Genomic DNA, 144,179 nt, shown 5'->3' with positions numbered 1-144,179 from the left:
GAGTGTGCCACGGAATTAGCACCTCGTTTTACACAGCGCTAACATTCACCCAACGAAGTCCATGAGCAAGACTTTGAATATCCTCAATAATATGGCCTAACCGAGACTGGTTTACACCAGTGGAAGAGATGGATTTCATGACATTGGCGTTATCCCCTTCATTAACCAGTTCTGTAAAACTTGCATCAATTGCAAACTCCGACACTTTTCTACAGGCTAAAATTTCAGCCTCTTCACTATCTCCCACCGGTGGGCCTTTAGCCAACATAGATGCCACCACCTCTCCATTCTCATTACGAATCATTGCACCAATTCCGGAACTATTCAAGTCCGAAAAAATTGCAGCATCAAAGTTCTACTTGAAAACTGATGCAGGAGGAGGATGCCATACATTTACATTTACCCTCGTATTGATCACTGGAATTATCAGCTAATCTGGGGCTTGATGAAATTCTTCCAAATATTCCCTTGATCTTTTGTTTAGCCAACCCGGTTCCTTTAATTTCCCCCCATGTATCACAATATTCCTCTGTTTCCAAATAAACCATGCTTGAACTAAAAATAATTCAAACTCAGTTGTAGACAGTCTGCTCAGCAAGTCCTCAAATAACTGAATCACATCTTCTAGGCCTTGAATGCATTTCTGTAACCTGATAGAGCTACCAGCCCAGACATCTTGCGCTACATCACATTCCCATAAAACATGGAGCCCAGACTCCGGAGCCTTTTTACAGAGTTCACAAATACCATCCTCAATGATAAACAAATAAATAAATATAAATAAATAAAATAAAAGAAGAAGATAAGATCAGCGCTAGGCTTGGGCTTAAAGCTTATTATGATGCGGTCCAAAGAATTCAAATTTAGGTCTATTCTAATCAAAATTTTATTAGAAGGTAGCCCAAATAAGTTAAACCAGCTGAGTCAACCATGAGGATGGTCACTTCATCGCTTTCATGGGGCTAATGCACTCTAACTCTAATGCAGTTCTTTATGAGAAAATTGGGCTTCAATTAAAAAACTAGTTGGGCTCTTAAATAAAAATAAATGATCAACTTAAACCTTATTGAGTTTGAGATACGGTCCAAAAGATTCAAATCTGGCCTTATTTCTTATTCCAATAAGAAGGTATTTCAAATATGGCCTAATATAAAAAAATAATAATAATACTAATAATAAACAAAAAATACCAATAAAGTTTAGCCTAGGTCCAGTGCACTAGAGCACCGGATAAAAGTCTGTCTATAATACAATACAAACACGTGTCTAACTCAATTCTAGATCCTTGAGAGAATTTTTTATAGTGGTTTATATTTGTTTATTGATAAACAAATTTATCTGTAAGACATCATAGATTATGAAAAATGACTATTGAAAATGGAACTTCACTATTGTAATCATAATATAGTTTAACATTTGTTTATCTAGAAAATAGTTTAACATTTAGATTATAAAATTTTGTTAAATATTTATGAATTACACCATTAGCTTGTAAGGACCAAAATATCAACACCTTGCTAACTCATTTATCGAGTGGTTATTGGTGTTCTTACTATTTTAATTTATACTACAACTATGGAATGAGCATTTCCAGTCATATATATTGTCAAAACTAGGTTTTCCAACAAAATAGAAAATGATTTTTAACAAAATCTTTGACTTAGTGAATTAAAAAGAATATTACTACGAAGTTAAGTACAAAATCAATCATAAATAATTTTTGGAATTCAATTTTTTTTTTTTATATATATATTATAGATGAGCAAATTGAAATATATTAAAAATGGTAATTTTGTGTCTTTTGATTTATATATTGCTAATATTGAAAATGGGCCAATTTGATCTTTTATGTATTTATTTATTTTGACTTTCAATATATTATTTTTATTCTTGATAGAAAAAAAAAAATTATTCATGTTTTGTTTATGAGAATACGAGAAGTGAATGGTCATCTCTTATCCTTCTTTGGATGTCTAAAGATTAAGATGGAAAGGTGAAAGAATGATAAGAGGACATCATATAAATTGGTAATAATGAAATAAGATCCTCTCTAATTGAATCCATCAATTCGCTCCAATTTTTATTTGGATCTAAGATACTTGACATTTAAAAATCAAATTTATACTATATGTCCCACATATGACTAAAAATGGGAGAGAATTGGAGGAAATCATTTTCTGGAAATTACCTCTTATTTGTTCAATTCAAAGAAATAGATATATAAACTAAAATTTATTTTAAAAAATGTTCAATAATTTTCTTTTCTTGATTATGATGTAGAAAGATTGTAAGAGTTTGTGTCAAAAAAGAAAAGAAATGCCAATAATACGACTATGTCCCAAACTTAAACAAAAATTCTGGTACTTTTAAAAGACTATGGTTTCGATACATGTAGCCACGTAGGCAAGATTTAAGAGACATTTGGGAAAGTCGCCCTAGAAAAGAATAGCTTGAAAATTGAGTGGCATGAAAATGAGAAAGGAATAAATTTTTTGTTTTTAAAAAAAAAGAGAATTTCAACATATGGCATCCACTCCTGATGGTAGCTCTTTATCATCAGACCAAGACACCAATCGGTTTTTTGGTGTTAGCGGGAATTGAACCCCATATCTTTTATTCAACCATCAGAAGACTTTACTAATTGAACAAACTGGAATCCACAAACGAAGTTTTTTCTTTCTAACTTGAGAGTTGAGGCTAAGAATTTACTTTAAAAAGTGCACTATTTAATAACCAATAACAAATCTTAACCTACCTGCAATATTGATCCCAAAAGCTGATTGTACAAATGTGAATTGTGTTACAGCAAAGAAAAAAAAAATTTGCATTTTACTTTAAAGAAAAAATCTTTAAAAATGAAAATTAAATGTCACATATATTGTCATAGCAGTTTTTTTTTTTTTTTTTTTTTTTTTTTTTTTTTTTTTTCAATTCAATGATAAATCATTTAAAAGCTCAATAGTAAAACTATTATTGCTTGTTTAGATCCCTAATTTTAAACTTACAACTAAATTTCTTTTACTCTACTTAACTAAGTGCAGACAAGAGTAAATGAAACACAATAAATCAGAACTACTTTAGTGCATAAACATAAGCATTAAACAATAAATGTAAAGCACAAAGAGTAAGGGAAGAGAGATGCAAACACTAACACTGAGACATGTTATAGATGAGGAAACCGAAGTATTTAGCAAAAATCCTCTCTGTAACCCTCCAAGCCAAAATGATCCACTAGTGAATAAATTTGGAGTACAAGAATATCAAAAAGACCTTCCAAGCATAATCTACCCAATGTACTTAAACCTTCCAAGTTCCAGTTCCAAATAGATTTCACCAAATCTTGTCTTCACTAGTTATCCAAATCCTGCAATTAGCTTCAAATTGCATCTGCCAATTAATGGCCTCTTCCAATGCCTCCCACACGCACCAAAACTTCTCTCAACACTCAGGTTGGGTAAGGTAAGCGTTTGGGTTAAGAACCTCTCAAGGATTTGTAATTGGAGAGGTAGAAGTAGGGAAAAATTAAGAGAAATTGTGTAGATGATTCTGGGTTCACAATCTCTAACTCTCAAGTGTATTGCTAGGGTTTTCTCTTTGAAAGTCTCCTTAAAATTTTGTGGGTAATATGGGCTTATATAGTGTAGGTAAAGAAATGAGGAAAGCACATTTTAAAATCATCCAGATAAAGAGTTTCACAGGTCACTCATGGGTTGCCCAAGTCATGAAGTGACTCGTGAAATATAGCTTGACAAAAGACTGTTCACATTCCAGCATGTGCTTCTCATGTGACCTTTTGTAGGTTGTCCATTTGTGAGCCAATCGCGAGCAAGTTGCGAACTTCACAATTCTTCAACAAATTCTCACAATTAACCCTTACATTAAATCCCACAAACATACAGGGAAATGATTGAAAAAAATACAATCAAATTTAACACAAAATTAAAGCCAACAAATTATAGTTGAAAATCACAACTTTACATCATTAAATCCATATTCCATGCGATCACTTATGTTATAATACTCTTATGTGATAAATTTAGAGAAAAAAATAGGGACTATTGCCTCTGATATATTTGAGTATTGCTACCATTTTATTGTAAAAAGAAAATAGTTTTCTAGATAATGTACTTGAGAAAATATACATGACATTTCGCTGGAAATCAAAGTCAATTTACGAACTTATTACTTACCAATCAGACAAAAAATAAAAGATTATAATTGAAAAAAACTTACTAAGGTTCATTTAACTGTTGAAAAGTGTAATTTTGTATAGATTCAACATGAAAGCATAGCAAGCTAAAAGAAGAAAAAAACTGTATCAGGCAATGAGACTTTGAGAATTGACATCATAAAGAATCATAGGATACCGTATACAAATATGTTAAGTTATGGTTTTTCACATAACATTTATGTTGGCTTCATTCCATGAAAAAAGATGTTGTAATTGTATTAATTTATTTCCTTGTATTTTATGGGATTTATTGTAATGGGTTTCGTACTAAGTTGGTGAAGATTACTTAAGACAATGAAGTTCGCGAATTTCTTGCAACTGACTCGTGAGTGGACGACCCATGAAAGGTCAAATGAGAAGCCCATGCTAGAAGCTGAAGAGTCAAGTGTCAGGCTATATTTCGCGAGTCACTTCGCAACTTGGCTAACCTGCGAGTGATCCGCAAAATTCTTTGCTTGGATGATTTTGAGTGTAACTCTTATACCCTTCACCTGTACTATATATACCTTAATTACCCACAAAATTTTAAGGAGGCTATTCATCAAAAAAAAAAAAAAAAAAAAAAAAAAAAAAAAAAAAACAAAACAAAACAAGAAAACAAACAGCCCTAGAAAGATTTCTACAACACACCCACCTTGTTAGAAAGAGCTACACATTCTCAAGAGAGAAATCTTTGTAGTTCTTTCTCCTCCCCTCTCCCAATGTTATACCTTGAGAGGAGATTTGTGCCCAAACACAACCCACACATATTCAGAGTATAGAGAGTGTTTTGGAGCTTGGGAAGCATTGGGTACTTGCCAAAATAAGCTAATGAGGCTTGGCGGATGCAATCAGACGGTATTGCAGGACTTGGATAACTAGTGAAGACAAGACTCCTAGAAGTCCGTTGGTAATTGGAGCTTGGAGGGACTCAAGTACTTTGGGTAGATTAGGCTTGGAGAGTCTTTTTAGTATCCTTGTACTCCAACTTATTCAAAAATGGATCATTTTAACATAGAGGGTCACGGAGAGGTTTTTCACCGAGTTCTTCAATTTCTTCTTTGATAACACATCGTCGTGTTATCTTTTGTTTGCATCTCTCTTCCCTTACTCCTTGTGCTTTATATTCAATTGTTGATTATGTATGCTTATGCACTAGGAAGTAGTCCCAGTTAATTGCGCCTTGATTACTCTTGTTCCACACTTAGTTAAGTAGATTAAAAGTAATTAAGCTGTAGTTTTAAAATTGGGGTTCTAAACGAGCAATAGTGTACTATTTGAGAGCTTTTAAAATAGACCATCCTTGTTGGACTAATGTATGAATATCCTTATGTCTTTTAAGATGGTCATTTTCTTTCAATGAAGTTAATTCTTCTTTTAAACTCACTGGGAAATCCCCTACTATTTTAAGATTATGAAATGGATGTAGGATTATAAGTAGGGGTGTTCAAAAGCCGATTTGGACCGAGTCACTAAGCCAAAGTTGATAAAATTACTAGAAGGGGATGCTAGTGACAAACAAGACAATAGTAGATAGTGTCGTTAGAATTCCAATATTGACCAATACAAGTGTATAGTTGTCGGCAAAAGATTTTAGTTTCCTTCAAAGAATACACTAATGGTGAGTGACTCCCAATGATCTATTTGAATCAACATATTAACAACCTAGATTTTCTGCTTCTTCAATCAAATCAACATAGATTTGCTTCTCATTTGCTCCTCAAACTTCGAAGGTGAGTGACTCTCAAGTCATCTCTCCTCGTATTGGTTGGAAGGTGGGTTTTGATATTTAGAAATTTAGATATAAAGTTTTGGGTTTGATTTTGGTTTTGATTGATAAGTTATTTAGGTAATTGGTTTTAATCCTTGGAAGTTCCAAATTGCTTGTTCCAAATCTCTCTCTCTCTCTCTCTCTCTCTCTCTCTCTCTCTCTCTCTCTCCTATGACGGTAGCCATTGTTGGAAGCCAATACCGCATTGCTAGAAAACCAATCCGATAGTGCGATGGGAGTTCACATTTTTAGTAAAGCAATGTTAATGATGCAGTCTAACACCCCTATTACACTCAGATTGTTTAACATAATTAATTAACCAAGTTGATACTTAAGTTTATTATTCATATCTAGGTTAAACACATACAATCACATAATTTAATGTAGAAAAGTGAAGAAGACAAGTGATATGATGACCTAGGAAAATTAAAGAAACCGTCTAATTTCAAGGTAAAAAACTTGGGTGGATTTAACATAAACTATCATCTAGGCAACAAATTCATATATAGAATGGAAGTTTTACAATTAGATTTTTCCCTAAATCTAAAACTACCTCTTGTAGTACTTACTCATGTGACTACATGCAGCTCCAAATCCATAAACTCTTTTATCTGAATTTGTCGCAACAAACACCCATGTTTGTAACTTTGAGATCCCACTTAAAGCTTTAGATAATCAGTAGTTGTTTATCTTGTATGCAGCAACTTATCTCCATTAGTTCTTGTATATAGATCTTCTTTCCAGTAGATGCTTGTTAGGTTAGATGGTTACAAAACCTCACAAATCTCACAAGAGTAACTCACAAAACTTCCAAGAACTCCTAAAATGTAATTTAAGGTTTTCCTTTTTGAAAGCTTGGGTTTGTGCTAAAACCCAAGAGCTTGTTCTGACCCCTAATTAAAAATTATAGCTATATAGCTTTTACTCTAACTTATACTTAGTGCGGAACAAGAGTAACAAAGTGTAAAGAACCGATAACTCTACCCTAAGCCATATTCATCTATCATCAACAATAAAATGAAAACTTAAAGAGTCGGGAAGAGAGATGCCAACACAAGATAACACCAAGACATGTTATCGAAGTGAAAACTGAAGAACTCGGCGAAAAATCTCTCCGCGACCCTCCAAGTCAAAATTGATCCACTAGAGAATAAAGTTGGAGTACACGAATAACAAAAGACCCTCCAAGCCTACTCTACCCCATGCACTTGAGCCCTCCAAGCTCCTACTACCAACTAAGTTCTCAGAGCCTTCTCTTCTCTAGCTTTTCGAATCCCATAATTCAACCCGATTGCATCTGCCAATGAATGGCACCTTCCAATACTTCCCAGTAGTACCAAAATCTCACTTTACACTCAGTATGGGTGTGTTAAATGTTTAGGCTGGCAACTTCTCAAAGATATAGAGATGGAGAGGTAGGAGTTGAGGAAAACTACAAGAAAATGTGTAGATGATTGTGGATATAACAATCTCTAACTCTCAAATATATTTTTTAAGTATGGGTGTGTTAAATGTTTAGGCTCAACTCTCAAAGATATAGAGATGGAGAGGTGGGAGTTGAGGAAAACTACAAGAAAATGTGTAGATGATTGTGGATATAACAATCTCTAACTTTCAAATATATTTTCTAAGGTTTTCTCTCTGGAAAGCACTCCTTGCAATTTATGGGTAATGAGAGTATAAGTATGGGTGTGTTGAATGTTTAGGATAGCAACTTCTCAAAGATATAGAGATGGAGAGGTAGGAGTTGAGGAAAACCACAAGAAAATGTGTAGATGATTGTGGGTATAACAATCTCTAACTCTCAAATAAATTTTCTAAGGTTTTCTCTCTGAAAAGCACTCCTTGCAATTTATGGGTAATGAGAGTATATATAGTGTGGGTAAAGACTTGGTAAAACAAAACACAACTTTTTGCCAAACAGAGACTTTCGCGGGTTGGCCTTACCCACGAGACAGTCGTGAAAAAGACAGCCTGGCATGACTCTTCATCTTCCAATCATATGCTCTACATGTGGCACTTTTTGTGGGTTGCATCTCGCGAGACAGTTGTGAGCTAGTCGCTAAATCCACTTATTCATCCTTTGAAACTTGAATATTCACCGATCTCTCACACTCATCCCTTACAATTAAACCCACATACATACAGGGAAAATGATTGAAGAAATTACAAACAAATTTGATACGGAATTAAAGCCAACACAATATAGTTGGAAATCATAACTTTACACTTTTATACCTAGTCGTGTTGGACACAAACCCTAAATGTTTCATGGGCTTTAGGTCTGATTTAAATTCTACAAAATTTGTCTCTTGATCAGTTGAGCCTTGCAGATTCTGAATTCTTCTTTCTGTAACTTGAATGTTCTTAAATCTTGACTTGAACTAACATGAGCAATGTCTAACATTGTTTTAAGACTTAAAAATCTTAAACTAGATATGGTTCAATTCTTAGTTTTCCAACTTACATAAAATTAGAACCTAAACGTATATTTCTAAATATTTAGAACCTAACATTCTTGTAACCCATTGCAGGCAATTATGAGTTTTGTTGGTGATTTTGTATCTTTTTGTTTAGAACTACATCAAATATGGTTGAACTGTCATTAAAAAAAAAAAAAAAAATTAAGGCCAATATTACATTCATTTGGAATGCAAATTACGGCTTAAATACAAGTTGTGTAGTTTTTTAAATAAAAAAATCACTTTCATGTCCTTTGATATTGGCCACATTATTACTTCATTTGCCTCGTACACAAACAAAAAAATTTTAAACTCTAGGACTAAAATTACTCAATTGAAACATAAATAGGATTGAAAAAGCTTAACGTAAAATAACACAAGTTATTTTGGCCTAAAACTTTCGTAGAAACATCAATTGCTCAAAGTGCATCAAGTTTCAATTTCACCAGTTTCAATTTCACTAAATATCCGTGTCCCTAAATATTAGTCCAGACCCATTGGATTTTTCAGTCTTTTGGTATACCCCAACAAAAGTGTAACCACAAAATTTATATATATATATATATATATATATATATATTAATAGCCCAAACTTAGAGAAAATCTAATTAAATTTTAATTGAATTCTCAATTTTGCGTCACGTGTCCCGTTTAATTTTTAATTTTGTGCCAAGTGAATTATCTATATATAAAATAATAGATGAAGCAGAGAGAAATTCAAATTGCAATTTCAAATTAGATCTCTAATTTTATGCCACTTGTCCAGATTACAATTTCAAATTATAACTCTAATTGTGTGACGTGTCTTTCCTTAATCTGTCTAAAATTATCTAAAATTAAGTGGGATCAGATTACGCTGTGCTCTTTTTTGTTTTTTGGGTGAATAAAACATTGCTCTTCACACCCGTGTATTTTCACGTTCACCTCCCCTTCTACAATAATCAAAATCAAAACCCAAAATCCTTCGTCTCCTTCAATATACAGCTCCCCTCTTCTTCAATTAATGCTATGGAATTTCAAAAGAATATCTCGGTATCAATGATGCATGTATTTCTATATCTTATATAGGGCAGAGGTTCTCCATCTATTCCGATTGTACTTTTCTTCACAATTTTAAAGGTCCTGCTCTGCAAAACGAAAGGTTTGATTACTCCTATTCCTTCGTTTTTGTGAATAACCAAATGAAAACACCCAAAAAAAGAAAAAAAACTAAATATCAGAGAGATGTACATAAATTTAAAGGGAAAAAATCATATTCCCAAATAGAGAAAAAGATAGATGAAAAAGGAAGAAAATTTACCTGAGTCTTGAGACTAAGAAACTGATCCGTCAACATGAGAAGCCTTAACCCATGGTGGACAGTGAGGCGAAGCCGTGAGTGTGTTGATGAAGCGGCGGCGGCAACAGCTGGGGTTTGGATTGTGGAGGGTATAGAGTGAAGTCAGTGAAGGGTTGAGACCTGAGACTAGAGAGACTTGAGATTGGGAGTAGAGAGAACGGAGACTTCTGAGATTGGGAGTGATATTTTGATTTAATATTGAGAAGTGAGAACAGATCTGAGATGGGATTGAAGCTTCTGTCTTCTGCTTGCTTTTGCTGATTTGATTTTTGATTTTTTAAAGAAGACTCTAGAGACGTGTAGTAGGTGTAGGTGTAAGATAAAAATAAAAAATAAAAAATATAGTACGGTAAAATTCAATTAGTCTTCGTCCAGTTATACCATGTTTGACTCTCCTCAATCAAAGTCTATAAGTGAACAGTAATTAATAATTATATATATATATATATATATATAATAAACAGCAAGGATTAACTTTATAACAACTGGACAGGAGTGAATCAAGTAGAATTTCTTTCTTTTTTTTTTCTTTTTTTTCTTTTTTTGGTAGAATCATCAGGTAGAATTTCACATCTTTATTTTGTGTTTTTTTTTTTTTTTTTTTTTTTGCACGCGTTTCAGGCCAATATTTTTACTGTTTATTTGCTGTTGCGGCTACTGTTTATGAGCAATAACTGCAATATTTGACTGATAAAGGGTCTTTAAACAGATTATTGTCTTAACACAGGTCATCTATGTTTTTACAATTCATGTCCTTATTTTGTGTGATTTTTTTCCCTCTAGATTGTCATAAAATTAGGAAACTCTGTTGCGAACGAATTGAGACTTTTTAGCTACTTATTTTCTTATCAAAGGTCAGCTCTTTTTTATTGTTTATGTTTTTATTATTGGTCAATTATTTGATAAACTGTTCATATTCTATTTATTTGAGATATAAATCTAGACTAAATATGTGTTGTAGTGTAAAGTCTAAGGTTCCCGTTTGGTAGAGTAGTTTAACAACATATTTTCAATTTTTAAACAATATTATATGCATTTTCACATACTTTTTCACTCACACATATTTAAAAAAAATACAAACAATATTACTAAAATAACGTTATCAAACGGCTCCTACATCTAAAGCCAAAACATCTATGTGGAATTTTAAAAAAAAAATTAAAAAAAAAAGTTTGTAAACATCTATCCCAAATTCAATTGAAGTGGAAATTGTTCTAAGTGGTCACATGGTGGGATTTCCATCAATCCACATTTCATCCTTTTGTCAAAACACGTAACGTGCTTTCGAGGAATTGACACCTAAGGCACAGATCAAATAATTGCCCAAAAAAGGGAAAATAGCCAAAAACAAAAAAGAAAAGGTAAGGTAGAGATTCAAGATGCAACTGTAATGATTCAGAATGGGGAGAAATTATTTTATGTGTCAATAATCGCTTTTGTGTATATATAGTCATATGCATAAAATGAGTCAACCTAAAAAAAAAAAAAAGTTAAGATTCAAATTATTTCTTGTGTTATAGTTTTTCACAATTATACATTATTTAATAAATTTTTATTAGATGATATATATATATATATATATATAAATTTACTATTTAAATACGTTGCTTCTCTAGAGTCTATACACTCTATACTTCGAAAATATTTTGTTTGGTTCAACATAATTTTTTTGTTTTTCTCAAAAGAAATGAGTTATTATTCAAAAAAATGAATTCAAGAAAATTATCTTATTTTTTCGTATTTAGTATTGACCTTGAAAATGAAATGAAAAATATTTTATGGTATTCAATAAAGAAAATCCATATTATAATGGGAAGATTTTAAAAATAATAATCTTATACATAATCATCAAGTGGTATAATATTATAAAAAAATCTAACAATTCAATCCTAACACATATAATATATATTTATGAAATTTAAGATATTTGAGTTTTAGTTGATTTTATAATATTTTGGTATCTAAGTTTTTAAAGTTTTACCATTTTTAGCATTATATATATATATATCAAACTTACCCTTAACTATTAATGCATGCATATAAATATTCTCAAATAGTCATACCTTTAAAGAATTCTATACATGCAAGGCGTAAGATGTCTACAATATTTAAATATATATATATATATGACAAGTAGTTAGCTGTGATTTTCCATTGTACCTGCTTATTTTGTTAACAAAGGTCATTTTTTCCCTCTACTTATGTTGTGATTAGAAAAATATGGTTAGTATTTAGCCATGATAATGTATTAATAATTGTTTATTTTCTTGAAAAAGGTCAGCTCATAATAAAAGGAAATTATGCAAAAGCTTTATAGAATTATCATGATGCTGTCCAACTACAAATTGATCCATGTATATGTACAATAACATGGGCCTTACCCACACAAGGAACAGAAAATATGTGTGAGCTTTGGCATACCTCATTATTTTAGGGTGCTGAAATGCCTTCAAAAACCAAACTAATTCCCATTGGTTTTTACATTAGAATGAATTTTTTTTTTTTTCAATTAAGGAAATCATTTCGGACTACTATTCTTCAAATTTAAAGTAGTTAATAGTACTAAAATCATCCAACATAAAGGGATACACATGTACCAGATTACTCTACTATTGCCTCTTTTATTTTCCACAAAATGATCAATGATAAAACCTAAATAGCAAAAAGTACTATTTACGTTAACTTCTTAGCATGAAACTACCAGTTTGTGAAATTACTATTATGAAAAACTTATACATTGTAATCAAATTCACCAAAGAGAAACAACAATTAAACCCAGAATGTGGAATGATACCTTACCAAAGTATCTCACCGGATTTTCTGAGCAACTTAAAATTGTCAAGAGAGCATATTCAAAAAGCCCCGATGTCTTGCCCTTCACTACCTAAATTTCAACATTGAATAAGCACTTCTTTTCTTCGGGCAAAAGATTTTTGTTTTTTTTATATATAAATTAAAAAATACAAAAACAAAAATATAAAATTACTCAGAAAATATATATATACCTTTTTAAGTGAATGTCCATACATGTCATGGTAAGCAAAAATAATAGCAGCCAATTGTGCCCTGCTTCGTTCACTAAATATGTGGATAAAGTTCTTCTCATCAGTTCCCAATTTCTTTTCCCCTGCTTTAAAAAGGAGCCTTTGAATCCTTCACAGCTATCTCTCTGTCAGATTCCAGGCCTTCATAACGGGGTGTGCTTACATATGCTACCAAGAGCTACATCAAATATTTTGCATTAAGATATTGATGACTTCATTTCCTCTCATATCCTAAAAGGGATATTTTAAATTCGAAAATATCAAGCCACCCCTCATATACCAGATATTACAAATATAGTTATATACTACTATACTATAAGTTAGTAATGCTGTTATAATTGCGCCTATCACTCCTGCAGCATGAACTGCAAGACCCCAAAGCCAAGGAGCATTCAATGAACCGCACATCAAGTGTGCACTTTTAACCCTTTTTGGAAAATCCCAAAGGCCATAAAGTGTGCTTCTATTTCTTTCTTTCATATTTTTCCCATAAACCCTTTCAATTAGCCACTACATTTTTTTATTTTAGTGCTTCGTGTTCTCTGACTTTTGGTCATATTTTGGTTAAGCCATGTACTTCATTTCGGTAATTGCTATTATAGCTGTCCAAATTTTGTAAAACAGAGACAATTTCCTAAAATGTTGCCTTTAAATTGTATATGATTAATTGATTATCATGTTCTCCATTGATTATTTTTTTTCAAATTTACTATATACAAAATATAAGAAATTGAAATAGCCATTGTTTGATTTAAAATTTGAAGTGACAACCTTTGTGCAATTGCACCACTCCAATGATTTGATCTAATAGCCTACATATTACTATTTTAAATTTTCAAAGTAATTTTGATTGTATATTATAAATATTTCTCCGTATAAGAAAATTGCCTTTAAACATAAATAAACTCATGATTAATAATATATTCATTCCCGTGCGGTAGCACGGGTTACATACTAGTTGAGTATAAAAATTGAAGAGTCCAAATCCAATTAAATTCTAAATTGGATTTCAATTGGAGTCCAATTTTCCGTCACATGTCTATTTAAGTTTTTAATTTTTGTGGCAAATAAATTATTGGGTGCAAAAACCGAAAAGTCTAAAACTAATTAAAAAAAATGTAAGTTAATACCATGTATAATTTGAATCTCTTTCAAAAGAAAAATCATATAATTGTGATTGTTTTTAATTATACCCGTGTATATACACAGAGCTATACATTATTTTACATAATAACTATAAACAAAATAATAATAAAAAAGCCTTCTAAAACTTCTACATAATTCCAAAATGCCAAAATGGATCAAAATAATAAGTTATAGGAAATGTAATTCTTGATTGTAAGGCATACGTGAGGACCGAAAAAAAAAAATGACACGAGTTTCTTCTCAAAAAGTCAATCACAGTTTACTATTATTTATTTTGTAGAGAATCCTCAATAATACGATGTGTTCCAAACTAAAACGAAAATTCGAAGCCGAATAATCCGCCTCCTTTAAAAAGACGGACATTTTGATAAGTGCAAACACAATGGATGAAACCTCAGGGAACGACCCACTTAAAAAAAGAAGTGCACCTGCTTGAAAATTGACTTACCAGATTGAAAATGACTACTGCCTTTTCTTTTAACAACCAATACAAATTCTTAACCTACCTGCTCTAAAAGCAGAATTTAAGATCATTGTATTACAGGCACAGCATAGATATACAAAATTAAGTTTCTATGTTATAGTCTTAAAATAAAAAAAATAAAAAAATAAAATAAAAAAATCACATATTGTGAGAAAATACCCGTGACAATTTACTTAAACACAGACAATTAGTGAACTACAAAAAACTTTATAGTTTAACACTTCAATTAGTATTTTTGCGTATTTTTAACTAAAGCATCTAGAATTGAATTCTTCTATTGTAACTATTAAATTATCACTAACAAAAATCGCACAAAGTTTTAACTATTGGAGAGAGTAATATTGTATATGAGATCTTTTATAAAGTTTCAAAAGAATAGAAAATTGAATCAGAACATAAAGTATGCCATAAACAAATGGACCATCCTTGCTGTACTAATATGAACACTCCTAAGTTTATTGGGACTTTGGATTGGTCTAGTGGTAAGTTTGCTTCCCGAATGATTCAAACAATACGGTTTGGTACGCCCCGGATTATTCGGATGTCTCTAATGTTGTCTATTCTTTGTGGTGTGACCCATCAAAGGTCTCTATAAATCAAATGCCCCTGCTACTTCTTTCTCACCAGCAACACCAAAACACACAAAAACAACACAGAGATATCATAGAAACCAGTTCATTTCCTTGCTCAGAGTCAGAGACAGTCACCAAGATTTTGGACGACAACCAATCCAGCAATCTTCCCGAAAGGTTAGCTCAAACCACAAAGCTCTTTCATTTAGTTTTGGTTTTACATTTTTCAGTTTGGTCATGGATTCTAGTAGAGTTCTGTTCAAGGCCACAGTTTTTGTGCCATATTTTGCTTTCATGAGTGTCATTTAATGTTTCACTAAATAAGAATTTGATTATGTGTGTTCAATTAATGTTCATTAAACTTTACTCATTGATAGAGGTGGCTTCTTCATTTTTTTTGTTCAAAGGCAGTGTGACTTCCACATTTAAGTACATGAAGTCTCTCTGGTGCACAAGCTAGAATCAATCTTCTCCATTGTGTATGTGTGTGTATTTCATGGCTTTGATTCAGATTTCATAGTGTCAAACTGCCTAATGCAACTACAATTATTTTTTTCTTGAATGAATTAAGGCAACTACTACAATTCATGATGCATGATATTTTGTTGTAAATAAACTGCCCTTATTTACATTTCCCTTCATATCATTATCTTTTTGGTTTTTTTGATTCTATTCTCCCCTGCTTTTATTGTCTCCATGCTCATTAATTTTGTCTCTCTGTGGAATTTTGTCATTGGCTGCCAATAAAGTTGAAGATTGGAATTGTAAAATTGGAAATATTTGGATCTTATAAGGGTAAGATCCAAAGAGCTCACCTTTAGATATTGAGCAATCTTTCTGAGTCAAGCCAGAGTATTAGATATGGTTTTGTTTTCCTTTTTTTATTGAGATGTAATTAATTTTCTGAACTTTTCATATCCTCAATCCGAAAAGTACTAGATTTTATCCCAGAATTTGCTCCTACTAACTTATAATTTTTTTTTTTTTTTAATTTCAAATTAGTACACAAGAGAAGTATGGAAAATTATTAGGTACTCCTGGAAATCATAAATGCGTACTCTCCCCCCTCTCACATGAATGGTGAGTCTCACCATGAATTTGGAAATCATAAATGCGTACTCTCCCCCCTCTCACATGAATGGTGAGTCTCACCATGAATTTAATTAGTTGATCCCACCATTCATGTGAGATAAGGGAATACGCATTTATGGTACTCCGGGAGTACACAATAATTTCCTGAGAAGTATATATATTTGTTTAATTTTCATGCACATCTTCTTTAATAGTGCTTTTATATATATATATATATATATATATATTTGATAGATATGAAAATATATGAAAAACGATTTTAAATTTTAGTGGGTCTAAATGTAACTTTTGATTAAAAAGTTATTTGTTTATTTTAAAAATTAGTTAAAAATGGTTACTAAAAAAAAAAAAAACAATAAGAGTTTAAAAAGTTGTACAAAGGAAAAAGTTTTTGTCAAATAGACATTAACTTTAGTTTGTAATAACATCTATTGTAGTACTATTCTTTTTTTCTTTTTCTTTTTTTCTTCTTTTTGGCTAAATGACTGAGTTGTATTATACAACAAAATCACAGGGACAGGGGTCCGTACCATGTTTAATGTAAAAGGAAGATTCTCATACCATTTATCGAAAATTCGCTGGACTACATTTTGCATTATTAAGTTCTTTAAATTTCGTAATTTATATTTATTTTTATTTTTATTTTTTGCTTAATATGTATGTTATTGTTTTTTTTTGTTTTTTTTTTTTATTTGAATATTGATATTTTATTAAAGGGTCTTTGAATTTTTATTTTTATTTTTATTGAAATGCAGAGATTTTTCTTATGCACAATTCGAATTTTTGTTTTTATTTTTATTGAAATGTAAAAGATATTCATTTTTTTGTAGAATTAAAAAAAAAGATATTCATTTAATTTCTTATATTTCCACCCTTCAACTATATGTTGCATATAATCTGAGACATTTTATGTTCTTTATCTAGAATTAAGCAAGAAATCCATCACCGCATGGCTTGCTGTGGTTGGCTTTAGCTTTAGTAATCTGCTTATCCTCATCGGATTAATGTATCAAGGCTCTGCTACTGCTCTATTCCATGAACACAATGCAATCATGCTAGGCCTAATAATAGATGTAGATACTTTCACTACAGCATTGGCAGCGTGGGTACTAGCCACTTCCAACAGAAATTCTCTCTTATTCTTCAAGAGCCTCTTATTTTGGGGGTTTTGGCTTGTGACTTACTCCTCTTCATCCTTAACCCGATCTTGGGGTGGGTTATTTTTGCGTTAGGTGCATCCACTCTTGTACATTTACTTTATGGCTCCTACAAACAAATTTTTGAGTCCTATCAAGAAAATTTTCAATCAATTTCAAACTGGCTTAAACAAAAATTCCCACAAATTTTCAAGTCCTGCCAAGAAAATCTTCAACCAGTTTTAAATTGGTTCGAACAAAAATTCCAACAAATTTTTGAGCCTTGCCGAGAAAATATCCAATCAGTTTCAAACTGGTTTGAACAGAAATTCAATTCCCAATCAATTTCCCAAACTTCTTCCCAAGCATCCAATGGATTTCTCATGCTTACTCCCAATGTGACAGTGAAACAAGCAATGAAATCAGAAGAATGCTTGACTGAGGTTAAGCACAACAAATGGAGGGAGGTTGTGTTCTTATTATGCATTGATTTGGAATACAATAAGTCTAGTAACATTTTGTCTACAACATGTTGAAGTGGTAGGTTGTGAGTGATTTGAAAAAAAGATATGGTATTAGTATTAGGTCCATGTGAAAGTGACCTTCTACAATTCACAATTTGTTGTCATAACAAGTTGTGAAATAAGTTATGATATAAACTGTATTTATAACAAAGTAATATGTAACAAGGTGTTAATGTTTTATAGTGAATCCTAATGCACAATATTTATGTGATTATTGATAAATTTGTAACGTATGCAATATGCATCAAAAGAAAATAATTAGTTTTGGTTTGAAGATATGGCCTAGTTATCGAGAGCCCATTTATGCCTCCTACAAACAAATTTTCGAGTCCTATCGAGAAAATTTCCAATCAATTTCAAACTGGTTTAAATAGAAATTCTCACAAACTTTTGAGTCTTGCTGAGAAAATCTCTTACGAGTTTTAAATTGGTTCGAACAAAAATTCCAACAAATTTTTGAGTCTTGCCGAGAAAATATCCAATTAGTTTCAAACTGGTTCAAACAGAAATTCAATTCCCTATCAATTTCCCAAAATTCTTCCCAAGCATCCAATGGATCTCTCATGCTTACTTCCAATGTGATAGAGAAACAAGTGACGAAATCAGAAGAATGACTGACTGAAGGTTAAGCACAACAAATGGAGGGAGATCCGTGTTCTTATTATGCATTGATTTGAAATACTATAAGTCTAGTAACATTTTGTCTCCAACATGTTAAAGTGGTAGGTTGTGAGTGATAAATAAAAAATAATTAAAAAAAGAAAAAAAAGAAAGAAAGAAAGATATGGTATTAGTGTTAGGTCCATGTGACAACAACCTTCTACAATTCACAGTTTGTTGTTACAACAAGTTATGAAATAAGTTATGATATAAATAGTATTTATAACAAAGTAATATGTAACATGGTGTTAATGTTTTATAGTGAATCCTAATGCACAATATTTACGTGACTATTGATAAATTTGTAACGTATGCAATAATTAGACATGGCAAAATAGGTCAGAATTTTTTGACCCGACCCAAACTGACCTAATTTTTTTTACCTAAAGCAAAAACAGGTTAACTTGTGACCCGACTCATGTTTTTTGTGGGTCAACCTGACCAACCCGTGACCTGAACCATTTTTTAAAACTTTTTTTTTTGGTATAAAAATAATAAAATTAAGACAATATTGGTTTATTTGTTTATTATTATCTTTAATGAAACTGTTAGGTTCTAAGACTTTAGAAACTAATGTATTAGAATTTCAATATGTATTATATTGGCAAACCATAATCAAAACAAAGAGTCTAGGTTTAGGCTTGCTCAAAGTGTGATATATTGTAAAATTGGAATTGAGTGATTGCAGGATTTATTGGACAAACTTTGCAAGGCTCAATCGATCGAAAATTAGACTCGATCGATCAAAACTTGTGTAGATTTAATTTTCTATAGAAACTCCAATTCAACCTAAGCCCATATAACATGTAGGGTTTTGTGTTTCACTCCAAGTATAAAAGGAAAAACCCTAGCTACGTTTTAGAAGTCTTTGGAGAGTTGTGTGTTGAATCTTCTGTGAGATCTAGAGGTGTTTACCTTCATACACACACATAGAGTTGTCAAGATCAAGATTCGCTTCAAGAACTTGATGATATCTTCAATTGCTGTATAAAGAACTTTAAAGAAGATCTGAAACCTTTGAGTTGAGTTTCAAATTCACAAGTAGGAGAACTTGTGGTTGCTGCAGATCAAAGAAAGAAGTAGTTCATGGACTCGGAGCTGTCATGTGGTCGTGGTAGTAAGTTTTCTACTCTAAGTAGCAATAGGATGTTAATGGTCTATCCTTGAACAGAGTGACGACTTCATCGAGTCAGAGGTGGATCCAAAGGATGATAGTGTCGTTCTTGCCCAGCCCGCTATGGACCAGCCCGTTATTCCTCTAACCCTGTTAGCCAACCCTCCAAATGCTGAAGATCCTTCAACTCAAGATGTCCAGGACCCTCCTCCTAAAGGTGACAAGATCCCTCAAGACCCCCCGACCTCCTGAACTTGGCCTTTTTCTATCCTCTTTATTGTAAATTTAATTTAATTTTCGGAAAATGTTTAAGGCCCCTTTTGTTTTTTGGGCTCTGTTTGTAAAAACTTCACTTTATTTATGGTATTTAATATTCATCATTTTCAATATGTGTGTTGCTTATTGCCCTTGTGAACCCGTCTTTTTTATAACTTAATAATTTCATCTATTTGTGGGCTAATAAACTTCATAATGGACTCGTCCACTTTATGGGCTAAGAAGCTTGTTCCTTTGTGGATTATAATCTCTTCATGTGATGAATTTGTCCACTTGTGGACTTTTTAAACTTTATAATGGACTCGTCCACTTTGTGGGCTTGATCATAGATCCATCCACTTTATTGGACTCATCAACTTTACGGGATGAATTCGTCAATTTTGTAGGATGAACTTGTTAACTTTATTGACTAAGTTATGAACCCTTCTTTTTGTGAATCTGTCTTCTTTGATCATGGATTATATTAAGCCATCCTTGCGGAATGAGCTCGTCTACTTCATGGATCCGTCCATTTGTGGGCCAAATCATGAACCCATCCACTTGTGGGATGAACTCGTCCTTTTATGGACCTATGAATTCAGATACTTGTTGATTTTATGTTAATAACTTATCCTTTATGGGATGAACTTATCCACTCTATGGGCTTACTAGCAAACTTGTCCACTTTATGGACTTATTAATAAACTCGTCCATCTTATGGATAATAATTCATCCTCTTGGAATGAACTCGTCCACTTTATGGACTTACTAATAAACTCGTCCACTTTATGGATTCATGAACTTGTCCACTTTATGGACTTAATAATAAACTTGTCCACTTGTGGACTTGAAAATATTTTTTAGAAAAACACATTAGTCATATCTGAATAACCTCCTCTTATTATGATAAATCATGCATTCATAGAAAAATTGTTCCCTAAAAAAAAACCTGCCCTTTGGGCTTAAAAAGTATTGTAGCAAAAATTAACAAAGATAAACTAAAAAACTGAGGACTGTAGCTAAAATTAACTAAAGTAAGTGGAAAATGAAGAGTGTTGCTTTCCATGCTATCAGCTCTACTGGTAGTACTTACGTAGGTGCTCGGTGTTCCACAGATGGTGCAACTTCCATCCGTCTAGTGTCTCTAGGTGGTAGGTGCCTTTCCTCTGCCATGACGTAATCTTGTAAGGCCCCTCTCAGTTAGGGCCGAGCTTCCCTTAGGTAGGGTCTTTAGCAGCGTGCATTACCTTTCTTAAAATGAGATCTCCAACCTGAAAGTCTCTGTTTCTGACCCGAGAGTTGTAATGCTTGGCCATAAGGTCCTGGTACCGTGCGAGTCTTTGTTCGGCTGTCACCCTAACTTCGTCCAATAGATTCAGCTGTAGACGCATAGCCTCTTTGTTTTTTCTTTCATCATGGTTGTCCACCCTGTAACTTGTAAACCCGACCTCGGCTAGAATGATTGCCTCACTCCCGTATGTTAGCCGAAATGGTGTCTCTCTAGTAGGTGTCCTTGCTGTTGTCCTGTACGCCCATAGTATTCTTAGCAACTCTTCAGGCCATATACCCTTTGCCCCCTCAAGCTGAGTCTTGATAATTTTAAACAATGATTGGTTTGTGGCTTCAACTTGTCCGTTAACTTAAGGGTGGGCAGGAGAGGAGTAGTGGTTTTTGATCCCCAACTGTGAGCAAAAATCTGGGAAGGAGTCGTTGTCGAATTGTTTCCCGTTGTCTAAGACCAGGACCCTAGGGATCCCATACTTGCAATTGATGTACCTCCAGACAAAGCTTAATGTACCTCCAGACAAAGCTTTGTACGTTATTCTCTATAATGGTTGCCAAGGCTTCAACTTCCTCCCACTTTGTAAAGTAGTCTATGCCTACTATAAGAAACTTCAACTGTCTCACTGCTATCGGGAATGGTCCCATGATTTCTAATCCCCACTGAGCAAATGGCCATGGGACTGTCATCGGGTCAGCTCTTTGGATGGCTGTCTGATGATGTTGCTGAACCTTTGACACTTGTCACAGGTTTTGACATAAGTCTAGGCATCCTTTTGCATGGTGGGCCAATAGTACCCTACTCGAATCAGTTTGCATACCAACAATCATGACCTTGAGTGGTTTCCACAAATCCCTTCGTGGACTTCTCTCATGACGTAGTTTGCTTCCTCAGGGCCCAAATACCTTAAGTATGGGCTGGAGAAGCCCCTCTTGTACAAGACGTCCTTTATTAGAACGAATCGCGTTGCTTAAACCTTCAGCTTTCTTGCGGCTTCCTTCCCATTTGGTAACATGCCATTTTTCAAGTAGGAGACTAATGGTGTGGTCCAGTTATTTTCAGAACCAATCTCCTGCACATCGATGGAATCTATTAATGGAGAGAGCTAAACAATGGAGAGTACATTGCTAGGGATGATCATATGTTCTACTGAAGCAGCTTTGGCAAGGTGGTCGGCTTGCTAATTTTCTCCTCTAGGGATTTGAACAATCTTGGCTTGTAAGTCGTCTACCCTTCTCTTTACTTGCTACAGGTACTTCTTCATCCTTTCACCCTTTCACCCTTACATTCGTAATCCCCGTTTACTTGGTTGGTGACGACCTAGGAGTCGCAATGAATGACCACACTTGTAGCCCCCGCCACTTTGGCTAGATCAAGTCCTACCACTAAAGCTTTGTACTCTGCTTCATTGTTGGTGGTAGGGAAGTCGAGGCTAACCATATATTCAATATTATCTCCTTTTAGAGAAAGAAACACGATACCTACTCCACCAACCTGTCTGTTAGACGATCCATCTATATGTATGCTCCACCAAGGACACTCATTTGCCCCCTTGCCTTCCCCATTGGTGAACTCTGCTATGAAATCAGTGACGACCTATCCTTTGATGGTGGTACACGGGCGGTACTAAATATCAAATTCACTTAACTCTATAGCCCATAGTGCCAATCGTCCAGCAGCTTCAGGGTTGCTCATCGCCCACCGTAATGGTTTGTCGGTTAGGATGATCATCATATGGACTTGGAAGTATGGTTTGAGCTTGTGGGCTACCGTGACCACAACGAAGGCGAGCTTTTCCATTGGCAAGGACCTTTCTTCTGCACCACAAAGTGCCCAGCTAGCGTAGTACACGGGCTTTTGAATCTTGTCTTCTTCCCTGACTAGGGTCGTGCTAACAGCTACCGGGGAGACGACAAAGTAGAGGAAGAGCTTTTCCCCAAGTTGTGAGGGACTCAGTAGTGGTAGGGAAGAGAGGTAGGCCTTTAGATCCTTAAACGCCTGTTGACACTCGGCCGTCCACTCAAAAGACTTTTTTCAGCGTGCAGAAGAAGGGTAGACACTTGTTCGTTGCTCTCGACATAAATCCGTTCAACGCTGCTACTTTGCCATTGAGGCTTTGTACTTCTTTCACGTTCCTAGGGGGTGCCATCTCTACTATGGCCCAGATCTTGTCAGGGTTGGCTTCAATACTCCTTTGAGACATCATGAATCCTAGGAACTTTCCTGCCGTCACCTCGAAGGCACACTTACTTGGGTTGAGTTTCATGTTGTAAGAGCGAAGGATGTCGAATGTTTTCTTGAGATCCTCCAAATGGTCATACTCCCTTTGACTTTTTACCAGTATGTCGTCGACATAGACCTGAACATTCCTCCCGATTTGGTTTACGAACATCTTGTTCATGAGCCTCTGATACGTCACACCTGCGTTCTTGAGGCCAAACGACATTATTTTGTAACAAAAAAGGCCTTTGTTGGTAACAAATGAAGTCTTCTAGGAAACTAGAAAAGGCGTCAATGAAGCTCAACAGCTAGTGTTGGGCTGTGGAGTCTGTTAGGTTCTAAAGTGTAGGACTTTATGTATTTAGAACTCTAATTTGTATTGTTGGCAAACCATGATCAAAACAATGTGTTTAGAAGTGTTTAAAGCTAGCTCAAAATTGTAAGTCAATGTAAAGTTGGAATCGAGTATAAAGCAGAAAGCAGTGTGGCTTTCGGCCTGGCTCGATCGATCGAAGCTTAGGCTCGACCGATCGAACGTCGAGTAGATTGCTTTTCTGCAGATTCGTCCAACTCATCCCTATTTGTTTTAAAACGTTTTTAGGGTTTCTTATTTGTCCTAAGTATAAAAGGCAAACCCTAGCCATGTTTTAGTGTTGCTCATATTGCGGTTTGTGTAAATCTTTTGTGAGATCTAGAGGAGCTTTCCTTTACACAAACTTAGGGTTTTCAAGGAGGAGATATTCTCTAAACCTTGATAATCAAAACAGTTGCTGCCATTAAAGCTTAAAGAATACACAAGCGGGGGTGCTTGTAGCTGGTGGGAATCCAAAGAAAGAAGGAGTCCATGGATTCGGAGCTTGCACGTGATCGTGTCAGTAAGTTCTACTGGTTGGTAGCATTAGGAAGTCGAGCAGGGGTGCTTGTAAGTCCTTTTGTATGAACTTCGATTCTTTCTGATAGTGGATTCAAGTTTACCTTGAGGATAGCTAGGTCAAATCCTCCCCAGGTTTTTACCGGTTTGGTTTCCTGGGTGATCATATCATTGTCTTATTTATTTTCCGCTGCTATGCATGATATGATATATTTGTGTTAACCTAGACTTGTTAATTTGACTAAGTAACAACTTGGCTAATTACCTAGGGTTAATTCAATTGTTTAAGGGGTCTAAAAACTGTCAAGTGGTATCAGAGCAGGTAGCTCTTTTGTTTTTGATCCTTTGATCTTTGAGCTGATCCTTGACCCCTGTTGTCATGGAACACAGACACTCTCTAGTTATTCCTCCTCACTTTGATGAGAATAATTATGCTTACTGGAAAGTAAGGATGAAAGCCTTCCTGAAATCCATTGATGAGAGGGTGTGGAATTCCGTTGAATACGGATGGGAGAAGCCCACTACTCCTGTTAGTGAGTGGCAAACTTCTCAGAAAGAAGCAGCTTCGTTTAATAGCAAGGCTATGAATGCGATTTTTAATGCTGTTTCTATGGAGGAATTTAAGAGAATCTCGAATGTTGAGATCGCTCATACTGCTTGGAATATCCTCCAAACTGTGCATGAAGGCACGAAGGCTGTCAAAATAAATAAATTGCAGCAATTGACTTCTAAATTTGAAAGCATTAGGATGTCTGATGATGAATCTTTTGATGAATTCTATGCTAAACTGAATGATATTGTTAATTCTGCTTTTAACTTGGGTGAAATCTATGATCAACCTAAAATTGTTAGGAAGATTCTTAGATCTTTGACTGAAGACTTTAGACCCAAGGTGACTGCCATTACTGAAAGCAAGGATGTGGACTCCATCCCTGTTGATGAGCTTGTAGGATCTCTTCAATCCTATGAGTTGGATCTACCCAAAACTTCCAAATCCAAATCAATGGCTCTTAAGTCAGTTGATGATGTTGATAGTGGTGGATTTGATGATGAGCTCTCTGCTACAGAGATTGCCTATCTTGCCAAGAATTTTAGAAATTTTCTCAGGAATAACAATAGAAAGGCAAGAGGCACAAACACTGCTGAACCTAGAAATTTTAGGAAGTATGATCCCACTAAGGTTAATAACAATGATAAACCTAGAGAGAAGAGTAGGTCAATCTTCCAATAATTCTTTGGGCTCTCAATGTTTTGGATGTCAAGGGTATGGACACTTGAAATCTGAATGTCCAACCTATTTGAAGTCTATGGGTAAGGCTATGGCTGTAACCCTTAGTGATGGTGAAGTTTCTGATCATGATTCTGATTGTGATGAGGATGGAAACTTCATTGCTTTCACTGCTACTGCTGTAGTTGATGAGAGCATATCTGTTGAAGAGAACCCTTCTGATGGGGAACTCTCTGAAGATGCAGATCTTCAAGAGGCCTATAACAAACTTTGCAAAGTTGCTGCAAAGGATGCTATGAATGTTGAACTTGGCCTAAAGAAAATTGAATCTCTTGAGCTTGAAAAGAAAAATTTGCTTGTTAAATTATTTGATGCTAATGACCTTTTGAACAATGTGAAAACTGAAAACATGCTTTTGCTTGATAAAGTTAAATCTTTAGAACTTGATTTATCTGTTGCTAGATCTGCTAGTTCTAAACTTGATCAAATGCTGAGTGTTCAAAAGTCATCTTCTGACAAAACTGGTTTAGGTTATGTTGATAGCATCTGTGTGTCCGCTCCCCATTCCACTAAGTTTGTTCCTTCATCTTCTTCTTCTGAACCTTCAGTGAGTGAGATAGTGAGTGAAACTGTCAAACCCCCTGTGAGTGAGGTTGCTAAACCCTTAGAAGGTTCATCATCTAGGAAGATTAGGGTTGATCTGAAAGAATCTAAGCCTAAGAAGCCTACCCTATCTAAGGACAAGACACATGATAAACCTGCATGGGTTTGTCATTTTTGTGGAAAGACTGGACACATACGTCCAAATTGCTACAAGCTGCAAGCTGCAAAGAGAGCAAACAAACCAAAAGTACCTGTGCCTCAAGCACTTGATCCTATGGTACTTATTGGTGATTTGGTAAAGGCTTTAAACCTTTATTCTAATCCTGGAGTTGGAAATCATTCTCAAGTGAATAAGAACTCCAATGCTCGTGGTGCATCTAAAAAGTTTTGGATGCAAAAGACTCGACCTAACTGAGTCTTTCTGACATGGTCCTTGTGCTTCATTGCTCTACCCTTTGTGACCATTGTTCTTTGGTTTTGTTTTTTTTTTGTCTCTAGGAATTTGCATAGCATAACATTCATGCATTTCATTCTAGGTGTTTTTATTTTTAAAAAAAAAAAAAAAAAAGGGAAAAAGGAAGCACATTTTGTTTTTGCACTATTCTTCTTGGTTTTTGAGAACAAGGTTGGTCAATTTATTTTCACATAACATGTTGTTTGTACCTTGTTTAGCTTTGATGAGCTTATTTATTGCACTCTACTAGTTGAAGATTTGTAGTGCATGTTGTGTGGGAAAGATGTGTATGGTTTTTGATTACTATGTCTTAATCTTGAAGTCACATGTTTTTAAATGTTGGACTTGAACTTTTAGAGAAAGGCATAAATAACCATCTCACCACTGTTCACTAGCCAATCATGAACACCTTAGTGCATATCATAAGATTTTGTGCTCGAGAAAGTGTAGCACATGCACAAAAAGAACATAAGGTGAAGCCTCGGTAAAAGTGCTTAATTCTTAAAATCTAATTGGTGTGTACTATTAGGCTTGATGCCAAACTCACATAAACTTAAAATTGGAATGTATATTATGAGGCATAAATACAAGAAACTTACATGATTGCAAGCTTATGATCTAGGAGATGTGAGAGTTATATGATGTAACTCTTTAGGCGATAGTCTCTTTTAAATTCTTTGTGATGAATTTTGTAGACTTTGTGATTGATTGCTATTCACATATCACCTCACATGTATCTCATGTCTTTGCTAGTCGCACACACTACACGAGTTACTCGTTGCTAAACATTGTACATGTTATTGTGTGTGTTTATGGTCTGACCAACCAAGTTTTTGCAATCACTTTGAATTATGTGCAAACTAAATTTGTTGCTTGAAAATTTGTGGAGAATGCAATTTTGTTTTTGGGAATATTGGGCTTAAAATTCTTGTTTGGAAAATCATATCATCTCATACTCATGCATTTTTGTCCTTGAATTTCAATGCTTTGAGTTAAATCAATTTGTTTTTCAAAAATTGTGTTTTTCCAGAAAAATTTGGTGAGCCTCTGCCTGATTCGATTGGTCCATTCTGTTTTTCGACCGATCGAAATTTTTAAAATTTTAAATTTTTTGAGAGAGGGAGCCTCTGTCTGTTTCGACCGGTCGAGGCTGATTTTCGACCGATCGAAACTCGTGTATCTGGTTTTTTAAAAAGGCAGAATAGGACTTTTTCAAAGTCACTATTCAAACTTTTTCAAGTTCCTCTCTCTCTCCGCGTTGGCTCTTGGCTCCACCATCAATTTTTGTCGTTTTCCTTCAAGATTTTTGCAAGGTTTTTCTCCTTAGAAGCCGGTAAGACCCTTTTGCCCTTCTTTTTCAAGTTTATTTCTTGATTTCATGCATTTTTCATGCATTCTCATGGCTATTTTCGCCATTTTCAAAATTATTGGGGTTTTTGATGATTCAAGCCAATTCTTGTGTAATTGATCAATGGGTTTTTGTGCCATGATGTTATATTGATGTTCCCTATGATTTAATTTGATCAATTTGGTGGTTTTCGAAAAATTGAAAATTCTAAGGTTTTTGAATTTGATCCGAATTGGGGATTTTGTCAAATTGGCTTAAATTGATGAAATTGGCTTCTCCAATTGATGTAATTGGTCATTATTATTGTTATTCTATCATGTGCAATGATCAATTCGTCATTTTTTAAAAAATTGATCAAGTGGTTTCTTTAATTTGGGGTTTTTGTGTTAAAAACCTTTATGTGCAAGCCAATTTTGTAATTTGAATCTTTTTGACTCAATTCACTGCACTAGCACATGCATCATGACATTTAAATTTGTTCATGCATCATATAGATTTTGTTTCTATTTTTTGTTTTTGTGCTAACTTGCAGTCTGCCTTTGGTTTTGTTTTGTGGTTTTGTTCTTTCGCTATGTGTTTTGATCCTTATCTTAGCACCATGCCTAGGAAAACTAGAGCTAATAGGACCACTTCCACTTCCTCTGAGTCTCCACCTAGAGTAGAGCTGTTTAAGAATGATAAGTGTAGAGAAGCCTATGACACCTTGAACTGTAGGCGTAAGATCTGGTCTGAGCGAGCTGTTGTGTTAGATGCGCTTGATCCGGCCATTAGGGCTAATTTTTAGTCTAGGGGTTGGTTGCCTCTCGTACAGATAGATCATCCACCTTCGACCGCCCTGATTAGAGAGTTCTATTCGAATCTCTCTTGCCACATCTATGATTCCAACACCCTTGTTAGGAGTTGGATACGAGGTGTAGAGTTCATCATTACCCTTCGGGTGGTGGCTGAGGCTCTTGGGGTGCCGATAGTTCGGGATGCTGTCTATCCCTATGATGAGTCACCCTCTTTAGATGTAGTCATGTCTTACATCACTGGGTCATCTATCCAGTGGAGTTCTGATCCTCGGATCACGTCCGCTGAGCTTACCGAGACTGCCTATCTCTTCTTTAGGATTGCGTGTCATTCCTTGTGGCCTATCTCTCACTTCCACACCATCCCTTTAGAGCGATGTGTGTTTTTGTATGCCTTTGCTTCTGGAGCGTCTATCAGTTTTCCTCACTTGTTCCTTCGTTCTTTGAACGAGGTTCATAGGAGTTCTGCCGTAGGGCATGCGCTGATTCATCCTATTTTCATTCATAGGATTCTGCTCTATTTAGGTCTAGATGGTTTTCCGTCAGGTGAGCCTGTTCATGTGATAGCTCCTATAGGTGCCACCTTTCTTCGTCAGAGGGCTGCTCAGTTGAGGGTCCCTCCTTCTCGTCCTAGAGGTGCGTCATCTAGTAGTGTTCCCCCTCCTCCCTCTTCTACAGGTACAGCTGCTGCTGAGCCTTCAGGTACTGCTGCTGATGCTGATGCTGCTGTTCCTCCACCGACTGCTACGGATGATTCTGACATTCGTCGCACGTTGGATCATGTCTTGACCGTTCAAGCAGCTCAAGGACAAATTTTGGTGGACGTGCTTGATGAGATCCGTGCCTTACGTGCGGAGTTAGTGCAGTTTAGACCACCTCCCTTTTGATGATGGATATCTTGTTTGCCCTTTGGCATTCCGTCACAAAAAGGGGGAGTACTTGTAGAGTTTTTGCTTTCAAGGGGGAGACTTTTTGTTTTTGGTTGGAGCTTGTGGAGTTTTAGATTGTATCTAGGTGCTTCACTGTGTACTTAACATTTTTAGCTCTTACCTTATTTTTGATGGGATATTCATGTTAGGGGGAGTTTTATGTTTTTGTTGGTACTTTATTTGTTTCTTGTTTCAAACTGCTTATTGATTTATATTTATGAGTTATTCATTGATATATGTCTTTATTTGTGTGTTGTTTGAAATCAAGAAGTTATTTTGTTTACTTGTATTATTTCCACACATGCGGTTATGCATTTTGTTTAGTGTTTCAGGAAATATATAGGTTGATTCAATTGAGCTGCTGTCTACACTTACAACTGATGGATAGTAGTTAGGATTGAATTTTTGTTTATGAGCATTATTTTGTAAAGGGCTTTTCGTGTTGTAAACTTTGAGCTTATATGTTGTGTTTTGTCACGGATTGCCAAAGGGGGAGTTTGTTAGGTTCTAAAGTGTAGGACTTTATGTATTTAGAACTCTAATTTGTATTGTTGGCAAACCATGATTAAAACAATGTGTTTAGAAGTGTTTAAAGCTAGCTCAAAGTTGTAAGTCAATGTAAAGTTGGAATCGAGTGTAAAGCAGAAAGCAGTGTGGCTTTCGGCATGGCTCGATCGATCGAAGCTTAGGCTCGACCGATCGAACGTAGGGCAGATTGCTTTTCTGCAGATTCGTCCAACTCAGCCCTATTTGTTTTAAAACGTTTTTAGGGTTTCTTATTTGTCCTAAGTATAAAAGGCAAACCCTAGCCACGTTTTAGTGTTGCTCATATTGCAGTTTGTGTAAATCTCTTGTGAGATCTAAAGGAGTTTTCCTTTACACAAACTTAGGGTTTTCAAGGAGGAGATATTCTCTAAACCTTGATGATCAAAACAGTTGCTGCCATTAAAGCTTAAAGAATACACAAGCGGGGGTGCTTGTAGCTGGTAGGAATCCAAAGAAAGAAGGAGTCTGTGGATTCGGAGCTTGCACGTGGTCGTGTCAGTAAGTTCTACTAGTTGGTAGCATTAGGAAGTCGAGCGGGGGTGCTTGTAAGTCCTTTTGTATGAACTTCGATTCTTTTTGATAGTGGATTGAAGTTTACCTTGAGGATAGCTAGGTCAAATCCTCCCCAGGTTTTTATCGGTTTAGTTTCCTGGGTGATCATATCATTGTCTTATTTATTTTCCGCTGCTATGCATGATATGATATATTTGTGTTAACCTAGACTTGTTAATTTGACTAAGTAACAACTTGGCTAATTACCTAGGGTTAATTCAATTGTTTAAGGGGTCTAAAAACTGTCAGAGTCTACTAGGACATCGACTCGTGGAAGAGGGTAGCTATCCTTTGGGCAAGCTTTATGCAGGTCCATGAAATCTACGCATATTCTCTATTTCCCGTTGGCTTTCTTAACCATTACCACATTTGCTAGCCAATTGGGATAGTATACTTTTTTGATGAAGCCTGCCTCTTGCAATTTGCCAACTTTTTCTGCTATTGCGTGGTCCCGTTCCTAGGCAAACACCTGTTTCTTCTAACAGATGGGTGGAAAAGAAGGCGACACATTTAGCCTATGTACCGTGACCGAGGGGTTGATTCCTGGTATGTCTTAATGGCTTCAAGCAAATACATCCTGGTTCATTTTGAGAAAAGTTATGAGTGCTAGGCGAACCATCGGGCTGGCGAGGGTGCCGATCCTTATGGTCCAGTCTAGCCTAGAGCCGTCAAGGGGTATCTCCTCGAGTCTTTCTACCGGTTCTGCCATCGTCTGCTGCTCTTCTATATTCATGGTCTGTAGATGGCCGTTGGAACCAATTGCTCTTTGTCAATCCTCATCTGCTAGAATGCTGGGTAGTATAAGATGTCAGCTGAGTTGCCATTGTCAACCAGAACCCAGTGCGTATTGTAGTCGTCTACTCGAATGCTAACGACAAGCGCATCATCATGTTGGTGGTGAAGACATCGAACATCTTCTTTCGAGAATCTAATGGAAGGGTTGTCGATCCACAGCATCTTTGGCATGGAACCTGTCAACTGGACATTGTGAACCATCCTGAGGTAAGTTTTACGGGCCTTTTTAAATGACCCAGCGGCCGTTGTATCCCCTACAATCATTCTTATATCTCCTATGGCAGCCTAGGACACTTGTTTTCCTGTTGGGGAGCCTACTCTTGGGATGGATCTGCTCTCTCCTTGCTGATAAACTTCTGCAGCTTTCCTTGCCCGATAAAGGCTTCAATTTGCTGCTTCAAGTCGTAGCAATCAGTGGTGTCATGGCTATGATCACGGTGGAAGCGGCAATATTTGTCTCTAGACCTTTTATTAAGATCTCCCTTCAGCTTGCCAGGAAAGGTTAGGGCCTCTTTGTCTTTTATCTGCATCAAGACTTTGTCAATTGGGGCGGTCAGCAGGGTGAAGCTTGTGAACTTCCCTACAAAGGGCTTGGAACGTCTGTCCTCTTGCTGTTCTTTGGTTCTTGCTATCTTTCGCCCCCTATCTGGCTGCACGTCCTCCTATCTTCCGCATTCATGTACTTGGTCACCCTATAAAGTACATTTGACATAGTCTTCGAGTCATTCTTATATAGTGAAAATAGAAACTTACCCTTCCGTAGCACGTTGGTGAATGCTGCCACAAGTATCTTGTCGTCTGCTTCGTTGATTGAAAGGGCCTCCTTGTTAAAGCAGGTTATGTAAGATCTTAGCATCTCGTCATCCCGTTGTTTGATACTCATCAGGCACATGGTGAAATTCTTATACTTGTGCCCCCCTATGAAGTGTGAGGTGAACTAGGCGCTCAACTCCTTGAAGGTACCAATGGAGTTGGGTGTTAGCCTGCTAAACCAGATCCTTGCGGGTACCTTCAGCGTGGTGGGGAAGGCTCTGCACATGATCTCGTCTGGCTCCCCTTAAATGTACATCAGGGTCTTGAAAGACTCCAAGTGATCCAAGGGATCCTTGGACCCATTATAATTTTCCACCTGCAGCATACAAAACTTTGGTGGAAGAGGGAATGAAGTGACGGGCGCTGTGAATGGGGAATCGGTTCGATGGACCAAGTCTTCGAGGTCGCTAAACACCCGTCCTCTAAGGGTGTTCATCATAAAGTCCATCCATTCCTTCATCATTTACATCTCAGCGACTATGTGAGGTGGAACTGTGTCGATAATGGATGGGCAACTCATGTCTAGTCGCTCTGGCCTACTTGGGACATTACTTCCTTCCGACCCTTCTTGGTTCCTTCTCTCAGCACTGGTACCCTCTTGGTCTTCCTCCTAAGTATTAAGGTCTATGTTCTTTTGACGTAACTGCTTCTCTAGATCATGGTTCTGTTTGGTGAGGCACTCCACGATAGCAGTGAGAGTTTGAACCTATCTCTCGAGGGTGGTCGTGCGTGGTTCGTCTCCTTGAACATCGTTAGTGATTGCCATTGAGCGAGTGAGCACCATGCAACTCTTCATCCGGGAAGCAATAGTACGGCTTATAAGTCGCAACTTCCCACAGACGGCTGATGATGCTGAAAAAATCACCAGTAGTGAGTTACATAGTCCTTGCGCACTCGCAACCATACCTGCATAACAAAAAGAGAAGACCTAATAGAGAGCACCGGTGTGGTGCTAGTGAAATACCTTCTGAAGGTCAAGTTAGAACTTTTCACAACTCTAGAGTGCCAGAGCTAAGGTAAATTATGTGTACCTTGGTTTGTAAGGGTTTTGGGGTTTTTATAGTAGTAGAGGACTGACATCTCTTCTTTGGTTTAGAAGTCTTTTCCTTATAGGAGTCCCTATGAGCATATTTTGCGGAACCCTTTCCTTGTAGGAGTCCTTTTGATTAGCACTGAGCGTGGGGCACAAGATATTTTCTTATACACGCATGCATGGAGACCTAGTTAGGGCCATGTCAGAACCGTCAGTCTTGCATACCCCCTTCAGCTTATTGGCGCCAGCTTTCCATCTTCCTTGCCCAAGGTGCTCTCGTCAGCTTCGAGGTGAACCCATAGACCTCCCACTGTCGTCACTTGCCAATGGACACAAGTAAGGCCGACGGGTTGGATTGGAATGTCACCTTATTCCTTTTCATCGGTGAGTGTTAATATTACAATTTTGTCCTTATCAATTTTCTTTTTATGATATAGAAAGATTAAAATAGTTTACATCAAAAATAATAATAAATATAAATAATAGAAAAGAAAAGCCACGACCGAGTCCCAAACTAAAACAAAAATTCGGACAGCCCAAAAATTCGACTACTTTTGAAAGACTGGTTTCGATACATGTAGGCGTAGGCAAGATTTAGGAATCATTCGGGGAAGTCTGCACTAGAAAAGAATAGCTGGTTGTTTTTTCACGTGAGAGTTAAGGCTTAGAATTTACCTTTTAAAAAGTGTACTCTTTAACAACTAATAACAAATCTTTACGTAACTGTAAAATTGATCCCAAAAACTGTGTACGTGCATTGTGTTACAGAGAAGAAATACAAAACTAAAAAAATTGCATTATTTTTAAGAAACTAATCTCTAAAAATGAAAATTAAATGCCACATATATACTGTCACAGTAGCGAGTTTTTTGGTTGTGATTTAGTGATAATTCATTAAATCCATATAATCCTTTATGTTATAATACTCTTTGAATGTTCAAATGGTATGTAAAACACCTTAAACATTTAGACCCCCAAATTACAAATTACCAATTCAAGTTTATTATCAAACAATGTCTGTGTGGAATATGAAAATAAGCTAAACCAGAATTGATAAAATAATCTAAACCAAATAAAATCACAACCACAGCAGAAATTAAATAGCAAAGATTAAGGGAAGAGAGATGCAAACACAAAGACAACACAACGATGTATTATTGAAAAGGAAACCGAAGTCCTCGGCATAAAACCTATCCGCCGCCCTCCAAGTGATTAATAATCCACTAGAGAATGAAGTTGGGATACATGAACAGCAGAAGACCCTCCTATCCTAATCTACCCAGTGTACCTAAGCCCTCCAAGCTTCTTACTCCGACGAGGTTATGCCAAACTTTTGTCTTTTCTAGCTTACCGGATCCCGCTATAGCCCATAGCATCAACCAATATCAATTGGTCCCTTCCTAACTGCTTCCCAAGCACCAAATAGCCTCCTCATAGATATGGGTATGGTGAGAAAATGTTTTGGCTAATGTACCTCTCAAGGATGTAACAATGGAGAGGGTGAGAGTAGAGGAGTTTGGAGAATCAAAGTGTAAAGATTGTGGATGAGCCAATCTTGTTTTTCTTTAGGGTTTCTCTCTCAAAATTCTCTCTAAAAGCTCTCTACAATACGTGAGTATAAGGGGTATTTATACTAGTGTGTGTTTGGAATGCGAAAGGTCAATTTTTCCCAAACAGAGTGGTTTGGCGACTTGACTGAGTCGCAAGTTTGAGTCGCAAGCTAACTACCTGACCAGACTAGAAGTTTTTTCCTGTAGTGCTACAGTTGGCGTGACTCTTCTACTCCTCTGCATGCTTCACACGTGTGCAAACTTTGGTGACTTGCCAACCGCGAGCCAGTCATGAGATCTAGTCACGAGGCCTTGCTGAGTGCACACTCTTGAGCTTTTCTTCATACTCTCTTACTCACTACTCTTACATGATTCTCACCTAAATACAGGGTTTTTAGATGCTAAATTACAAGCAAATTTGGCACGGAATAAAGCCAATAAGATGGTTGATTAAATTCAACCTTACACTCTTAAACATCTTGTACTTGGGATATCATAAAAAATATTTTAGAATGAAAAAATAAATAAATAAATAAATTGGAGTACTACCTCCAATTTGAGTACTGTTTCCATTTGATTGTAAATAGAAAAAAAAAAATGATAGTTTTCTAGATAATGTACTTGAGAAAATATGTGTGACATTTAGCAGGAAATCAAAGTCAATTTATGAACTTATCAATAAAAGAAAAAATAAAATATAAAAATAAATTTAATTTGAGAGCTTACAAAACTTACCAATTAAGATTCATTTAACTGTTGGAAAGTGTAATTTTGTATAGATTTTTAACAAGACAAAGTTTAAGCTACAAAAGTAATTCTAGCCTAAGACTACAACTAGAGACAGAGTTAGAACTTTGAGTTAGAGGGGTGACTTTATTGTTGGTTGTGTGTGGTAGTTTTAACTTCTGTCTTTACTACTACTTAGGCTTAACTATTGAGGATTTTTTTTTTTTTTTTTTTTTGGTGGTAAGAACAAAATTATTTTTGTTTGGAATTTCTTTAAAGGGCGGGGTTACTTATTTTGGATAAAATTGGTTAGTTGAGCTTAAATTTTTTTTTTTTTTTAATTTTACTATTGGTAATTTTTGTTGTTGAGCTATTTTTTAGTTTTACATGCTATTTTATAAATTACTAATATAATAAGTGGTAAATAAAAAAATGATGTGAGTGGTGGGCCTACTGTTGGTGCAAATACAATAATAATGGAAATAACACAATGAGAAACTGAATAGTACTTCTGAATATTATTAATTCAATGAGAAAAATTACACAACACTATTTGGACTGAGGCGCGGCACTCGCTCTCTTTAAGGAGATTCAAGCCCTTGGTTGGCTAATCTTTGTAACCGGTGCAGACCTTCTTTGACTTGTCTCCCCCAGGATACAACAGCCCAACAAATGTTGTATGGCTAGAACAACTTCTGCACAAAGTGTTCAAGCCCAAAGCTCCACCAGAAGAACACCTTTCTTTGGCCCGGAATCTCTCAAGTATTTAGGAATATTATTGAATTCACTCTCTCACACAATACTCTTTGCTTTTAACTATTTTCTTCATTCACTCTTGATATGAAATTAGTCCATAGCATAGCCGTATATATAATCTTCCAACCCTTCACATAACCTACATGTTATTTATTAATTTAGAAAACTTCTCTTAATTTATTTAATCTAACTTACATACAAGTAACTCTTTCTTTAACAACTTTTATTATAACTTATCTCTTTATTCATCTTTAGTTATTTTGAGTTTTAACATTTCTTTAACAACTTTAATTTAAAATGTACTAACACCTACTATGCAAAAAAAATTAGAATTTGCTACAAAACAATTTATAAAAATGTTGTAAAAAAGTTTGTGAGTATAACATTATGCTTAAAAGAATCAATGATATTATTTAAGGGAAACCGAATGTAATTTTATAGAAAAAAAATTGCCAAAATTAGTACACATATATATATAATAATATTTTTTTAAAAAAATTGGGAGGGCCATCTAGTCTAGTGATACTTCTATCCCTAGTTATAATCTTACTCAATAAAATAAATATTACTGAATATTTTGAAAATCTAACTATTAAATTATATGTTCTTTATGCTTTTAACACACATGTCAAATTTTGTATCAATCGGATATTATTTACTATATAATCTATAAGCTTATATGTCAATTGGATATTATTTACTGTATGATCAATAATAAATATTTAGGAATACTTTTAAAATACAAAAACTTGCAATTGAAAAAATTTATTGATGACATAGTTATTAATCTTTAATTTTCTAGAAATTATGCAAGTATGAAGAATATAAGAAGAAGATTTCATTCAATGATGGATTTATTAAAATTCATCTCCAATAAAAAGATATTAAAGTAAGTTATAGTATAAGGTTACAACCAATTTTGTAATTAAACTTTATCCTATTTAATATGAGAGCATAGCAAGCCAACCAAAAAAATAAACAGTATCAGACCATGAGACTTCGACATCATAAAGAATCTTGGGATACCATAATCAAATAGACAATCCTTGTCAGACTGATGTATGCATATCCTTATATCTTTTTAAATAGTCATTTTCTTTCCGGAATGAATCAAAAATACGGGAAAGTCATTTGATACACCTCCATTTAATTCGTGTAATTGCGTAGCACTTTACTGATTAGAGTAATTGAATGATTTTTAGTGATTAACATCAACTTCATTGAATTTAATTCCTTTTTAGACTCACTGGGAGAACCCTAGTATTTTAAGCATGAATTTTATTCTTTTTTAAACTCATTCGAAAAACCCTAGTATTTTAAGCTTATGAAATGAACGTAAGGTAATAAGTAGAGGTTCAAAAGTCGATATGTACCAAGTCACTAAGCCGAAGCCTAGCTGATCAAACTGGGGCTTAAATAAGTTCCAACTGGGTAAATTTTGTTTTTATTTTTAGAGTTTCAACATATAGTATCTGCTCATGATAATAGCTTTTTATCAAGTTTCAGTTCGGTAAATTGATTGTATAGTTTTTTCTTTTTTTTTAAAAAAAAAAAACACTTTCACGTTATTAAAAATTGGCCACTTTATTACTTCATCATTAGTCATGTACACAAAAAAATTAATAGAAGTAGATAGAATAGCCACTAAAGCTCAACTTTTAAACCCTGCAACTAAAATTGCTCATTTGAAAGATTAAGGATTGAAAAAGGTTAACGTAACCACCGCACACCTTTGGTTCGATAGTCACTTCACAATTATATATAACTGCTTGTGGGATGTGAAGGGCAAGGGTTGGGATTCAAGTCCCTAGGAGGAAGTTTCACACACATATACACTTAGATTAGCCTAGAGTAGAAATTCTATCTTATATATAAATATATATATATATATATATATATATATAAAAGGTTAAGGTAAAAGACCACAGGTTGGTTACCAAAAAAAGGAAGAAAAAGACCACAAGTTATTAAAACTTTCGTTTAGAAACATCAATTGCTCAAAGTACATTAAGTTTCAATGTCACTAAATGTTAGTCCAGATTCATTTGATTTTTCAGTCTTTTGGAATACCCCTAACAAAATCGTAACCACATAATTTATATAATACATACTCAATATATATATATATATATATATATATTTTATAAAAATTGTTAAATCCTCTACATAATTCCAAAATGGATCAAAATAATAAGGGAAAATTATTGAATACTTCAGGAGTATTATAAATGCATACTCTCCCATCTCACATGAATTGTGGGTCCCACCATTCAATTAGTGGGACTTACAGTTATGTAAGAGGAGAGAGTACACATTTATAATACTCTGGGAGTACCCAATAATTACCCAATAATAAGTTATTATAGAAAATGTAATTCTTGATGGTAAGGCATACCAGAGGACCCCAAAAAAAAAAAAAAAAAAAAAGAGAAAATGAAAAAAGAGGTCCGTGATTGAAGCATGGATCTACAAGATACAAGGTTAGAATGTAAGAATGTTGTGTTACAAAATTTTAACCTACCTGTTCCAAAATCAGAATGTAAGAACGTTGTGTTACGATTACAGCATAGAAATACAAGATTAAGTTATAGTTTTTAAAAATAAAAAATAAGCTTGAAAATTAAACATCACACTGTTGATGTAATGTGTTTCAATTGTAATTCCGTGATACAATCAAAGTACATTTTTTTGAGAGGGCAATTCTTTAGCCCATCTTATAGCCCAATAGGCAACTTTGGTAAATTGGTCTGAAAATCTTCATATGCGCATTGACGGAATTGAAAGACTTATCTACTCCACCAACAATCAAGTTCAATTGCGACTCACGACCATGGAGAATCAGCTAGATGCTATTCAGCAAAAGCTAGAGGACAGCCTTTAGCTATTCATGCCAAAAAGGGGGAGAGCTTATTGAAAGGGGGAAAGCAACACAAAGGGAAGTGTGCATAGTCAAAGGGGGAGTTATGTGCTCAAGAGGAGAAAGCTGTCATATGCACTCACACATAACTTTGAACATATTATTGCCTAACTTTGGCTAGCCTAGTTTATCAGTCATTTACTTATAATCTTCTATTGTCTTTATAAACTCTTGGTTTTGTATGGCTGTGTTTCTTGGTTATTGTTTTGTTTAAAACTCATGGATCTGTTTTTAAAACACTCATGTTACTCTGGTTTGTTAATATTTAAAGTTATTATTCAGTATGTTTTTAGTTTGTGCCCATGTTGCTTTTGTAAGCTTTTAGGGTTTGTTTCCATGTGCTTGTAGGCTTTTATGGCTTGTACCATGCTTTGCAGCCTTTATGTTCTGTTGCCTAATACTTCTAGCTAAATGTTTTGCATTTTCTTTAAGTATTCTCACTCTTGTGCCCTAGTAGGATTTTGTTCCCAGATGCATATACTTTATATATTGTGCATTGGTTGAGTGTTGGGCATGCAAGTGATTTGCATTGAGCTTATTAACTTGTATGTCCAGATGTTCATTCCAAGTGTGAATGAGCATTGTAGTCACTATTTTATAGTGATTACTATTTGGTCAAGCCATGATTTATTTCTCATTTCATTTTGCTTGATCGCATTGTGCTTGTCTTATATGCTATTACAAGTTTTTCTGCATACAATGATGATACTATGTTGTTATGTTTCAAGAGATTTTTGTTCATATGATTCAAGAGCTTATCAGATTATAGAGTTAGGTGTGAGTGAGTTTTATTCAACTGTTCCCAACTCACATGTTAAGTCTAGAGTTTGTCTTAGAGTTTTGTTACGGAATAGCCAAAGGGGAATATTGTAAGGTTGAATTTTATTAACCATCTTATTGACTTTATTCCATGCCAAATTTGCTTGTATTTTAGTAATTAGTAACCCTGTATTTAGGTGGGAATCATGTAAGGGTAGTGTGTGAGAGAGTGTGAAGAAAGGCTCAAGATTGCGCAAAGAAGCAGTGAATCACGACTGGATCTCACGGGTGGCTCGTGGCTTGCAAGCCGCTAAAAGTTGCACATGTGCCAAGCATGCCAAAAGCTGAAGAGTCACGCCAGCTGTTGCACTATAGGACAAAAGTCTCAGGCTGGCCAGGCCATTAGCTCGCGGCTTGAACTTGTAACTCAACCTAGTTACGAGGTCAAGTCGCCAAAACACCCTGTTTGGGAAAAACTGACTTTTCACATTCCTTCTCACGTACTATATATATACCCTTATACCCACGATATTCAAAGAGCTTTCAGAGAGAATTTTGAGAGAGAAACCCTATAGAAAAACAAGATTGATTCATCCACAATCTTCACATAGAGACTCTTCAAATTCCTCTATTCTCTTCCTCTCCATTGTTAAATCCTTGAGAGGTACATTACCAAAACCTTTTCTCACCATACTCATATTTGTGAAAAGGCCATTTGGTGTTTGGGAAGTAGTTAAGAATGGACCAATTTCATATTAGTAGATGCTATGGTCAAGTAGCGGAATTTGGCAAGCTAAAGAAGAAATAGGTTTGGCGTAACTTTGTTGGAGTAGGAGCTTGGAAGGCTTAGGTACATTGGGTAGATTAGGCTTGGAGGGTCTTTTGCTGTTCATGTATCCCAACTACATTCTTTAGTGGATTGTTTACCGCTTGGAGGGCGGCAGAGAGGTTTTACACCAAGGGCTTCGGTTTCCTCTTCGATAACACATAGAGTGTTATCCTTGTATTTGCATCTTTCTTCCCTTAATCTTTTCCATTTAATTTCTGCTATGGATGTGATTTTATTTGGTTTAGATTGTTTATCAATTCTGTATTAAGTTTATGTTCATTTTCTGCACATTAATTTTTTGATATTAAGCTTGAATTGGTAATTTGTTAATTGGGAGTCTAAACGTTCAAGGTGTTTTATACACTTATTGAACTTTCATAAGTGAAGTAATAAAATTTTCTCACAAGAAAAAAAAAAGAAGTAATTAAAAAAAAAGGGTTTTGGAAAAAAAAAATGATTCATTTACATGCTAGCTGAAATTACCATATCGGGTAGAATTTAGTGAAATGGATCAAAACAAGTGGAATGGAGTGAAATAAGCTAGAAGTCGGAATGAGATGGAATAGAATGGTAATTCGTTTCGGTTAACTAATTGGAGTGGAAAATTCTGGCTATTATGGACGAAACTGAATAGAATTCATAACTATGGAAAAGACAACCCAAGAATAATACCATTTGACCTGAATAATACCATTTGACCTATGTGAACCATTGTCATTTTATTAACATGGGTCATGCTAATGGGTACCCTTAGGGTAATGGCTAACAATCCATTTTAGAAAAATTTTGACACCACTTTTATGGGAAATGGAAAAAACTGTTAAAACATTAATTGTTTTTTTTTTCTTTTCCCCTAAAAAATTTCTTAAAACGGATTGTTAACCATTGCCCTAAGGGTATCCATTAGCATTTTCCTATTAACATTAATTAGTTTCCTTTTAAAAAAAAAAAAAAACATAAATTAATTGAACCCCTTGAAAAGTAATTAACATTGATTTCATTGCTTTATTCAATAATGAGTTGTATTCATGGAATGAAAAGAAAAAAAAAATTAAATTAAATTTTAAAAAGATAAGTAAAATTTTGGATTGAGATAATTAATGATTCAATTTTCTTGACTAGAAAATTCTTAAATTTTAGAATTGGAAACAATATACTTTATTTTATTTTTCTTTAATTTTTCCTAATTAATTTACTAATATCAGTTATAAAAATAAAGAAAGTAGAGGATAATTTGTTAGTATTTATGGTCAATAAAACATAATGTTGAGTAATTTTGATAGAATTGAATTAAAGTGTCATTTTCGTGTCAAATTGTTGGTGTTCGCATTTTTTTCGAAGTTATATTTTTCTCTCATCATTATAGTCATCAATTCATCAACTCTTTTTTATTTATTCCAAATGCTATATAATTTTTTTTGTTCTTAGAAGGTGATATATATATATATATATCTATATATATATGTAAGGACCCGATCTGAGTTCCTAGCCCAACATGTGGATGGACTTAGGACCAAGAAGTCCAAAATAATGAATTTGTAGAGAAATGGGTTGGAAAACTGGACTTTAGTTGGTCAAACAACGAGCTAGATAAGCTTTATGACAAAAAAATAAAAAATGAAAAATCGTAAAATGAAGGAAGAACGTCCTCGGCGAAATCCGAGGACAATAGTTCTTGTATAATGCTCTTAGATAACATTACAAGTTTGACTATGGATTACTACAGTATCTCTTCTCTCAAATTTTCGATCCCTTCATCTTGTTCTCTCCTCTTTCTTTTATACTCTCCCTCCTTTTTATCTCCACCTTCCACCTGTATACTAGATGGTTAGGGCCGATACTTGTCCCATCAACACTTTCCATTAGTCCTTATGTAGTAGCTGTAAGACTGAAATATACCGTTCAAGTATCACTTCTACATTAATGTGATCATAGGATTAGCTGCAGTGCATTTAATGCAGAGGTAGCAGTTTTCTTCTTAGATATTTTGGGGCTCATCCTTATCTTATATCTCTGCAATGCTTGTCTACCCCAACTGAATTTCAAGGGTTGTCATCCTTGCTGTCAAACCATCTTCTAGGACCTTGGCCAAGTCCAGCCGAGGAAGTTTTCATCCTCAGCACATTATTTAGAGCTATTATGACCAAAACCCACCTTTTATTTATCAACACAATCTCCTCTGACGAAGACTTCTCCTCCTCGGGTAGATCCTCATTCTCCGCTTGGGCCATAGGCCCAATATATGGATAAATAATGAGCTTTTGGGCCCAAGGGTCCCACAATATATATTTATGGTTTGGAATTAGTTGATAGATAAGATATAACAATATAATTTTTCTAATATAAAAGAAATTTAGGATATCCTTTTTGGTCCTCCATGATGAAATCTTGGTTCCGACCATTGGTAGAGGCAAAGAAAAGGGGAAGGGGGGGGGGGAAGGTGGCCTCCCCAAAAACTCGTTTGATTTCAAGACACGTTTTACCCCTCCAAATCGATTAGTCGGCCCCCCTCCAAAAATAGGATATATTATTTTTTTTAAATCGATAAATAATGGATTCACCATACATTTTTTTCCCTCCTAAATTGAAGATTAGAAGACTTAGCAGTACGAAGTGAGAACATGAATCGAAGGAAGTATGCAACTGCGAGGAAGTTACTTAAGGTATGTTTGGTAGACTGTAATAGGCACTAAAATATAATAGTTATTCTTATGGTTTAAGTATTCAGTAGTCTGGTTATGTTTTTATTACAAGGAATAATCATTTTTTATGAATAGCTATTTTTAAAAATGAGGAATAATTATTACTCTCTAAAAGTGTTGTAATAGCTATTCTTTAGTAGGTATATTAATTTTTAAAATTAATATATTTTCAGATAAATAAATTTTGGGATAATTACACATAACCCACCTGTGGTTAAGGCGAAAATCACTTTGCCTACCCGTGGTTTGAAAAGTATCACTTAACCCACTTGTAGTATGTTTCCGTCAATCTCCGTAACCCACCTCAAGCCCAGCCGTTACAAAAACACCTCTTAACACCAAAAAACAACATAACGCGAATCAAAACACCCAAAACTCAGAAACTTTTCAAGAGAGAGACTTGTGGTGAGATCAACGTGTTCTTCGTGGTTTTTATATCTCTTTTTCAGCCTGTCTTGGCCTGGTGGTTTCATCTCATCACGGTGGTTCTGGCTCTCCATAAGTGGTTACAAATTTTCTCGCCATTAATGAGTTGTGGCTCCCCATTTGGTGGTTTTGTGTCACCATTTGTGGGTTTTGTTGGTTTTTGCATTTGGGTGTGCTTTATTTTTTTTTTGCAGAAATCATGGTGGCCAGTGGTTATGGGTTCACAATAGAGAGAAAAGAAAGATAGAAGTTTTCCCCATTGCCTCCTTCAACCATTTGGCTAACTCCTCGAATTTAAAAAAAAAAAAAAAAAATTGGAAACCAAAAAGCATAACATAAACTACATTTGGGAACCATTAACAACATAAATTGCTGCCAGCGCCACCATCACCACCACCACTACCTTCACCTCTCCCACCAGAACCTCCATAGCCACCCGACCCACCATTTGAAACTGTAGAAACTAGAAAATGATCAAAACCCAGTTGCCCAAATCGCATTTCAGAACGGCCCAAATTCTTAAACTCGGCTCCATGGCTAGAACTCAACGGGTGAGAGTAAGAGTGGCACGAAGAACAAGTACGAAACCCACTAATCTGAACTGGGTTTGTGGGAATTCGGGTGGAATGCGAAATGGGTCTGCAAGAAAACCCCATGAAACTGAAAGAGAGTAGGGATTTGCGGGTGAGTGATGTTGGGTTTGGAACCATTTGTTTCTATGAAAACTGAAGAAAAACAGGAGTTGTGGGAAAGTCTGTGTGACTGTGCTGTGGGTTTTGAGGTTTTTTTTTTTTTCACTGGTATAGGATAGGAGTGCGGCTCTTGGGTTGAGGGAGGCGATGGGGTTAGGCTTTTAATTTTTTTTGGGTATGTTCTTCATGTTTAAAATTTGTGTGAATGGAGAGAGAAATAAATACCACTTTTTGATTTTGTTTCTCTTGCATTTTTGCTTTATTTTTTGTTTTGGGAGGAGAGAGACATAAAGTTTGAGCCACCGTGAGGACATGAAACCACCGGGCCGGGACAGGCTGAAAAAGAGATATAAAAACCACGAAGAACACGTTGATCTCACCACAATTCTCTCTCTTGAAAAGTTTCTGAGTTTTTGGTGTTTTGATTTGTGTTATGTTGTGTTTTGGTGTTAAGAGGTGTTTTTGTAACGGTTGGGCTTGAGGTGGGTTACGGAGATTGACGGAAACATACCACAGGTGGGTTAAGTGATACTTTTCAAACCACGGGTAGGCAAAGTGATTTTCGCCCTAACCACAGGTGGGTTATGTGTAATTATCCCATAAATTTTCCATAAGCATATAACAATTATGATAATAAAAAATAACTAATCCTTCTTTCAAATTTTAAAAAAAAATATTATTTTTTAGGAAATATAATTATATGAGTAAGATATTTCTTAAAATATATTTTAAGTTTTTATAATTTGATTTAAAATGCATTCATTCCATTGTCTTCATGATTCTAAGTATTACATCACAACATCTTGTATTCTTTGTAATTCATATTTTTATTATTATGTAATTACCATTACAGTCTAGTAAACGTGTCCTTATACGTGATCCGTGTTGTTTAATAGCAAAAGTTTGCAAAAGTCTACAATTTTTGCATTATGGTACCTGTAGTAGCATTTGGGAGTAAGAATGGGTTGTTATTGATGGCACTTATGGCGGAAATAGAAGGTCCATAAGTACCTTCAACAGGTACGCAGCAAGTCCCTTTCCCAGCCCAAAAGAAATGGATATCAAGATAGTTTTCTGATAATTGAGCCGGAAAATCCCTCTCAATGCCTATGTAAGATCCCCCCGCCTCCTTTCGTATGTCAAAATCTTGTGAGACAAGATTCCCCTGACACAAACATATTCGAAATTTCAAAGGCTTCAGTCAGTTTATCTTTTAAGTAATCAAGAATTTCAACTGAAGGGTAAAGCTGATTAAATAGAGAACTCTAAGGGTCTGTTTGGTGAGTGAGTTCAAACTCACATTTTCACATTTTAAACAACATTACACATATTTTTACACTTTTTCATCAACACGTATTTCAAAAAACTACAAATAACAATTCTCAAACTACTCTACCAAACACCCCTTAAATTTCCTACTGTAACCCCAAAATATACAGGAACCAAAATAGTATTTTTAACATATTCATTATTGGGTAGAAACGCAGAAGTATAATAAGTATTTGTGTCAAGGCCTGTAACGACTAAGGAAAAGCGTTAGCTACATCTGCGCTATACCTCAAAAGGACTAGTCACAATTGAGGCTCTTTGTAGTTGTTAATAAAGCCTAGATCTACCCAGTAAATACCCGATGTGGGACTCATCACACACCCACACACATCACACAATCAATCAAATTGGGGTAGCACAATCCCCCCCCACTTAAATCCCTAACGTCCTTCTTAGGGCCCACTTTGTGAGGTAGTGTCTTTGAGCCCACACGGGATTACCGGGCTGGCTCTGATATCACAATTGTAACGGCCTCGCCCCAACTGTATAGATATTGTCCACTTTAGGGCCCATACCTTTCATGGTTTTGTTCTTCCCTAGGTTGCGCTAGGGAAAATGCCTCTACACATTGAAGAGAGGTCATTCCTTATAAATACATTCTTATGTGCTTCCTTAGGTGATGTGGGGTTCCATAGAATGCAAGACCCCCCTTTTTGGGTCACTACAATCCACTCCCCTTACGGGCACACGCATTCTCGTGTGTGGGGCCCACACTTCCGGCTAGGGCATGGCTCTGATACCATCTATAACAACTTAAGGAAAAGTGATAGCCACATCTGCGCTATACTTCAAAATGACTAGTCACAATTGAGGCTCCTTGTAGTTGTTAATAAAATCCAGATCTACCTAGTAAATACCCGATGTGAGACTCATCACACACCCACACATATCACACAATCAATCAAATTGCATTCTATAGAATCTCACATTGCCTAGGGAAGCATATAAGAATGTGTTTATAAGGAATGACCTCTCTTCAATGTGTAGAGGCTTTTTCCCTAACGCAACCTAGGGAAGAACAAAACCATAAGGGGTATGGGCCCCAAAGTGGACAATATCTATACAGTTGGGGCGGGGCCGTTACAATTGTGATATCAGAGCCGGCCCGGTAATCCCGTGTGGGCTCAAAGACACTACCTCACAAAATGGGCCCTAAGAAGGACGTTAGGGATTTAAGTGGGGGGGGATTGTGATACCCCAATTTGATTGATTGTGTGATGTGTGTGGGTGTGTGATGAGTCCCACATCGGGTATTTACTGGGTAGATCTAGGCTTTATTAACAACTACAAAGAGCCTCAATTGTGACTAGTCCTTTTGAGGTATAGCGCAGATGTAGCTAACGCTTTTCCTTAGTCGTTACAGGCCTTGACACAAATACTTATTATACTTCTGCGTTTCTACCCAATAATGAATATGTTAAAAATACCATTTTGGTTCCTGTATATTTTGGGGTTACAGTAGGAAATTTAAGGGGTGTTTGGTAGAGTAGTTTGAGAATTGTTATTTGTAGTTTTTTGAAATACGTGTTGATGAAAAAGTGTAAAAATATGTGTAATGTTGTTTAAAATGTGAAAATGTGAGTTTGAACTCACTCACCAAACAGATCCTTAGAGTTCTCTATTTAATCAGCTTTACCCTTCAGTTGAAATTCTTGATTACTTAAAAGATAAACTGACTGAAGCCTTTGAAATTTCGAATATGTTTGTGTCAGGGGAATCTTGTCTCACAAGATTTTGACATACGAAAGGAGGCGGGGGGATCTTACATAGGCATTGAGAGGGATTTTCCGGCTCAATTATCAGAAAACTATCTTGATATCCATTTCTTTTGGGCTGGGAAAGGGACTTGCTGCGTACCTGTTGAAGGTACTTATGGACCTTCTATTTCCGCCATAAGTGCCATCAATAACAACCCATTCTTACTCCCAAATGCTACTACAGGTACCATAATGCAAAAATTGTAGATGCAATAAGAAGATGAGGTACTGCTTTCCTTTAATGTTGGTGTCGTGTTTTTGACTGCCTTTCTTTTGTATAGAATTTACACCCAGTTCTAGTAGTAGCAATGGCAATTTGATTGGTCTGATCGTGGGTATCAGAATTGGTGTTGGAGGCATTCTATCTGTTTTCATAGTTTTCTATATCATCCGCAAAAGAAAACGACTTCAAACCAATGACAATGAAGAAGGTGAGCCAGAAATCATGTTACACATTTATGGTAGTTGTTGGACTTCATTCAATTTAGTCTACGAATTAAAATTACTGAATTTTTTCCTATTTTACTAATTTATATAGTGAGTTGGCCTCTCAGTGCTGCACGTTGTGTTTCGTACATAACACTGCGCATTCAACTTCAATTCAATTTCACGTTCGCATATAAACTGCAGCTTCATAAAGGCTTTTATACCAAAGCCTCTTCTACTATGTCTGGAAATAATAAAAAACACATGTCCATATGTACGTGTACACACACATGCATATCATGGAAAAGTAAGGAGAAACATGAGTTACTTCACCAATGAAGCCCCATCATCAATCCAACAACATTCTAGAAAAAACCACATTGATAATTAATGCTTAACATGGGGATGCTTTCTCAATTTAGCAAGTTAAAATTATCCCGCAATTTCTGCACACAACTTAATAAAATTGATTACTAAACAATGGATTTAGAGTTACAACCTGTGTTTATGTTGAAATTTGCAGAGCTCTTAGGAATAGACGTCAGACCATTCACATTCAGCTACGCTGAACTAAAAACAGCTACAGAAGATTTTAATCCAACTAACAAGCTTGGAGAAGGAGGATTTGGGCCTGTCTATTCCTAAGCAATTAACAACATTATGTGCGTAAATCTATGTCGGTGCCATAAGGTCTGCAATCTGATGTAAGTTAACAGAAATTAGACATATATTGCAATCGCCAGGAGCTTTTAGACATATGTTGCAATTGCCCAGCAGTAAAGAATCACAATGCAAAATCATCTATTTCAATTTTGTTTCTATATATATTTTTTCTTTATTTCACATTGCTTATGATTTCTAACATCCTGGCAGTTGCAATTGTTGTAGAAGTACATACATGAAAATAATTAAATATTCATAACACAAATCCATAAGCCCTTTTCTACTTCTTCCCTAGTTCTAATGCACTCACATTCCCAAATTGTTGTTAATCTTTTTTAATTTTTTTATTAAAACTGTGGTTCAATCAGTAACCCAATGACCCAAAACCTACATAGGGTCAAACTTCAGTCTATGTCTAATAACTATGCATTGGAGAAAATAATGATCTGAAAGCGAAAGTTTTTGATTCCATATATTGAAATTGTAGAACAAATATTTATATGTGGTAATCTAGTCATTCTTTTCATATATTTTCCATTTGAATGGTATCAGTTAAAAACTGAAAACGGTTAGGTTTGGCCTCCAATTCCAGGGTATAAATAGCCATTCCTCACACACACACACAAACAACATTGAGTTTTATCCATGTAAATTTATCTGTAAATGAATGTATGCAATTTTATTCAACATAGTTTGATTGTATTTGAGCCATCAATTAGATAAGAAGTGTGAATTACATCTATTGGAGCCACCCACCTAATTGGCTAGGTTCTCATTTTCTATATACAGTATACACTAGTAGATCAAAATTATCTCTTGTTGAGTAACGATTTATCGTTTAATTATTTTCTTCAATATTTGTGATTGAAACTCAATGCAAAATAGGGAACACTTAATGATGGAAGAGTAGTTGCTGTGAAGCAACTGTCTGCTGCATCACACCAAGGAAAGAACCAGTTCGTCACTGAGATTGCTATTATGTCTGCTGTGCAACACCGTAACCTTGTGAAATTGTATGGATGTTGTGTTGAGGCAGATAAAAGACACCTTGTTTATGAACATCTAGAGAATAAAAGCCTTGATCAAGCATTATTTGGTATAAGAACACATCTTTGTTGCTGCTCTATCTCACTTTATGTGCACATATATTTATGTATAGTAAGTAGTTTAAATTTTTATGCTTGCATGAGACAGGAGAAAGAAGTTTGAATCTCAATTGGTCAAACACTATGATATATGCTTGGGTGTAGCAAGAGGTTTAGCTTATCTTCATGAGGAGTCACGACTTCGAATTGTACATAGAGATGTGAAAGCCAGTAATATCCTGCTTGATTCTGATCTCATCCCCAAAATATCAGACTTTGGCTTGGCCAAGCTATATGATGATAACAAGAGTCACATAAGCACTGGCGTTGCAAGGACTATGTAAGACCCCAAAAGCTTAGCTAGTTACTATTTTATTTCATTTTTAGTTATGTTAATATTCAATTGTGCATATAATTGTGCTACTAATGTAGTGGATATCTTGTACCGAAGTATGCCATGCGTGGACACCTTACAGAGAAGACTGATGTGTTTGCCTTCGGCATAGTGGCTCTAGAGATGGTTAGTGGGAGGCGAAATTCAGACTCAAGCTTGGAAGAAGAAAAGATGTATCTTCTTGAATGGGTATGAACTATGTTTATGTGTTGCATATAGAAGGTTGCTATCTTTCTTTAATTGGATGCATAGTCGTTTGAGTTGGAGAGAAAATTTAAAAAATTTATATATTAAAAAATTTATTTTGACTATGCAAAGTAGTTGAAAGATGTTTCTGCTATCTTGTAGCTATCCCAATGCTAGTTTTTTTTTGGATTTTGTTAGCAAAATTTTAGTTTCAGGCATTTTAGTTTTAGGCTAGTGCTTTACTAATGCTGTAAGGATTATCTTTTCCTTCCCAAAGAATGGGAGTCTTATTATATGGAGTTATCACTTTATTTATTCATATAAAAAAATTTTGAAAACCTCAAAATTGCACTGAATTGAAAAACGATGCATTGAATCTCTAATAAGAATAAAAAAACATGGCTTTTGACCATAATTAAATCTGAAAATAAAGCTACACTACTTTAGTCCTAAACACAATTTAAAATTTTAAAAATAGAAAATGACAAAAGCAATACATGGGACATGAACAATACCTATGATCTATGTCCCCCTATTTGTGTTCAGGTGCTAAGTTATGGATTGGGAAAGCGTAAGGCTCTCGCCCCACTCAGTCCTACAAACTGGTTTCTAGTGTCTATTAGCAATATAAACAATTTACCACAAAACAACCTAGAATAACATATATTCATATTGTTACAATCAATTTTTTATAAAAGAAAAAGAAAAAAAAGCAAAACATCATATTTCCACAAGAATACTAGAGTCTAGAGATATCCATGTGAAATAATTAGAATGATTAATATCAACATAAACAAATCATTATCTAACGAAAGAAAAAGTGAAACAATACATGAAACCTAACTAATCAAGCATTTCAAGCATGTAATAAACATGCAAAACCTGATATGCAAGAGTGTACTTTATAATGCATGAAATGTATGGATATATGAGAGTAAAAATAACAAATTTAAGTGAAATGAAGATGTTCCTTGGAACAATCAAGAAAACAGCTGGATTTGTCTAGATCTTTTATAATTTTACAAATTCATATGTAAATATACTTATTGGCCCCCCTAAGATTTTGAGGATAGGAAAAATACTAATGATTAAGTTAATGTCCATCTTAGATTCACGATCTCCACGATACATTGGTGTACATGGCTTCAAAAAAGATTTAATATTTGCTTTGTTGTCATGGTTTAAAGATGTTTACAATGTTAGTTGTTGTGTTTGTATTGATTGTAATCCACTCTCTTTTTGTAATTGTATTAAACTTTGGATTGGAATGAAAGAAAACTGAAATTGTTTTCATTGAATTGATAAACATTACAACTCTGTTAATATATATAAATATACACACACAAAACAGAGTAAAAAGGAGAAGGAAAAACTAAATAGACAGAGACCTAAAGACGTATGGTTTTACATAAGATTCAAACTTGGACAAATTAAGCTACATGTCATACTGTACAAAACTTGCAGCAACTGAACCAGAGCTGAACTTGCAGAAGCCTTCATCTTTAACACTTTGTACCAATATATTATAGTATACAATAAAATAAAAATTTCTCCTTTTTTGAACCAAAAAAAATATATTTAATCCTCTCTTAAAATAGCCCAACCACATCTAGTGATGTAAAATTGGCTTTGGCTTACAAAATCAAAATGGAAGATGATCTCTTGACGGATTCTTTGATTTTATACACTGATATTTAGTATATAATCATAGATAAATTATGAAAACAAAAAGAAGGCCGAGTTCCCTTTTAGTAGATTAGTGTATTGTAATATATTAAAAAGTTTGTTTTCATGAATTTGTTTTTTCATACTTTGTCCTCTCCACACCACCCCCCACCACTCTAAATCCTAGCTCTGTCCTTGTCACAACCAATACCTTTAGACTATATGCTGAACCCCTTGACTCATTTGAACAATTGGATTTCTCCTTTCCACCACCTTTGTACTATATTCTGAACAATTAGAAGGTTGACTCATTGGAAAAAAATGGAATACTCACTGTCACTGCCTATATACTATATTCTGAAGCCTGGTAACAAAATATCTTTCTCAGGCTTGGCAACTACATGAAGACAACCGTGAAGTCGATCTTGTCGATGTCAAATTATCAGAATTCAATTAGGAAGAAGTAAAACGAGTAATACAAGTATCTTTTTTGTGTACTCAATCATCACCTACATTACGGCCATCAATGTCGCGTGTGGTGGCAATGCTTTTAGGAGACATTGAAGTGAGCACTGTAACTTCAAAGCCTGGATATTTGACTGACTGGAAATCTGATGATCCTAGAAGCTTAAGAAATGATGTTGCAGCTAGAGGAACTGTTAGCATCTATTATGACTATTCAGAAAGTTCAAGCATGGTGGGTTACATAGATAATTCACCAGTGAGTGCTTCTAAACCCATGCTTGGTAAGGCTATCAAACAGGGTAGATGAGAATTGGTCTATGCTTTTCTTCATCATTTTCAATTCCTGATTACATATATATAATCAGAGATATAATTTTTTGTAATATTTTCTTTCTCAAATATGTTTGACACCATAATTCATTATATGTCATAGAAATGGAGTTTGTATCAAATTATGAGTGAAATACTCAAATTTATGGCATTACTGAAGAAGCCATTCAAATATTTCACATGGAGATTTATCTGTTTTTTGGCCTTCAAATTTACTTTGTTGAAATTTGATCTAGACAAAGCATATGATTGGTTGGAAGGGAAGTTATTACAGAAAAACCCGAATTCTTCCATATTCCTGAATCCCTTAGATAGCTTATCATGAGTATGATCACATCCACCTAATTTAAGATTTTATGGAATGGTACAGTCTTGCCAAAGTTACTACCCAGTAGGTTAATTACACAAGGGGATCCACTATCACCTTATCTCTTTATTTTATGGTTGGAAAGGTTATCTATTATGTTGGAAGATGCACTTAGGAAAAAACAGATACAACCTTCTACATTTTGAGGACAAATAAGAATCTCACATCTGTTCTTTGCAGATAATATTTTCTTGTTTGTGAAAGCAAAGCAACAAGGTTGTCAAAAATTAAAGGATATTTTGGATCGGTTTTAGTGCATCTTCAGGACAGATTATTAGTACCCAGAAAACCAAGATAACTTTTTCTCCAAATACTAGTAGGCGGGTTAAGGAGATTATTCAAGGAATATTTGAGATCCCCACACTATTGGTTGGGACATGATCACTAGGCCTAAAGAGGAAGGTGATTTAAATTTTTTTTTTTTTTTTTTTAAATACGAGATATGGATATTGCTATGCTTACCACCAAGATTGGATACTCTGAAAAACCCCAAATTCTTTATGGGCTAGAGTATTAAAGAGTAAATATTTTCCACATTCAAGATAGCCACACGACCCCCTTGGCTTCACACATTTGGAAAGCTATCCACCTGGGAAGTAGATATCTTTTTAAGACTAAAGGTATGCATTGGATCACAGGGGAAGGTAATCTTGTAAACATATGGTATGACTCTTGGGTACCGGGTGGCCCATTGAGGAACCAAATAGCATGGCCTTTATAGCAACATGAGGAAACCAGAACTGTGGACATGCTGAAACAAAATCACACATGCAGTATGAAAGATCTCACCCTACAACTACCTGACCAAACTAAGGATATTACTAAAGGAATTCCTATTGCTCAATTCCACTCTCCTCAAGGTAAATTAGTTTGGTCTAAAAATAATGGTATCTGCTCAGTTTACTCAGCCTACAAGTTCTTGCATGAACAAGAACAAGTGGTGACTAATGATCGTTTTCCCACTAGAAACTTTATAATTTTACATCAAAGTGGGATTGATCAAACTTGTCCTAGATGCAACCAAATCGAGACTTCTCTACATGTGTGTATGTGATTGCCCATGGGCAATTTATTTTTGGCACCATCTTCCTGGATTTTTACCTTTAAATTTCTTCCAAGAGCCACTTCAGAATTGGTTCAAAATAAACTCAAACTCCAATCATCCTGAGCAGACACATAAGGTACCTTGGAAGCTTCTTTTTGTCATGTCAATTTGGCAACTTTGGCTAGCACGCAATGAGCGAATCTTTAAGGACTCTTCTAGCACACAATCTCAACTTATCCACGCATCTAACTCTTGAATTTTATTATACAACCTTTCCGATAAAACAAACAAGCATGAAAATATACAAACTCGTAAAATGGAGTACTCCTATGAAGCCTTCTGTCACCTTGAACACGGATGGCAGCTCCATTGGAAACCTAGGCAATGCTGGGGGTGGAGAGGTGTTAAAGGCCAATTTTTTGTCATTAGTTAGGCCCATGCTCTAGTTTTAAGGCTTGGGCTCTTCAAGACCATAATAGAATTATGGGTGAGCTGGGTTTGGTTACACTGCAGAGGATAAATCTGTTTCTCATAACCAACCTATGCACAAACACCAGTCCAAAAGTCCAAAAGGGAAAAATACATATATGTATAGAGAAAAAAGTATAGTGTAATGGATTTTATTATTTATTTGTGAAACCCAAAGTATTGGTTCCCAAAGCTATAAGGTTTTTAAATTCATGGAAACAAAGACACAACAATACATATATACAAATAAAGGAACTAAGAAAAGTTTAAAATAAAGTTAATGCTTCGATGAACTTTATTATTTTCCGTGGAACTCAAAATACTGGTTCCTAGAACCACAAGACCTTTAAATCCCAAATTCCACCAACTTCAATAGACCCTTTAGGATCCACAAGACTTGTGAGACTTCGAAGCCTAGATCAATGTGGTTTTCAAAAATACAAGTTCTATAAGTATAGATTTTCCTTTCTACAATGCTTCTTTTTCTTAGAGAGTCTAGGGAAAAAGTCCAAAAAGCCTATAAATTCCAAACTTCACAAACCTAAGTAAGTCCTTGAGACTCTACAAGACTTGTTAGATCTGGGACCTTAGATTACTGTGGAGCTTCCAAGTATTTCTACAAGTTGAAATTTCTATTCACACTATTTCTGTAAGGTTGAATTTTATCAACCATCTTGTTGGCTTTATTCCGTACCAAATTTGCTTGTATTTTAACAATTAGTAACCCTGTATTTAGGTGAGAATCATGTAAGGGTAGTGTGTAAGAGAGTGTAAAGAAATGCTCAAGATTGTGCAAAGAAGCAGAGACTCGCGACTGGATCTCGCGGGTGGCTCACGGCTTGCAAGCCGCCAGAAGTTGCACACGTGCCAAGCATGCCAGAAGTTGAAGCATCATGCTAGCTGGAGCACTACAGGACAAAAGGTACAGACTGACCATTCAGTTAGCTCGCGGCTAGAACTCGCGTCTCAGTCAAGTTGCGAGGCCAAGCCACCAGCCATCTCTGTTTTGAAAAACCTGACTCTTCACATTCCACTCTCACCCTAGTATATATACCCCTTATACCCATGAAATGTAGAGAGCTTCTAGAGAGAATTTTGAGAGAGAAACCCTAAAGAAAAATAAGATTGACTCATCCTTAATTTTCACATAGAGACTCTTCAAATTCCTCTACTCTCACCCTCTCCATTGTTACATCCTTGAGAGGTACATTACCAAAACCTTTTTCTCACCATACCCACATCTGTGAGAAGGTCATTTGGTGTTTGGGAAGCAGTTAGGAAGGGACCAATTTCATATTGGTTGATGCTATGGTCAATAGAAGAATCCGGTAAGCTAAAGAAGAAATAAGTTCGACGTAACCTTGTTGGAGCAAGAGCTAGGAGGGCTTAGGTACACTGGGTAGATTAGGCTTGGAGGCTCTTCTGCTGTTCATGTATCCCAACTACATTCTTTAGTGGATTATTTACCGCTTGGAGGGCGACGGAGAGGTTTTACACCGAAGGGCTTCGGTTTCCTCTTTGATAACACATCGTTGTATTGTCCTTGTATTTGCATCTCTCTTCCCTTAATCTTTGCCATTTAATTCTACTGTGGATGTGATTTTATTTGGTCTAGATTGTTTTTCAATTCTGTTATATGCTTATGTTCATATTCCGCACATCAATTGTTTGATAATAAGCTTGAATTGATAATTTGTTAATTGGGGGTCTAAACATTCATAGTATTTTATATGCTATTTGAACATTCAATTTCTTCCCAAGGTTCTCGACCTGGGCTAGTGTTTCTTGCTTATTTTTCCTAATACTATGCATATCTTAGATGCTTAGTGTTTTTCCTCCCCTTTTCTCTTCTACTTTGATGTTCTTTTATAATGGGTATGGTTTGGTTCCTTGAAACAGTGTGGAACTAAGTCTTTAGTCCGCTGGATCAATCATGGCTTTCTGCCATGACTCTGAAGGAGTTCTAGGTCTTCTTTTCTTTTTCCATTCTTATTGTATTTTCCTGGGAATCTGCATTTGAAAGCATTTTAATTGTTTTCCCTTCATAGAAAGTGGTGTATTAGATGCCATTTGAGTTCAATGAGGAAAGGACCTATTCTTCGAGTTTCAGAAAGAGACATTTTGAAGGTTCCTTAGGCTGATAGCAACTTCTATTGTTGGCTCATTTTCTTGAAAGTAGTATAAATGGGTTTTTTGAGATTGGTGAACTCCGAAAGCCTCCCAGGCATCTTTCTCCTTTCGCTTTCCCCCTCTGACCGAGGTCCTTCGAATTTTTTCTTGTAGATTAGTCAATTTCAATTCCAAAGTTTCAATACCTTCTGGAGCATAGTGCGTCTCCTTCATTCTTCTCTTACCAAGGAACTCGATCCTGGTTGTTGGTTCCTTGGCTTCAATTTTTTGTTGGACTTTCCAAGGACCATTTTCGATGACCATATTCTTGGGTCATTTGCACCTTATTCAAGGCAATTTTCTCTCTTTATTTACTATTAGGCTTTTACCCCATTCTTCATGGTTCTTCAACCTCTTTTACAAGAGTATCTTTATAGAATAATGGGTCATTTGTATTCACATAAGGCCCATGGTCTAGTTCCCAGAGTTGGGCTTGTTGTTATGATTTTTTGTTTATCAACAAGAGGTTATTCCTACCCATATGGATTAAAGGATTCTCTATAAATCTAGGTATCACGACTAATAATGTTGCAGAACTAGAAGCTGTTAGATTTGGTTTAAACTTAACTCGGAACTTGGGCCTTAAACATGTAAATTTTTGCATGGATTCTATTTTGGTTTTACATTGGCTAATAAAAGATGGTGTTTACGCATCACATCTTGTTCCGTTAATTGGTGATTGTAGGAATCTTAGCAAGTGATAGTGGATTGTCCTTCCACTTTACACATACCGTGAGGCCAACACTGTAGCTAATGGCTTGGCCAAGAGAGGAAGCTCACAACAAGATCTTGGACACGATCCCTCAAATGGTAAAATTCTTCAAAGCTATTCCCCTCGGCCCCAAAATGGTGTTCACACTTCTTGGACAGATCAAAACCAGGTACTAAAGGGCCTTCTTTGGGCCTAGAAAACATCATGGTTACTAGCTTCCTTTCCATCAGGTAAGCGTAGAGATCTGCCATGGGTATGGGTAACGGAGTGTACTCCCGGTTTTCCTTTCTCAGGGGTCGAGGTGGGCCTAGCCTCCCTATCTGATTAAAGGCTCGGTTAGGTACTTGAGTAGACTGAACCTGTTGCTGATAAGGTCTAGCAGCTGGGGTTGCATAAGCAGAAGTAATACCCCTAGGCCTTTTTGATGCATTGTCGATGATATGAATATCAGCTTCCTTAGCCTTGCGGCCAGTCATTTTCTTAACTTGTTTTTCGACCATGAAACTCAAAGACTCAGGATCCATGATTTTTTTGCTCCTAATACCCTCACCAATACGCTCCTGAATAGGGATAAGGCTGGCAAAATAAGTGACTTGGGTGCTGATCATCTTCTCATAGTAAGGAGGCTTAAGGTTGTCAATGAACCATTTGATCATCCCATTTTCCATCATAAGGGGTTGCACCTGTGTGGCTAGCTCACCCCACTTCTGGGCATATTCTCGGAAAGACTCCCCACTCTTCTTCTCTGTTCTCATAAGGATCGTGCAGTCGGGAGCTATCTCGGTGTTGAACCTATAATATTCCAAGAAAGAGTTAGCCATTTCCCTCCAGCTAGAGGTCTTTTCCAATCTCGTATACCATGTGGCCGCGGGGCCTGTCAAACTATCAGGGAAAATATGGCAAAGTAGAGGGTGATTATCCCCATAGGGAGCCATCTTTCTACAAAACATACGCAAATGCGCACAAGGGTCTCCAGTACCATCATACTTGATGAACTCTAGTGCCTTGAAATTGGGGGGCATAATGACTTGTGAGAAGTTGGTCAAACTGTCTAGATCAACGCTTCCATGGGTGCTGGAGCCCTCTATGATTCAAAGCTTTTCGGCTAGAGTTTCCACTTGGCTCTTGACTTGGTCATACCTGAATTCGAGAGTCTTATCCTTAGAAGGATCCATTTCTTGGTTGCTGCCTTAGGGTGGTATATGTTGGCCCTGATCTTGTTTTGGTAGGGGTGTTTTGATTTTCATTCTCGGTTTGGGGACCTCCTTGACTATGACCAGAAAAGTTTTGTCCTCCTTCTACAACTAGCTATTGCACCATGCGCATCAATTCTGACATTTTCTCTTTCATTTGAGTGAACTCGACAGGACTCACTTCGAGAGTCGAAGGCCCACTAGTAGACATCTCTCTTGCATGGGACCTAGTGATGATGGGATCACGATGTGGTAGTAGCTTAGACTATTTCTTTTTAGCAATTTTTAGCAACCTTTTGATCTTGAGAATGAATAGGACGTGACAGAAATGGGCTGCATTTGACAATGTGAAAACACAACACCAAAATTGAGTTAGTTTACATCCTTGTTATTTAACATGCATCTACCATTTTCAGAAAAATTTGGCTTTGCAACCTTGATTGGGTATTTATCATGGTGAGTTTCTACTATGATGCAAGATTAATGCATGAGATTAGCAAGTAATTGAAACTTTCATGACATGCTCAACAATGTAGGAAGGACCCTTCTTTTGATTACATGCTTGTACAATATTTGCTTTCACAATGTTGGGTTCATCGGCTCCAATAGTGGGCCTTTTACAATGCAATCACGAGGAAAAGCTCGGCTTTTGACAATGTGGACTTCTTGAGGAAGCTCTTGGACACTTGGATCTCTTACTAACTTGGATCTTGGACCCTCCTAGCCACTTTGACAGCTTGTGATTTCTTTGATGTTTTAAGCTTCTAGGCAATCCTTTTGGATCTTTTCTAGGAAAGCTTTGGAACTCTTGATGCTTTGGAATTCTTTACAGCTTTTCTGCAACATTTCCTCCTAAACGAAGTTTTGTCTACTTGCCATGAATTTTATCTTTGCACAATTAGGTGATGGAACCAATTAGTGTATGCATGAATGCCCTTGTAGGGTTGTAAACCCTTAGGGATAGAGTATGATTAGCGTGTACAAGCAACGGAGTTGCTTTCCCTTGGGTTTTAATCATGGATGTTGTGCAAGCAGGATAGAAGGAACCTAGAGTAGAGAACAATTTCTTTGGCATAAGCAAAAAGGGTGCACCTGTTACAAAACACTTTCCCCTGACCTCTAGCCCTATAAGGGTATCCTTTCCTAGGCTTAGATGTTCACTCTTTAGGCTTTACCTAGTACTTATAGGCTCTGGGCTTGATCTAGTCCTCACGGGTTTGACATAACTAGGCTAACTGTATGCAAAGGCTTAACTAGTAGGTTGTTCATATCCTAAGGGGACTCAATCACCATACCCCTCCCTTCATGGAAGTTGTGGGGCAGGAAGGATCAAAGGGGCCTTTTTAGCTACTCCTGTCCACCCATGGACCCAAAAGTGCCTACAAAGTCAGCCCCAAATCGAACTATGGGTAACATTGCTGATGTTTGCGTTTAGGCATCTACAAATGGGGTGATGAAATCCCCAAAGAGATGTGACTATGCCAGTAGTGCGGAGCCCGAGTTCGGCTCAAAAAGGGTGTATATGTCATGCAATTCTTAATGAAGGGGAAAGACTTTTTCAAAGCACAATAGAGAGAGAGAGAGAGAGATATATATATATATATATTTATATGAAAGCAAATAAAGGTGCAGCAGAAATTAAGTTTTGCTACCCTAATGTTTGCATGTGAAGGAAAGCTATAAAGCATGTGAGGAAAGCCCCATGAAAATACCTCACACCCCTTTTTGGAAAACATTTTTTCTCTTTTAAAGATAGTCTACTAGGATATAGTAGAAGCCTTTTCCAAAAGGAAAGCCCTGGAGGCCAATGCCAATTTTTGTGTTTTTGAAAGCAAATGTCCAAAGATTATGGTTTCATCAAAAGCTCTAAAGGCTAAACTCTCATATATCCCTAGTGAAGTCTCCAGTCTGTCGATGCCCGGCCTCAAGTGAAGCGTAAAACCACCACCAAGCCTTCGTTCGACCACCCACCATGGCGACGCTTTAGCATGCGCGGGGCCCGTTGAAGGCTCCTTTCGATGACTAGGCATAGAGTGTAGTTTGTGCTAAGCTTCGAGTGCTCTCTCTCTTGGTGGAGGAAGGAATTTGTCTACCTTTGGAGGTATGGCAGGAATCTTGGCCAATTTTTAAAGGATTACCAAAGATAGGTAAAGTTGCCACCAATCATTGGATTTTTCTAAGGTGTGATTGGTCACATGTTTCTAGTTGATTTTATTACCAATCCTAGGCTAAGAAAAAAGACATTTTTCCTAATCTAATGTGGATGGCAAGAAAATCTTGATTCTTGAGTCCGGAAGTTTGGTTATGTGTGGGGAAAGTGTTAGGTACCCCACAATGCCTGTCCAATGACAATCATTTGTTTTGATAAAACCTTAAATTTTGGAGATTGGCAGTAAAACATGATTTTGGCATTGGCTTTTGAGGCTTTGTATGCATGGGGGCTTTGAGGTTTGGCTTTTGAATGGGTGTGGTTTCAATCTATGCTTTCCTAAGGCATTCGGGCAAAGTACTAGATTTCCACAGCGAAAATTCAGCAACATGTCACCTTACTTTTGCGGCGTAAATTAGGCATCGCTTTATGGACTATGACAATCATACCGGAAAGGGGCGAGCAGGTATATATATATATACATCATGCACAATGCAAGCACATAGAGCAGGAAAGTAAATGCCTACATTCCTAAAGCATGGCCCAAAATATAAGTGCAGGAAAGTAAACAGGGGTCGCCATACTTTAGAGACGATGACGAATGGTACATGGCATGATAAACCTAATACAATCCATCTAAGAGAGAAATTATGGAGGAAGGAAGGGGGTTTAAAAGAGTACATAACCAAATGGGAGAAGCTAGACCCCTAAATCTACTGAACATAGCCACTTGGCTTATGTCCACATGCTCGCATCCTCACCCTTTTTACTTGCGCTCGGGAGACCATGCTCTAGCTCCATGTGTCCTCACTCCATGTGTGTACATGCAAAGGCAAAGACAAGAAACTAGCAGACAAGCAATGGAGGGGAAAGCTGCAAAGAGCATATGAAAGAGGCATAAAGCAGATAAGCATGATAGGCGTGGTAAGCAAAGAAACAAGGAAGCAAGCAAACAAGCAAGAAAGCAAACGAAAGGTGGTGTCTGCGAGGGAAAAATGTAGATTTGGATCAGATGTCCATAGCTTCATTGTGTTGAAGTATGGACGACACACTAGCAAGCAAGACTCATGCATGAACATGTAAGCAAGCATGTAGAGATGCATAGAAAGCCAACAAGTGGCACAAACAAGCATGGTAAGCATAGCATCGCGCGGGACGGAAAAGGAAAGGGTACACGCAGAGCAAACCGGCATTCAGAGATGCCTTCCAAATAGTCACATCCAAACAAGGCTTCATGGGCATCGAATGTAACCAAACAAGATCAAGCTCGCAGAGGGCGTCAAGCATGGCAAAGCCTAGAACAAGAGAGGCTAGCACAAGTATAAAGCATAGAAGCGAGCAAGCATAGACATGCAAATAGGATGATCCAAACCCTTTGATGTGGGCCTCGATGTGTGGACGATGACAAAGACAATAGGGTCTAGATCGGGTTTGAACCAATAGGCCAAAACACAAGAAAATGCAATAAAGGAACAAAAGGGGTGCAATAGCACATGGCATGACAAACAAGGTCTAGGCTTAAACACATAAACATGGCGTGAAGCACGCAAGCACATAAATAATGACATAAAGCATGTAGAGAATGTCGATCTAAGTATGTAAACACACCAATCTACACGTATAAGCATGGAAATGTGCACGTAAGCACGTGGATATACATCTAAGCATGTAGATCTAAACATAAAGGCATGGGAGAATGCAAACCCAAGCATAAAATCATGTGAAGGCATAGACATAGGCATGGGAGCATAGAATATGCATACAAACATGTAGATCTAAGCAAGGCATAACCATAGACATGATACCAAGTATGTGAGCATGTAGACCCAAACATCAACATGGAACAAAAAGAAGAACAAAGCATAGGAAAACATGGCATAAAGTATAAAGCATGTAGATCAAGACAAATAAAATATAAACAAGCATGGAAGAACATGGATCTAAACTAAGAACATGTTAAGAGCAAGATAAAGCAAGAAACATGTTAAGGAAGGCAATAAATCATGTTATTAAGGCAAAAAAAGCAAAATAATTGCTAGAGAAAGATTTAGAAAGTTAGGGGTGTGGATAGTAGCTAAAAAGCTACATCCACATAGGAATGGCAACGAGTCGGATTCGGGTCGAGTTTTTGCATATCCAGACCTGACTCGCGAGCCAAGACCCACGACCCGGACCCGGCCCAATTATTAATTGGGTTTTTTTTCTTTCTGGGGCCCATACCCGCCCCGCCAGGCCCCGCAGGTCTCGTTTAGCCATTGGGCCCAAATCTGGCCCAACCAATTTTTTTTTTTTTAAGCCCATTAAGATTTTTGGCATATGCAGCCAAATAAATCCAAATCAAAGGTTAATCATAAATCAATAAATCACCTGTTAATTATACATCTATAAATTAATAAATCATAACTAAAATCACCAACCAAACATAAAAATAAATTAAATCTAACAAGTCCAAGAACTAAGTATCACAAGTCTAACAAGTTTAAGAAATTAAAAAGTTACAAAACAAATCCCACGAGTCTAAGAAATTACAAAATGTCTTATCCTCCACAAACCAACAAATTAAAAAGGCTAAGAAATTACAAAAGGCTAAAAAGGCTTAGAATAATTACAAACCAACAAATTAATCCAACAAGTCTAAGAAATTAAAAAGGCTACTAAATTAATACAAAATGTCTAATCATCCACAATTGTGACAAAACTCCCATCCTCTTCATTAGGCTCCCCATCATTAAGAATTGATTGAAGTGTACAATCTCTAGACATAGTTAAAGAACCTACAACAACAATGAATTAAAGAATGGAATAAACTTCATCAAATTGTAACTAGCAAATATAAAAATACAATTTTGATTTTATAAATAGAAATTAGACAATTGCTAACCGTTGATTTCACTCCATAACCAATTCTGAGCACACATCATTGCCTCTATACTCTTGGGATGTAGCCTACTACGGTGTGTACTTAAAAGTCTCCCACTAGTGCTAAAGGCAGATTCTGAAGCAATAGTTGTGACAGGAATGGCTAAAATATCTCTTGCAATCCTTTGTAAAGTAGGATACTTGAGACCATTACTTTTCCACCATCTCAAAATATCAAAATTTTCACTCCTCTTCAACACTCCCTCATCAATGAAATGATCAAATTCCATTCTAGCACTCCCATGTTTCTTTGAACTACTTGAACTATTGTTCACAAATAAATCAAAAGATGACATTGCCCTACTCAACCTAAACTTCATTTGTGCCACAGGGCTTGAAGTACTTGCAGGAATATGAGAACTTTCTTCATTATCTACAGAGGACTCATTTATATCTCCATACTCATCAAGAAAATCATAACAAAGATTCTTAATTTTTTCAATCTCCAAATCAGAATTATCACCATAAATGTTAGGATAATAAAATTCTAATAACTTCATCTTATATCTTGGATCTAAGATAGCAGCAATAGCCATAACAACACTAACATTAGCCTAATAAGAATTAAATTTAGCAAGCATGCTTTCTACCATCGTACTTATCATCTCATTTAAAGACAAACTCCATTCATTCAATGCAATTTTCAACTCACACACCAAATTAAAATACATATAGTTGTGGGGTACTTACGACCAGAGAAAAACTCAGTCACATTATGAAACAACTCCAACCTCCCACAAATATCTTTGGCTAACTCCCAATTATAATCATATGGTAAACAAGTATAAGATATTTCACGTTTAGCCAAACGTGAGAAAACATCTTTATAAATCAATGTAGTAGAAAGCATTAAGTAAGTTGAATTCCAACGAGTTTTACAATCTAAGACTAACTCTTTGGTGCATTGAACACGCAATTGAAGTGCATTTTCTTCAAATTTCTGCCTCCTTTTTGGTGGTCCAGTCCAATAAATCACACTATCACTAATCCTTTCAATACCATCACCAATAAGAGACAACCCATCTTGAACAATCAAATTCAAAATATGTGCAGCACACCTCATATGCAACATTGACCCACCCAACATAAGAGAACTAGTATCAAGCTTATTCAAGAGAAGTTTTATCATGGCATCATTAGTACTACAATTATCAACAGTTATTGTGAACAACTTCCTATCAATGTTCCACTCTAAAAAACAATCAACAAGGACTTCAGCAATGACATCTTTCGTGTGTGGAGAAGGAACATAACCAAACCTAGAAAAATAATATGAATAATTATAACATAACTCAATAAACATTCTAAATGTAAAGTATTTAACATTCAATTTATAGATAAAAAAATTACCTTAAAACCCGGCTTTGCAACGTCCAAGTATGATCAATAAAATGAGCGGTAATGACCATAAACCCTCTCTTTTTGTTACTTGAAGTCCACATATTAGTTGTAATTATCATCCTACTTCCATTCTTGTCCGTCATCTTCAAAGCTTTCTGCCTCTTATTATCATAGATTTTAAGAATGTCACTCTTCAAAGTATTTCTTGTGACAAGTTTAAACATAGGTTGAAGATCAGCCACAAATTCTTTAAACCCAATATGGTCAACCATTGAAAGGGGATATTCATGTAGGATGACCATACGAGCAAGCTTATTCCTCACTCTAACTTGATCAAATTGGTAAGTATTCAAACTCATAGTTCCATCCACCATATTCTGTTGTTTAATTAAGACTTGTTGTCGCATATCCCTTATATCTTTAAACTTCATCCATGGACATCTTACTAAATGATTATGCAAATGAGTTGTACCTTGGCTAGACTCACCCAAGTAAAGTTTGTTACAATGATGGCATTGGGCTTTAACTTTTCCATCAACTTTCTTCCTTGTAAAATGAGACCAAACATCTGAGGTAGTCTTTCCTTTTCTACCTGTATCCAAGTCCTCATTTGTAGGCTCTTGCTCTCCCTCTATCCCTTCTTGTTCCTCTACCTCTAAGTCTTCTCCCACTAAGTCCACCGTCGGGGATTTGGGATTCCTAATTGGTACAAAAGTTTGGGAGTTAGAATCAAAACAAATCATCACAAATTTATTATTACACATACTCATTGATTAATAGGAACAAATTCATAATTACACAGATTCACAAATTCTATCAACGCAATCATAATTAAACATGATTAACTACAAATTCAAACACTTACTCATTGTTTAATGGTGATCTTGAGAGTGAGTTGCCAGGCGACAATGACGAGGATGATCGTGAAAATGGTGAAAGAGACCGCATAGTCGGCAAGGGACACCATCCGGTTCTCAAGGGAGAGCCACTTGGCGAGGAAGAACCAGATTTGTTTGTGTCTTCCATCTCCGTTTTAGGATCTGCATTCCCAACAAACACCTATATCAAACAATTTCTTCCATTAAACAAACTATGCAGAAATGAAGAAGACACCAAAGTTATCACATGAAACAAGCATAATGATCAAAGATAATTTAAGGTTGTAGGTTGTTTCCTTGAAGATTATATGCATTAAGAAATAGGTATTATATACTCTGTTCCATGTTAGCAAAATCATTTCTTAAGAAAAGAAATCAATCTATCTATAGGAGTTTAAGATGCATTTACCAATTGTGTCCCAATTACTTTTTTTTTTTTTTTTTTTTTTCATACATGTTAAACTAGAAAACAATATATTGAAAAAGAAAACAATCAATAAATGAGAAACTAATAAATCTATAATAAGGATTTACTTTTCACCAAAGCAGTATGATAGACATTAAAGTGTCATATAAGCTTTTTCTCAACAAAAAAAATATATATTATATAAGCTAAAAATTTCCTCGTTATGGAAAAATGTTGTGTGCACAACAAAAATTGTTACTTTTATTTGGGGATTACTCTGTGTGTGACATATGTGTGAGTCAAGACCAACAAGCACACAATACTACAGTAAGAAGAATCAATCTTAAATTTCAATGATCATAAACAAACTAGAATCTACAGTGATACAACCAATTCACCTCAAAAAAATTGAATCAATCAATCAAACCATGACCCCATTGGTACAAAACAAAGCATCCAATTTTTGTACACTTAACCTATGAATTTACATAAAATAAGAGACCCAGAAAGCAACAACCAAAAGGAAAATGAAAGGAGAAGACGGTGAGAGCATAAACCAGATGGGTCTTCCAAGGAGATCAGAACAAAGCAAAATGAGCTGAGGGAGAGGGAGTGAGGGAGTCGGCCAACAACAATAACAAAAAAAGAAAAACAAAAAAGAAAAATGAAAGAAGAAGACAGTGAGAGCACAAACCTGATGGGTCTTCCAAGGAGATCAGAACAGAGCAAAATGAGCTGAGGGGGAGGGAGTAAGGGAGTGTTGGTCAACAACAACAACAACAACAACAACAACAACAAAAATGAAAGAAGAAGACGGTGAGAGCACAAACCTGATGGAGATCAGAATAGAGCAAAATGAGCTAAGGGAGAGGGAGTGTCGGTCAACAATATCAACAACAACAACAACAACAACAATAACAACAAAAGAAAAAAAAAAGAAAAATGAAAGAAGAAGATGGTGAGAGCACAAACCTAATGGAGATAAGGTGAGGGAGAGGGAGTGAGGGAGGCTGAAGAAAATTGAAATGAGGGATTACCGGATTAGGGATTTAGGGTTAGATTATAGGTTTATATATATAGAGGGTATTTTTGTAATTTAGGGTATCGGGTTTTTAAACGGGCCAGGTTTAGGGTCGAGTTTCGAATTTTTTTGATAAAACCCAGACCCGCTTTGGGATTTTTTTTAGACCCATACCCAACCCTATTCCTAATCGGACTGGGTAAAACCCGGCCCATTAGGGTCGGGCCGGGCCGGGTACCCGCGAGTCGGGCAAAAATTGCCATCCCTACATCCACACCCCTAAACCCTGAATCCCAAGGTATAAAATCAAGGGAAAGAAGATTAGGTATAAGAACAATACCTTGTATTTTTGGTGAAGAGAGAAGAATCAAGAAGCTCTGATGTGTTTTTTGTATTTGGAAGAGAGGAGAAATGTGTAGAAAGCGTCTAGGCAGAGAGCAGGCAACCAAGAAGTTGTTCTTTTTTGTTCTAGAGGGTGCCTAGGGCCTTCAAGGGCCACCATCTTCAAATGGCCTCAAATCGGGTTGATCTTGACACCTCTGAAAAGATCTTGATTTCCTGTTTCTGATGAAACTTGAAAATCCAATGGTCAGATCAAAAGTTATGGCTCTCAGAAGTTAGTGGTGCATCGATCAGTGCATTATCTCGATTTTTGTGATATCTCGACTGTTCTAACTCCAATTTCAATCCATGAATAGTTGTTGGATTGAGAATTTGATATTCTTCACAATGGCACTAGTTTCAACTTGTTCTGACGGCCGGATCAAAATTAGGATTTCTGGGGCCCATTAGGAGTTAATTACGAGTCAACTTGGTCAAAGTTGCCAAAAATCTCCGAAAAGCTCAGGTTTGATGTAAAACTATGAAAAGTGATATTTTGAGGGGATTTTGACCATGTTTGACCTTTAGTCAACCTAGGGTTGACCAAGGGCATTTTGGTCATTTTAGCGGAAAAATGCATTTTAGGTGCTCCGGTGTCTGAATGGGTTACGCCACGTCATTTTGGATGTTCTCACGGCCACATGGAGAAAAAAATAATATTTTGGATTTTTTGGGTTCTAGCATGCAAATCGAGGGTGGACAAACAGTATCAACATGTATTACTAAGTATTTAAATGCATGAATATTTAAAAAAAAAAAATTGTTTTATTGCAAAATTAACTTGTTAAACACTTTGGATAATATTGTTCAATCCTTACTTTTTGATTAAAATAATAAATTTTATTGTTATTTCAAACATATTTATATTAATGAAATAGATTTTATACATTAAAAAAAAAAAAATTGTAATAAGGCTAAGGAGAGATGTGACAAATTAACATGAAGTTTGAATAGAATTTAATGTGAAATGTGCTATACCTTTGGAAAACGGATTTAGGTAAATTTATTTTATACCTTACATGATTGGTGCTGCTCCAATTCCCCCTCACCCCCTTGAGTAACTCGAAATCCCAGTTTACAACTTACAAATCGTTAAAAATCATACTATGCATTTACTTTAAACACAGCATTATATTTGTGCCATACACGACTTAATTAATTATATATACATAAATCAAAATTATATTGATAATTAATGAGAAATGTGAATTTCTTTAATGAAAAAAAGGTATTGGGGCATAACATAACACCCAAACAAATACATATGTATCTCACAGTTTTACAAGACAAAAGATATATTTAAAAAAAAAAATTATTTATTAAATATATGACAAAAAGATATATATAGAGAGAGAGAGAGAGAGAGAGAGAGAGAGAGAGAGAGAGAGAGAGAGAGAGAGAGAGAGAGAGAGAGAGAGAGCTGAGTTCAAGTTACACTTGGTGTAATTTTAAGCAATGTTACACCACTCAATATTTTTTAATTGGATGCGAATTTTGACAAATCTATCGTTATATTACATTATTTTTATATATTCTCCATGCTTGCAAAATTTCAAGGTGATCAAAGATTAATAGTCATGTTATCAATCAATTGTTTAAATTCAAGTTTTTGTAATTTAAAATAATGCATAAAAGATGAATTTATGAATTAAATGGTAAATAACATCCAATTGACATGAAAATTGGCATGAATGTTAAGAACATATAAAACATATAATTCAACAGTGAGATTTTCAAAATATGAATTTTATAATAAGTTATTGGGTGATATAACATTGCTTAGAATTACATTAGCCACCAGCTATAACTTGAACCCAACTCATATATATATATATATATATATATATATATATAGTTGGGTTGAAATTATATCTGGTGTAATTCTAAACGATATTACGCCACTTAATAACTTACTATTAGATGTGAATTTTGACAAATCTACCGTTAAATTACATTATATTCATATACTCTCCATGCTTGCAAAATTTCATGGTGATCAAAGATTAATAGTCATGTTATCAATCAATTATTTAAATTCAAGTTTTTGTAATTTAAAATAATTCATAAAAGATGAGTTTATAGATCACATGGTAAATAACATCCGATTGGCATGAAATTTGGCATGCCTGTTAAGCACATATAGAACATATAATTTAACGGTGGCATTCTTAAAATATGAATTTAATAACAAGTTATTGGGTGGTATAATGTAACTTGATCTTAACTCATATATATATATATATATATATATATATTTATTGTGTTAAAGTAAAATTTAAAAGAAAATAAATTGAGACAAAAACAAAAGGCAAAAACCAAAAAACATTTTGCCTAACCGGATGCCAAATGGATGGACTTTGCTTGACTTTGTGTTAAAAAAAAAAAATAAAATAAAAAACATTTTGCCTAACCGGATGCCAAATGGACGGACTTACTTTGCTTGACTGACTTCTTAGGAAATGCATTTAGTCAAGTCTGGTGGCTCAGGAAATCAAGAATCATCTTGTAGCTTACTCTTTCGCTCTTTCTCTGGTTTTCTGCATTCTCATTGCTCATCATTTTGCCTAACCGGATGCCAAATGGATGGACTTTGCTTGACTTTGTGTTAAAAAATAAATAAATAAATAACATTTTGCCTAACCGGATGCCAAATGGACGGACTTACTTTGCTTGACTGACTTCTTAGGAAATGCATTTAGTCAAGTCTGGTGGCTCAGGAAATCAAGAATCATCTTGCAGCTTACTCTTTTGCTCTTTCTCTGGTTTTGTGCATTCTCATTGCTCATCATTTTGCCTAACCGGATGCCAAATGGATGGACTTTGCTTGACTTTGTGTTAAAAAATAAATAAATAAATAACATTTTGCCTAACCGGATGCCAAATGGATGGACTTTGCTTGACTTTGTGTTAAAAAATAAATAAATAAATAAATAAAAAACATTTTGCCTAACCGGATGCCAAATGGACGGACTTACTTTGCTTGACTGACTTCTTAGGAAATGCATTTAGTCAAGTCTGGTGGCTCAGGAAATCAAGAATCATCTTGTAGCTTACTCTTTTGCTCTTTCTCTGGTTTTCTGCATTCTCATTGCTCATCAATTTTATTAATCAATCTCTATAGAAAAAGATTAACGCCATGGTGGGATCACCACCACTTCTAGCTATAGCTTTTTGTGCTGCTTGCATCTTCGGCCAGCTGGTGGAGGTAGCTCAATCTCAATCTCAATCTCAATATCAAAATCAAACCCAACCTCGTACAGACCCTGCTGAAGGTGTGCCTCTCTTTTTCTCTCTCTCCTACGGATTATTGGATTATAGTATTAGTGGCAGTGCTCTGCTGCCTTGTGTGTATGTGTATATATATATATATTGTTGATAATTTGGTAAATAGGAGCATAGAGATTTGAAGTCTCTGTGTCTCTGCTGAAAATAGTTAGTTTCAATTTCCATTTTGCGTATACAAAGTGAGGTCTTAAAACAAGGAGAATTATTAGGTACTTCCGGAATACTATAAATGCATACTCCCTCCTCTCACATGAATGGTGGATCTCACCATGAATTTAATTAGTGGGATCCACCATTCATGTGAGAGAAGGAAGTACGCATTTATGGTATTCTGAAAGTACACAATAATTTCTCCTTAAACGATAATACAAAACTACTTTTTTAATAATATTAAGCTGCTTAATAATACCAAGTTACTCAAACAAGCACAACATTTATTATTATATTTTTTATAGGAAACATTAAACAAAAATATAGTTTTTCTTGGAGTACCATAAATGCGTATTCCTTCCTCTCATAGGAATGGTGGGTCCCACTAATTAAATTCATGGTAGGCCCCACCATTTTATGTGAGAGGGGGGAGTATGTATTTATGGTTACTTCGGAAGTACCTAATAATTTTCCAGTTTTTAGTATAAGTTTTTTTTTTTTTTTTTTTTTTTTTTTTTTTTTTTTTTTAAGTTTTATTCATTTATTCTCCCAAAAAAAAAAAACCCTAATACATCTTCTAGGCTTCTAGCCACACCTCAACATCTTTTATATATTGGACATGACTAACTAATTTGACTTTGAAGATTATTTAAGGGAAATGCGTAGTATACTGCCAAGAAATACAATGAATTATATAACCAAACATAGAGAAAACTGCAAGATTATATGGTGTCTTCTCCAAATAACAGTATGGAAAAAAATAATAATAATAAACAGATGAAGAATAACGTATCATTCAATTGAGCCATGCATGGTAGTTGTTGTGATTTTGGGTTGAGAGAAAAAAATTGTTCTTTAGATTTTGGGTTGAGAAAGAGTGTGTTGCTGTGATTTTGGGATGAAAGAGAGAGTGTTGTGACTCATACTTGGCATTTTGAGAAAAACCATAGCGTGGAACTTGCATTAAGTTTATTGTATTGACTTTTGGGCCAAAAACATAATAGTGGAACCTGAAAAAAATAAGCTAATAAAAAAAAAAAAAAAACTCATTTATTGAGAAAATTTAGAGACACAACAAAAGGAGTTTTTTTGTGTGGCTATAGTAGATTATTTTTTGCAAGTCCCACTATTATGTTTTTGATCGAAAAGTCAATACAATTAACTTAATGTAGGTCTCATGTTATAGTTTTTCTCACCATAACATGTCTGCTAAAAACAAGATAATCAAACTCACCAAGTCTATGGATATAACTAATTTCACAAATCATAATATTTTTCACAAATCCTAATTTTTTTAATAGCATCATCAACCATGCTAGATCATTTAAACACTCACAAGTTGCAATAAAAGTGGTGGGACCACATAATCAATGATGAGCTCACTATCTAGTAAATCCTTAACATTCTCTAAATTTCCCAATTCCTCTTTCAAGTCCATCACCTCCAATTTTTTATTTGTCCCACAAGGAAAATTATTAGGTACTCTCAGAGTACAATGATGTGGTTCTTCCTCTTTCACATTGATGATTAATCTCATTAATTAAATTCATGGTCGAATCTATCATGAATGTCAAAAAGAGGGAATGCTATATCATTATACTTTGGGAGTACCTAATAATTACTCTGCCCACAAAAACCTTGAACCACATAGGCGAAAATTCCTTGGTTCTTCCTCACTAAAATTTTTATTTAAAAATAACATAAGGGGTTTGATTGAAAGGTTGGACCTATATTTTACATTGTCACCAGTTTTGTTGTGTACATGTTTGGGTGTCCAATATTATTTTTGTTGAACCAAAATTGGTGGGATTATCAAGTTAGGGTGCTTAATTTTTTTTTTTTTAAGGTAGACAAAATATGTTAGTTTAAAACCAACTTTGTCAGGTGTTCATATGAACACCCTAACTTACATGCAAGGCCATATTTTAGGGAAAATATTGAAATTAGGGATTATTTATATGGAATGGATTAAGGGTAGTTATTTTTAGTTTTTGAATGATATTTTTGTAATATTTTATTTGTTTGGTGTTGTTATGCCTAATCTTGTTGTTTGGGATATTTTTGCTATTATTTGGGCTCTGATTTTTAGAGTTGTGCTAGAGAAACAACAAATTGTCATAATATTTTCACAACAGTTGAGGTGACGATCCCTTATAGGGCAAAATAAAATAATATAATATTAGATTGAAAATGTTGTGAGATTTTGTTGTTTCTATATAATTTCTCTAATTTTTATTATTGTTATTTAGGATTTTATTTTTTGAACGAAAAATTTTGGGATTCTCAAACCAAGGATTCAATATATATTTTTTAGTGCAGACAAAACATGTTAGTTTAAAAATAGGACAAAGTTTAGCTACAAAACTAGTTGTAGCTTAAATTTATAACCTTACTCAATAAAATAAACATTACTGCATATTTTGAAAAACTAACCTTTAGATTTCATATTCTTTACACTCTTAATACACATGTCAAATTTTGTATTAATCGGATATTATTTACTATATGATCTATGAACTTATATTTTATGCATAATTTTAAACTACAAAAAGTTGCAATTTAAACAATTTATTAATGACATAGCTATTGATTTTTAATTTTTTAGAAATTTTGCAAGCATAAAGGATATAAGAAAAAGATGTAATTCATTGGTTCTTTTGTCAAAATTCACCTTTAATAAAAAGATATTAAGTAAAATTGTAGTCTTAGGTTAGAACTAATTTTGTAGCTAAATTTTATACTTAAAAATAATACCTATATATATATATATATATTTTTTTTTTTTTGAGAAGTGAACTTCCTAACTTACATGTAAAGCTGCCACTGAAAATTCAGCAGCAATTTAGGAGGCAAGGGCCATTACTGGATTTTGTTTCCTGAAGTTGACAGAACGACTTTTTATTTTGAATTTGATTACAGTGCGAGTTTTGAATTCAATATTTCAAAAATGGGGGATCACAGCACCATCAGGTCAATGGAATATAAGTGGGGAACTATGCAATGGAGCAGCCATCGACTCAACTGACATTGACAACCTAAACTACAACCCCTTAATCAAATGCGAGTGTTTGTCTAACTCTACTTGCCATATTACCCAATTGTACGTGTCTCACTTTTTATATCCTCATGTTTTGTTTCCTATGCTTCTCAACCTCTCAGATATGGATATGACTTATGAGTAATGAATACTTTCTCTAAAAAATTTACCAATGAATTTTATTGGACTATGGTTTTACTGAAATTTTGTTTAACAAATTCAAAATTTACTAATACTAGGAGGATATAGTAATAAATAAATAAATTAAAGGTTTTGCTTAGAATTTTTTTTTTTTGGTTAACCAAGAACACAAAGAAAAAGCTGCTCCGCCAAGTCTTCAAGAGATAGAGAGAGTTTATATCAAGTGTAACTTGAACCCATCTTTCTGGTATAAAAGCTGATTGGTATTCGAAGATTACAGGGGGAAGAATTTTATTTTTCAATCTACTGGTTGTTAGAATTTACGCATGTAACAAGCTTCATTAATGGAATAATAATATCAGAGATGAAGAAGAGAGAGATATTTGAACATGCATTGAATTCTCATTGATCAAAATAAACAAACTCTGTTTCTTATATAGGAAATAGATTGGAGGGAAAAGCTACAACCAACTAACAAACTAACAAATGAACAAGTGCCATCTGTCAACTACTCCTAACTAACTCTTCTATACAATAAAACTATATGTAGCCTAACTAACTAATACATAAAACGACCTGTAGTTTATCTTTATGTACAAACTTTACACTACTATCCTTACATTATAGATCTACAATAAGACTACATTGATGAATTACAATCTAATATCTAGCACTCACCCTCAAGATGAATTGTAAATGTTGATCAAGTTCATCTTGGATAAAAGAAACATAAATTGCCTTTGGTGGAGAGGTTTAGTAAACAAATCAACTAGCTAATGTCTTGTAGGCACATGGAAGGTCTTGATCACTCCATCTTCAATCTTCTCCCTCATTAGGGATCTAAAATAGCCTGAGCATAGGTATCATGTTCCTTGTGAACAGTGATTGCAATGGAGAAATCTCTTTGAGAGGGAGACAATTTAGTGTAAGAGAGAGTAGATGAAAGGGGATACAAATTACCTGAACTAGAAGCAAAGGAATCATATGATGGACTGAGAGTAGCTGAGGCCAACATAGGAGCAACAACAACATTACAATGATAATCTCTTAGATAAGTGGGAGGCTTATGAATTCTAGAAGACTCCCTAATAGGAACAACATCAGTAACTTGTGGTTCAGGAGGAATAAGACCAATCGAATCAGCTTGATTTGAAACATCAGTAGGATGAACCATAAAGGGAATCAACTTGATTTGAAACATCAGTAGGATGAACCAAATCAGGGAAGTCATCAGGTGGCACAGCCATATCAGAAAATGAAATTGGAGGGGAAAACTCAGTAGAAGCATTAGGGATTTTAGAGGAATGATCAAGAATAGAAGGTCGAGGAGGAAAAATACAATGAAAAGAAGAAGAAGGAGCATTGACATACTTGGAAATCCAAGATTTGAAAGGGAAAATAAACTTCTTAAAAACAACATCTCTAGACAAGAAACAAGACTAGGTTCTTAGATCATACAATTTATATCCTTTAAGACCTTGTGGATAACCAAGAAAAATGCAGGACTTTGCTCTAGGGTCAAACTTAGTTCTATCTCTAGCTAAGGTAGATGCATAACAAAGATAGCCAAACACTCTAAGGTGAGAATAAGTGGGTGGATGTCCTAACAACTTTTCATAGGGAGTAATGTCTTGTAATAAAGGACTAGGTATCATATAAATAAGGTAAGTGGCAGTAAGGCTACAATCTCCCTAAAATTTTAATGGCAAACAAGCATGAAGCCTCAAAGCTCTAGCTACACTCAGAAGATGTTGGTGCTTTCTCTCAACAATAGAGTTCTGTTGAGGTGTTTCAACACAAGATAATTGGTGTATGATTCCTTTAGAAGCATAGAAAGAATGTAAGGCAAATTCTGGACCAATATCAGACCTAATAACCTTGATAGTTTTGTTAAATTGATTAACTACCAAATTGTAAAAGGACTAAATTAAATGGGAAACATTAGACTTATGTGACATGAGAAAAGTCTAAGTGCATCTACTAAATTCATCCACAATAGAACCATTCAATGAAGGAGTGGAATAAGGTCCCCAAATGTCAACATGTATCAAATCAAAACAAGAATTAGAAACATGAATAGAAGACTGAAATGGTAACATTTTTGCTTAGCAATTGGACAAATAGGACAATCAAAAGACTTATTATTGCCGCAATTGATAACATCAAGTACAAGAGATTGTAAATTGGCCAATCTTTGAAAAGAAGGATACCCTAACTTGCTATGTCAAAGGCTAGTACTATCAATTACAAAAGCAGAATTACAAGAGTTTATTGAATTTACAAAGCTGAAAGAAGAAAGCTTGGACTACATATCAAAAACAGACTTAGGAAGAACAATGTCTGCAAGCTCTAATGTATAAAGGCCTCCCTGCTTTCTACCCAACCCAATCATCCTCCTGGATAAAACCGTAATGAGAAAGAAATATACAGCAACAAGAAGGAGATTGTGTTAGTTTGCTAATAGACACAAGATTAAAGGAGAAAGATGGAATGCAAAGCACATTTTCTAATGTCAATGTAAGAGTTAACTTGATAGTCCCTATATGAGTGACCTTAGCCATGTCCCCATTAGGAAGCTTAACAGAAAAATGGACAATAGAAGTGATTGAAGTAAAGAATTAAAGTGAATGAATCATGTGATCTATTGCTCCACTATCAAGAATCCAATTAGTGGAACAAAGATGAGTAGTATCAACTTGAGAAGAAAAAACTAAATAGTCCAAAGAAGGAGAAACCAATCTTGGAAGGTGAGATAAAAGAGGAATGGAAGAATTGATACCTAACATCTCATGCCCTTGAAAATTCAAAGAAGGCTGTGAAGGAGGTTGAGTGATAATGGTGGCTACTTGATGAACACTAGAAGTGGATTCTTGTGAAGCTTGTGTACCAAAATGGTTCTGCGAGTTGATCAAGCCAAGTTGTTGTTGATATTCTAATTTAGTGAGATTGAAACTTTCTTCATTGCTGCATTTAGTGGTAACAACAGTACTGGTAAAAGTAAAATGTCCACCTTGCTGCCCCTTGTTCTTAAACTTGTAGCCAGGTGGATAGCCTTGTAATTTGTAACATTTATCAACAACATGGCCAAAGCTCCACAATGAGTGCACTGAGGTCTACCAGACTTACCCTTATTCCATTGTTCTTGACTGCTAAGGCAGAAGCTTCAGTGGTGGGATTCTTTCCTACTTTCCTTTGTTTCTCATCTTGAACCAAGAGAGAAAATACCTTGCTTAGAGAAGGAATAGGATCCATTAGCAAGATCTGCCCTCTCACAGCTATGTAAGTGTCATTAAGACTCATCAAGAAAGACATCACACATTCTTCAGCTTGATGACCACAAGAACAGGTCCCGTATTCTGATAGCTCATCCCACAATCCTTTAAACTTTGTATAATAAGCATTGATGGTTAGATCCTCTTGACTCAAAGAAAACTCTCAACTCAAAAATCCGAGGACCATTACCTTGAGAAAACCTATGTTGCAGATCAAGCCATACGTCTCTTGTTGTCTTGAAATACACCACACTAGGCTGTAAATCTTTAGAAATTAAGTTGAACAACCAGGCCAAAACAGTACTATTGCATTTACACTAGGCTATGTAACAAGGGTGGTCAACAGAATGAGGCTTTGGTATGGAGCCATCAATAAAACCCAACTTGGTTTTTGCATCCAAGGCAATAAAAATAGCTCTACTCCAAGTGCTGTAATTTTCTTCAGTTAAATGTTGAATAACAAGGGAAACCCCAGGATAATCACTTCTAGACAAGTAGTAAGGACTAGAAGAATTCTCCCAAGGCTAAATAGTTGGAACAGAAGTACTTGAAGTACTATTTGTCATATCCTCAAACTCAGATGTACAATCAAGAACGTCAAAGATTACAATCTAGAATCACACAAACCTCCAAGAACTGTCACTTTTGAACTAGAATTGGGCAATCAACAAATCAAGATCCTCAGACACAAAGAATCAAGTCACAAACTTTGTTGATCAAGGGATTTGAATGGACAAAAATCCAATTGCAATTATCAAAACAATCCAATTGCAAATATCACAATCAATAAGATAAACCCTAAATCAAGAATCCAATTTGCCAATCACCGCAAAGAAATCAAGATCTAGAGCAAAGATTCTAGTGCACGAATCAAGTAAAAGATGAGCAACTTGATTGGAAGAAGAGCACTAGAAACGGAAAAGAAAACAAGAGGAACTGAACTAAGAATTTCAGAGAATATCGAAATTGAAGACTTTGAAATTTAGTTTTGCTCTGATACCATGTTAGAATTCACACATGTAACAAGCTTCATCAATGGAATGATTAGATCAGAGATGAAGAAGAGAGAGATATTTGAGTATGCATTGAATTCTCATTGATCAAAATAAACAAACTTCGTTTCTTATATAGGAAACAGATTGGAGGGGAAAGCTATAACCAACTAACAAACTAACCAATGAAAAAGTGCCATCTATCAACTACTCCTAACTAACTCTTCTATACAGTAAAACAATATGCAACCTAACTAACTAATACATAAAACAACATGTAGTTTATCTTTATGTACAAACTTTACACTAGTATCATTACATTGAACATTTACAGTAAGACTACATTGATGAATTACAATCTAACATCTAACATTGGCCATTGTCTTTGACAAAAACTTCTACAAAACATTGCATAAGCTGATCCGGTGATATTCGGTCCTATTTTTGGGAGCTTTTGTTTTGGGGATAAGGACCAAATGGGTGTGATTGATTTGATTCAGAGGTGTACCTTTGTTCAAGCATTCCAGCACTATTTTTGTTACATTACCTCCAAAAGATGACAAAAACATCGCCACATCACTTTAAAAAAGCCACATCATTGTCCCGTTATGTAATGCTCATTCTTTTAAGCACTCCCTAAACTTTAGGGATCATCAGTGTATTTTGGCCAAATCACTTTCTCCAAACAGGCAATCACTCAAATGATTCATTTTTATGTTGCCAAGAAAATTTAGGATCACAACCTTTTGTACTACAACTTTACTACAACTCTGACATGACAAATTGTGAGTGGTGGAAAAAAAGTGATGGGTCTAGCTGGTCACAGTCTGTCATATAAGATAGTTGCAAAAAATAGTGTGGTAAAGATTGTGGTCCTAGAAAAAGAACAAAGTTGCCATGGGGCATAGGGTTGCCCTTATGGTGCTCCTATGTGCTCTTCTTTAATTAAAATGTTTTGAGCATGTAATATCATACTCACAATAGACCATCAAATTGAGCATAAGAAAACAAAGTAAATTTTCATTTTAAAATTTTGATAGAATGTATTCTCATGTGCCAATTTAAGTCACAGGCATCTATCAGTCTTATGTAAAAGTACAGATTCTACACTGCAAAATATCTTGCGCATCTTCAATATATGAATATTTATTTTCATGTTTGATATTTTTTTTTTCTGTACAGGAGGGTTTATGCCTTGAATGTTGTTGGTGTAATCCCAGATGAACTGTGGACTTTAACTTTCCTCTCCAATCTGTAAGATTTCTTCTTTCTATATGTTTGCTTTCTTATATATTGCATGAATATTGATTAATTATTTTTCATGTAAGTTAGAATTGAACTTAGACCTTGAAACTGTAGTGCATTTTGTCAACCAATTGAAATCTACATTAGATGATGTGGTGCACTAGTTTTACAAGATGGTTCATTTTCATTATTTTCTGTTAAATGTGCTAAGTTTCCAAATTTCTTTCAGGAATTTGGCCCAAAATTACTTGACAGGTAACCTGTCTGCATCCATTGCCAATCTAACTCGCATGCAATACCTGTAAGCCTATCTGAATTTTGATTTTAAACTCATAGGATAGGACATATTACATCTGCTGTTAGTTAACCATTCTCTCTCTTTTTTTTCCCTAATGTTTAATAAATTAGGAGTTTTGCTGCCAATGCACTATCAGGGACAATTCCAAAGGAACTTGGAAATCTTACAAATTTATTATCATTGTAAGTTACCCTCATTCAAAATTTGTAAGTCATGTGGCATCTTGGTGGTGGTGGTGGTTGTGTGTGTGGTTTTTTTATTTTTTTTTTTATTTTTTTTAAACACAGATGGTTCAAGGTCCATAGGATGCATATATAACTTCCCATTAAAATATTTGAAGAAGGGTTTCACAATAATATGAATTCACTTGTCTCCCAGATGCAAGTCTACAGTACATCAATTCTGTTACTTTCTGCATTTCGCTTAAACTTTTTTTTAGGCTGGAATTATGCCTTTCACATACTTGATCATGATGATCTGCACTAAGAGAATCAAATCCTTGTTTTATAATTTTTTTTTTTTTTTTACTTGTTAATTTTATAGGTCTTTTCTGGGAAATAACTTCACTGGTTCTCTCCCGTCTGAGCTTGGGAATTTAGTGAAATTAGAACAGCTGTAAGTTTTAGTACAATATAACTTTCCATTTTCAATTTTAGTTCAGAAAATCTATTTGATTATATTTCATAGCTGGGTGAGGCAGACTTTGGAATGGTTCTAGTAATATCATGAATGTGGCTAAAGCTCATAAGAACTTTGTCACAACAATTATTATATGCCAATTGCAAGGTTTTGCATATGCAAGACTGTATATGCTATCCCAAGACATTTAAAAAAAAATGTGAATCATAATTTTTAAAATATATCTTATATGGTAGAGTACATTAGTATTAGCATTAATGAATTGGTGGAAATGATACAGCTATTGCAGAGATTTATCGCCAGCAATCAAATTGAATGTGATATTTAATTTGTAGATACTTACCATTTGAAATTTTGAAATTGTTCTTATGACAAGTTTGCAACTTGATTTAGAATCTAATGATGGCTTGAGCCCTGTCTTTTGGTCATTAAATTCATTAACCATTACTACTAAATTTTATGTAAGTTGATGATAGGAAATTAAATATCAATTGATTCATTTAAATTTCTACCTTGACAGCTACATAGATAGTTCTGGAATTAGTGGTGATATTCCTTCAACATTTGCTAATTTAAGAAACCTCCAGACAGTGTATGAACTATCTCACAACTTTTCTCAATTGCAAACTTTCTAAAATATACATAATGATAATTTTTTTTTTTTTTTTTTTAATTGTGATAAGATTGAGGAAATACTTCATGTGGTCTCAGGTGGGCATCAGACACTGAACTCACAGGCAGGATACCCGACTTCATAGGGAATTGGTCAAAACTTATTACCTTGTAAGATAATATTGCTAGCCTTATCCTATTTGTTTCTCTCTAAATCATACTTGATAAAGCTCAAGTTTCATAGCAAAGTCAAAGTGAAATATTGTTCATTGTAAGAGTTATGATTTAGAATTTTAGTGTTTACTTGTACATTCTACCTAAAAGATGCAATTGTGCACAATTTATGATTAACTACTTCAAAATACTTTTGTAGGAAGCTTGTAGGAAACTCTTTTGAAGGTCCAATACCCTCAACGTTTTCCAATTTGACTTCTCTAACAGAGTTGTGAGTGTCTACATCTCTTAATTATTTATTTGTATTTTGCAGATCTGTAAAGCTAACAATTTCATGTGTGATATTATTGTAGGAGAATAAGTGATTTGTCTAATGGGAACTCTTCACTAGCATTTATAAAGAATATGAAATTTCTAAGTACCTTGTAAGAAACACCAAAGCAACTATGTTTCAAATTCTTAATGATAAACATACCTATTTTATTTCCTTCTTTATTGTTCTTCCAGAGTATGGTATAACAGTTTAGTTACATGTGTTGCAGAGTACTAAGGAATAATAAAATTTCTGATTCAATTCCATCCAATATAGGAGAATACCAACAGATGACACAGCTGTAAGTTATACCAATATTGGACTTGGAAATGTGTTAGGTTAAATTTGATTATTGTTCATAGAACCCAGAACATATCTGCTATTTAATAGGTTGGACAACTCCTACATGAAGAAAGAAATTTATATGGGTCTTGTACTAAAACTTAAATTATAAATACTCATCATGGCTTGCAAAATGAACTCACCCTATTTGTAATTGAATAAAGGGCCACTTCATATTATTTCAAACTCATCCTGTTTCTTTTAAGCTTCTCTTATCTTTTCTCCGTCTTTTTTTTCTTGTTGGGATGGTGAATCTAGCTTATATTTTACTGACTCTAGTTGCATAAGGATTTTAATTGTTAATTACTTCCTGTAGATAGCTAGTTTTATGTATCACACAACCATGTGATAATAACTTTAGGACAAAAATTATGTACAATACCTTATGTGTTGTTCTTTAAGTTTCCCTCTTAAGATTCTGCTATGTGGCAACTTAACTTAAAAAATACACTTCCATTTATGAAAAAAAAAACTATATGGCAAAATCTTAAAAGAAGAACCTAAGGAACAACACTAAAGTATTGTACTAAGTCTTGCTCATAACTTTATTATAACTTTATTATCAATAATAATAATAATACTAATATTGTTTTACTATTTTTAGGGATTTGAGCTTCAACAATATAACAGGACGGATTCCAGATGCACTTTTCAATTTGAGTTCGCTCTCTTACTTGTAAAATATACCTCATTTTCTTATTTGCATTTTATACATCCCAATATTGTTCTTTATTGTATTGAACCATATACTATTGCTTTCATTATCAGGTTTCTTGGAAATAATAAGTTAAATGGCACTCTACCTGCACGAAAAACCACATCTCTTCTCAACATGTAAGTACATAAAACATTATTTTAATAAAAGCGCATTATGAAACATTTAAAATGAAGGTGTCTAACAATTAGTTTTTTAATTGAAAAAGTCCCTTATTTGTTGATTGCATGTATAAGGTTTTTATGAATCTCTTATGTATATATACAAGAAGTTATATTCAATCTAATGTTAAGGGGTAGTATGACTCCTATCTCTTATTAACACTAAGCTATTTTAGGGTGGTTTTTTGGTAGAAAACCTTGAGTTTCACATCCCAAAATCTTGTATGAGCTAAGTGAACATTTATATAAAGTGAGCTATAACAATCTTATGGAGAAGATGCTTTTACATTGGAAGGTTATAACACACTTAGATTAAACAAAGATTTGATCTCATGTAATATTTTAGTGATTACTCTAAAATGATGAAGTATTTTCTTTCTTTTTTTCTTTTTCTTTTATTTGGGGGGAGGGGGAGGAGGAGGAGGGGGGAGGGGATTGTTCACCAGTTGAAGTGATTATGTATCTAACATCCTTGTTATGTTATGCGTGCAGTGATTTGTCTTACAATAATTTAGAGGGAAGCTTTCCTTCTTGGGTCAGCGAACAAAAGTTACAAGTGTATGTATACTATTGTATTTGAAAAAATTTTATATTATATTTACTTTTTCTAATATTCTATAACCTGCTACACTGGAATAAAAACTGACATTCTGATCTTATGCTGTATAATGTGCAGTAATTTAATTGCCAACAATTTCACTATAGAAAGTTCAAACAGCAGGTAAATTTCTCCATGCTATATTTTCTTATTTTAACGTTTGAAGTTTTACCATAATGAAACAAATTGTTGGTTCTAATCTAGTTTAAAATGTTATTAGTCTCGTCAATTATGGTGGTGAAGCTATTAGAAGCTGATAGCCATATTGCTTTTAACATGTTAACTTGTCCTTTCAAATATTTTGGAACTTTTGTTTTATGCGGAGTATGAATTATCATTAACTCACTACTCCTGAGAATTATAATGTTTTATTAGCAGTAAATTATAGATGGAAAATCAAGTAGCTGCTGTCCAGCATGTAAATTACTTAAACATGTCCATTAAAAGAAGTGGACCAATGGACGTCTGATTCAGGACAAATCCTTTGATACCAAATTAATTTGGGATTTGTTGTTGGGTTTTGGGATAGGTAGGGCTACTGTTTTAAAAATTGATGGAAATTGAATAGAAAAAGTGAGAAGTAGAAAATATTCTCTAAGCTTCACACATGGAGATCCTGAGCATGACTACTATAGTTTCCAACTCCAACAACCTGGGAGTCATCAGTTACCAAGATATGCAAATTGAAGAATTAATTTTATTAAGTAGACTGGGTCAAGCCTGGTTATATCATCTTACAGTGTTTTCCTCATATAGAACAATGAGAAAAAATGTGTTGGGAATATATTCCTGTTTCTATGTGTGAATTAAATTATATGATAATAGCCCAAGTAATAGAAACAACTAGAAATAGTCCAAGCAAGCACCAAGAAACATGGGTCCTAGAGAAATCAATACAACAACAAGATCTTCCTTATGAATACCTAAACTCTTAGTAGTTATAACACCCAAACAATCCTTCAAGAGATAACCCCCAATTTATTTCCATTGTGTGTTGTTAAAGGTATTGGGTTTATGTTTATGTAATGGCCCAAGAGGCCCAGTTATGTTTTAAGCCCATATAGGGCTAACCTAGCTTCTAGTCTTTATAAATACTTTATTAAGGGGTTATCCCACTTCTCTATTTCCTGTTTTAGTCTCTGTTGTTTTATTTGCATATCACCAAGAGATCATTTCTCATTACATGAGTGACAACTTATCCTAATAAGAATATTTGTATCAATCAGATATATATATATATATATATATATATATACTTAATAACTAGTGTTTCATGTGCACCAATAATCACTATATTCCTTGTCTAAGTGTATTTCTGTTCTACTTTTAGTGTTTTGCCTTCAGGATTGAACTGTCTTCAACGGGATTTTCCTTGCAATAGAGGCACTGGATTATGTAAGTACAATTAACATAATTGTAAGATTGAAAAGCATTAGCAGGTACTAAGGCCGAACAATAAGAAGATTATACTCTAGGATTGGTGTTTCTAAGAAGAATTCAGATTGATCAAACTTCAAATGTTTACAAAATATTGATATGGATGCAGTACAACCAGGATGCATTCCAAATTTTTAGTAGACAGGAAAATTGGATCTATCTTTTTAAAGGACTAAATTGGAAATGGATCATAACTATATTCCAGTGCCAATTCGGTATTCAGTAATTGATAATGGCAGCGTAATGTACTTCAGAAAAAAATTGCAAGGTCAACATCTACCAAGAACCCTTTACTGGTGATCTTTAGAAGAGTATTTAAAGCTTGGGTCTGATTATGTCAATCTTTTGTCATTAGCACTTAGTCGCACATTCAACTTGTAGAGAATAGATGCAATACAAGATTGACTATAGACCCTCCAAGCTCTTGCTTGCATCTGACTTTACCGAGTCCTTTCTTCTATGGGGTCTTGCTAGTTGAGCAACCAACCGCTATTCAACAAGTGGAACTTGGATTTAAACTTAGGCTTTCTAAAAATTCCCAATACCAATCTTCTCTCTAACACTCAGATAAGGTGTAGATGGTGATGATAAAAATCCTCTCAAGGTATTGGCATGGTAAGAGGGAAAGAGAAGAGAAATGCTATCGTTTCACTCTATGTGTGTAGGTTTTCTCTCTCTAAGATTGAACACAAGTAGCTCTACAAAATCACTTTATTTCTTTTAGGGTTTCTTGGATTTCTGGAGTTGTAGAGATACGAGAGGATGGGTGTGTGTTATTCTTCATATATATATATATATATATATATACACACACACACAAAAGATATTAGGTCATAAATATCTAGATATGGATATTGCATTTTTTTGGTGTGTGTGTGTTATTCTTAAGCTGGTTATGGATTGGATCAAGTAGCTAGAATTTTTCCATGATCTTTTTTGAGATTACACATCAATGACTGCTTCTTTTATGTTGGATTTCAGATTATGACTTTGCAATTAAGTGTGGTGGTCCTCAGATTACCTCTTCTAAAGGGATTGTGTATGAGAGGGATAATGAGGCACTTGGTCCAGCTACATATTATGTGATTAACACACACAGGTGGGCAGTTAGCAATGTTGGATATTTTAGAGGGACCAATAATCCTCAGTATACAAGTTCTTCGTCATCTCAATTTACAAATACTTTAGACTCAGAGCTATTCCAAACAGCTCGACTCTCTGCTTCATCATTAAGATACTATGGCTTAGGGCTTGAGAATGGAAACTACACTGTGAGCCTCCAATTTGCAGAAATAGCTTTTGATAACACTAACACTTGGCGAAGTCTTGGGAGACGTGTATTTGATATTTATATCCAGGTCTGCATCATAATATCAAATTGTTTTAGAATTACAATGTTTTATTTTAAAATGAAGTTTGCTTTGCCTAAAAAGTTTTTTCACCCTAGTATACAATCACATGGAAAAAAAAAAAAAGTGTATGCAGCAAATATATTGACTGTCTTATTCATCAATGCATAAATTAACTTGAATATGAGGCATATATATGATTGAAGGGAAATGTCTATTATGAACTGCATATCTACCTATTACAGACAAAGGGTTTTTTTTTTTTTTTTTTTTTTTTTTTTGATGTGTAATTGTTTATGTAGGGGCTAGAACCCCTAAGCTGACGGTCACCAAGTGATCCGGGTACCACTTAGGCCAGGAGGTCCGGTGGTCCTATTACAGGCAAAGTTGTGTAAAGTTTTTTAAAACTGAAATCGTGACTTCACAATTTTAGTTTTAAAAAAGTTTACACATAATTTTGTGTGCACTAATCATTTCCCTACAATTGAAATTATCAAAGTAATTCTAAATTGACCACTAGAGGTTATCTATTTTGGACCCACCACAAATTTTCTTTAACCATCTAATTAGCTCTTATTTTTTCATAATTGCAGTTGACTATGGTAAAACCGCTACCTATGTAATTTCTTCACTACTTTTGCAATTAATTCCAAAACCGAATATAGCTTTGATATCCAAAATATCTCTATAATCATGATAAGGATTTTGAATGAAACCTCTGATGTAGTCCCTCTCCAATTTTCCCATAAATTACCTCCTTCCTCTTATCCTCATTCTTGTTTTTTTGTGAACCTTTGAATATTTTTACTCCAGGGCAATCTTGTAGTAAAGGATTTTGATATACGAAAGAATGCCAGTAGTGCCTCTTACCGAGCAGTTCAGATGCAGTATAATAAGGTTCAGGTATCAGAAAACTACCTTGAAATCCATCTCTTTTGGGCTGGAAAAGGGACTTGCTGTATACCTAATCAAGGCACTTACGGACCTTCTATTTCAGCCATCAGTGCTAGCCCAGGTAATAAAGTGCAAAAACTGTAGTTTCAAATCAGAAGATTAGGTACTAGTTTCCTCACATGTTAGTAACCCTGTTATTGACTATCTTATTTTGGTATAGAATTTACACCCACTGTTAGTAACAGACCTCCAAGCAGCAACAAGAATAGGACTGGTTTGATAGTGGGTCTCGTTGTTGGGGTTTTGAGCTTTATATCTGTTTTCGTGGTTTTTTGTATTGTTCGAAGAAGAAAACCTTCAACCAATGATGATGAAGGTAAGCCAAAAATCATGTTGCACATACATGATAGTTGTCAAACTTGATTCAATTTTCTCTGCTTGTTAGCAAAATGGAGCTCTTTCCTTTGTTTGTTGCTATATTAGTCACTATTAGTGAGGTGGCCTCTACATACTGCATATTAGGTTGAGCAGTGTATCATTTCATGTATACATTGGCATTTTTACCAAAATCTCTTCTATACGTGTCTTGGAATAATACACATGCACACACAGACATAAATGACCAGGGAGAAACATAAGTTATGTGGCCAATGAAGCCCCAGGTTATAAGCAAATTTCCACAATTAAGCTTGCAACCAAATCTCCAGCATCAGTCCAACAACTTTCTGTTCTAAAACACATTGATGGTTGATGCTTAGGAAAAGGGTAGTTACTCAATTTAGCATGCAAAAGTTTTCTGCATTTTCTGTTTTAAACCACTCAACCATATCAATTACTAGATAATAGATTCAGTGTTATAGCCTGTGTTTATGTTGAAATTGCAGAGCTCCATGAAATAGATGCTAAAACATTCACTTTCAATTATACTGAACTAAGGACTGCTACAGAAGATTTTAACCCAGATAATAAGCTTGGAGAGGGAGGATTTGGACCAGTTTATAAGGTAATCCCTTATTCCAATCAAGAACTTTAGTGGCTGTACCCAAGCCATTGCCTTAAATTTGACTATCTGATATAAGTTCAGAGCTGCTATACATGTATTGCTATTTTTAAGAAATAACAATTAACAAAGCACATATTGAAACATCACCCTTTATCTTTTTGGTTTTTACCTTTATATTCTTTTTTCTTTTTGTTGTGAATTTGCATGGCACTCCTTAACATGATATCTTGTTCTTGTGACTGGCAAGAAGTTGGCAATTGCAATATTGTACAAGTATGTTGATCCAAAAATAAATGAAGATTCATGACCCCATAGCCTGAAACCATTTCTATTTTTGTAGTAGTTCTAATGCACATGGATCTTCTGTTATTGTTTTCTTTCAACTTTAGTAAGAGTTGCAAGTTATTCAAAATATATTCTTAATCAAATGAACAACCTATTTTTCTAGTTGTTTTCTAATTCAGGCCATTTTCCCAAATTTAAACTTGTCTAAGTTGACATAACATAATATATTTAACACTTTTTTTCCCCTTTTTGGCCCGATTACTCATTCAAAATTATGGTTTTTGTGCCTTCTTTTACGACTACTGTGGATTTGTAGGATTCTTAAATCTTCAGTGTAACTTGTTCTTTATACTTGGTATACTTATAAAAGAAAGCATCTTATGTTGAAAAGAGGATCTCAATTGCAAGAAGTGAATCTGTTTTTGAAAGTCACTCATTTACAGCAAACTACTTATAGAGGCTGATGAATTGATAAAAGGGGGAAAAATACATTTAAAACCTTATAGTTTATGATTAATTTCAAATAAACCCTAAACTTCAAAAAGTTATATTTAAATCTGTGTGGTTTCTCAAAAGTTTCAATTAACCCCTTCTGTTCATATTTCCTATAACTCTGTTATAGGAATCAATCCAAACTATTAAGGTTTTAATTGAAACTTTTCAAAATTTAGGGTCTAAGTGCAATCAACCCAAAGTATATGGTTTAAAATATAATTTAGCCAAAAAAAAAAAAAATTGAAGTCATTAGCAAACAAGATTTTCGTTTTTTTACTAATTATTTGTTAGGAGCATCAAATAACAATTTCATTTTTCTTTTCTAGACGTACATTTGTGTGGTTGGTTACCTGATCTAAGAAATGGGATCCATAGGATGATCTTTTCGGTAGTTTACAGCTTGCTAGATGTATTGCTTGTATCATTGGAGGGATAAACACTCTAGAAAGTAAATATTAGATTTTAAAATTCCAAGTTTTGGGCCAAATTAAAGCAATCTAGTGTGTTGTAGAACATTTGTATTGGGCAATCTTGTCATCCCTGCTGATTCTTTTCCTATGAATAGTATGAGGCATGAAATTGAAAATGATTAAACTGCACATCATTTTTAATTTTATGGTGAAGATAACCCATTCAGCAGCTACCGTGTTTTGAGTTTTTCCATATATATTTTATATATAAATTGTTATTGTGTGGTTTTTGTTTTACATTGCATTACTTGAGCCATCAATCAGATAAGCGTAAATTACATCTATTAAGCCATCCATCCCAGTTTGCCAAACTCTCCTTTTTCTATTTGCTTTGATGGATTAAATCCATATGTAGATCATTAATTATTTTTAAGAAACATTTTGTTTGGTACTTTGTAATAGGGAACACTTAAAGACGGGAGAGGAATTGCCGTGAAGCAACTGTCCGTAACATCACACCAAGGAGAGAACCAATTCATAAATGAGATTGCTACTATATCTGAAGTGCAGCACCGCAACCTTGTGAAGTTGTATGGATGTTGCATTGAGGGAGATAAAAAACTCCTTGTGTATGAGTATCTAGAGAATAAAAGTCTTGATCTAGCATTATTTGGTATGTGAACACATCTTTGCTGTTGCTCTATCTGTGGGTGTGCATACTATCTAAATTAAAATTTACATACTTGCATGAGACAGGAAACAGAACTTTGAATCTCGATTGGTCAACACGCTTTGATATATGCTTGGGTGTAGCAAGAGGTTTAGCTTATCTTCATGAGGAGTCACGGCTTCGAATAGTGCACAGAGATGTGAAGGCCAGTAATATTCTGCTTGATTCTGATCTTATCCCCAAAATATCAGACTTTGGCTTGGCCAAACTTTATGATGATAAAAAAAGCCACATAAGCACCCGTGTGGCAGGGACCATGTAAGATTTTAGGGCATAGCTGTCACCTTGTCTTTTTGAATTACATAATCATATATTTCATGTTACTGATATATTTATGTTAGTACTATTTGTTCATGTGATTATTACTGATATAGTGGGTATCTTGCACCGGAGTATGCCATGCGTGGGTACCTTACAGAGAAGGCTGATGTGTTTGCCTTTGGTATTGTGGCTCTAGAGATTGTTAGTGGAAGGCCAAATTCTGACTCAAGCTTGGAAGAAGAAAAGAAGCATCTTCTTGAATGGGTATGAACAATAATTGTCCCTCAAAAAGTTTTTGTAGTATTTATCTTCATCTGGATATGTATTTGCATGACAACCATGATCCATCCACAACTCTCTCTCTCTCTCTCTCTCTCTCTCTCTCTCTATATATATATATATATAATTTTTTTTTTTTTTCTGCCAAAAGTTGAAGTACCATTAGAACTTGGATCATAACTTATCAAAAATAAATAAATAGATAAAACTTGGATCACATTAAGAGGAAAGTTTGGATTTCCAAACGAAGCAGAATAATTTTATTTTCTTATTTAGAATATTTGAAAATGAGTCCACTTTGCAACATGTCTCAATACCTAGGATGCACGGACGCGGCAAAATGGCTGCCGCATCAACTTCCGACGCAACGACGCGCGAGGGATGCCGCTCCCTACATGTCGAATTGCGTCCATTTTTTTATTCCATTTTCGGATTCACACCGACTCGCACTGATTCAGCTCTGATGCGCACCGATTCTCGTTGAACCAGGCCGATTCGCGCCCATTCAGGCCGAATTGGATCGTATCGACCGAATATCGATGTGTTTCGGTTGGAATAAGGAAATCAGTTGGTAAGGAAAAAAAAAAAAAACTTAAAACTGAAAATACCAGCGGATTTGATACACCGCTATCGCCATCTTCAACGGCCTTAACCCCTTTCCTCTTCTTCTTTGCTTCTTTGTCTTCTTCTCGCTTTTTTTTCGCTAGCCCAGGTTGTCGTTTTGTTTTTTTTTTTTTTTTAATAAGTTTTGTTTTGTTTGTTTTTTTTTTTTTTTTTTGAAAAGGATTGTTAAATGTGTTTGGTCAAAGAGGCTTTATTTTGTTTTTTGTGCCTCTCACGTGAGCCACATCTCCATCTTTTTCTTTTTCTTTTTACATTGGGCCACTGAACCACTAAGCCTTTGGTACGTGAGCCACTGAGCCACTAAGCCTTTGGTTAGAGAGGCTTTATTTTGTACATTATTATTATTATTATTATTATTATATGAGTTTTCTATTATTATTATTATATAAAAAAGCATGCTTAGCAATATATAAAATATATAAATAAAAATATTTTTAATAATTTTTTAATTGCTGAGTCCCGCCGCACCCGCACCCACCATTTTCAAAAATTCCCAAGTCCCACACCCGCACCCGAGTCCTGAAACGCACCCGTACTTCATAGCTCAATACCCAAATCTACCCTAGTAAGAGCGTATTTTTTTCTTTTTCTTTTTTTTTTCTTTTTTTTTTGTGACCAAACATTATGTAATGGTCTCTTTCCGAGTTATTTAATGAAATTCAAGATAACACATAAGTTTATTTTTAGTTTTTGGTTTTTCTTCTTTATACACAATTTTTTATGCTCCTGGTTTTTAAGTTTACATATTCTTTGATATTGAATTGTATGTCAATCTTGATTTGTCACAAAACATTTAAAATAAATGCTTAAAATGGAGTGTTATTTAGATTCATAAAATAAGCCTGTGAATGAGTTGAGGGAAAACAATAGGATTTATCTAGATCCCCTGTAAATACCTGTCTCATTTGTACAGATAATTAGAATACTCATTACTAGTACTCTTATACTATATTATGAACAGTTAGATTTTTTTGAAACAAAGAGTATGACTTTTAAAATAGCATTTAAAATAGCATGATAGAAAAGAATACATATGGCTGACCCTAACTAATCTATTGAGAATTCATAGTCAATCTCAAAAATTTTGGTATTAAGGCTTGATTGTTACCGCTGTTGTTGTTGTTAGACTCATTAAAAAAATTGGATTATTCACTTGCACCACTTCTGTATTATAATTCCGAACCCATCGAAAGTTGACTCATTGAAACAAATTAATCACTCACTGGCACCACTTGCATACAATATGGTAAAAGTACTCTGACAACTCATCTATCTTTCTCAGAATTGGCAATTGCATGAAAACAACCGTGAAGTTGATCTTGTGGACTTTACATTATCAGAATTCAATGAGGATGAGGTAAAACGACTGATAGGAGTATCTCTTCTATGCACTCAAGCATCCCCAATTTTACGGCCATCAATGTCGCGTGTGGTGGCAATGCTTTTAGGAGATATTGAAGTGAGCACTGTAACTTCAAGGCCAGGATATTTGACGGATTGGACATATGATGATATAACCAATGCATCGACTGAGGGTGCAACTATAGGAACTGATACTAGCTATGTCAATTCATCATCGACAAGTACAAGCATGGTGGTTGCTGTAGAAAATTCAACAGCAATTGAATCTAACCCTATGCTTGGTGAGATTATTAGTGAGGGTCAATGAGAATTATTCTCTATTTTTCTTCAAATTTTATCTAAGTGTGTAAATTGAAGAACTTTTTGTGTATTATTCAATTCCTAATTGTGTACATATTTAAATCATCATAGATATAATTAAGTGAGCACTGTAACTTTAAGGCCAGGATATTTGACAGACTGGAAATTTGAAGATGTATCCAAATGAATGAGGTTGCAACTAAAGGCATCGATTACAGATTATCATCATCAAGTACAAGCATGGTAGGTGATGCAGACATTCCACCAACAAATGCTTCTAAACCTATGGTTGGTGAGACTATCAAAGAGGTGAAATGAGAATTAGTCTTTATTTTTCTTCAAAATTTTTCTGGTGTGTAAATTCAAACACTTTTGTGTATTCTTCAAATCAAAAATCGTATATGTATTTAAATAATCATAGTCATAGATGTAATTGTTTAGCATGAATGTTTTTCAATCTTCCTTTTGTGGGTTTGACACCGTAGTTTCATTATACTTCTTGGTAAAGGCGTTGCTTGTGTCATGTTGTAACTAAAACATTGTCATATGTACTATTCAAGAAACTGTACAAATGTTTTACATGGAGATGTACTTTTTTTTTTTATACTGCTACTAGATGAAGTTCTTATTAAAAAAAGGCCATCTCACTTATCCATTCAACAAGGTGAAATTGATAGTATACAAAAATACTATATAATAAATATTTAATATTGGGCATAAGGCTGGATTGTAATTGAGTCAAAAATGTATAATTAATGGATTTTTCTATAGTGGATATATCTGAATCCTTACCAGACTAAAAATGACTACTATTATTGGTATCAAACTAATAGATTCATACAAGATAAATCTTCTAATTGATAATTGGGCTAAAGAAAGAACTTTGATTTAATTAGTATCTTTTTATCTCTATAAAGATCTTTTTATTCAAACTTGATCGCAATCACAATTTTCTTAAAACTTGTTTACATTGCAAAATACAGTATTTTTATGTATACCGTTTCTTATTCCTTGAATTGTAACAAATTAGAATTCTCAATTCTCTATGACAACGCCTTGGGGATTAAAAATTTCCAAGTTAAAGAAAATCATATTTATTTTTGTCTCTATTTCTAGTCATTTTTTTTTTTTTCATTTAGTGCAATGGATTCATCAAAACTCTTCTTATTCTTATGAAGATAGGCTGGGATTTTTTCTAGGTATTTTTGATGAATTTGTTGCTTAATCTTATGAACCAATAAAATACCTATAATTTGATATTTAAAAATTTGTCCATCAGTTTTAGTTGGGAATAAGCTAGTTAGGACATGACAACTCAAACCATCCACAAGCATTTTTAAAACAAGTTACATGACTCATTAGATAGGTCATTTGACTAAAGTATGCATGAATAATTTAATCAGTCACAATATAGTGAGTTGCAGAAATGTTTTTCCAAACTAATTTAGAGGTGAATTTTTTTCAGTTAGCCTGAACCTCACGTCAAGAGTGTGTGAGGCTAAAATATGAAAATAAGAAGATAGCTGATTAATGATAGTTAAGCTACACATTTTAGATATGTAAGCTTTGTTGGCATGTAAGACATGCTTGAGTATGTTAGATAGTCATAGACTCCCATTCAATTGAGACTTTAGAAGGAAAGAAGAGACTTAATCCCCCAAAGAATCTTGTCTGTATTTAAGTTACACCAAAGAAGGATATTACTTGATTGGCAAGCAATAGCTTTGATCTACCGGAATTCTTGGTGTGTTACGCCAAGGCAGGCAAATTAGAGGAAGACTTCCTAGTAGAACGCTTAACTATACCAAATTGTCACCTATACAGGGCTTGTGAATTAACCCGAAAATGAAATGTGAATATGTACTACCAAGTTGTCACCTATACCAGGCTTGTGAGTGGGGCATGATGTGACATCCTAACTGAATTATGTAGTTTTTATAACTAAAAAATGGTCAGCCCTTATGTCCCAATTGGCAGTTTATGTAGTTTTTAATATTTTACCAAGGGGATATGAACGTGGGGATTTGGATATATACTTAGGAAATTCTTTGTTTTTTTTTTTGGCTGAATAGGAAATGCATTTGTCAGAGATTGGTCTGGTGGCTTTGCAAGTCAAGGAGAAGCTTTTATCTTCCTCTATTGCTCTCTCTCTCTCTAGCTCTGTTGCATGAATGCTCGTCTATTTTGTTAGTCAATCAATCTCATAGAGAAAAATTGAAGTCATGGAAGGATCATCACCTCTTCTAGTTTTAGCTTTTTGTGCTTCTTGCATCTTTGGCCACCTGATTGAGTTAGCTCAAGCTCAAAATCAATCCCGAGCTACTACAGATCCTGCTGAAGGTGTGCCTCTCTCTCTCTCTCTCTCTCTCTCTCTCTCTCTCTCTCTCTAACACAGTTTCTTACCTTACATATTATTTGTTCTTGGCTGAGTGCTTTGTCCTCTTTGGATATATTACACGTAATTATTTTTTTTAAACATTAATAGTTGGAGATGGGATGTGAATATTAAATGTCTCTGTTGGAAATACTAAAATATGTCAGTTAAACTAAATGTGAATATATTACACATTATTAAAGTTTGCTTTTCTTATTTTCTTGGTTAGAACTTATAACTAATAAACATGATGAATACCCAAAACTGTGTTTGGTTTATATTTGTTGAGTGTAAACTTGAAGTATAAGGCTTAGAATTGATAGGACTTTCAGAATTTGATCATGCTGCTATAGCTTGCAAATTTATGGATGAAATCGATAATAGGCTTAGTAACCTCATACTCAGTATTATACAAACTAAGGAATCATGTTGCTGAAAAATAAAATAGATATTGAAGTTTTGATATTGGTGATGGAAATTGGTTAATACCAAATACAAAATAGTGGGGCTTAGATGCCTTGTAAATTCGGGTATATAGTTACATATTGTTGGAGGCATTTTTAAAGCAACAAGCCATGAAACAAAGCCCACTTACACGGCCCAATATCCACCAAAAAAAAAAAAACCCACACCCTGTTAAAATTGAGTCTACAGATTCAAAAAAACCCAAATTTCAGCCCAAGAATCTATTCATGAAACAAAGCCCACAAATTATTCAAGGGCTACAGCCCATACCAATGGTCAAAGTAAGCTCAAGCTTCAAGGAATTGATTTAGTTCGGATCTGGGCCATGAGATTAATTGGGCGAATACTCAAGTTGGTTAGGTCCACAAGTGCTTGGGAACAAGATATCTATTGGTTTGTTTTTTTAAGCTGAACCAACAAAGGGGGAAAGGAAAACATGGGCAAAGCCTAGGTATGAAGCCCATCTCTAAACCACTCTCACAGCCCACACGTGTTGGGCTATACCCACAGGTGAAAAACAAAATCCAATGGCAAATCGGCAGAACGTCTTGTTGAAATTGTCGTATTAGAGCTGAAACAAATCGAAGGGAAGTCAACCAAAGCTAAGTGATTGAGACAAGTAAACAAAGAACTCATAAAGACCCCCAAACACATACCACCCTAGTAATTATAAAATAAAAAGACTTATTGGATATCTAATAATAATAATAATAATAATAATAATAATAATTAGGGCTTACACTTCTTAAGATTTAAATTTGGATATAATCAATTCAAAATATATATAAATATATGTGTGTATGTATGTATAGTTGAAAGTTGAAACTGTGATGGGTATGAATGATTTGAAAGGGATTATTATTATTATTTAAAATACATAACATTTTGTTTTTTTTTTTTTTTAGTATAACTTTTAAAAGTTTCTATTTTTTAGATACACCATAAATATTTAACGACAAATAAACTATTGGTCTATCAAGATTATTAAATGAGCATATTTTGGTCGAAGTTTTAAATTCTGTTAACTGCAATTAATCTCCTTACTTATTTGCCTAATAAAACATTTTTATGTTAAGTGGTAGCGCTTATTTGAGACATCAAGGAAAAAAATCATTTTACTAAATTAAATTCCAACACTAACAATATAATTTAGCCCATTTTAAACAAATAATTTTATCAATCACCGACTTAGTGGTTTTGTTTCCCAAACTCAAACAAAATCGTTATTATTTAGCCCATTTTAACCAAATAATTTTATCAATCACCGGCTTGGTGGTTTTGTTTCCCAAACTCAAACAAAATCATTATTATTATGATCAAAATGATATTTACAAAATCATTGAATACAATATTTCCAAAATGGGGGATCTCAGCAAATTCAAAGCAATGGAATATAAGTGGGGAACCATGCAGTGGAGCAGCTATCGACTCCACCAGCTTCAATGAAGGAAACTACAACCCCTTGATCAAATGCGACTGTTCGTTTAATAATAGCACTACTTGCCACATTACCCAATTGTACATGTCTCTCTTTTATATCCTCTTGTTTTGTTTTGTTTTTTTTTTTTTTAATGTAATTTTTGCTTAGAATTACTTAAATATGGCTTAATTGTCCCTTAAAAATACATAGCTGTATTGAGTTTAATAGTCTTAATTGTCCCTTAAAATATAATTTTATTTGAATATCATTACTCAAAGCAACCATGTGTTTTGAATTTAATCGGAGAACCTAGTGTGTGTTTGGCTCTAAATTAAAAAGTCGACATATTTTACTATTTAGCTTATTTTTGCTACTATTCATGGGCTCCACTACACATTTTGGTACTATTTATGGATTTTACTATACTATTTCAGCTAACTTTTACTTTTATCTACAGTACTTTCAGCAAAAAGTTTTTAATTTTAGCAAAATAAGCGGATCCCAAACAGACCCTTAATGTGAAATTAACTGTGTCCATTTTCTCTTTTTGAGAAACAAACATATACACACACACATAAGGGAGAGAAAATGAGGTTTTGACACAAATGCATACCACAAACTCCACTAAAAAGTAAAAAATCATGGTAATTTTTAAGGAATGGTAAGACAAATTTTACTACACACAACACACTTTTAAGGTCTGTTTGAGATCTGTTTATTTTGCTGAAATTGAAAACCTTTTGCTAAAAGTACTGTAGATAAAGATAAAAGTTAGTAGAAATAGTATAGTGAGACCCATGAATAATATCAAAAAGTGCAATGGAACTCATGAATAGTACCAAAAATAAGTTGCATGGTAAAATAAGTTGGCAAAAATTATTTTTGCCAAACGGACACTTAAGCAATGTGAACTATATCTAAGTTTTGCACTTACAATTTATATGCATTACCAAGGGTTAAATTATGTGTCTCTCTTTTGAATATTTTTTTTTTACTAAATTACATTTTAAACCCTCCACTTTAAAAAGTTACAAACTAAACCTTATAATTCCAAAATTAACAAATTAAAGCCTAAAGTTTCAAATTAAACCTGAAATTGTGGAGAGCTTGAGAGATCAACTCCTTGCTGAGAGCTCGTTTGTAAGCACTTTGTTTCATTGGTCTCGAACTTGAGGACTCACATCTAGAAATTCCATTAATGTTTATAGCTCTATTCTTTCTTGTACATAGTAGTTAGTTTTCTTTGTACTTTTTTGGCTACTTCATGTCTTTTCTGCATTTTTTTTTTCCAATTAAATTAGTTATTAAAAAAAAAAAAAAAAAAAGGAGTATACAAGCACTAGCTGAGATGCCATTTAGCACAAAATATAGAACAAAATCCTTGCAAAGGATAATCAGGTTGGGCCTTAACATTATATGTATTATTTTTGCAAAGTGTAAGTTAAGGGGATTCAACCCTGAAATCAAATCCCATAAGAAAAAAGTGGAATGCCACTAGGCTATATGGCCATTAATTGGCAACTCATCATTATATGTAAACATTGCTCTTGTAAAAATCTAGTGTATGATATTAATCACTAATATTCTTAAGCAGTCATTTAATGCAAGCTTACAATTTTAGCAATCCACAAGGTTTTTTTTTTTTTTTTTTGAGAGAGAGTTTCAACCTATGGTGTTCGCTCCTGATAATAACTCCTAATCAACAAACCAAGACACCAATTAGTTTTTGGTATAGGCGGGAAATTAGACCTCTTATTCAATCATTAGATACTTTATTAGTTGAACTAACTGAAACCCACTTAGCAATTCACAAGTTAATTTCATATACAAAATCATTTCGTATAAATTTTTTTTTTTTTTTTGGATTAAAAATTAAAAATCTTTGGAAATTCTGCAAAACTTGGAAAGAGACCAGGATGTGGTGTTTGTAATAGTACAAAACCTATACTTCAAAATATATCTTGAGAATCTTCAGTATATCAATCTTTCTTTTCATGGTTGATGGTTTTATTATTTTATTATTAAATTTTCTTTTTTAGGAAGGTTTATGCTGTGAGTGTTTTTGGAGGAATCCTAGAAGAATTATGGACTTTGACTTTCCTCTTCAATCTGTACGATTTCTTCTTTATGTGTTTGTTTACTTGCTTTTTGCATGAATATTGATTACCTTCTTTTTCATGTAAGATAGGATTGAACTTAGACCTTGAAATTGTATTACATTATGTTAACCAATTGAAATTTATACTAGATGTGGTGTACTAGTTTTGCAGGATGGTTCATTTTCATTAGTCTATTAAATATGCTAAGTTTCCAGTATTTCTTATAGGAATTTGGCCCAAAATTACTTGATAGGTTACCTGTCTGCATCCATTGGCAATCTAACTCGCATGCAATACCTGTAAGCCTGTCTGAATTTTGATATGAAACTTATAGGACATAGTACATTTAATGTTAGTTAACCTTTCTCTTTTTTCTGATGTCTAATAAATTAGGAGTTTTGGCATCAATGCATTATCAAGGACACTTCCAAAGGAACTTGGAAATCTTACGGAGTTATCGTCATTGTAAGTTACCCTCATTCAAATTTGTAGGTCATCTATGTGGCGCCTTGGTGGTGTTGTTCTTTGTTTATTTAGGTACTAGTGGTCTTCAACTACAACCATTTATTTATTATAATATATTTGAAGAAAGGATTTTTGAATGACATCTATCTCAAATGGCATTTCCTCCTCCCTCAAAATAGTGTGGAAGTAAGGTCTTAGGTTCAAGGTGCATAGATGCAAGTGTAACTTCCCATTAAATATATATGAAGAAGGGTTTCACAAAATATAAATTTAGTAGTCAACCAAATGCAATTGTACACCTATTTTGATGTTTTCTGCATTTCATATTACTTTTTTTGTTGGGTTGGAATTCTTCATTTCACATACTTGATCTTGATGATCTACACCTAAGAGAATCAAATCCTAGTTTATAATTCATATATTGTTTTACTTGCTAATTTTGTAGATCTTTTTCAACTAACAACTTCACCGGTTCTCTCCCATCGGAGCTTGGGAATTTAGTGAAATTACAACAGCTGTAAGTTCTAGTACAATTAATATAGCTTTCCATTTTCGGTGTCACTTCTGAAGTCAATTTAATCGTATTTTATAGCACGGTGAGGCAGACTTTGGAAATTGTTCTAGCAAAGCTTCTAGTAATATCATGTTTGTGGCTAAAGATCATTAGAATTTTGTGAGAAAAAATCCTTTTGATAATTTGAGAGTTGGGGAAGGAGAATTTGAACCCTGGATGTCTCATTTGAAAACATCAGAAGGTACCAACCAGTTGATTTATAAGGCTCTTAACAACTTTGGGACAACAAATCTTATATGCTATATAACAATTTTCTTTTGCATATGCAAGACTATATATATTATCCCAAGAAAGGAAAAAAAAAAAAAAAGTAGTCATAATTTTTTAAAATATATTTTACATTATAGAGTCAATCACTATTAGCAAAAATGATTTGTTGGAAATGGTACAGCTATTGCAGAGATTTGGTGCCAGCAATCATGTTAAATTTGATATTTAATTTGTAGATACTTACGGTGGGAAATTTTGAAAAATTTTCTCATGACAAGTTAGTAACATGAATAATCTAATGATGGCTTGAGACCTATCCTTTCGTCTTTATTCATTACTGTTTTTACCAAATTTATTTATGCTGAGGATATGATATCAAATATCAATTGATTCATGTAAATTCATTACCTTGATAGCTACTTTGATAGTTCTAGAGTTACTAGTGAGATTCCTTTGACATTTGCTAATTTAAAAAGCCTACAGGCGATGTAAGAACCAGCCTACTACTTCTTTTTTCAATTGCAAACTTTCTGAAATTTACATAATGATAAATATAAAAACAAAAAATTGTGATAGGATTGTGTGAGGAAATACTCCTTGTGGTCTTAGGTGGGCATCAGACACTGAACTCACAGGCAAGATACCTGACTTCATAGGGAATTGGTCAAAGCTTAATACCTTGTAAGATGATATTGCTAGCCTTATCCTACATAATGAAATATTGTTTATTGTAGAGTTCTGATTGAGAAAATTTTAGCGTTTACTTGTACATTCTACTGAAAAGATGCACTTGTGCTCAATTTAAGATTGACTACTCCAAAATGCTTTTGTGGGAGGCTTGAAGGTAACTCTTTCGAAGGTCCAATACCCTCAACATTTTCCAATTTGACATCTTTGTAGGACTTGTGCTCAATTTGTAGGAGAATAAGTGATTTGTCTAATGGAAGCTCTCCATTGGCATTTATAAAGGATATGAAGTCTCTAAGTATCCCGTAATAAAACACCAAAGTAGCAATGTTTCAGATTCTAAATTATGAATATACACGTAGCAGTGTTTCCTAATTATGAAAACACCAAAGTAGCAATGTTTCAGATTCTTTCCTTCTTTATTGCTCTTTCAGAATATTATATGACAGTTTAATTAAATGTGTTGCAGGGTGCTGAGAAATAATAATATCCCTGATTCAATTCCATTCAATATAGGAGAATACCAACAGTTGTAAGTAATGCCATTGGTCGATAACTGTTTAGATACACTTGGAGCTGGAATTGTGTTAAGTTAAATTTGATTATTGTTCAAACCAACGGAACTAGGAACATCTCTACTATTTATTAGGTTTACAACCTAACTTGAAGAAAGAAATTTATATGGGTTCATGTACTAAAATTTAAGTGGTAAATGGTACTGATCAAATTAAGTGATATAATTCCCTGTTTGTAATCAAATAAGGGGCCACTTCATAGTATTTCAAACTCATCCCGATTACTTTCAACTTCTCTTATCTTTTCTTTATCCTTTCCTTGTTCCTTCTTTTGTGTTGGGATGGTGTATCTGGCTTATATTTTACTAGCTCTAGTTGTATAAGGATTATAATTATTAATTACTTCTTGTACATAACTAGTTTTATGTATCAGATTGATTCCAGACTTGCTTTTCAATTTGAGTTCACTCTCTTTCTTGTAATAGACCTCATTTTCTTAATTGCATATTATACACCCAATATTATTCTTTTTTGGTATTGAAACATATTTTATTTTGTTCATTATCAGGTTTCTTGGAAATAACAAGTTAAGTGGCACTGTGCCTACACAAAAAAGCACTTCTCTTCTCAATATGTAAGAAAATAAGACATTATTTGCATTTAACAACATCATGAAACATTTAAAATGAAAATGGAGGTGTCTAACAAATAGCTTTTTAATTGAAAAAAGTCATTTGTCGATTGAATGTACAAGGCTTTTTTGAATCTCTAATGTACAAGGAGTAATAATCAATCTGATGTCAAGGGAGGGGTATTATGATTCCAATCTCTTATTAACACTAAGCTATTTTAGTGTGGTATTTTGGTAGGAAAACCTTGAGTAACACATCCCATAATCTTGTATGAGCTAAGTGAACATTTATATATAGGAGCTATAATAATTATACGAAGAAGATGCTTTTACATTGGGAGGTAAGATGCTTTTAATTGGCTGGTTATAACACACTCAGTTTAATCAAAGATTTGATCTCTATGTATTAACTTAGTGATGAAACATTTTCTGTATATGTAGATGCAAGAATTTATAGAAAAGTGTATTCTGTATTACCACTGGAGTAATTGTACTGGCCTAATCTTATAGTCTCAGAAAAGAGTAATCCCATGCTAGATTCGTAAGTTTCCATGTGTAGCTAATAGCATAAACAAGCATGGTATTATTAGCAAACATGGAAAAATAGAGGTTCTGGATTTCAAATGATGTGGTTTCAAAATTTTGTCTCAGAGTGTTAAAGATATTGGATTTATGTTGATATAATGGCCCAAGAGGCCTAGTTATGTTGTAAGCCCATGTAGGGCTAAATCAAGCTTCTAGCTAGTCTATATAGATACCCTGTTAATGGGTTCATTGTGTTGGTTTGAGTACACAGTAAAGATGTAACCGCTAGGGTTTTATCTCATGAATGTAGGTAGTTGACTAAACCACATAATCCCTCGTATTCTCTCTTTCTAGCTTTCGCTACTTATATTATTTTATTCTCAACTTTAACACAGAGCATCAATGTCACATAACTTTACCTATTTACCAATTGAATAGATCAAGTATCTAACATCCTTGTAATGCTATGCTTACCGTGATTTGTCTTACAATAATTTAGAGGGAAGCTTTCCTTTGTGGGTCAGCGAACAAAATTTACAACTATATGTATACTATTGTATTTGAAATTTTTATATTATATTTAATTTTTCTGATATTCTATAACCTGCTACACTTGAATAAAAACTGACATTTAGATCTTATGTTGTATACTATGCAGTAATTTAGTTGCCAACAATTTCTCAATAGACAATTCTAACAACAGGTAAATTTTCCCAAGCTATATTTCTATTTTAATGCTCGTGTTTTACAATAATGAATTTTTTTTTCCTGCTCTAGTTTAAAATGTTATTAGTCTTGTCAATTATGGTGGTGAGGTTGTTAGAAGCTGGTAGCCATGATGCTTTCAACATGGTAACTTGTCCTCTCAAATGTTTTGGAGCTTTATGTGGAGTGTGAATTGTCATCAACTCACCACTTCTGAGAATTATAATGTTTGACTAGCAGTAAATTATCGATAGAAATCAATTATCAGATGTCTAGCATGAAAATTACTTAAGACATTTCCAGTAAAAGGAGTGGACCATTGGGCGTCTGATGTAGGAAAAAACCAACCTACCAAACTAGTGTAGATAGGACTTGTGTTTGTTTTCAAGAAGGCTGGAAAATATTAGAAAGTGAAAAGAAAAAAAAAAGTAAAATTAATTGAAAATTGCAGGAAGTTGAACAGAAAAAGGAAGAAGTAGAAAATATTCTCTGAGCCTCACATCCTGAATATGACAAATCGAATTTCCAGCTCCAACAACTCATGAGTCATCAGTTATCAAAATATACAAATTTTCTATTAATTAGAATGGGTCAAACTGGTTGCGTCATCTTACTGAGATTTATATGGTTAAATGAGCATCTAATCTATGTTATCCTGCCACAGAACATTGAGAAAAAAGTAGAGTAATTATCTGATTTGATACCTAGGAGAGTAAAGGGGACGATCAAAGTCTGATTGACAAAATGCCACTCCCCCCTCCCCAATATACCGATTCTGCATAACTCATTTGAAGAAACCTTTTTCATCATGGGTAATCATGAGTAGAATTATTAGGAGAATGCTTATTTGCATTTTGCCAAGAGCTCATTTGTCATTGCATGAGTGAAAGCTTAATTCTAATAAGAATATTTGTATCGATCAAATAAATTTCTTTAATAACTAATGTTTCATGTGCACCATTAAACTCCATATTCCAAATCTAAGTGTATTTCGGTTCTACTTCTAGTGTTCTGCCTTTAGGACTGAACTGTCTTCAATGGGGTTTTCCTTGCAATCAAGGCACTGGAATAAGCAAGTACAATTTAAATCTCAGTTGATTGTAAGATTCTAAATCATTCATTGGTATTGAGGCCAAAAAATGAGAGCTTAGACTCTAGGATTGGTGTTTCTATGAAGAATGCAAAGTAATGAAACTTCAAATGTTTACAAAATTGATATGGCCACAGAACAACCGGGATGCATTCCAAATTTTTGTTAGAAATGAATATTGGATTGATCTTTTTAAAGGGCTAAATTGGCAATGCATAGCTATATTCTAGTGTCAATTCAATTTTCAGTAATAGATGATGGCAGTTTTAGAAAATATTGCAAGGTCATTGAGCCTCTGTCAAGAACCCTTTACTGGTGATCATTAAATGAGTATTTAAAGCTCAGGTTTGAATACGTCAATCTTTTGTCACACATTCAACTTCCAGATAAATTAAAGTGTTTTTCAACTTACATTTTAATTTATTTATAATAAATCACTAGAATTGATTAGGCTTCTAATTCAATCATTGTTGACAATTGAAATGTATAGTATGCTTATGAGCGCATGAGTTTAATCACCTTTTCTGAGCTCATATCAATCAATACTTCTTTTATATTGGATTTCAGATTCTGGTCTTGCAATTAAGTGTGGTGGTCCTCATATTACTGCTTCTAATGGAATTGTGTATGAGAGGGATAATGAGACACTTGGTCCAGCTGCATATTATGTGATTAACACAAACAGGTGGGCTGTTAGCAATGTTGGATATTCTTTTGGGACCAATAATGCTCAATATACAAGTTCTTCGTTATCTCAATTCACAAATGCTTTAGAATCAGAGTTGTTCCAAACAGCTCGACTCTCTGCTTCGTCATTAAGATACTATGGCCTAGAGCTTGAGAATGGAACCTACACTGTGAACCTCCAGTTTGCAAAAACAACTTTTCTGAACTCTGATGTGTGGCAAAATCTTGGGAGGTGTGTCTTTGATGTTTACATTCAGGTCTGCATCATCTTGTAAAATTCTTTTAGAATTACTGTGTTTTCTTTTAAAATGAAGTTTGCAAGTTTGCATTGCCTAAAAAGTTTATTCTCCCTTGTAAATAAGTGTTGCTTTTATTTTGTTAACCATTAATACGTAGAATAATTTTCTTCTCCTCTTGTTAGGAGCTCTCCTTCTCATCTTGGGTGAGACCTTCTTCCTACTCTTTGTGGGAAAAAGCAATACACACTTTCACTACTGATACTTTCCACTAGTGACGCACCAGCATTGTGTTTGCTCAACATGGATTCGGATTTCATAGAACGCTTACGACGAGTGAGTTTGATGCCGGAGGAGGGTGAGGTCATACAGGTTCGTTTTGAGCATCGCAAACAAATACTAGAAGAATGCTCCTTATGGGTAGGTTCCTCACGACCAAACCCATAAACCTTAGGGCAGCAAAAAATCTCTTGAGGTCAGTATGGAAGATGGGCAGCGACTTGAAGATTACTGATGTTGGGGACGGGCTTATACAGTTTAAATTCGCCATCGAGAGTCAATTAGTGTGGGTTCTTAACAATGGTCCATGGAGTTTTGATAACCATACGTTATTACTCCGCCGATGGGAGAAGGGGATAATAGCTTTCTCAGCAAACTTTCAATATGTGCCTATTTGGGTCCAAGTGTGGGGTTTACCGTTCAACCTCATCAATGAAAAAGTAGGAAGAGATATCATTGAGGTGGATTGCAAGGCAATTGCGTCGGACCAAGCAAGGTTCCTTCGTATTCGAGTAGAGATGCCAATAGACAAACCAATTCGGTGCAGCGCTCCTGTGATCAGCCCAGAAGGTGATCAAGTTTGGGTGGCATTCCAATTTGAAAGGCTCCAGGGTTTATGCTTCCACTGTGGCTTGCTAGGCCATGAAGCTAAGTCGTGCATAGTCAGGCTTAGGGATGGCGAGGAAACTCCATATGGGGAGTGGCTGCGTGCTAGTTTTCGGAGGCCGAAACTCCAACAAACACGGGCACCACCAACCCCACCACGTTGGGACCAAGGAGATAAAGTGCAAGGGCTCCACCGCTGACCAGCCACACCCCTGAGACGGCAAATCCTCCACCTATAAGTCACGTGATTAATGGCATTGATGAGGGAGTAACGGACATGCAGCCCGCCTTAAATACACATAGAGAGACATCCGTTTCTATTCAAGCTGATTCCGAAAACGGTCTTGAGTTTATGATACACACCGAAGTTAATGGGATAGAGCACAATCCCAAAAATCATGGAGCACAGCTTGTTAGTGTTCCTATCTCCTACGTGGAAATTGTGGAGAGCAAAGACTCTGAAACCCTTGGAAACACAAGCACGAGGGAGTCGCGTGACACAAAAAAGAAACCAAATGCAAAAACTCCAAAGTTCAAAAAAATTCCACACCTAGAACATGACGCCACAAGTAAACCCGTGGTCTCTGAAGGCTTGGTAGGGAAGAAGCGAACTCGTGAGGCGAAGTATGAGGTTGTTGAAGGAAGGAAGCGTACAAAAACATGCACAACGGCGGCGGCTGCCACTCATCCCCGCCAAGCACAATGATCATCTTGAGTTGAAATTGTCGGGGGTTTGGGAACCCCTGTGCAGTCACTGTCCTTTCTCACTTGGTGAGGGAAAAACCTCCCAACGTTTTATTTCTCATGAAGATGAAGCGTACAGTAGATGAGATGAAAACAATACAAGCCGATTTGCACTATGATGCCATGCTTATGGTTCCCTGCATTCGTAGAGTCAATGGACTAGCTATGCTATGGAAAGAACGAGTAGATTTACATGTCCAAAACTACACTCAAAACCATATTGATGCTCATATTAGGACTGACCCATTTGCACCATGGAGAATCACAGGTTTTTACGGCAAACCGAAGGAGTATCGAAAGCATGAATCTTGGAGTTTGTTGAGACACCTTCATATTAGAGACTCACTGCCATGGCTATGTTTGGGAGATTTCAAAGAAATCCTCTCATCTGAGGTGAAGCAAGGACGGATTCCGAGATCACTTTGTCTGATGGAGGAATTTCGGAGTGTATTGCTGCATTGTGAACTTATTGATCTTGGCTTCAATGGAAACATGTTTACTTGGAGGAATGGTAGATGGGGTGACGCGTTTGTACAATAAAGATTGGATTGTGCTTGCGCAACAACTGAATGGAGGGATATCGTTCCAAACAATAAGCTATACCATCTTCAGGCAGCATATTCGAATCATGACCCAATCATGCTCAATACCCAAGCGTGTACACAGGGTGCTCGTCGGGAAAAAAATACTGAAGCGTTTTGAGGAGAAGTGGGCCTCTCACTCGAAGTGCGAAAATGTAATCTTTGAAGCCTAGAATGGAGTGGTGACCAGCGGCAGCCCCATGTTTCAGCTCTTTGAGAAGATTAAAAAATGCCGAATGGCTTTAGTGGCGTGGGGAAGAAATTTGGGAAACTCCAAAACAAAAATTGAAGAGAAGCACAAACAATTAGAAGCACTGACTTCTAAAATACGGCAGACAATATTGAATTAATACAAAAGGTGAGGGATGAGATTCAGTCGCTACTCTTCCAAGACGAACTATTCTGGAGGTAGAGATCGAGATCAATATGGTTATCAACAGGTAACAAGAATACAAAATATTTCCACCAAAGAGCTAGTCAAAGGTGGTGGAAAAATCAAATCCTTGGTTTCTTAGACGAGAATGACCAATAGTGCACCTTTGAATCTGATACGGCTAGGGTGGCTGAAGCATATTTTTAGAATTTATTCACATCAACAAACCCAACAAATCTGGAATTAGTGTTGGACTCAGTGGATGGAGTAGTAACTCCAGACATGAACCATTTAATACAAAAGGTGAGGGATGAGATTCAGTCGCTACTCTTCCAAGACAAACTATTCTGGAGGCAGAGGTTGAGATCAATATGGTTATCGACAAGCAACAAGAATACAAAATATTTCCACCAAAGAGCTAGTCAAAGGTGGCAGAAAAATCAGATCCATGGTTTCTTAGACGAGAATGACCAATGGTGCGCCTTTGAATCTGATACGGCTAGGGTGGCTTAAGCATATTTTCAGAATTTATTCAGATTAACAAACCCAACAAATCTAGAATTAGTGTTGGACTCAGTGGATGGAGTAGTAACTCCAGACATGAACCACACACTGCTCCAACCATACACTCTTGAAGAGGTCAAGCGGGCTCTATTCCAAATGCACCCCTCCAAATCACCAGGACTGGATGGTATGTCCCATTTCTTTTTCCAAAAATATTGGCACATAGTTGGAAGGATGTTTGTAACGTCCTGTCATTTAAAAAAAAAAAAAAAAAAAAGATAAGATATTTTTGGTTTCACACGTGTTGTGAGGTGGGTAGAGCCCCACCTAACCCCACTACCCACCTCACAATCACTCTATCTTTTCATTCCTTGGCCGGCTCACTCCCTCACTTCTCTTTTCTTTCTTTTTCTTCTCTTTCATTTTCGGTAGAACACTCTTTGCTCTCATCCTTTCCACCGGCAGTTCCACACCACCACCATCACCATTTCCACCATCATTTTTCTGGCAAGATCACCGGAAAATTTTTGGGAACCCATAAACACCTTCACATCTTTTTTTTGAGGTTCTAGCTAATCTCCTTGGAGCTTGGAGAATTAGGATTTTGCGATTGCGAGATAAGTAGTTTTTTTTAATGGGATTTTGAAAAAGAACCATGTTATATAAATGTTTTTGGGTTAGACACACTTTTGGAAACTACCTATGGAAATTATATTTTCCTAAAAACTATTGTGACGTAACCTTAATATATATGGAAATGCATATTTGGTATTGCATTTGGGGAAATGCATGAACTGTTGATATGAAAAAATGAGCATCTTTTATTTAATCTTTGATAAGAAAATCATTGATTTTATGGTGTATTGAAAATTTTAAAGATGCTTATCTTGTCTTGTATTAATTGGAAAATTGATAGAAAATCTCTTGACAAGAATGAAGTTGAAAACCTTACAAATTTTGTAAAAGATAGATTATTTAAGGGTTTTTGTAACTACTAGGATATGAACTATGTGTTTCAAAGTAATGTAACCTGTGAGTTGTTTTAACACCATGCTATGTGTGATTTCTCAGTGATCACCTGATTTGGTTTCAGTAGTGTTTGTGACAACGGAATCAAATCCAGGTCAGTGCCCTTTCACTTTGGATGACTTGTTCTTCCCTGCTGTCCATGGGGGGAAGAGGTTCCTTAATTGTGTGTGGGTGAGGCTGCTACCCATGAGGCCAAGAGACCACATGCAAGAGAGGTCCTATTTGGCGCGCTCTCTCTCCTGCCCATGGGGGGAGAGAAAAACCTTGAGAGTATGGGTGAGGCTGCTGTCCATGGGGCCAAGAGTCTGCATACCAGAGAGGACAATATCATGCCAGTTGTGAATGGGTGGATCCCCTAACCGGTTTATGTGGTAGTATGGTATATTTATGATAAATTACCATATGTTAGATTTTGTGGCTTTGGAAATTATATTGTTAGTGCTCACAAATTATAGCATATATTTTCAAGGTATTTACTTTGAGAAACTTTGTGTTTCATTATTAAATCATTCTTGTCATATTATTATTATTATTATTATTATTGAAGATGAAACTTGCATTTCCCCCACCCCCATTAAATATACTACTTACTGAGTTCTGTCTCATCCCATTATTTTATAAACTTTTCAGAGTAGGCAACAATCTTTTGAGATAGCTTTTTGGTGGCTAATAGTAGTTAGACTAATTACTGATGAAGGCTGAGCTTTTGTAATGGAGATATTAGATGTTGTACATTTTAGAATACGCTTGACTCATTCTTTTGTATATTATAGTAGTTGTGACTTTATTTCCACTAATGGGACAAGCTATTGATATGTAATTATTTATTCAGACCTCTATTATTTTGTGGCCAGTTGTCATTGTAATTAATGGTTAGAGCTCTGACTTACTCTGAGAGTATATTCAATGGAATTATAATGATAATTCTTGATATTAGAACTTGATATAATTTTTGTGGATTGGATTGTCTAAAAGGAAAGAAAGAAAAAAAAAAATCTACAGGTACTTTGAGATGTGATTTCTCATGCCGTGGACCCTTTTGCGTTTGGGGCGTGACAATTATGGTATCAGAGCTTATGTTATGATTCTGTAGACTTTGAAAATAGGAATTGATTTTGATTTAAGTCAAAGCATTAGGGATTTGATGAATTCTTTATTTTGTACCTTTATTTCAGCTTCCACCTACTATTCTTTTTTTTCCTTATCTATCTTTTCTATGTTAACCTTCTATGTTGCCTTGTGATTTACTTGCTTGTTTCTTGGGTAGGTATAAATACCTTGGTACATTATGCCTCCTAAAAAGAAAGCACGTAAAGTAAGGCATGTGGATGAGGTTACAGCTCCAGAGCATGGCCATAGGCATCGCCAAGAGCGTGAGAGATCTGCCACTCCCAATGGTGGCGAGATTGATGAGGTGGCAGACAGGATTTATGCTAGGATTGCTAGAGCAGTCCAGGGTGGTGAGCGTAGGAGGGAGGGTTGCACTTTTAGGGAGTTCCATAAGCAAAACCCTCCGACTTTTGATGGGGGACCTGATCCTATGGTAGTAGAGAATTGGCTGCTAAAGATGGAAAAATTACTGAGAGCCCTTGAATGTATTGATGCTCAGAAGCCGGAGTTGGGAAGGGACACTCCCATTACTTAGGAGAAGTTTAAGGAAGTTTTCAATAGGACATACTTCCCCGATGTAGTGAGGGACCGTAAGGCAAGAGAATTTTCTGATTTGGTTCAGGGGGCTATAACAGTGGAGGAGTATGTTGCTAAGTTTGTTGAGCTCTCTCACTTTGCTCCTTACATGATTCCGAATGAGTCCAAGAAAGTGAAAAAGTTTCGGGAGGGCCTTAATGGTAGGATTCGCCCTCTCATTATAGCCTTTGGAGTGTATACTTTTATGGAGGCTGTGAAGTGGGCAATGAGTCTTGAAGAAGACTTTAAGTACAACCCCAGTTTGAAGGAGAGTGAAAAGAAGCAAGGGCCCTTTAATTCTCAACATGGTAAGGGTCAAGGGCATAAGAAAGGATTCTTCAAAAACTCGGGTAATAGAGGAAAATCTTCTAGGCATAGCAAGAATGCCTATCCTCAGTCTGGTGATAAGAAGTCTTGCTCTCGTTGTGGTAAACTTCATGATGCACAAAATTGTGATGGGGTCACGATTTGTTTTGTTTGTAAGCAACCCGGACACTTTGCTAGAGATTGCCCAAGTTCTAAGGGCTCGGGTTCCTCTTCCTCATCTCAAGTTGCAAAGGGTAATGACAATGGGAAGAAGGTGCAAGGTAAAGTGTAAGCCTTGACTACTCAAGATGCTCAGGCCACAGATACAGTGGTGGCAGGTACACTTCCTTTGTTCTCTGCACATGCTAAAGTTCTTTTTGATCCTGGTTCTACACATTCTTTTGTTTCTTGTGCATTTGCTAAAAATCATGACAAGAGCCCCGAACTACTTGATTTTGAGTTATCGGTTTCTACCCCTGTTGGTGATACTTTAATGACTAATCTTGTGCTTAAGTCTTGTATTATTTGTATTGAGGGTAGAGAGTTATTGGCTGATTTGGTGTTGTTAGATATGCATGATTTTGATGTCATTTTGAGCATGGATTGGTTGGCTTCTTACCATGCTAGTGTGCATTGTTTTGAGAAAGAGGTGGTGTTTAGGCCTCCAGGTGAATCAAAATTTCTATTTAAGGCTTCATGTTTGCCTTTTATGCCTCATGTGATATCATGCATACAAGCAAAGTGCTTGCTTAGAAAGGGATGCCAAGGATTCCTTGCTAGTGTAGTGGATTTACAAAGTGGAGAATTGGAGATAGGAGACATTCCCATTGTGAGGGAATTTTTCGATGTTTTTCCTGATGATCTACCTGGATTGCCCCTTGATCGTGAGATTGAGTTCTATATTGATCTCCTTCCTGGCACTGCACCTATTTCTAAGGCACCATATAGAATGGCACCCACAGAGTTGAAAGAACTTAAGGAGCAATTGGTAGAACTATTGGACAAAGGGTTTATTCGCCCTACTGCCTCGCTTTGGGGAGCTCCAGTTTTATTTGTCAAGAAAAAGGATGGGTCTATGAGGTTATGTATTGATTACCGTGAGCTTAATAGAGTCACCATAAAGAATAAATATCCTTTGCCTCGTATTGACGACCTTTTTGATCAGTTGCAAGGAGCACAAGTCTTTTCTAAGATTGATCTTCGTTCTGGTTACCACCAGTTGAAGATTAAGGGTGAGGACATACCAAAGACGGCCTTTCAGACTAGATATGGTCATTATGAATTTTTGGTGATGCCATTTAGATTAACTAATGCCCCTGCTGCTTTTATGGATCTGATGAATAGGGTATTTCATGAGTACTTGGATCGATTTGTCATTGTGTTCATTGATGATATTTTGATTTATTCTAAGAGTCAAGAAGAGCATGAAGAACACTTGAGGATTGTTTTACAGATTCCAAGAGAAAGGAAGTTGTATGCTAAGCTGAAGAAGTGTGAATTCTGGTTGAATCAAGTAGTGTTCTTGGGTCATGTGATATCTAAGGATGGAATTACAGTGGATCCTAATAAGATAGAAGTAGTGGTTAATTGGGATAGGCCTACAAATGTGAGTGAGGTTAGAAGTTTCTTGGGCTTTGCTGGTTACTACAGAAGATTTGTAGAGGGATTTTCCCACATTGCAGCTCCTTTGACACAATTAACTTGAAAGAATGTTAAATTCGAGTGGAAGGAAGAATGTGAGAAAAGCTTCCAAGAGCTAAAGCGAAGATTGGTCACAGCTCCAGTGTTAACTATCCCTTCAGGTACAGGGGGTTTTGTCATTTATAGTGATGCTTCTTATAAGAGACTTGGTTGTGTGTTGATGCAAAATGGGAAGGTTGTGGCTTATGCCTCTCATCAATTAGAAAATTATGAGAAAAATTACCCCACTCATGACTTGGAGTTGGCTGCAGTTGTTTTTGCTTTGAAAATTTGGAGACATTATTTGTATGGGGAAAGATGTGAGATTTTCACAGATCATAAAAGTTTAAAGTATTTCTTTACCCAAAAGGAGTTAAATATGAGGCAACAGAGATGGTTGGAGTTGGTTAAGGATTACGATTGCTCTTTAACTATCATCCTGGTAAGGATAATGTTGTAGTTGATGCTTTTAGTAGAAAGCCTTCAAGTTTTTCAGCTGCTTTGCTGACCACTTAAGAGGAAATTATTTAAGATCTTGAAAGGATGGAGATTGAGGTTGTTATAGGCCATTCTGAGGCCTACCTGGCTAGTTTGAGTGTTCAACCAACGTTGGTGGAAAGAATTAAATTGTCACAGGCCGACAACCCACACTTAAAGAAAACCATGGAGAGGTGCTGGTTCTGAATTTTCTATCTCTGTGCTTTGAGATTTGGGAGTAGACTTTGTGTGCCAAATGATCCATTGATTAAAAAGGAGATTCTAGAGGAGGCTCACTATTCCCCATATACAATACATCCGGGTAGTACAAAGATGTACCGTGATCTTTGTGAAAACTTTTGGTGCAATAATATGAAAAGGGAGATTGCTCACTTTGTAGAGCAATGTTTGACTTGTCAGCAAGTTAAGGTGTTGCACCAACGACCCTCGGGTTTGTTGCAACCACTTCCTATTCCCCAATGGAAGTGGGAGGAAATCACTATGGATTTTGTTTCAGGATTGCCGAGATCTCCTTAGGGTCATGATGCTATTTGGGTGATTGTTGATAGAATGACAAAAACAGCTCATTTTCTCCCTATTCGGATGAACTACTCCCTTGATCAGTTAGCTCATCTCTATGCTGATGAGATTGTGAGACTTCATGGAGTACCTGCTACTATTGTTTCAGATAGAGATCCAAGGTTTACTTCTCATTTTTGGGGTGGTGTGCAAAAGGCCTTGGGTACTAGATTGAATTTTAGCATAGCTTTCCACCCTCAGACAGATGGACAGTCTGAAAGGACTATTCAAACTCTAGAAGATATGTTGAGAGCATGTGCTTTGGATCTTAAAGGGAGTTGGGCTAGTCACTTACCCTTGGTAGTTTTTTTTTTTTTTTTTTTTTTGCTGAATTACCCTTGGTAGAGTTTGCTTACAATAATAGTTACATTCAAGTATTAAAGCAGCACCTTATGAGGCTTTGTACGGGAGAAAGTGTAGATCCCCAATTTGTTAGGATAAGGTTAGAGAACAAAAACTCTTGGGGCCAGAGATTATTCAGAGGACTTGTGAAAAGGTAAATATGATTTGTGATCGACTACGAGCAGCCCAAAGTAGACAAAAGAGCTATTTTGACATTAAAAGGAAAGCTTTGGAACTTGAAATTGGAGATAAATTTTTCCTACGGGTTGCACCTATGAAAGGGGTAATGAGATTTGGCAAAAAGGGTAAGTTAAGCCCTAGGTTTGTAGGGCCTTTTGAGGTCTTGGAGAGAGTGGGTGAGGTTGCTTATAGAATTGCCCTACCACTGGCCTTGTTAGGAATTCATAATGTCTTCCATGAGTCTATGCTAAGGAAATACATTCCTGACCCTTCATATGTTTTGAGCTATGAGCCTCTTCAGATTAGAGATGATTTCTCATATGAAGAAGTTTTGGTAGATATTTTGGATTGCAAGGAGCAAGTGTTACGCAATAGAACAATACCATGGGTAAAGGTGCTTTGGAAGAATCATTCAGTGAAAGAGGCATCTTGGGAGCGTGAGGAGGATATGTTGTCAAGATATCTAAGCCTTTATCAAGATCAAGGTAAGTAAAATTTCGAGGATGAAATTTTTATAAAAGGAGAAGATTGTAACGTCCTGTTATTTAAAAAAAAAAAAAAAAAAAAAAAAAAAGATCAAATATTTTTGGTTTTACACGTGCCAAGCCCCACCTAACCCCACTACCCACCTCACAATCACTCTATCTTTTCATTCCTTGGCCGGCTCACTCCCTCACTTCTCTTTTCTTTCTTTTTCTTCTCTTTCATTTTCAGTAGAACACTCTTTGCTCTCATCCTCTCCGCTGGCACTTCCACACCACCACCATCACCATTTCCACCATCATTTTTCCGGCAAGATCACCGGAAAATTTTTGGGAACGCATAAACACCTTCACATCTTTTTTTGAGGTTCTAGCTAATCTCCTTGGAGCTTGGAGAGTTAGGATTTTGCGGTTGCGAGGTAAGTAGTTTTTTTTTTTTAATGGGATTTTGAAAAATAAGGATGTTATATAAATGTTTTTGGGTTAGACACGCTTTTGGAAACTACCTATGGAAATTATATTTTCCTAAAAACTATTGTGTTGTAACCTTAATATATATATATGGAAATGCATCATATTTGGTATTGCATTTGGGGAAATGATATGGAAAAATAAGCATCTTTTATTTAATCTTTGATAAGAAAATCATTGATTTTATGGTATATTGAAAATTTTAAAGATGCTTATCTTGTCTTGTATTAATTGGGAAATTGATAGAAAATCTCTTGACAAGAATGAAGTTGAAAACCTTACAAATTTTGTAGAAGTTAGATTATTTATGGTTTTCTAAAACTACTTGGATATGAATTATGTGTTTCAAAGTAATGTAACCTATGAGTTGTTTTAACACCATGCTATGTGTGATTTCCCGGTGATCACCCGATTTGGTTTCAGTAGTCTTTGTGACAACGGAATCAAATCTAGGTTAGTGCTCTTTCACTTTGGATGACGCGTTCTTCCCTGTTGTCCACAGGGGGAAGAGGTTCCTTAAATGTGTATGGGTGAGGCTGCTGCCCATGGGGCCAAGAGACCACATGCAAGAGAGGTCCTATTTGACCCACTCTCTCTGCTGCCCATGGGGGGAAAGAAAAACCTTGAGGGTATGGGTGAGGCTGCTGTCCATGGGCCAAGAGTTTGCATACCCGAGAGGACAATATCATGCCAGTTGTGAATGGGTGGATCCCCTGACCAGTTTATGTGGTAGTATGGTATATTAATGATAAATTACCGTATGTTAGATTTTATGGCTTTGACAATTATATTGTTAGTGCTCACAGATTATAGTATATAGTTTCAAGGTATTTAGTTTGAGAAACTTTGTGTTTCATTATTAAATCATTCTTGTCATATTATTATTGAAGATGAAACTTGCATTTCCCCCACCCCCGTTAAATATACTACTTACTGAGCTCTGTCTCATCCCATTATTTTATAAACTTTTCAGAGTAGGCAACAATATTTTGAGACAGTGTTTTTGGTGGCTAATAGTAGTTATACTAACTACTGATGGAGGCTGAACTTTCGTAATGGAGATATTAGATGTTGTACATCTTAGAATAGACTTGACTCATTCTTTTGTATATTATAGTAGTTGTGACTTTATTTCCACTAATGGGACAAGCTGTTGATATGTAATTATTTATTCAAACCTCTATTATTTTGTGGCCAGTGGTCATTGTAATTAATGCTTAGAACTCTGACTTACTCTGAGAGTATATTCAATGGAATTATAATGATAATTCTTGATATTAGAACTTGATATAATTTTTGTGGATTGGATTGTCTGAAAGGAAAGAAAGAAAAAAAAATCTACAGGTACTTTGAGATGTGATTTCTCATGTCGTGGACCCTTTTGGGTTTAAGGCGTGACAATATTACTACTGCTATATTATTTGTTTTACAGTCTAGTCATTTTTTGCATAAAATGAATTACACCCATATTGTACTTATCCCCCCCCCCCCCAAAAAAAAAAAAAAGAACCTAGATCTGTCAAAGATTACCGACTTATCAACCTAGGCAATGTAGTGTCCCGAATTGTATCTAAAGTGTTAGCCAATAAATTGAAATTAATTCTGCCAAATGTAATATCTGACTCCCAAAGTGCTTTTGTTCCTAACCGATTGATTACTGATAATGCTATAGTAGCTTTTGAAGTTTTACACAGGATGAGGAACAAAAGGACAAGAAAGAAAGGGCAAATGGCAATGAAACTAGACATTAGCAAAGCTTATGATCGGGTAGAAAGGGCCTTCCTTCAGCAAATTATGCTCAAGTTGGGAATTGATGGGAGATGGGTGCGGTTAGCAATGGAAACAGTCTATATTGCATCATACTCGGTACTCATTAATGGTGAACCAAAAGGATATATCACCCCATCCCTTGGTATAAGCAAGGCGATCCACTCTCCCCGTACCTGTTTCTATTGTGTGCAGAGGGCCTATCCTCATTGATCAGGAAGGCAATAGAGTCACAGCAACTACTTGGAATCTTATCCTACACTAATGGGGTTTGTATATCTCATCTATTCTTTGCAAATGACAACTTTATTTTCTACCAAGCTATATTCTTGGGCGGTATGAAGCTGCATCAGGGCAAGAAATCAATAGACAAAAGACCTCTATCTTTTTTAGCCTGAATACAAATCAAGCTATTAAAACATTCATCCAAGGCCTCTTTGGAGCATGGATTATAGAGGATTGTGAGTCCTATCTTGGATTACCTATGGTGGGTGGTAAATCAAAGGTTAACACCTTTAAAGATTTACAGGAAAGGATAACCAAAAGAGTCATGGGTTGGAAGGAAAAAGTTATTTCAAAGGAAGGGAGGGATACCCTCATCAAAACAGTTGCTCAAGCTATTCCGACTTACTCCATGGGTATTTTCAAAATCCCAAAAGCTTTATGTGACAAAATTAATTCTACTTTGGCAAAGTATTGGTGGGGGCAGACAAAGGATGAGAAGAAAATCCACTGGATAAATTGGAAAAAATTGTGCATCCCAAAGGAGAGGGGTGGTATGGGGTTTAGGGATATTCATGCTTTTAATTTAGCTTTGCTAGCAAAAAAAGCATGGAGGCTAATCCATCAAAACCACTCCTTATTTTTTTGGGTCTATAAGGCTCGATACTTCCCAAATTGTTTGTTTATGGAAGCTGAGTTGGGGAATAATCCATCCTATGTATGGCGAAATTTACTAGCTGCAAGGGATATAAAGAAGGAGCATAATGGAAGGTGGGGGATGGTCAATCCATTAGAGTGTTTGCCCATAGGTGGCTGTCCCATAAGCCAATTTTCCTTAGTGACCAACAACACAACTTGATGGTAAAGGATCTGATTGATGTCCATACTTTCCAATGGGATAGGGAAAAAATACATGACCTCTTTGCACATCGGACATGTATGAAAATTTTGTCTTTCCCGTTGCAAAGTAATCTGACTCAGGATGTACTAGTTTGGAAGGAAAACAAATCCCACTCTTTCTTGGTAAAGTCAGCTTATCAAGTTGCCATCAGGCTGCAGGAACAAAATTGGGTTGAACACTCCACAGCTGGTAGGGAAAGAACTTATTGGAAGAAAATCTAGAAGCTGAATGTGCCCCCAAAGGTCCGCAAATTCATTTGACGAGCCGGCTCAAATATACTGCCTACTAGGGAGAGCCTACATTGGAGAAGGGTGAATGTGGATGCTCGGTGTGAACTGTGTTGTAAGCAACCAGAATCTGCAGGTCACTTGCTGTTGGAGTGCCCTTTCGCAAGAAACATATGGGCCTTATGTTCGGGGAAAATCGAAAAATGCCCAAACGAAGCCAATGATTTCTTCTTGATGTTCAAAACGTTGGTACAGAGACTCTCTAAAACGAATTTAGAAAAATAGGCAGTGGTATCATGGGGAATTTGGAATGCACGAAACAAAGTATAGTTTGAGAGAGTTCAACCCCACCCCAAAACCATTTTGGCAGGGGCTGTTGGGTTCTTGTAGGAATACCAAAATCTCACCAATGCAAAAAGGAACAATGGATAAGCTATCAGGTTTTAGTGCCGAAGATGAAATGGAGTATTTGTTTTTTCAGGCTTGTATTAGAGGTCTAACTCTTCCCCTATTTTGAATGTGCCTGAATAGGGCTTATACGTTTTTTCTTGTATATCGTTTTTCTAATCAATAATATTTCTATCTTTTACCTCAAAAAAAAAAAAAAAAAAAAAAAAAAAAAAAAAAAGAAAAGAAAAGAAAAGAAAAGAGAAAAGAAAAAAAGAATGTATGTAACAAATATATTCATCAATGCAAAAATTTCCTTGAATATGATGCATATTTATAATTGAGATTATCTAATTAATTCCTAAATTACCACTAGAGGTTTTCCTTTTTGGCCCCTCAAATTTTCTTTGACCATCTAATTTGCTCTTGTTTTTTTCAGAATTTTATTTAAGTATGGCACAACCACTCTGTAATTTCTTCACTACTTTTGCAATTAATTTCCAACACCCATAATATCCAAAATATGTCTATAATCATGATAAGGATTTTGAATGAAACCTTTGTGATGCGTTTGGATAGCAAGATTTGGGCATGTCAATTTGGATTTGAGTGATTAAAATCCAAATATCTTGTTTGATGAAATCCAACTTTAAAAACCTTGGATTTGAAATTGATGGTTTTTAGACCCCTTAAAAAACACAATTGGATTAACCTAGGTAATTAACCAAGTCATTACTTAGTCTAAATTCCAGATCTAGGTTATCACAATCAAACAATCATATCATGCAAAGTAGCGGAAAGATAAATAACACAATGATATGATCACCTAGGAAACCAAACCGGTAAAAACCTGGGGAGGATTTAACCTAGTTATCCTCAAGGTAAACCTCAATCCACTATGAAAGAATCGAAGTTTTACAATAGGACTTAGACCACTATCATCCTATTGTTTCTCACCAGTAGAAACTTACTAACACGACCACGTGCAAGCTCCGAGACCACAGACTCCTTCTTTCTTGGATTCTCCAGCAAGTACAAGCACACCCGCTTGTGTTTCTTTAAGTTCTTATGGCAGCGATCATCAAGTTCTTGAACGAATCTCCTCTTGATAATCCTAAGTTTGTGTAAAGGAAAGCTCCTCACAGATCTCACAAGAGATTTACACAAACAGCAATATGAATAACACTAAAACGTGGCTAAGGTTTTCCTTATATACCTAGGGCAAAAATACAAAAGCCTAAACGTTTTAAATGAACTAGGGCTGAGTTGGAATTCTGCAAAAAAACGCATTCTGTCCTAAGCTTCGATCGATCGAACCAGGCCGAATTGCACTTTTAATTCTGCAACAACTTAAATCCAACTTTACATAAATGACACAAATTTGAGCAAGTCTAAACATGACTAAACAACTTGTTTTGATCATGGTTTGCCAATAATACACATTAGAGTTCTAAATACATAAGTTCCTAAGTCTTTAGAACCTAACAAATTCCCCCTTTGGCAATCCGTGACAAAACAAAACTAAAAGCTCAAAGTTTACAAAGAAAATCCCTTTACAAAAAAATGCTCATTATAATAAATCTAATCCTAACTACTATCCATCAGTTGTAAGTGTAGATAGCATCTCAATTGAATCAACTTGTATATTTCCTAAAACACTAAACAAAATGCATAACCGCATGTGTGAAAAATACAAGTAAACAAAATAAATTCTTGATTTCAACCAACACACAATAAAGACAAATATCAATGAACAACTCATAAATATAAATCAATAAGCAATTGAAACAAGAAACATATAAAACAATAATTGTATCTCCCCCTATCATGAATAGCCCAACAAAACAAAAACGAGCTAAAAAGGTAAATACAAAGTGAAGCACCTAGATACAATATAATCTCCACAAGCTCCAACACACAAAAAAAAATGCTCTCCCCCTAAAAACAAAAACTCTATAAGTGCTCAAATAAAAAAATACTCCCCCTTTTTGTGACGGAATGCCAAAGAGCAATCAAAATCCATCATCAAAAGGAGGTGACAGTAAGGATCGTCGAAACTGTGCCAACTCTGCATGCAAAGCACGGATCTCATCGAGCACGTCCACCAAAATTTGTCCATGAGGCACCTGAACGGTCAAAACATGATCCAACATACGTCGAATGTTTAAATCATACGAAGTAGTCGGTGGAGGTACATCAGCATCAACAGCAGCAACACCAGACGCCTCAGCCGTATCAGTAACTGTAGAAGAGGGAGGAGGGGAAACAACACCAGATGACCCACCTTTAGGACGCGTAGAGCCAACTCTTAAGTGAGCAGCCCTTTGCCTAAGGAAGGTGGCACCTATGGGAGCTATGACATGAACGAGCTCACCAGCAAGGAAATCAACTAAACCGAGAAACAACAAAATCCTATAAATGAAAATAGGATGGATAAGAGCATGAGTGATAACAAAACTCTTATGAACTTCGTTCAAAGAACGAAGAAACAGATGAGGGAAGCTGATAGACGCACCGAAAACAAAAGCATACAAAAACACACATCGCTCAAGAGGGATGATGTGGAAATGAAAAATAGGCCACAAAGAATGACACGCTATCCTAAAGAAAAGATAGACAGTCTCAGTAAGCTCAGCAGACGTGATCTAAGGATCAGAACCCCACTGGATAGAAGACCTAGTGATGTAAGACATAACGTCATCTAGGGGTGGAGACTCCTCATAAGGATAGACAGGCTCCCTAACAACCGGAACCCCAAGAGCATCAGCCATTATCCGAGGGGTAATGGTGAACTCAACACCTTGTATCCAACTCCAAACCAGGGTGCTGGAATCATAAACGTGGCAAGAGAGATTTGAAAAGAACTCTCTAATCAGGGCGGTTAGAGGTGGATGATCTACCTCTAACAAAGACAATCAACCTCTACTCTCAAGGTTTGCCATAATGGTAGGATTAACCTCATCTAACACAACAAAATGCTCAGCCCAAATCTTTCTCTTACAGTTCAGTTTCTCATAGACCTCTATGCTTTTGTTATTCCTGAACAACTCACTCCTAGAGGGAGACTTAGAGGAAGTGGACGGGGTCCTATGGGCTCTAGTCTTCCTAGGCATTGTGCTAGGAAAAGGACAAAGACACAAAGCGGGAAAAAAAAAAACAAAAACCAAGGGCAGACTGCAAGTTAGCACAAAAAAAATATAGAACAAAAATCTATATGATGCATGAACAATTTAAATGTCATGATGCATGCTCTAATGCAGTGCAATTAAGTTCAAATTAAATTCAAGTTCACAAAATTGGCATGAGCATAGAGTTTCTAACAAAAACCCCAAAAATTTGAAAAACCACTTGTTCAATTGGTAAAAAATTGACCAATTGATCATCACACAAGATAGATTATATAAAATAATGATCAATTACAACAATTCAACAAGCCAATTTCATCAATTGAAATCAATTTGAACAAAATCCCCAAATTCGGATAAATACAAGCCCTATAATTTTCAATTTCGCACAAAATACCAAATTGATCAAATTAAGCATCATAGATCATGATTATAACATTATAGGAACAAAACCCAATGATCAATTTCAGAAAAAGAGGCTTGAAACATCAAAAACCCCAATTTGAAAGGTTCCGAAAATACCCAATGAAATGCATGAAAACATGAAGTAAAATGCAAAAGGAAGGGCATAAAGGACTTACCGGCCTATAGAGAGAAAACCTTACAAAAAATCCGGAGGAAAACGACAAAAAATTTGTGGGCAAGCCTTGTCCAATTCGGAGAGAGAGAAAAGTTAGAAAACCTTTTTGAAAAGTAAGTCTGAACAAGTCAAACTCTGATTTTAAAAAACCTGATTCACGATTTTCGATTGATCGAAAATCAGTTTCGATTGATCGAAACAGATAGAGGCTTCTTTTAACAATTTTAAAACAATTTCGATTGATCGAAAAACAATTTGGATCAATCGAAGCAGACAGAGGCTTCCTTAAACATTTTTAAACAATTTCGATTGATCGAAAAACAGATTGGATCAATCGAAATAGACAAAGCCTTACAAAATTTTTTGAGAAAAAACAAAGTTTTTGAAAATAATAAAGACACATTTTAGAAACACCTCAAAGCATTGATGAACAAAATGCATGAGTATGTGATGAAATGTATTTCAAAAACAAAGTTTTAAATCTAGTTTTCCCAAAACTAAGATCATCAAACATTCTCCATAAATTCTCAAGCATCAAATCTGTTTTGCATAAAAACTCAAAGTATTTGCAAACTTGGTTGGTCACACCAAAGACACACAATAATATGTACAATGTTTAGCAAAGAGTAACTTGTGTAGTGTGTGCAACTAGCAAAAGTTAGAGATACATGTGAGGTGATATGTGTATAGCATTTAAATACAAAATCTACAAAATTCATCACATAGAATTTGAAAGAGACTATTTCCAAAAGAGTTACATCATATAACCCCCACATCTTCTAGATCATAAGCTTGCAATCATGTAAGTTTGATTTTGCCTCATATTGTACACATCAATTTTAAATTATTCAGAAACTTATTAAAATAGTCAGGATAATGTACACACCAATTTTAGCAATTATTTGATTTAGCTTTAAGTCTAATAATGTATACATCAATTTTAGCATTTAAACCGAGGCTACACCTTATGATCTTTTTGTGCATGTGCTACACTTTCTTGAGCATAAAATCTTACGATATGCACTAAGGTGTTCATGATTGGCTAGTGAACAGTGGTGAGATGGTTATTTATCCCTTTCTTTAAAAGTTCAAGTCCGACAGTCAAAGACATGTGACTTCAAGATCAAGACAAAGTGATCAAAACCATAAACATCTTTCCCACACAACATGCACTACAAAGCTTCAACTAGTAAAGTGCAATAAGTAAGTTCATCAAAGCTAAACAAAGTACAAAAGACATGTCATGTGAAAATAAATTGACCAACCTTGTTTTCAAAAACCAAAAAAATAGTGCAAAACACAACTTGCTTCCTTTTTCTTCCTTTTTTTTTAATTTTTTAAAAAAATAAAATAAAATAAATGAAAACAACCTAGAATGAAATGCATAAATGTTATGCAATACAAATCCTAGAAACAAAGAAAACAAAAACCAAAGAACAATGGTCACAAAGAATAGCAATGAAACACAAGGACCATGTCAAAAGGACTCAATTAGATTGAGCATTTTGCATCCAAAACTTTTTAGATGCACCACGAGCATTGGAGTTCTTATTCACATGGGAATGATTTCCAACACCAGGATTGGAATAAAGGTTTAGAGTCTTTACCAATTCACCAATGAGTACCATAGGATCTTGTGCTTAAGGCACAAATACTTTTGATTTGTTTGCTCTCTTAGCAGCTTGTAGCTTGTAACAGTTTGGACGAATGTGTACAGAGTTTCCACAAAAATGACAAACCCATGCAGGCTTATCATGTGACTTGTCCTTAGAAAGGGTAGGCTGCTTAGGTTTAGACTCTTTCAGATTAACCCTAATCTTCCTAGGAGGTGTAACTTCTAAGGGTTTGACAATCTCACTCATAGGGGGTTCAGAAGAAGATGAAGGAACAAAAATAGTGGAATTGGGTGCAGACACATTGATGTTTTCTACAAAACCTAACCCAGTTTTGTCAGAAGGAGACTTTTGAACACTAAGCATATGATCAAGTTTGGAACTAGCAAACCTATTAGATTGTTCTCTAGCAACAGAAAGCTCATGTTCCAAATTCTTAACTTGATCAAGTAAAAGCATGTTCTCAGTCTTCACATTATTCAAAAGTTCAGTAGCATCAAACAGTTTAACAAGCAAATTTTTCTTACCGAGCTCAAGAGATGCAATTTTCTTCAAGCCTATTTCAACATTCATAGCATCCTTTACAGCAACTTTGCAAAGTTTATTGTAGGCTTCTTAAAGATCTGCATCCTCAAAGAGTTCCCCATCAGAAGAGTTCTCTTCAACAGATACACTTTCATTGATTACAGCAGTAGCAGTGAAAGCAATGAAGTTTCCTTCCTCGTCACAATCAGACTTATCATTAGAAACTTCACCATCACTAAGGGTTACAGCCATAGCCTTACCCTTAGACTTCAAGTAAGTAGGACATTCAGATTTCATGTGACCTTACCCTTGACATCCAAAACACCGAGGACCCATAGAATTATTAGAAGATTCACCTAATTTTTCTCTAGGTTTATCAGTGTTGTTAACCTTAGTGCACTACAAAAAATAAGCTTATTTGCGATGGTTAAAGTTTGTCGCAAAAGTACAAAAAGCCGTCGCAAATTCGTATTATCGACAGCAAAAAGCCGTCGACATCCGTCGACAAAAGCCTTGTCGGTAATATTATATTGCCAACAAGGCTGTCGCTAACACTTATTTTCGACAGCAAAACTCCGTTGTAAGTACTTAATAATTGCCATTGCAAATTCAACTTCATACGAGGAAGTTGGACGACCAAATAGAGTTTGCGACGAACTAAGACTGTCGTTAATGTATTTTTTTTACAACTAAAAGTTAACACAAATACTTGTCTTGTCATTAAAAATAGAACTTCAAATGAGGAAGTTGGTCAACCAAATACCTTTTGCGATGAACAATGACCGTCATTAATGTATTTTTTCGACAACTAAAAGCCATCGTAAATACCTAGTTTTTCATCGAAAATATAACATTAATGCAACCAATTACTTTTTTTTTTTTTTTTGACAAACTTTAGCTGTTATTAAAAACTATTTATCTCGTCACTCATACATTATTTGCAAAAAAAATAGCTCCATCGAAAAAAAATTTATGATATTTTTATTTTATTTGATAATATCAAATATTTCTGTATATGGAATAATTAATATATAAATTACAAACACAAATCCATAATTGTTCATAAAAGTTTCTCCATTCAAATAACAAACACAAATCCATAATTGTTCAAAAATAATAAGTGCATTAAAAATGAAAATATTAAAAGGTCTATAAAATAGCATGTTGTTCAATAAAACACGAAGGCTATATCATATCCTTTACTAAACTTGAAAGTATAAATATTGGAAGATCAATTATCATTTGAGTTAGTGTCGTCCTCCATCTGAAAGTCATCTTCCTCCTCATAGTCATCTTGTGTCATTATTTACATTGTGATCTCCTCCTTTAGCATTGGTTTGCAATATTTTAAATTAAACTGAATAAATATATAAGAACATTATAGTGCTCCAGTTAATGAGAACTTAGAAGAATACATCTGCCACCAATAACCATATTAATAGTACATCTCCATCACCCTTAACAATATATCCATCATCACAACAAGTCACATGAAATCACATATGTACCAACAATAGCAATTAATTGAAAACTATAATGAGCAAATTTATCACTTATTTCGACAACCTAAATAAAATAACAAAAAAATTTAATGTTGATTATACTGAGAAAATATATATATGTGTAGTAGTTGCTTGCATATAATTAAAGCCCATTGATTTCAAAACATTTTTTATAATAAAAGCTATCATCTCGTTCAATTGATTGATTGTTCTCTCCAATAACCACTTATCATATCATAAGTTTATAGAAAATTTGGAAAAAAAAGTTTAGAACTTTAGTATTTTTCACTTTTAATATAAATATAAATAAAATAATATAACTCTAGAGATTGTTAAAGTTAATAAGCCTTATATATATATATATATATGTGTGTGTGTGTGTGTGTGTGTGTGTGTGTTTGAACTACATTTATTCGTTAGTCTAATATGATCTATCAATATATATTGCATATAAATAATAAAAGAATAATATAATCACCAATCTTATTATATAACTATAAGCTACTTTTGTCTTTACTTGGAACTTTACTAACAAAGAAGAGGCAAACTCAAACAAGGCAAACTCTAAAAGGCTAAAACACAAATTGAACAAAGCACTATTATCAAGTGAAAAATGCTTCTCATGAATCCACAGATTGGTTAAGGACACCAATACACACAAACATTACACTATGGGCTAGTACCGAACTATCAAGAACTTTGCCTATAATACTAGATGATATATTATGAAAGAGGTATATCTAAACTAAACCCAAAATTTAGATAAATGAAATAAACAAGCAAATACATTTACAAAACCACAATACATTATCAAAAAAAAAAAAAATTTGAAAAAAAAAATCAAAAGATAAGGATCTAAGAAGACTAACCTTTTGGGTTTGATTATGATTGGGAGAAAGAGAGAAAATGAACAATAGATGGAGATAAGGGTGTTTTTTTTTAGTGAAATAGGAGTGTTAATATAGTGAGGGGGCAAGGGAGGACGGAGTATTTTAAAAAAAAAAAAAAAAAAAAAAAAAAAAAAAAAAAAAAAAAAAAAAAAAGAAGAAGAAGAAGAAGAAGGTGGGGGCGCTTGTTTTTTAGTAAAAGGGAGAAGAAAAGTGCTAGGAGGTAGGGTTTTGTCTTTTCCTCCCTTTTTTTTTTTTTAAACTAAAAAGTGGGGTTGTTTATTTTTTAGTGAAAGGGAGAAGGAAAGTGCTGGGAGCTATGGTTTTTGTCTTTTCCTCCTCTTTTATTTTTTTATTTTTAACTAAAAGATAATAATGATATTGTTATGTTTTCTTTTTTATAAAAATAATAATAATGATAATAAGCATGGCTGGGTTTGTTTGAAATCAATGTAACCTTATTTGTTTATTTATTTTTACAACAAAACCATGTATTTCATTTATGACAACCACCCCGCTTTTTTTTTTTTTTTGTCATCACTTTGAAATATCACTTTTTATTAATTATTATTAATAAAATATAGAAACACTATGAAATCTCACTTCTTGCAATTTTTTTTTTTCACATAAAGTTTTCTTTTTTGATAAAAGAAGATAGATGATTTATTTATTTAGTATCTCAATTTAAAATAGGAAAGAGAGATGAGAGACATTCTTCACATCGGCCAAAGCTTGAATGTGAATGTGACTTGGAGATGATTTAAGAAATTAAAATTTGGATGTAGTGAAGGGGATTACTTATTATGTACCCACAATTTTTCAGTTTTCCCATGGGTCATAGACCCAACTTCAATATTGACCATGTTTGGCCAAATTTTGCAAACTTTGACTACTCATTTTTCACAATCCAACCGTCTAATTTTTGTCATACTTTACAAACACCAATATATCACCACATTCTTCCAATCCAACGGTTAGATTTTGGATTTAAGTCTAGAACATTATAGACATGTGTCATTGTACCAACATATCAAGAAATTTTGATTGGTCACGTTCTCACAATCCAACCGTTTGATTGAGCTCAAAGTTCATCAAAAAAAATATTTTATCACACTCTTTCAATCCAATGGTCAAATTTTAAATCTGATTATGGCATAAGATGGAAGCATGTTGTTGTATCCACCTATCATGAAACTTCAATCACTAAAAATATTCAATACTCTTTCAAGAGAGTTATATATTATATAAACATTACTAAGAATTGATAAAATGATCTAAAAAACACAACCCAAAATCTACAAAATGACCATAATGGATTTGTATGTGACTTTTGACTACCTTGTTTTGCTATTTTAAAACTTGAAATTGATAAAAACATGAAAATCAAGAAAACCTTAAATAACTGACTAATACCCAAAACCCATGTAAAACCTCCCTGATCAACCTAATTTGATCAAATCTAGTGGTCCTAAAACTAACTTTGAAGTTTGACCAAAGATTGAACAAGTTTAATACACTTTGACGAATTTTTGCAAGATTTGACTACTCTATTCTCACAATCTGACCGTCTGATTGTCAATGTAATTTACAAACACAAATATTTCACCACATTCTTCCAATCGAACGGTCAGATTTTGGATATCTATCTAGTTGCATGATGGACACATATTGTTGTACCCACCTAATGAGAAACTTTGATTAACCCTGTTAACATAATCCGACCATCCAAAATGGCTGAAATACGCCATCAAAGCTAGGAGATGACCGAAATACCCATAAACTTCTAAAATAACCAAAACACAACCAAAAACCTACAAAATGACCAAAGTGCCCCTCAAAGCTTTAAGATTATCAAAATACCTTTTAACTCTAAAATGACCAAAATAGCCCTTAAGTACTTAGAGGGTCTTGAAAGATGTTTTTTTGCAGCTTTTAAAATTTTTTTTTTTTTTTTTTAAATCTAGATCTTTAAGACAAAATTGAGGAAAATTCACCATTCAAAGAAAATAACCATTTTTTATGGCCATGTATGTTGGAAATCACCTTTATTGTGATGGATTTACCTTACCATCACTAATACTTTCTTTTCTTAAGAAAATTTTAACTATTAACGACAACCAACATGTTCGTTGTAAATAACAAATGCAATATATAGTGATGGAAAAAAAAAAAAAAAAAAAAAAAAAAAAAAAAAAAAAAAAACGTCAAACACATGAAAAATAAGGGCATGAATTCCCCCTTTGAAAAAAATTACCATTGTCGACGGCTTAGGTCCATCACAAATCTTATTTATTGCGAGGGATCCAAGTCCATTAGTAATACATTCTTTCTTTTAAAACAAATTAACTATTTACAACGGTCAACATGTTCGTCGCAAATACAAACTCAATTAGAAAAAAAAATAAATAAATAATTGCGATGGATAAATGTCATCACAAATATGAAAACTAAGGAGGGAATTTTCCCTCCAAAATATTTTACCACTTTCGATGGCTTTATGTCTATCGCTAATATTCTCTTTTATATTTATGATGGAAGAATGTTTGTCACAAATACTAACACCATAAAAAAATTATTTTTGGTATTTTTGATGCATGAAAGCCGTCACAAGTGTTAATAGTTCCGACGGTTTTTCTATAGTCGTTGTAAATAATACTTTATTGGCAACAAATATTTTTATTTCGTCGCAAAAAATAAGGTGGGAACAATTCCCTCCAAAAAAAATCATATTTTCGACAAAAATAATAGGTATTTTCGACAGACTTAATAGGCATTTTCGACAGACTTATTTTGCTGTCACAAATGTTTTAATATTTGACGAGTAATTGTCGACGAAAGAGGCTTGCCGTCGAAAAAGCTAGTTTTTCCGATAGCTTTTTGTAGTCGCTGAAAAAGTTTTGTCGCAAATAGCAATCTTTTTTGTAGCGGTGGGATCATTCTTTCTAAAGTTTCTAGGTTCAGTAGTGTTCTTATCTCTTGCCCTTCTATTGTTGTTTCTAAGAAAATTCCTAAAGTTCTTGGCAAGGTAAGCAATCTCTGTAGCAGAAAGCTCATCATCAAATCCACCAACATCAACATCATCAACTAACTTAAGAGCCATTGATTTGAATTTACTAGTCTTAGGTAGGTCCAACTCATAGGATTGAAGAGATCCTTCAAGTTCATCAATAGGGATGAAGTCCACATCCTTACTCTCATTGATGGCAGTCACCTTGGGTCTAAAATCTTCAATCAAAGATCTAAGAATCTTCCTAACAATTTTAGGTTGATCATAGATTTCACCCAAGTTATATGCAGAATTAACAATATCATTAAGTTTAGCATAGAATTCATCAAAAAATTCATCATCAGACATCCTAATGCTTTCAAATTTAGAAGTTAACTGCTGCAATTTATTGATTTTGACAGCCTTTGTGCCTTTATGCACAGTCTGGAAGATATTCCAATTAGTATGAGCAACCTCAACATTAGAGATTTTCTTAAATTCCTCCATAGAAACAGCGTTAAAGATGGCACTCATAGCTTTGCTATTGAACGCGGTTGCTTCTTTTTGAGAAGTTTACCACTCACTAACAAGAGTCGTGGGCTTCTCCCATCCGTATTCAACGGAGTTCTAAACTCTCTCATCAATTGATTTTAGGAATGCTTTCATCCTTATTTTCTTATAAACATAATTATTCTCATCAAAATGAGGAGGAATAATAAGAGAATGTCCGTGTTTCATGACAACAGAGGTTAAAGATCAGCTCAGAGATCAAAAGATCAACAACAAGAGAGCAATTTGCTCTGATACCACTTAATGGTTTTTAGACCCCTTAAAAAACACAATTGGATTAACCTAGGTAATTAGCCAAGTTATTACTTTGTCCAAATTCCAAATCTAAGTTATCACAATCAAACAATCATATTATACAAAGCAGCGGAAAGATAAATAACACAATGATATGATCACCTAGGAAACCAAATCGGTAAAAACTTGGGGAGGATTTAACCTAGCTATCCTTAAGGTAAACCTGAATCCATTATGAAAGAATCGAAATTTTACAATAGGATTTAGACCACTAACATCCCATTGCTACCCACCAGTAGAAACTTACTGATACGATCATGTGCAAGCTCCGAGACCACGAACTCCTTCTTTCTTGGATTCTCCAGCAAGTACAAGCACACCCACTTGTGTTTCTTTAAGTTCTTATGGCAGCAACTGAATGATCATCAAGTTCTTGAACAAATCACCTCTTGATAATCCTAAGTTTGTGTAAAGGAAAGCTCTTCACAGATCTCACAAGAGATTTACACAAACAGCAATATGAGCAACACTAAAACATGGCTAGGGTTTGCCTTATATACCTAGGGCAAGCCTTATATACTTAGGGCAAAAATACAAAACCCTAAACGTTTTAAATGAACTAGGGCTGAGATGGAATTCTGTAGAAAAACGCATTCTGCCCGAATTTCGATTGATCGAGCCTAAGCTTTGATCGATTGAACCAGGCCGAATTGCACTTTTAATTCTGCAACAACTTAAATCCAACTTTACATAAATGACACAACTTTGAGCAAGTCTAAACACAACTAAACAACTTGTTTTGCTCATGGTTTGCCAACAATACACATTAGAGTTCTAAACAAAAAAGTTCCTAAGTCTTTAGAACCTAACAGAAATGATATCTAAAATCAATGGATTTGAAATAAAGGCAATTCAAGTCTGTTGATTTAAAATCCAAATCTAAATTCAAGTTTCCAAGAACACAACCGTGATATAGTCCCTCTCCAATTTCCCTGTAAAATTACCTCCTTTATTTTATCCTCCTTCCTGTTTTTTTGTTAATTTTTTAGTTTGTTTACTCCAGGGGAATCTTTTTTTGAAGGATTTTGACATACGAAAGGATGCCGGTGGTTTATCTTTAGTAGCTGTTCAGAAGGAACTGAAAAATGTTCAGGTATCACAAAACTACCTTGAAATCCATCTCTTTTGGGCTGGAAAAGGGACTTGCTGTGTAACTGCTCAAAGTATTTATGGGCCTTCTATTTCAGCTATCAGTGCTACCCCAGGTAATAAACTGCTAAAACTGTAGGTGCAATTCAGAAAAATTAGGTACTGGCTTCCTCACATGTTATTGACTAACTTTTGTATAGAATTTCCAGTTACACCCACTGTTAGTAGAGGACCTCCAAGCAGCAACAAGAATAGCACTGGTCTGATTGTAGGTCTCATTGTTGGTGTTGGAGTTTTGAGCTTTGTTTCTATTTCCGTGGTTTTCTATATTGTTCGAAGAAGAAAACTGCTAACCAATGATGATGAAGGTAAGCCAAAAATCATGTTGCTGGTACATGATAGTTGTCACTTGTCAAACTTAATCTTGATTGCCTGATGTAAGTTAGAGCTACTGTACATCTATTGCTACGTCCAACCAAATAACAATTAACAAACAATAGATTGCAACATCGCCCTTTTTTTTAGTTTCTTCCCTGTATATTTTCCCTATACATTCTTTTTTCTTTTTGTTTTGAAATTGCGTGGCACTCTTTACCATGATATCTTGGTTCTTGATCCTGTGATTGGTGAGAAACTGGCAATCGCAATTATTGTAGAAGTAAATTGATCCCAAAAAAAAATGAAGATTCATAACCCCATATCCATAACAATAAACTATTTCTTTTACTAGATCTAATGCATTTGCATCTTCTGTTATTGTTATCTTTCAACTTCCGTTTGAGTCAAAATTTATTCAAAGTTCTTTAATCAAATGAACAAATTTATTTTCTACTTGTTTCTGATTTAGGCTATTTTCCCAAATTCATATTTGTCTATGTCGCCATATCACAAATTCATATTCCTTTTTTTGGGCTATTGCGGATTTGGACTGTTCAATCTTCAGTGCAACTTGCTCTTTACATTTGGTATACTTATAAAACAAAGCGTCGTATGGTGAAATGAGGTCCATTTTATGTCACTATATCCCAATTTTAAGAAGTGAATCTGTTATTAAAAATCACTGATTTACAGAAATCTACTTATAGTGGGTGATGAATTGATGAAAAAAGGGGTAATTTATATTTTATACCTGGCTGATTTCAAATAAGCCCTAAACTTTAAAAGGTTACATATAAAAGAACCTAGTATTTTATCAAAAGTTTCAATTAACCGCTTCTGTCCATGTTTCCTATGTCGTCATTTATTTATAAAATGGTGAATCTTGCTAAGTCCAAAATAATGTTGTATTTCCTCTCTCTCTCTCTCTCTCTCTCTCTCTAAATTTTATGCGGTGTCAAATTTTTGTGACACTAATCTTTGTAAAACACCATTGTTTAGGCATGTTTATGGTAAGTGATGTTAGAGAAAAAATAGATGGAGGGGTGAAATGAAATGTTTTTCAAAGATCAAGGTGTTAGTTGATTTTTTTTTTTTTTTTTTTTTTTTTTAAGTATAGAGTTTAATTGAGATCAACTCAAATTATATGGTTTAAAATATAATTTGGCCAAAAAAATAATTATTGGACACACATTCTAAGTAGTCTCACTTCAAACAAACTACATATAAAATCATCTAATGCCTTATAGCTGAATTGACACCTCTCTTTTCACAAAATACTTGGGGTGTAGGGGGAAAAAATGTTCGAACTACGAGGTTAGCAGCATGTTGTAATTATCTCTTTAAAAAAAATAAAAAATAAAAAAACTACGTATAAAATCTTGAATTGATGATTCCAAAAATTTAATATTCTCGTGGATGGTTTAAAGTTTGAGCAGCTGAGTAATTACATCTTGTGGAGGGTATAGCATTTTTAGTCATTACATTTGATTCAAATAAAGAGTTTCCAAAATGTTTTAGCATTAGGAGATTCTGACCAAATAATTGAAGTCATAGGCAAACATAATTAATTTTTTGTTACTAATGTTTTAGCAACAAAGAACGGTTCTTTTTTTCTTTTATCCTTTTTTTTCCTAGATATTTGTATGGTTTCTTACCTGATCTATGAAATGGAATCCATAAGATGATCTTTCTGCTGTTAATAGCTTGCTTACTGTATTGCTTGTATCATTGGAGGGAAAAAGGAGACACTTCAAAAAAATTAATTTATTATTATTATAAAAAAATTTGACATTTTGGACCCAATGAATTGAAGGCTATCTAGTGTTTTGTAGAACATTTATCTTTGGGAAATGTTGTCATCCCTGCTAATACTTTTCCTTTGAATGGTATGAGCCGCATGAGATTGAAAATGATTAAACTGTACATAAAATTTCATTTTGAAGATTACCATTAAGCAACTACAATGTTTTGAGTTTCATCCTTAAAATTTTTATATATAAATGGATATTGTATTGTTTTGTTTAGTTTTATTTTATTTTTTTATGTGATTGTATTGTTTTGCTTTACATTGTTTGACTTGAGCCATCAATCAGATAAGAAGTGTAAATTATATATATTAAGCCATCCATCCTTATAATTAGCCAAACCCTGCTTTTTAATTTACTCTAATGGATTATAATCATATGTAGACGTGGTTCTTTTTTTAAAATATTTTCTTTAATATTTTGTTTGGTACTTTGTAATAGGGAACACTTTATGATGGGAGAGTAGTTGCTGTGAAGCAAATTTCTGTAACATCACACCAAGGAAAGAACCAATTCATAGCTGAGATTGCTACTATATCCGCTCTGCAACATCGTAACCTTGTGAAGTTGCATGGATGTTGCATTGAGGGATATAAACGACTCCTTGTGTATGAGTTTCTAGAGAATAAAAGTCTTGATCAAGCATTATTTGGTATGTGAACCCGTCTTTGCTGTTTCTGTGTTTGTGTGTGTAACTAGTTATTTATACTATGTAGATTAAATTTATATGCTTGCATGAGACAGGAAATAGAACTTTGAATCTCAATTGGTCAGCACGCTTAGATATACAAGAGGTTTATCTTATCTTCATGAGGAGTCATGGCTTCAAATTGTACACAGAGATGTGAAGGCCAGTAATATCCTTCTTGACTCTAATCTCATTCCCAAAATATCAAACTTTGGCTTGGCCGAACTTTATGATGATAAAAAGACACACATAAGCACCCACGTTGCAGGACCATGTAAGACCCTAGAGTCTTAGCTTGTCACCTTGTGCTTCTGAATTACATAATCCTTTTATTTTATTTTGTTATTTTTTAGTTATGTTAGTACTAAACTTTAAGTGCAATTTTAACTGATATAGTGGGTATCTTGCACCAGAGTATGCCATGCGTGGGCACCTTACAGAGAAGGGTGATGTGTTTGCCTTTGGTATTGTGGCTCTTGAGATTGTTAGTGGGAGGCCAAATGCTAACTCAAGCCTGGAAGAAGAAAAGATATATCTGCTTGAATGGATATGGACAGTATTCTTGCACTCCATGTATAAGATTGTTATCTTTCTTTAATTGAATGGATTTTTGTTTTTTTGTTCTAAATAAATAAATTAAACTTGGATCTTCTTAAGAGGAAAGTTTGGACGTCCAAAGGAAGCAAAATAAATTGTAATTAATAATTTAGAGTATTTGAAAATAAGCCCACTTTGTTCCATAATAGGAAATGAAATGAGTCTCCATACCCAAATCTACCCTAGCAAGAGCCTAGTTTTGTGTGACCAAAATTTTGCAATAGCTTCTTTCAATGTTATTTTATTAAATCCAAGATAAGACATAAGTTTTATTTCGTTTTGGTTGTTCTTATTTATGCAAAAGTTAGATTCACAAAATGAGCCTTTGTATGAGTTTAGGGGAAAAAACTGGATTTTATTTAGATCCCTTGTAAAACATGATTGTCTTATTCATTCAGACAATTAGAATACTCATTACCAATATCTTTATACTATATTATGAACAACTAGACTCATTGAAACAGAAAGTATGAATTTGGATTATATGTAATATTGTAAAGCTGTTCTAATAACACATGTATCTTTCTCAGGCCTGGCAGTTACATGAAAACAACCGTGAAATAGACCATGTGGACTCTACATTATCAAAATTTGATGAGAAAGAAGTAAAACAGCTGATATGAGTATCTCTTCTATGCACTCAACCGTCCCCAACATTATGGCCATTAATGTTGCGTGTGGTGGGAATGCTTTCAGGAGATATTGAAGTAAGCACTGTAACTTCAAGGCCAGGATATTTGACAAATTGGACATATGATGATATAACCAATGTATTGACTGAGGGTGCAACTATAGGAACTGATACTAGCTATTTCAACTCATCATTAGCGAGTACAAGCATGGTGGTTACTGCAGAAAATTCAACAGCAATTGAATCTAAACCTATGCTTGGTGAGATTTATTAAGGGTCGATGAGAATTATTCTCTATTTTTCATCAAATTTTATCTAAGTGTGTAAATTGAAGATCTTCTTGTGTATTATTCAATTCCTAGTTGTATATGTATTTAAAGCATCATAGATGTAATTGTTTGGCATGAATTTTTCAATCTTCCTTTTGTGAGTAAAGAAAATCTAACTGAACTAATCTAAGGTGAGTAAAGTGCCAAATTTCAAATCATAGATAGGCAACTTAAATTTTGGTCAAACTACATGCAGGTAAGTTGTAATTTGCCCTTTTATTTTTTTTATTTTTTTTATAGGAACTGGGAAGATTAAAATTTTTATTCATGAAATGATAAATGTTCTACATCATAAGCTAAAGCCATGTAATCTCATACTAGGTGAAGTTCTTTACTAAAAAAGAATAGCTATTTCACTTATCCATCCATCATGGTGAAATGGCAAGTATGTGAAAATAATATATACAATACGGGCTAAAATGTAAAATTCACCCTCTAAGTAGGGGCAAAGTTAAGTAATGTATGACGCCCCTCCAAAAATTTTTAAATCTTCTCTAATTGTAGGTAAAACTTGGTCTCAGTTCCTTTGATTTAAGAGCTGGTCCCACTGGATAAAAAACTTGGCCCCCCTTCTACATGTCAACCATAAGAATTGCCCCACTCCAAATCCCGACTTTCCAGCTATAAAAATTCACTCATTTTCTCTTTTCCATTCTCCTCTAAAAGCATAGCTACAGCCAAATCCCTTCTTTGCTTTTTTGGTTTTTTTTTTTTTTTTTCTTTTTCTTTTTTTTATTCTAAGAGCCTAAGACCATATCCCATGTCCACATCCACATCCATATCCTTTACTACCCTTCACTTTTACCACTTTTTATTCATTCAATTTTCCTGAAAGGATAGCGGATAAAACTAAGATGTAGTACATTAGTACAAAAGTGATTTTCAAAATATTTTTTTACCATAGTAGTTGTGGGGAGTGGACCTGAGCTCTCCCTTAGGATCTTAGCCTGAAGAAGAAGAATCAAGAAGCCCCCTCTATGGTAAAGGCCTAACCCAATTACAGTCAAGGTACAAAGGAAGCCCACTACAGGAAAAGCCATTCGAAGACGATGCCAAGGAGATCCACGAAGCACGTGCTCCTAAGGAAGTGCGAGAAATGCCTGCATGTGTTGCTGAAGAGGCCAATCTTCACCTGATCATGATGGGAACTCGTCAAAAAGAATGCAGAACCCAATTCAACAATCTCCTCGCATTTAAGACTTCTCTTAAATGCTAATTAACTAACCTAAGTAGGGAGGACACCCGAAAATTTGCCATCATGATCAAGAAATGGCAAGGAAGGGTACTGATGGAACAAGTATCTCTCTAAGATCCAACTAATGGGCAGGACAGTTGGAGGAGGAGAAGGGCTATAAGAGTGAGAAGGCTCTCCATAAGTGTTCATCCTTCTTCGTCCTTGTACCCACCTCAGGAAGATTTTTTTATACAAGTGAAAAGTTGTGATTCAGTCATTTTTATCTTTGATTATTTGTTTAGTTCTCCCATTGTGGATTTCATTCTCACACTTATCATAAATTAGTTATGTAGATCAAGAAAATTATTTCTGCTCCTTTGCAATCGTGTTTTTGACACCCCCCCCCCCCCACACAGTAGTGTAATTTGGTTGAATTTAATTTCTATTTATTTTTTACCATAGTAGTCTAATTTGGTGATTTTATTATATTTGATTTCTATGAATGTTATGGACATAATTGTTCCAAAGAAAAAAGGAGAAACTCAGGGGGTAAAAATGACTTAAAATGCTCAATTGGTCAATTAATTTGTTAGTATTTTGAGTGCTAATATGAATTACATTGATAAAAAAAATTCTAATAGTGATCTTGTGCTATATATATATATATATATATATATACAAATATATAGTTAAGACTTTGGATTTAATGTTTGTTTTACTAAACTAATGTGCCAAGACATGTATGTACATATGTATGTATGTATGAATGTCATACTCTGAGTTTTTCTTGAATTGCAAATCAATATGGTTGTTTTCTCTCGGCCCCCTTAAGTGAAAATTCATGGCTCCCACCCCTTGTACGAGGAAAATTATTGAATACTCCGGGAGAACCATAAATGCGTAGTCCCCCCTATCACATGAATTTTGGGTCCTACCATAAATTTAATTAATGGGACATACAATTATGTGAGAAGGAGGAGTATGCATTTATGGTACTCCGTGTCGACACCTGGCCTCAATCGGAGAGGAAAACCGCCGTTGTCGGGCCTTTGTTCGACCACCCGCTATGGTGACGCTCCCGTATGCGCAGGTTCCGTTGGAGGCCCCACTCGATTGGTTCGTGCACTTGGTGTGGTTCGCGCAGAGCTTTGGGTGCTCTCTCTCTCTCAATGGAGGAAGGTACGTCTACCTTTGGCAGTGTGGTAGGAATCTTGGCCAAATTTTTAGGGATTACCAAAGGTAAGTAAAGTTGCAACCAATCATTGGGTTTTCCTAAGGTGTGATTGGTCACCTGTTTCTAGTTGATTTTATTACCAATCCTAGGCTAAGAAAAAGGGCATTTTTCCTAATCTAATGTGGATGGGAAAAAATATTGATTCTTGAGTCCGGAAGTTTGGTTACGTATGGGGAACGTGTTAGGCACCCCACAATGCCTGTCCAAGGACAATCTTTTGTTTTGATAAAACCTTAATTTTCGGAAATTAGCAGTAAAAAACATGATTTTGGCATTGGCTTTCAGGGCTTTCCATGCATGGGGTTTTGAGGTTTGGCTTTTGAAAGGGCGTGATCCTAATCTATGCTTTCCTAAGGCATTCAGGCAAAGTACTAGATTTCTGTGGCAAAAATCTAGTGGCATGTCACCTTACTTTCATGGCAGAAATTAGGCATCACTTTGCCTTAGGTGACATGGACTATGACAATCACACCGGGAGGGGGGAGCAGTTATATATATACATACATCATGCACAATGCTAGTACACAGAATAGGAAAGTAAATGCCTACATTCCTAGAGCATGGCCCAAAATATAGGTGCAAACAAGGGTCGTCATACTCTAGAGTTAAGGACGAATAGTACATGTCATGATATACCTAATACAACCCATCTAAGAGAGAAAGGAAAGAGGAAGGAAGGAAGGGGTTTTAAAAGAGTACATAACCAAATGGGAGAGGCTAGACCCCTAAAACTATTGAACATTTCTGCTTAGTTTATATTTGCATGCTTACGTCTTTGCCCTTTTTGCTTGCGCTTGGGAGATCGTGCCCTAGCTCCATGCGTTCTCGCTCCATGTGTGTATATGAAAAGGCAAAGACAAGAAACTAGAAGACAAGCAATGGAAGGAAAAGATGCAAAAAGCATATGAAAGAGGCATAAAGTAGATACGCATGATAGACATAGCAAGCAAAGAAACAAGAAAGCAAGCAAACAAGCGAGAAGGCAAAAAAGCAAGAAAGCAAACAAAAGGTGGTGTCCACGAGGGACAAATGTAGGTTTGGATCAAATGTCTATAACTTCATTGTGTTAAAGCATGGACAACACACTAGCAAGAAAGACTTGTGCATTAACATGTAAGCGAGCGTGTAAAGATGCATAGAAAGCTAGTGGGTGGCACAAATAAACATGGCAAGCATATCATCACATGGAGCGGAAAAGGGGGAAAGGTGTGCACGAAGCAACCGACATCATGGTGATGCATCTCAAATGGTTACATCCAAACAAGGCCTCATGGGTGTCGGATGTAATCACATAACCACAAACCCGCTAAGGGCATCAAGCATGGAAAAACCTAGAACTAGAGAGGCTAACACAAGCATAAAGCATAGAAGCAAGCAAGTATAGACATGCAAATAGGGGTGATCCAATTCCAAATCCTTTGATGCGGCCTTGGTGTATAGATGATTACAAAGACCATAGAGTCTAGATCGAGTCCTAACCATTAGGCCAAAACACAAGAAAATGCGATAAAAATGAACAAAAGGACTACAATAGCACATGGTATGACAAACAAGGTCTAGGCCTAAACACATAAACAAGTTGTGAAGCACACAAGAACATAGATGATGGCATAAAGCATGTAGAGAACATCGATCTAAGCATGTAAACACACTGATCTACACATATAAGCATGGAAATATGTATGTAGGCATGTAAAAGCCTAGCACATAGACATGGAAGAACATGGATCCAAGCATATAAGCATGTGAAGACAAGGATCTAACCATATAACATGGAAATAAACACATAGATACATAGATCCAAGCAAGGCATAGCTAACAACATCATACAAGCATGTGAGCATGTAACCCTAACTTCATCCTATAACAAAATGAGGAACAAAGCATAGGAAAACATGGCATATAACATAAAGCATGTAGATCTAAACATATAAGCATGTAAGGATGTAGATCTAAGCATGAAACATGGCATAAGGCATAAAAAGCAAGGAGATTTAGGCTAGAAGCAAAAATAAAGCAAGCAACATGCTAAAAAGAGCAATAAATCATGTGATGCAAGCAAAAAAAACAAGATAAATGCTACAAAAATATTTAGAAGGTTAGGTGTGTGGATAGTAGCCTAAAAGCTACATCCCTATCCCTAAACCCAAAATCTAAGCTGTTGAACCAAGGAGAAGAAAACTGGATATAAGAACAATACCTTGTATTTTTTTGTGAAGAAGCAATAATCGAGAGGCTTTGATGTGCTTCTTCATGTGTTTTTTGTGTTTTGAAGAGGGGAGAAAGGTGTCGAAAATGTCCAGGTAGAGAGCAGGACCCCATAAAAGTCTCTCTTTCTTGGTCTGAAGGGTGCCTGGGGCCTTTTATAGCCTTGTCACGATTTTCAATGCGGTGGCCCTTCAAGGGCCGCCCCCTTCAAAAGGACTCAGATCAGGCTGATTTTGACACCCTTGGAAAAATTTTGACTTCTTGTTTTTGAAAAGGTAAGGATCTTGAAAATCCAATGGTTGGATCAAAAGTTATGGCTCCTAGAAGTTAATGGTGCATCAATCGATGCGCTAACCTAGTTTTCATGATATCTTGACCGTTCTAACTCTGATTTCGACCCATGAATAGTTGTTGGAATGATAATTCGATAATCTTCGTAATGGCATTAGTCTCAACCTGTTCTGATAGCCAGATCAAAATTAGGATTTCTAGGACCCACCGAGAGTCAACTCTGGGTTAAACTTTGTCGAAGTTGCTAAAAATATTCGAAAAGCTCATGTTTGATATAAAACCATGAAAAATGTTGTTTTGTGAGGATTTTGACCTTGGTTGATCTTTGGTCAACCTAGGGTTGACTAGGGACACTTTGGTCATTTTAGTTGAAAAAGGCACTTTGAACACTCTGGTGTCCGAACGGGTTGCACCATGCCATTATAAATGTTCTCGTGACCCCATGGAGAGAAAATGATATTTTTGGGTTTTTCAAGGTCTGACACATAAATCAAGGGCTGGCAAAATATGGTATCAACAATTCAGGAGTACTCAATAATTAACCCTTGTATGAACGAATAGGGTTGTATCATGTATAAATGAAAGGGGTTTAAAGGGGTACCGGTGTGGCATTGAATTAAGGTCTCCAATGCCTAAATCAATACAGTTTCCAGTAGATCCAATCAGTGAATGTACCTTATATATACTTCAGGTTTGAGTTCTCCCATATATATAGTCTTCTTCTAGGAGTTTTTTTTTTATGTTATCCATCTTGCCATCATGGTCATACGGGATCTATAATAAGGGGGATGTTTTTCATTATGGCTGAGATTTTGGGAATGTAATTGATGAGTCCACAAAGTTGGCCTAAACATTATGCTTAGTCTTTCGGTCCAAGCTCATCCTCTATGCTCAAACACATCTTTTTTACTTGATCTCCCATGCTCTTGCTCTTACTATAAGACTAAATTGTCTCATTTGATAACATATTCGTTTGATAACTTCATGTATGTTATGGTTTAATAAGAAGTTGCATGTCCTTAAACATTGGCTAATGGAGAAGTAAAGTTTTCTAAGTAACTCCAACTTTGATGGGCAAGTGGAGGTTATATATGCAAGGAATTTGGTCCTCTCTCTACCTATAAAAGAGACATTCAGCTACCTCATCACATATATTGAATAGTTAAAAAGAAAAGAGAGTCAAAATAGTGGCGACTCCAGGAATTTTGTCCAAGGTGTTCCTTAAGAAGCATAAATTACACAATCCTATTTCCTTTTAGCCTTTAGGTAATTAGGTTTGATTCAATGTTATTAATTCTGTTTTGTTCTGGCCGGAATGGCAAGAAAATACCGTGCCGGTAAACAAACCGGAACAGTAACCTACCCTATTCCACTTTGAAAAAATTTTGGGTCATTCTGGTTTATTTTAGGTGTTTTTAGGATGTTTCAGTAAATACCGGCCAAAATTCAAGTTTTGGCCGACATGAAGTTTGTGCTTAAAAAAATAAATAAATAAATAATTGTTCTTAAAACCAAAACAAATTTGCATTCTATACACCAAAAGACCTCAAAAGGAAAAAAAAAATGAAATGAAAAGAAATGAACAAAGGTACTCATACAGCTAAAAAGAAAAAGTGTGTTGAGAATTTTGAAACTTAAAACTTGAGAAGAGACATTGCCACACTAGTACTGGTAGAAGACACAGAAATTACGAACAAGGAGGAAGGCAAAACGTAGATGTAAAAGTATAGATGAAGATGTAATAAAATTTAAAACATAGATGTAAAAGTGTTTGGAAATCGCTT

General features: G+C 35.0%; 4 protein-coding genes across 9 annotated transcripts; 2 read left to right on the top strand and 2 right to left on the bottom strand.

The window, feature by feature from the left end:
- Nucleotides 1-21,026: 21,026 nt before the first annotated feature.
- LOC115985150 lies at nucleotides 21,027-21,738 on the bottom strand. The gene is made up of 2 exons (XM_031108117.1): nucleotides 21,608-21,738; nucleotides 21,027-21,333 (listed from the first exon to the last, which is right to left on the bottom strand). Exons 1-2 carry the CDS (start codon nucleotides 21,736-21,738, stop codon nucleotides 21,027-21,029), a joined length of 438 nt encoding a protein of 145 aa, XP_030963977.1.
- Nucleotides 21,739-63,707: 41,969 nt separating this feature from the next.
- LOC115985149 (zinc finger BED domain-containing protein RICESLEEPER 2-like) lies at nucleotides 63,708-65,668 on the bottom strand. Its single transcript, XM_031108116.1, has 4 exons — nucleotides 65,304-65,668; nucleotides 64,623-65,212; nucleotides 63,916-64,467; nucleotides 63,708-63,808 (listed from the first exon to the last, which is right to left on the bottom strand). Exons 1-4 carry the CDS (start codon nucleotides 65,666-65,668, stop codon nucleotides 63,708-63,710), a joined length of 1,608 nt encoding a protein of 535 aa, XP_030963976.1.
- A 5,299-nt stretch (nucleotides 65,669-70,967) lies between these two features.
- On the top strand, nucleotides 70,968-93,798 carry LOC115987936 (probable LRR receptor-like serine/threonine-protein kinase At1g56140). 6 transcript variants are annotated; one of them, XR_004091263.1, is made up of 24 exons: nucleotides 70,968-71,252; nucleotides 74,335-74,515; nucleotides 80,040-80,111; nucleotides 80,332-80,403; nucleotides 80,511-80,582; nucleotides 80,944-81,015; nucleotides 81,560-81,631; nucleotides 81,751-81,822; nucleotides 82,025-82,096; nucleotides 82,179-82,250; nucleotides 82,368-82,439; nucleotides 83,085-83,156; nucleotides 83,249-83,314; nucleotides 83,849-83,914; nucleotides 84,033-84,077; nucleotides 85,285-85,349; nucleotides 86,373-86,749; nucleotides 87,554-87,755; nucleotides 87,855-88,010; nucleotides 88,519-88,637; nucleotides 90,290-90,500; nucleotides 90,584-90,815; nucleotides 90,951-91,082; nucleotides 93,004-93,035. XR_004091263.1 is itself a non-coding variant. In XM_031111542.1 (24 exons), the coding sequence occupies exons 1-24, from the start codon at nucleotides 71,117-71,119 to the stop codon at nucleotides 93,388-93,390; spliced, it is 3,114 nt and encodes a 1,037-aa protein (XP_030967402.1). In that variant the 5' UTR covers nucleotides 70,976-71,116; the 3' UTR covers nucleotides 93,391-93,798. The 6 variants fall into 6 exon arrangements, 4 of the variants coding, with proteins under 4 accessions (XP_030967402.1, XP_030967405.1, XP_030967403.1 ...); XR_004091264.1 differs by having other exon boundaries at nucleotides 91,015-91,082; nucleotides 93,004-93,024; XM_031111542.1 differs by having other exon boundaries at nucleotides 70,976-71,252; nucleotides 90,932-91,082; nucleotides 93,004-93,798.
- Nucleotides 93,799-100,029: 6,231 nt separating this feature from the next.
- On the top strand, nucleotides 100,030-137,151 carry LOC115985148 (probable LRR receptor-like serine/threonine-protein kinase At1g56140). The gene is made up of 18 exons (XM_031108114.1): nucleotides 100,030-100,040; nucleotides 100,135-100,206; nucleotides 100,652-100,723; nucleotides 101,600-101,671; nucleotides 102,147-102,209; nucleotides 102,626-102,670; nucleotides 102,761-102,824; nucleotides 103,823-103,894; nucleotides 103,984-104,051; nucleotides 105,061-105,125; nucleotides 105,711-106,087; nucleotides 132,975-133,176; nucleotides 133,261-133,428; nucleotides 134,438-134,448; nucleotides 135,685-135,895; nucleotides 135,988-136,075; nucleotides 136,328-136,487; nucleotides 137,059-137,151. The coding sequence occupies exons 1-18, from the start codon at nucleotides 100,030-100,032 to the stop codon at nucleotides 137,149-137,151; spliced, it is 1,914 nt and encodes a 637-aa protein (XP_030963974.1).
- Nucleotides 137,152-144,179: the final 7,028 nt, after the last annotated feature.

The sequence above is a fragment of the Quercus lobata genome, chromosome 4 (genome assembly GCF_001633185.2).
Source record: "Quercus lobata isolate SW786 chromosome 4, ValleyOak3.0 Primary Assembly, whole genome shotgun sequence".
NCBI classification, from domain to species: domain Eukaryota; kingdom Viridiplantae; phylum Streptophyta; class Magnoliopsida; order Fagales; family Fagaceae; genus Quercus; species Quercus lobata.
Note: the sequence above shows the minus strand (reverse complement) of the source record. Positions and strands in the feature narration are given on the sequence as shown.

What these genes read in the sequence shown, in the direction of transcription:
- LOC115985150 (XM_031108117.1), bottom strand. Translation starts at nt 21,738, where the DNA reads ATGGGACCATTCCCGATAGCAGTGAGACAGTTGAAGTTTCTTATAGTA. An exon ending in GTACAAAGCTTTGTCTGGAG is followed by an intron (nt 21,334 to 21,607) that starts GTACATTAAGCT and finishes ATGGGCGTACAG; the next exon opens with GACAACAGCAAGGACACCTA.
- LOC115985149 (XM_031108116.1), bottom strand. Translation starts at nt 65,668, where the DNA reads ATGGTGGATGGAACTATGAGTTTGAATACTTACCAATTTGATCAAGTT. An exon ending in TAAGTACCCCACAACTATAT is followed by an intron (nt 64,468 to 64,622) that starts GTATTTTAATTT and finishes CTGCTATCTTAG; the next exon opens with ATCCAAGATATAAGATGAAG. An exon ending in GTTATGGAGTGAAATCAACG is followed by an intron (nt 63,809 to 63,915) that starts GTTAGCAATTGT and finishes TTGTTGTTGTAG; the next exon opens with GTTCTTTAACTATGTCTAGA.
- LOC115987936 (XM_031111542.1), top strand. Translation starts at nt 71,117, where the DNA reads ATGGTGGGATCACCACCACTTCTAGCTATAGCTTTTTGTGCTGCTTGC. An exon ending in TTGACTTCTCTAACAGAGTT is followed by an intron (nt 82,097 to 82,178) that starts GTGAGTGTCTAC and finishes ATATTATTGTAG; the next exon opens with GAGAATAAGTGATTTGTCTA. An exon ending in TCTTGATCTAGCATTATTTG is followed by an intron (nt 90,501 to 90,583) that starts GTATGTGAACAC and finishes TGCATGAGACAG; the next exon opens with GAAACAGAACTTTGAATCTC.
- LOC115985148 (XM_031108114.1), top strand. An exon ending in CTTACGGAGTTATCGTCATT is followed by an intron (nt 100,207 to 100,651) that starts GTAAGTTACCCT and finishes CTAATTTTGTAG; the next exon opens with ATCTTTTTCAACTAACAACT. An exon ending in TTGAGTTCACTCTCTTTCTT is followed by an intron (nt 102,671 to 102,760) that starts GTAATAGACCTC and finishes GTTCATTATCAG; the next exon opens with GTTTCTTGGAAATAACAAGT.